Source organism: Nothobranchius furzeri, chromosome 16 (genome assembly GCF_043380555.1).
Source record: "Nothobranchius furzeri strain GRZ-AD chromosome 16, NfurGRZ-RIMD1, whole genome shotgun sequence".
NCBI classification, from domain to species: Eukaryota; Metazoa; Chordata; class Actinopteri; order Cyprinodontiformes; family Nothobranchiidae; genus Nothobranchius; species Nothobranchius furzeri.
The window spans coordinates 33906271-34045283 of record NC_091756.1 but is presented as its reverse complement, the minus strand read 5'-3'; the positions used below and the strand labels follow the sequence as shown (position 1 = coordinate 34045283).

At 42.3% G+C, this 139013-nt stretch overlaps 11 protein-coding genes and 1 long non-coding RNA gene across 25 annotated transcripts in view; 6 read left to right on the top strand and 6 right to left on the bottom strand.

Moving 5' to 3' along the window:
- The window catches only part of prr12a (proline rich 12a), a 26302-nt gene extending 3738 nt beyond the window's left edge, over positions 1-22564 (bottom strand). The window contains exons 1-13 of the mRNA XM_015963299.3: positions 22312-22564; positions 20412-20569; positions 19890-20051; positions 15051-19684; positions 14594-14818; positions 13732-14452; positions 2518-3017; positions 2278-2394; positions 1983-2116; positions 1292-1872; positions 1069-1188; positions 583-680; positions 302-433 (exon numbers count right to left, since the gene is read on the bottom strand). Coding sequence (XP_015818785.3) covers positions 302-433; positions 583-680; positions 1069-1188; positions 1292-1872; positions 1983-2116; positions 2278-2394; positions 2518-3017; positions 13732-14452; positions 14594-14818; positions 15051-19684; positions 19890-20051; positions 20412-20569; positions 22312-22394 — 7665 coding nt within the window. The 5' untranslated portion in view covers positions 22395-22564. The remainder of the gene's footprint in view (positions 1-301; positions 434-582; positions 681-1068; positions 1189-1291; positions 1873-1982; positions 2117-2277; positions 2395-2517; positions 3018-13731; positions 14453-14593; positions 14819-15050; positions 19685-19889; positions 20052-20411; positions 20570-22311) is intronic.
- A 2937-nt stretch (positions 22565-25501) lies between these two features.
- On the top strand, positions 25502-26612 carry LOC107387599 (uncharacterized). Its single transcript, XR_001573222.3, has 3 exons — positions 25502-25616; positions 26056-26166; positions 26462-26612. It is a non-coding gene; the product is annotated as an uncharacterized lncRNA (long non-coding RNA).
- A 5695-nt stretch (positions 26613-32307) lies between these two features.
- brsk1a (BR serine/threonine kinase 1a) lies at positions 32308-44318 on the top strand. Of its 5 annotated transcripts, none has more exons than XM_015963302.3 (19): positions 32308-32531; positions 32643-32737; positions 32963-33048; positions 34245-34385; positions 34548-34664; positions 34906-34939; positions 35362-35430; positions 35511-35657; positions 36577-36608; positions 36751-36915; positions 37828-37925; positions 38174-38327; positions 38446-38506; positions 39518-39794; positions 39882-39930; positions 40019-40142; positions 40474-40684; positions 42743-42832; positions 43961-44318. In XM_015963302.3, the coding sequence occupies exons 1-19, from the start codon at positions 32447-32449 to the stop codon at positions 44170-44172; spliced, it is 2247 nt and encodes a 748-aa protein (XP_015818788.1). In that variant the 5' UTR covers positions 32308-32446; the 3' UTR covers positions 44173-44318. The 5 variants fall into 5 exon arrangements, with proteins under 5 accessions (XP_015818788.1, XP_054605144.2, XP_015818786.3 ...); XM_054749169.2 differs by having other exon boundaries at positions 39173-39794; positions 43973-44318; XM_015963300.3 differs by having other exon boundaries at positions 39173-39794.
- Positions 44319-47237: 2919 nt separating this feature from the next.
- LOC107387996 (carnitine O-palmitoyltransferase 1, liver isoform) lies at positions 47238-70731 on the top strand. 2 transcript variants are annotated; one of them, XM_015963307.3, is made up of 19 exons: positions 47238-47397; positions 51587-51751; positions 55639-55778; positions 57444-57612; positions 57755-57856; positions 60584-60721; positions 60896-60973; positions 61276-61383; positions 62206-62290; positions 66702-66897; positions 66969-67157; positions 67257-67362; positions 67443-67559; positions 68867-69031; positions 69116-69244; positions 69337-69492; positions 69601-69714; positions 69797-69889; positions 69982-70731. In XM_015963307.3, the coding sequence occupies exons 2-19, from the start codon at positions 51611-51613 to the stop codon at positions 70105-70107; spliced, it is 2352 nt and encodes a 783-aa protein (XP_015818793.1). In that variant the 5' UTR covers positions 47238-47397; positions 51587-51610; the 3' UTR covers positions 70108-70731. The 2 variants fall into 2 exon arrangements, with proteins under 2 accessions (XP_015818793.1, XP_015818792.1); XM_015963306.3 differs by lacking the exon at positions 62206-62290 and adding an exon at positions 61689-61776.
- A 4021-nt stretch (positions 70732-74752) lies between these two features.
- Positions 74753-79035, top strand: LOC107388002 (troponin T, slow skeletal muscle). 4 transcript variants are annotated; one of them, XM_054749172.2, is made up of 10 exons: positions 74753-74797; positions 75431-75446; positions 77454-77514; positions 77591-77707; positions 77811-77888; positions 77969-78086; positions 78168-78273; positions 78340-78430; positions 78508-78548; positions 78835-79035. In XM_054749172.2, exons 3-10 carry the CDS (start codon positions 77458-77460, stop codon positions 78878-78880), a joined length of 654 nt encoding a protein of 217 aa, XP_054605147.2. In that variant the 5' UTR covers positions 74753-74797; positions 75431-75446; positions 77454-77457; the 3' UTR covers positions 78881-79035. The 4 variants fall into 4 exon arrangements, with proteins under 4 accessions (XP_054605147.2, XP_054605146.2, XP_070401684.1 ...); XM_070545583.1 differs by lacking the exons at positions 74753-74797; positions 75431-75446 and having other exon boundaries at positions 77256-77514; positions 77969-78082; positions 78164-78273; XM_070545582.1 differs by lacking the exons at positions 74753-74797; positions 75431-75446 and having other exon boundaries at positions 77262-77514.
- LOC107387997 (dynein axonemal assembly factor 3) lies at positions 79011-87608 on the bottom strand. 2 transcript variants are annotated; one of them, XM_015963308.3, is made up of 11 exons: positions 87520-87608; positions 81755-81861; positions 81578-81671; positions 81349-81503; positions 81080-81265; positions 80865-80987; positions 80670-80792; positions 80439-80577; positions 79903-80017; positions 79718-79792; positions 79011-79369 (listed from the first exon to the last, which is right to left on the bottom strand). In XM_015963308.3, the coding sequence occupies exons 1-11, from the start codon at positions 87599-87601 to the stop codon at positions 79231-79233; spliced, it is 1338 nt and encodes a 445-aa protein (XP_015818794.3). In that variant the 5' UTR covers positions 87602-87608; the 3' UTR covers positions 79011-79230. The 2 variants fall into 2 exon arrangements, with proteins under 2 accessions (XP_015818794.3, XP_015818795.3); XM_015963309.3 differs by having other exon boundaries at positions 81755-81886; positions 87520-87587.
- Positions 87609-88365: 757 nt separating this feature from the next.
- On the bottom strand, positions 88366-93536 carry syt5b (synaptotagmin Vb). The gene is made up of 9 exons (XM_015963310.3): positions 93400-93536; positions 91953-92180; positions 90051-90226; positions 89887-89985; positions 89605-89772; positions 89330-89497; positions 89064-89178; positions 88816-88949; positions 88366-88731 (listed from the first exon to the last, which is right to left on the bottom strand). The coding sequence occupies exons 2-9, from the start codon at positions 92173-92175 to the stop codon at positions 88522-88524; spliced, it is 1293 nt and encodes a 430-aa protein (XP_015818796.1). The 5' UTR covers positions 92176-92180; positions 93400-93536; the 3' UTR covers positions 88366-88521.
- A 2948-nt stretch (positions 93537-96484) lies between these two features.
- Positions 96485-98223, bottom strand: zgc:56095 (Ferritin, lower subunit-like). Of its 3 annotated transcripts, none has more exons than XM_070545585.1 (5): positions 98138-98223; positions 97490-97591; positions 97265-97411; positions 97068-97193; positions 96485-96980 (listed from the first exon to the last, which is right to left on the bottom strand). In XM_070545585.1, exons 2-5 carry the CDS (start codon positions 97589-97591, stop codon positions 96831-96833), a joined length of 525 nt encoding a protein of 174 aa, XP_070401686.1. In that variant the 5' UTR covers positions 98138-98223; the 3' UTR covers positions 96485-96830. The 3 variants fall into 3 exon arrangements, with proteins under 3 accessions (XP_070401686.1, XP_070401685.1, XP_015818800.3); XM_070545584.1 differs by having other exon boundaries at positions 97490-97594; positions 98138-98157; XM_015963314.3 differs by lacking the exon at positions 98138-98223 and adding an exon at positions 97689-97918.
- On the top strand, positions 96867-120045 carry LOC107387995 (protein tyrosine phosphatase receptor type H). Of its 3 annotated transcripts, none has more exons than XM_054749168.2 (19): positions 96867-96999; positions 104251-104509; positions 106129-106386; positions 106762-106998; positions 108797-109048; positions 109146-109397; positions 110559-110813; positions 111009-111254; positions 111752-112009; positions 112119-112212; positions 112302-112352; positions 112821-112902; positions 112996-113086; positions 113178-113254; positions 114408-114542; positions 114695-114817; positions 115080-115240; positions 119061-119196; positions 119631-120045. In XM_054749168.2, exons 1-19 carry the CDS (start codon positions 96931-96933, stop codon positions 119775-119777), a joined length of 3183 nt encoding a protein of 1060 aa, XP_054605143.2. In that variant the 5' UTR covers positions 96867-96930; the 3' UTR covers positions 119778-120045. The 3 variants fall into 3 exon arrangements, with proteins under 3 accessions (XP_054605143.2, XP_015818791.3, XP_015818790.3); XM_015963305.3 differs by lacking the exon at positions 96867-96999 and adding an exon at positions 101904-102113 and having other exon boundaries at positions 112119-112197; XM_015963304.3 differs by lacking the exon at positions 96867-96999 and adding an exon at positions 101904-102113.
- si:dkey-197c15.6 (putative nuclease HARBI1) lies at positions 119533-124267 on the bottom strand. Its single transcript, XM_015963311.3, has 3 exons — positions 123440-124267; positions 120080-120500; positions 119533-119669 (listed from the first exon to the last, which is right to left on the bottom strand). Exons 1-3 carry the CDS (start codon positions 124134-124136, stop codon positions 119627-119629), a joined length of 1161 nt encoding a protein of 386 aa, XP_015818797.2. The 5' UTR covers positions 124137-124267; the 3' UTR covers positions 119533-119626.
- A 901-nt stretch (positions 124268-125168) lies between these two features.
- pigp (phosphatidylinositol glycan anchor biosynthesis, class P) lies at positions 125169-127193 on the bottom strand. Its single transcript, XM_015963317.3, has 5 exons — positions 127025-127193; positions 126856-126940; positions 126027-126099; positions 125821-125939; positions 125169-125712 (listed from the first exon to the last, which is right to left on the bottom strand). Exons 2-5 carry the CDS (start codon positions 126935-126937, stop codon positions 125597-125599), a joined length of 390 nt encoding a protein of 129 aa, XP_015818803.1. The 5' UTR covers positions 126938-126940; positions 127025-127193; the 3' UTR covers positions 125169-125596.
- Positions 127194-127392: 199 nt separating this feature from the next.
- On the top strand, positions 127393-138609 carry rexo4 (REX4 homolog, 3'-5' exonuclease). The gene is made up of 8 exons (XM_015963318.3): positions 127393-127831; positions 127905-128209; positions 128293-128439; positions 131307-131500; positions 133601-133689; positions 137556-137630; positions 137775-137849; positions 137946-138609. The coding sequence occupies exons 1-8, from the start codon at positions 127634-127636 to the stop codon at positions 138066-138068; spliced, it is 1206 nt and encodes a 401-aa protein (XP_015818804.3). The 5' UTR covers positions 127393-127633; the 3' UTR covers positions 138069-138609.
- Positions 138610-139013: the final 404 nt, after the last annotated feature.

Here is a 139013-nt window from a genome sequence, read left to right as displayed (position 1 = left end):
GGGACTAAACGTGATTTTCTTCTTTTAAATTACCTTTGTAGTGAACTTTCCATTAAATCTGTTCATTTATTTTATTTTATACCTGTTATGGAAAAACTTGTGTTTATTAATTCTTGATCATGGACTCAGTCAACTGAATGTTAATGTATTGCTCTGTGCCTCTCTGCATGCTCACACACACACACACACACACACACACACACACACACACACACACACACACACACACATACACATACACACACACACACACACACACACACACACACACACACACACACACACACACACACACACCTACCTGTGGTTTAGGCAGGGTCTTCTTGACTCTGTTGAGAGTCTTTCGGTTGTAAGCGTCACCGGTTAGTCGCACCCTCACCACTCCTGTGTCCAGTGGGTCTGCAATTATTTGGGGGTAAGCGTGCAGAACATCCTGTGAAGGAAAAAAGCAAAACACACACTTATTTTTAACAAAACGCTAATATGAAATAAGAAAAAAGACTCTAAATGCTGAACAACAAAAGCCATTAAACACGTGATGGTTGCAACGACATCCTGAGAAGCACATTCGCGGCTGATTACCTGATGTTGAGAACTCATGCTGACTTTCCGCAACAACCTCCTCTTCTGTTCGCTCAGGATGCTGTCAATCTTCCTCATTGGGGGGAGGTAGAGCTCATCTGAGGGCCAATCAAAACAGAGGTTTTCATTAGTCATCATTCTTGCAGCTGCCAATCATTTTAATATCAAGGGCAAAAGCCAAAGCAGCTTTTCTTGGCTGCAGGTGCATCTGCATTCCCAGAGCTTCTCACCCAGCCATCACACCTCCTTCATGTGGTTTCTGAAACACTCATCAAGAGATTGATGCTGAATATGCATGTCAGTAAATCCTCTCCTGCTCTGAAGGAAGTTCGTCCAGCTGGTCTAGAGTCCAGCAGCCGACTAGTGTGTGTTACTTCAGAGCTTAAGCTGCAGGAAGCATGCCAACAGACGGGCATGTCTGGTTAAGTTGAAGAGATGTTCTCATACGTGTAATAGCTAAGAAGGGAGTGTGTGTGCTGTTCTCACCGTCGGTGTCTTCCAGGGCTTGGATCATGTCTGGGTCCAGGGCCGTGCTCACCAGCATCTCCACGTAGCTCCTGAACATCTCCCTCATTGCACGGTTGTTCACCCCACCCTTCACTGGCACTGGGAGGGACCAAAGACCATTCAAACATTGCAGAAGACCTTCTGTCACTGTGTCTCATCACTGAAATGTGGGGTGGGTGGTGGAGAATAAGCAGAACCTTACTTTCATTCTCACTGGCCACCTCTTCAGACGAGTCAGAGTCAGACGAAGAAGGCACTGATGAAGGTACGTTCAGCCACTTCTTCCTCTTCTTGGGCGGGGGCTCGGCTTTCACCTTTGCTGGCTTGGACTTGGGGGGCCGATTGGCCTTCTCCCTCTCCTTCCTCTCTGAGGCTTTCTTGTCTTCCTTTGCTCTACCGCGTTCTGCAGCGCCCACACGTTTCTCCACCTTCTCCTGCTGCTGCTGAAGTCTCTTCTCTGCTTTCTCCTGTTGCAGCTGAACTCGCCGCTCCGCTTTCTCCTGCTGCAGCTGCACTCGCTTCTCTGCCTTCTCCTGATTGGACTGCGCACGCTTCACCTTCTCCTTTTCCTTGTCCTGGTCCGTATCCTTCTGCTTGGCTTTTGGCACAGCTGCTGCTGCCTCTTTCTTCTCATCGTGCTCCTTCGGTGTCAAGGCTGCAGCTTTTGGTTTCTCCCTCTGTTCACGCTGGACTGGTGGAGGAGCCACACGCTCCTCTTTTTCCACGGCTTTCTGAGGTAGCTGGGAAGCAGGAGGGGATGCCATTCTGGAGAGGGACTGTCGCCTGTTGGACAAACGGAGCCTTCACTTAGAGAGATTCACAGTCAGTAGCAGTTCAACCATCAATTTTCAGATCTACATCCCAGGCCTTGTTCTGATAAGGAGTTTCTGTACCTGAGACCAGGTGCAGCTCTGCGCCACGGTCTTCTAGAGCAAACTCTGACATAGTCCTTCTTGTTGACATTCTCCAGAAACTTCACATATATCCGCTGGTACCGCCGCTTAGCATCTCCAAAGTAGCCAAGGTACTAATAAAAGAGTTAATAAAAAAAGTTTAGCAGGATGATAAAGCTTTGTGATGAACACAAACCAGTAGACGATAGTTTTCGTTTGTAGCATTAGAGGCAAAACTTTAACCAGGATTGTTTGCAGGTGTGGTTAACCGCTGACGGCTTGAGCAGAAACTCACGTTGCTTGTGGCACAGAACTGTCGCTGCCCATCTTTGATCTCTGGGCTGAACTTCTGCAGCAGGGCTTTCTGCACCCTCCATATGGGCGGAGGCTCACGGCCTGTCTGCAGGGCAAGCTGTGCACAAGCACCCCGGATTAAGATTTTTTTTTAAATGATGCACATTTATTCATTCAAAGACATGTGCATCTAAACTTTATGTTATTCTCTGTGCACGTCTGTGTATAAAACTCAAAATACCTTTAGAGTCCGGATATCTTCCACCCGCACAACAAATTCGTCCCTCTCTCTGAAGATGCCCTCTCCTCCGCTCTCGCTCTCATCTTCCTCACTTTCTCCAACAATAGCTGCGTCTTCTTGCTTCTGGGCGAGGTGCAGCGAGGTGATCTTAGGAGCTGGAGGCTCCTCGGGAGAGGTGGGAGACTCCGGGGTTGGCACAGGAGACTCCTTTTGAGTGGAGGGTGGGGGAGGGGAGGAAGCAGGGGGAGGAGTGGCAGGCTGAGGGATGGCAGTGGGTTGAAGAGGAGGAGGAGGGGATGGTGGAGATGGAGATGTGGCAGCAACGGGACTCAGAGGCTGAGAATTCTCCTGATGCTCCTCTTGTGTTGGTAAAGGTGAGGGGAGAGAGAGAGAAAGGGGAGGGAGGGGGGAGTGGGAGGGAGAGGAAGATGAGGAAGGAGATGGAGGAACAGAGGGGGGCTCGGGAGTCGATGGTTCTGGTGGAATCTCAGGAAGAGCAGCTGGAAAGAAGAGGAGCAGGTTTAGATTTAGCTCCGGGTCACTTTTCACTGTGGCGCGTCCTGGATGAGACACCACCCGAAACACCAGCCTGATGCTCACCAGACTTTCATTTTGCATCAGTGCATTAATGCTGACACGTTCCAACAGTTTGGGCAAATCCGAGGCCGCTCACACACCGACAAGTTTATTCACGGGAAGGTTTCAGACATAAGAGGCAACATGGAGGAGATTGTTAGACAATTAGGTCCACCATAGATCAGTAACCTGTTTACCAGAGGCAGGAGCCTTTAATAATAATAATAATAATAATAACAATAATAACAATAACTAGAACTGCAAGCAGTTATCAACGGGTTCCAAGCCACCAGCGCCAGTCGCCCACCCGCCCCGCCCTCAACTTCGCCAGTCCTCACGCGGTCCCGCCCCAAAAACACGTTCTCCCGCGCGGCGTCCCGTCAGCTCACTTCAACCGGCGCAATGAAAGTAACACTCAGGATACGTCATTAAACCCGCAAAGCCTATACACATATCTTTCAGAGGCATGGCTGACTTCTCAATCGTGATTACAATGGAATTCCACTGTTTCCTTATTAAAGAAAGTGAAGATTTAATGAGTGAGATTATCAAACAATAATCTATACATGAACAGAATATTACAAATAACATAAATACTTGATAATGTCTTTAGATTTAAAAGATTTTCAACAAAAACTATGAGTTTCATTTTGTGACTTACTGACCAAATGTTTTAAAAAATCATGAAAAATACATAAATCATCCTAAAATTACCAAAATATTCTCACATGGCAGTGTTAACATGCGGAATAATATGATGTTGTTTTTAAATCAGTAGACTCAAAGCTTTTTTGAAGAAAAATTGGGAAATATAACTATAAAGGTCACAACAAAAATTAAAATATTCATAAAAAAATAGTGCTACTTTCTAAAATTAGGAGAAAAATCTCAGATCACCATAGGTACATGTGGAATGTTGTAAATGGCTTATATTTACTGTATACCTAAAAAGCTTTCTAACAAAAATTAATTACGTTGTTGTCCAACTATACAGAAAAACTGGTAAAAAGTTAAAAATTCATTAAAAATCTATGCTTTTGTACAGAAATCTCAAAATATTCCCAGGTTGCCTCTGTGATGTGGGAATTCTTCTTATATTTTTGTTGGGGTCATAAATGTAAAACTGTACTTACAATAAAATAATATTTGCATTAGTGGCTGTAGACAAAAATATGTCCTATAATTAAACACTAGGGGGAGCTCAAATCAAGACGACATTTTTTTTTGTTTCATAAACCACCTAAGAGTGAACTTTGTGGCAAATTACAAGAAGATTGTGAGAACAGAATTTGCGCTACAATTGCTAGCCTAAAAATGTATTTTCGTAAATATAAAGCGCAAACCTCTTCGTGGAGCTGCGGCTTTCATGACATAAGCTCTAGCCTATCCAGTTAACACAATCTGGAAATCTTAGCCTCCTACATGCAAAAAGTGATTTTTAGGAAATTTTTCAAATTTGAAATTTTAAATGATCATAAACCACGCCCACTTTGATCAATCATTACCATATTGATAATGTAGTCTTAAGACTCTATACTGATGACAACCACTAAGTTTCGTGCAGATCCATTTAGCCAGTTCAGCAGTATGATTTCGTCCTAGTTATAGCGCCCCCTAATGCTGAATCAAGCTGAAAATCAAGATATACACTTGAATTGACCTTAGGTATAGTGGTTATGAACAGCTTTGAAAAATGTCCAAATATTTTGAAGTTATGCTAAAAAAACTTTTTCATTCCCAAGAAATTATTTTAAAAAATCATATTTAAAAAAGTAAGCAAATTATCCAAAATCTCTTCAGACTGTTTGGTCAGCCGCTCCTCCTCTCTTGTCAGGCAAAGTTGTGATGTGATTGAGTTTGACGGCCGGGAGAAGTTAACAAAAGTACGTTTGACTTACTATGCAAATTTCTACTAATTAGCATAAGTTTAAAATATTTTTTTAAATACTCATCTTAATTTGACTGACTCAATGAACATACTGGATGAGACCATTTGTTTTTTAATGAAAGAAATGGGGAGAAACACGCCATAAACATTTTTGGGGTACAACAGCGCCACCTATTGGGAAAAATTCAATTTTTTTTCTGTGATTGTAGATGTCACTATGACTGATATGAATTCTAACTTTCTGTATAGAATATGTATTTTTCATGAGGAAAAGGGCGAAAATGTTTAAAGCCTATAAGCCACGCCCACTTTTTAATTATTTTCAAAATATAGCTTAAGGGTCCGATGATTAACATATGTGCCAAGCTCTGTGGAAATCCATCAAGCCGTTTTGCTCAAACAAACTTTTTGACTCTTTAGCGCCCCCTCTAGGTGAATCCAAACCAAATTGGGTCGATGGGGCTCTCCGCTCATACTTTATAAGGGTCTAGAGGCTCATCACTTTATCTTGAAAAATGGTGAAGATATCATCAATTATCACATGTGCTAGCTAGCGCATTGAATTTGACATGGCGCCATTAGCCCAATTTTCAATATTTCTGCATTTTTCTTCATCACAAGATCTTACCTTAGTCCACAGATCATATGTACGAAGGTTGAAGTTGATTCGACGAAAAATGACGAACAGGTGATTAAAATTAAGTTTTGCGTATTTTGCAATCTAGCAAAAAATCTAGTTAGGCGGAAATGGGCATGGCCAATACAAAAAAGATGCAGAATCATCCAAGGATTAAGTACATATAAAGTTTTTGACTGTGAGACCTACGGTTTGGGAGCTAGTAGCTGAAACGTGTTTACCTCCGCAATAGCGCACCTAGGTAACGCGGGGTCCAAATTTTCGAATCTGAGTAGCGGTCAGGATTTTCTATCAGACTGCCATGTCAGATTTTCCCTGGCAATTTCAGGCTCTTGCGCCCATACATTTCAAGCGGAGAAGAATAATAATAAATAATAATAAATAATAATGAAAAATCCGTAGAAAAACAATAGGGTTCCCTGCCCTTTGGGCTTGGAACCCTAATAATAGCACATCAAAGTTATATAGCGCTGTTAAAGACACTCAAAGACGCTCATCAGTGGAACCGGAGGTCAACCAGAGTGGCTGCAAAGTCAGCCACCGATGAACAGAGATCCTCATTGTGGCTAAAATATTAAACATGGATGCATTAGATGAACCAAAGAGGATGATGTCCATCTCCATTAATATCCAGCTGCAAAAACAACTCAGTAGGGTTGGGTGATTTGTATCATTTCTCCCACCGCCAATCGTCAGACCAAAAAAGTCGATGGACGATTTATTCGTACATGTGACGTCACGACGCACGGACTGATTTGCGAACACAGAAGAAGCCCAAAACAGTGATTTTTTTTAGACAAGCGCAGCACATAAGTTTGCTGGAAGAGAAATTTATATTTTTCTTTTGTTGAATTTTGTATTTGTAGTTTGGTAGAGTGACGTATAAACGCCCGTATTAAACACGGTTAAAATGTTAAACAGAAGCCTCGTCTTTGCTTCCCCGCGGTGCCCACTGGTGTGGTTTATATTTAAGCAAAACGTTTCTTTCTGAACAAAAACTTCTGGGTTCTTTCTTTTATAAGTGGGGGATGGAAGGCTGCTGCGTTTGGACGCACTCTGAGGAGGCAGCTCGCTGTCAGAGGTCACATGATCCATTTATCCCGTCACTTTCATTTTTTAAATAATGAATACTCATTCGTTAAATTTCCATTCATTTTAATTAATATTTAGTCCAACCAGGCTGATCAGAATGCCCCAGTAACACGAACAATGCAATTAAACCATTTCACTGAAATTAGGAACATTTCACCCGCTGCGGCTCGAACGCACGTTCCTCCGGCGCCGCGTGAACCTGAACTGGTCACCTGCAGCTTGTGTGTGATCAGATGTCTCTAGGGAGCTTGCTGAGGAGGTTATGAGCTTACAGACTTTTGCCTCAGACAGACCCACGGCTGTTTAAATAATGTTCTGGATGGATCCGTGCTCAGATGACACACTCGAAGCAGGTGCTGAATAACGACGAGCGCCACTTCAGCCAAAGTTTTAAATCAGGAAACGTTTCTCCAAATGAAATAACCAGAAGTCTTCCAGACTCTGAAAGATAGAAGGGTTTCCACTCAACGCCGCGCTGCAGTGCACGATGTCGAGTGCGTCACAGACGCTCTCCACACCACTCCTCAGCGCGTCGCCTGCGCGTGCACTGTCGGCAGCGAGAGCAGGAGGAGGTGAGAAAAGGCTCAGATGTGCTGATGGAGATCTTTTCTTAACTGTTACCTCCGCGATGTTCTCTGTGCGTAACGTATAAAATATTCATCAATAACAAACAAATAAATAAATAAACACATGGCCTCCTGTAAAAAAACAACCGTAACGGCTCAGCCCATCGCCGATGGTCGATTCATTCGTCCCATCGCCCAGCCTTACAACTAAACAGCAAATTTCACATTTTTTAAAAATGCGTTTGATTCCAGCGAAGACTAAGCATCTGAGTCACTGGCTAGGAAACATTTAAAATACTCTACAGCTGTTTGATGTGTAGCAGGAATAACAGAGGAGCTTTGCCTCTAACCGATGGTGCACTCACATCTGGCTCAGCCCCGGTAGGTATATATTGTGTTCACATCTGGATAATCTGTGCTTTTTTCGTGTTCAGCCGACAGTTTATCTTGGACATCTCTCCAGCAGTCAGCTTGGTGCTGAGCTGACCCAACACACCCACTACTGGCTGATTGGCCGGCTGAAATTAAGGCCTAGTAGAGAGAACCCCTGATTGGCTGGTAGAATCAGCCAGCGGCAGCTTCCCACATGCACGATTTATTATCAGTCTGGATGCAGTGGAGTAAACATCTTCCCTGACTGCTTCAGCCGAGGGAGCACGAGAACAGACTGATGTGGAAGGAGCCCACGACAGCACCGCTGCTCAGTGAAACTGTAGGAAGCTCTGTGCTTCATGTCAGTCTCCAAAAGCCACATAGCTCATGGCCGCCTTTGTTTACTAAATTAAGGAGGACACCACTTCTTCATGTGCCTTTTACCCCACCCACGTGCTCTGAGAAATCAGCGTTCATGAGATGGCTATGCAGACAAAACCTGGCCACGGGAGAGCGGGCCGGCCTAACTAAGATCAGACTGGGCCAACCCAGATGTGAATATGCCATTACCCACCACACAGAACTGGTTCCCCCAATGATAAAACACCATAGGGAGCCCAATGCTGTGGGACGGTTACATGAGTGAAGCTAAACAACTTCACAATCACAGAGCTAGCTCCTTAAATATACATTTGCAGTGGTCTCTAGTATAAATGAATGCCTTGTGAGTCGTTCTTTGTGGAGAAAAGCTCTAGCACTCCTGTTTCAGGAACTTAACAGTTTTGTGGAGTGGGTTGGTGTCCTTCCAACTGCACATCTCCTTTAAGCCCCATGAGATGTCTAAGCTGCAGCTGTTACACACCTGCTTAGACTCTATCAAAGCCTGGATGGCTGGGAGCTTTCTTCAGCTGAATGAAGATAAGACTGAGATCCTCATCTGTGCCCCAGACAAGCTGGTTCCCAAAGTCAGAGACTTTCTTGGTCAGCTTGCTTCTCACACCAAACCTTCAGTCAGGAATCTTGATGTGACCTTTGACCCAGTTCTCACCCTGGATCAGGGGTGGGCAACTCCAGTCCTCGAGGGTCGATATCCTCCATCTTTTTGTTATTTCCCAGTTCCAACACAGTTGATTCAGCAGCTCATCAAGCTGCAGAAGCCAGCTAATCTCCTGCTGATTGAAATCAGGTGTGTTGAAACAGGGAAAACAGTAAAGCATGTGGGATAGTGACCCTAGAGGACCAGGATTGCCCGCCCCTGCGGGCCTGGATTCTCATGTCAGTTCTCTTGTTCGCTCTTCCTTCTTCCATCTCAGGAACATTGCTAAGTTGAGTCTAGAGCTGAAACGATTCCTCGAGTACCTCGAATAATTCGAGTACAAAAAATCCTCGAGTCAAATTCTCTGCCTCGAGGATTCGTTTAATTCATATTTAATTAATTCGTGGCTTTGCAATCGCCCGGGGTCATGTTTCACCCGGACCGAAATAAGTGACGCACATGCCCACTGGACTGAATGCACACGCGAGTAGCGAATATAACTTAACTTTCTCTTAACAACGTGGACCCCGGTGGAGTGCGAAAAAGACAGAAAAAGTCAAAGTTGTGGGACCATCTTTCACGTCGTAAGACGGAAAACGTAGTCCAGTATACAGGTGCTGGCCAGTAAATTAGAATATCATCAAAAGGTTGAAAATATTTCAGTAATTCCATTCAAAACGTGAAACTTGTACATTATATTCATGCAATGCACACAGACCAATGTATTTCCAAATTTCATTACATTTAAATTTGATATTCATAAGTGACAACTAATGAAAACTCCAAATTTGGTATCTCAAAAAATTAGAATATTCTGAAAAGGCTGAATATAGAAGACACCTGCTGCCACTCTAATCAGCTGATTTACTCAAAACACCTGCAAAGGCCTTTAAAAGGTCCCTCAGTCTTGTTTTGAAGGCACCACAATCATGGGGAAGACTTCTGACTTAACAGCTGTCCAAAAGACAATCATTGACACCTTGCACAAGGAGGGCAAGACACAAAAGGTGATTGCTAAAGAAGCTGGCTGTTCGCAGAGCTCTGTGTCCAAGCACATTAACAGACAGGCGAAGGGACGGAAAAAATGTGGTAGAAAAAAGTGTACAAGCTCTAGGGATAACCGCACCCTGCAGAGAATTGTGACGACAAACCCATTCAAAAATGTGGGGGAGATCCACAAAGAGTGGACTGCAGCTGGAGTCAGCGCTTCAAGAACCACCACGAGGAGACTCATGAAAGACATGGGATTCAGGTGTCGCATTCCGTGTGTCAAGCCACTCTTGAACATGAAACAGCGCAAGAAGCGTCTCGCCTGGGCCAAGGACAAAAAGGACTGGACTGATGCTGAGTGGTCCAAAGTTATGTTTTCTGATGAAAGCAAGTTCTGCATTTCCTTTGGAAATCAAGGACCCAGAGTCTGGAGGAAGAGCGGAGAAGCACAGAATCCACGTTGCATGAGGTCCAGTGTAAAGTTTCCACCGTCAGTGATGGTGTGGGGTGCCATGTCATCTGCCGGTGTTGGCCCACTCTGTTTCCTGAGGTCCAGGGTCAATGCAGCCGTCTACCAGGAAGTTTTAGAGCACTTCATGCTTCCTGCTGCTGACCAACTTTATGGGGATGCAGACTTCACCTTTCAACAGGACTTGGCACCTGCACACAGTGCCAAAACCACCAGCACCTGGTTCAAGGACCATGGTATCCCTGTCCTTGATTGGCCAGCAAACTCGCCTGACCTTAACCCCATAGAAAATCTATGGGGTATTGTGAAGCGGAGGATGCAATACGCTAGACCCAACAATGCAGAGGAGCTGAAGACGACTATCAGAGCAACCTGGGCTCTCATAACACCTGAGCAGTGCCACAGACTGATCGAGTCCATGCCACGCCGCATTACTGCAGTTATTGAGGCAAAAGGAGCCCCGACTAAGTATTGAGTGCTATACATGCACATTCTTTTCATGTTCATTCTTTTCAGTTGGCCAACATTAGAGAAACAAACATTTTTTCATTGGCCTTTAGAATATTCTAATTTTCTGAGATACCAGATTTGATGTTTTCATTGGTTGTCACCTATAAATATCAAAATTAAACGTAATAAACATCGGAAATACATTGGTCTGTGTGCATTGCATGAATATAATGTACAAGTTTCACGTTTTGAATGGAATTACTGAAATATTTTCAACCTTTTGATGATATTCTAATTTACTGGCCAGCACCTGTAAATACTGTAAAATGGATTTAGCACACCACACCACTACATCCTCCATGCTGCAGCACCTGTAAATGTCACTTCTGCAAGCGGACTCAGAGCCTCTACAAGATAATGCATTTTAGCCTGTTTTTCTATATATTCTGCGGACACTGCAACTTTTTCATTTGTAGCACTCAGTTTCAGCTCACACCATACATCTGGTAGCAACACGTCGGACTTAAAATGTGCTAAAAAAATAGCAGTTTTTACACAATATGTCGGACTTTCTATTGTGTTATTGATGTCTGTTGTCCCTCGGGGTTTCTGCAGGAGGACACAGGTATTTATGAGTGGCGGAGGAAAACGAAAGAAAGTAAATAAATGTTTTGTGATCAGTATAATTTGACAAAACCACAGCAAACATGCTTTTGGCAATCCTTGTTAGTGTGAGAAAAAAAAGTGTAGAAATTAAAACGGACGTGTGTTAATAGGGAAACAGCCGGCGAGCTGTTTGCGCCGTGAGCGGTTCTGGTTCTGTTTGGGCCGCAGCCGCTCGCAGCGTTATCCTCCTAGTTTTTGTCTGGCTTGCAGGCTAGCAGATTCTCACACGAGGGGAAAATCGGCTCAGGTTGTTTACTTATTTTTTGCACAGGCATTTGTTTACTGTGAAGTAAAGTTGAAGTGCTGAAGTTATGCAAACTAATTTTGAATAAAACTTGAAGAACAACTGGCAATTGCTTGCTCATTTTAAGAGTTCTTTCATAATTATAACATGCTATTTGATATCAAATCACTTTTATTGTCACGTCACATGTGCAGGTACACTGGTACAGTACATGCGAGTGAAATTCTTGTGTGCGAGCTTCACAGCAACAGAGTTGTGCAAAAATACAGTAATGTAAAAACAAGTAAAATATAAAAATGGCTAATCTAAGTATACAAATGAATAAAGTAAACAATAAGATAAGAGATATAAAATGTACAGAGGTTGGTATGTGCAAAACAGTGGCATTAATGTACAGTATGGAGCGTGTAATGTTGGAACTTGGTGGAGCTCGCGACGAGGCAGCCATACTCGGCGCCATCTTGGCTCATCAATATATGATATAATGGTTTACAAACACAAAAGGGTAATTTATTAGAGTACTCGATTAATCGAAAAAATATTCGATAGAGTACTCGATTACAAAAATATTCGATAGCTGCAGCCCTAGTTGAGTCCCATTCTGTCTCGCTCTGAACTTGAGACAGTTCTCCACACCTTCATCTCCTCACGCTTAGACTACTGTAACTCTTTTCACGTGTCTGAGCAGAACCTCCCTGAACCGTCTACAGGTGGTTCAGAATGCCTGTGCTCGGCTTCTGACCAAGTCCTCCAAACACACCCACATCACCCCGCTTCTCCTCCAGCTTCACTGGCTGCCAGTCAACTTCAGGGTTCATTTCAAGATCCTGGTTCTGGTCTATAGGGCCTTACATGGACAAGCACCATCTTACATTGGTGATCTTCTTAGTCCCCACACCCCCAGCAGGTCCCTGAGGTCCAGCGATCAAAGCCTACTGGTTGTGCAGCACCAGGCTAAAGACCAAAGGTGACAGATCATTTGCTGCTGTGGCCCCCAGACTCTGGACCTCTCTCCCCCTGAGCCTGAGATCAGTGGACTCAGTGGTCTCCTTCAAAAAGCAGCTGAAGACTCACTTGTTCAAGCTGGCTTTTGTATGACCTTCTTCACCACTCTCTCTTTATTCTGCTCTCCCCACCTATTCAACCTTCCTCATGATCCACTGATTTCCCTCTTTCCTATTCACTCTCTCTCTTTCTTAACATTTTTTAATCACAATTGTTTATTTTTGCTCATTTTAAATATATTTTTAAACATTTTCTAAATGCTTTTTTATATTTTTACATTTTTTGCTTTTGTGAAGCGCCTCATGATTTTTATCGTGAGAGGCGCTGTAGAAATGATATTTTCTTCTTCTTCTTCTTCTATACGTGGAGCTCATTATCTGCTTTATAGCTGTTATGCTAGCAGTTAGCTTTTGCAGTTCAATCGTCAATAAAAAGCACAAGAAGAAGAACAAGAAGTTTGCTTTATTTGTTGACATCATAGAGTCTGAAAAAAGTAAGAGTAATGTCTTTGAAGACAAAGCCAATCTACAATCTGAGCGAAATTGGGCACGGCCTACACTAGTTTGAGGAATCTAAAGGAGGCTACAAAATCACAGACTCAGGGTTTCCCCCAGTGCTTGCCCACCCGCCAGGCTAAGCGTCATGCCCCGCCCCCCTCACCGACTCTACCATGTCCGCTGACTCGAACGGCGCACCGGAACTAGAGCCCTCCATCAGCTGATACTGGCGAGAAACAGCAGCAGAAGGTGTGCAACCACCACACCCCCACCCCCGCTCTCACGGAGGAGCGCTGTGGGACGGGTTTTTATTTAATGATCATGTTTTTCTTTTTAAAACACAGATTTCAAACACGATTTTTATGGAAAATTTTTTATAAAGCCTGGCTCTTCCTTAAACTCTCAGCTGCTTGTCTTCTGAACATTTAAACACTCAGATGTTGAGTATAAAGAGGCAAATATAGAAAAGCTGCAAAATAATTATCGCTTAAACTCAAACAACAAACAGCTGAACATCTCCCAGATGGTCCTCGACCGTCTCAAGCAGCATTCCTACCGCTGAAACTACTCACGCATTATTGGAACAGGAAAGGCTAAAACACGATATGCTAACTGCTACTCAAACACCCGGTACGGTCTTCTAACTGAAACTTAAAAACATTTCTCAGACATTAAAATCTTAACAGGAGTTGAAGAATAAAATGACAGAGGACATTTCAAACTCACCGTCAAGCTTCGGAGCACAGAGGGTTTCCAGCTGCGGTTCCCTCTCCTCTGTTATATCCCGCTCTTCTTCCTCCTCCTCCTCCTCAGTGCTCCTTTCCTCCTCATTCTCCTCTTCATTCTCCTCTTCCTTGTTCTCCTCCATGTCTCCATCCTCTGGAGGAAGGATGTCTGGTTCATTAGACTCGGGCTGGGAGTGGGGCGTTTGCACCATTGGCTGCGGACTGAGTGTGGGAGGCTGCAGCGTGGGGGTAAGAGGAGCGTGAATAGGCTGAGTTTGAGTGGGGGGAGGAGGAGGTGGAGGAGGCAGGGGGGGCTGGATGTTGGATGTTAGCTGGGGAGTGTCATACAGAGCCGAAATGGCAGAGGAGATGCTCTTCTGAAGGTCCTGGTTCTTCCCAACCGAATCCTCTTCATCGGAGGAGAACGACGGCAAAGTCTCCAGGTTCCTCTTCAGCTCATCTTCTAAGCGCTTGGGGCTGGGGCAGTTTCCCAGAGCCAGACCGCCATTCCCCTCACTGTCCCCAAATGGAGGCGGCGGAGGTGGAGGAGGTGGTGCAGGAGACAGTGGCCGCAGCCCTCCTGACTTACAAGGAGAAGTCTCACCGTTGTCAGCTTCCATCCCTGGTGAGATGTCCAACCCCGGAGGTCTCTTCCCCGACTTCAGGAAGTCCAAGAATGAAGCAACAAATCCAGCTTTGGACTCTGAATCCTTCTCATCCCCCTGGAAAAAAAAACACACACACACACACAACAACTATGAGTAAGCTACAGAAGTGGTGACACTATGGCGTTATGAACCATATCAGCTGAATTCCAGCTTTGTGAAAGTTTAAGCAAAGACGTTTTATCCTCCAGCTCTCACCCTTTCCTCTAATCCCTCCTCATCCACTCCTTCACTCATCAGCTGGCTTTTCTGTTTGTTCTTCTCCTGGCTTCTACTCTCAGCGCTGCAGGGGGGTCCGGGACTTAAACCAAGCGAGGGAGCTGAGCCAACCGAGCCGTCTGACAAAGCAGGGTCGGTGCCAGACAAAGAGTCTGTCCTCAGCAAGGCGTCAGAGGAGGACAGGGTACCAACTGGCAACTTGATCTGAGAGGAAACAAAGTGATGCATCACATTAGAAGCTAACAAGTTACCGACTTCAAGATGATAGAATAATATGACTGAATCTAACGTTAACTCAGATTAATGTCTAACCAAAATGAGAGAGAGGAAGAGCAACAAAAAGGCTAGACTGGCTCACAGCTGACAGCTACTCTCCATCATTCTGTGTTCCTGTAACTCTGCTTTGATCTCATCCACAAACAGACTCATGCCTGACCTTGAGAGGAGGGATGGGCTCGTGCTGCTGCTGCTGTTGGGACTGATGGAGCTGCTGCGCCTGCTGCTGATGGAGGTGATGAGAGTGCATCTGGTCCTGCTCCTTCCCACTCATCTCCATGTACATATCCTCCCTCCGACCTCCTCTTCCTCGGCTTCCGCGACCCCTGCCCCTGCCTCGCCCTTCCACGCTGAATCCCGCTCCGACTGCTGACCCACCCATATCCCCCATCATGCCTCGCGGGGTGTAGGGCTCAGGCATAGGGCGGATACGAGGTCTGCCTCTTGGCCTGGGGGGACCCTCTCTTTTTGGCCTAGTGGGCTTCCGACCCCTCTTCTTGGGTCCATCTGGGGGCAGGATCGTGTGAGAGCCCATTGAGGAGTAGCCCGAGGTATGGTAAAAATCAATGTCGCCCATTAAAGGGCTGAGAGACCCTCCTCCTCCCTTTCTGCAGCTGGACACCAGATCTGGTAAAAGGTCAGGCAGCCTGCGGCTGTTCAACCGGATGTCAGCGGGCTGGTCCGCTTTGTCCTCGTCATCTTCAAACTCGTATTCTTGAGCATAACTTTTCTTCGGCAGTGTGTTGGGATCCCTTCGCTCTTTCAGCAGATGGAAAGAGCTGGATTTGAGCAGCTTCTTGGGACGAGATGAGCAGAAAATTGGAGACTGGAGGCCTCCAGAACCTGTTCCCGAGCCAGTTCCCCCTGGATCTGAGGAGAGTTTAGCTCCGGAGTTGTTAGGACCGGCGGTGTTGGAGCCCATTCCCATGGCCGGAGCCTGGGACTGTATCAATCCCAACTGTTCGGTGTTGACAGTGGAAGGAAGCTCGTGTGTTTTTAGAGAGTCCAGATCCAGGGTCATGGTGTTGTTGTTAGGTTCCTCCAGGCCGTGACAGTATGGTTCATAAGCCTGATCTCCACCGTGGTGACCCATGAGGTCATAGCCAGCTCCACCGCTCCCCCCGGCGCCTCCTGCACTCTGCCCAGCTTTCATCGAATTCATTCCTTCTTGGCCTTCATTCATCTCCTCCTGCCCGGGCCCGGCACCACCAGCACAGCTCGATTTGTAGTCTTCAGCACAAAACATGTCCTCCATTCCTGGGAAGAAGGAGCGGTCCTCGTCCTGAAGGAGGGAGTCTGGGAAGCAGATGGAGGTTAAGGGGACAAAGCGGTTACTTTGTTGGTTCTGGTCGGCTTTCTCGACCGGGCTGACCGTGTCAAACTGGTGCTGTTCTGAGCGCTGCTGGTCCAGCTGGCTCTGCTGATTTGGGAGCTGACTGGAGAGTGGCTGCTGTGGGTCGGGCTGTGCCTGGGAGTGGACAGAAGCAGGAGGGGGTGGTATGTGATGAGGGTGAGGAGGCTGCTGTTGAGGGTGAGACTGGGCATGAGGGTGATGGGGGTGAGAGGCTGGGTGCTGCTGTTGCTGCTGCGCGTGATGCTGCGACAGGTGGTGCATGTGGGACTGGGTGGACAGACCGATGTCGGGCTCGGAGAGGAAGGAGTGGAGCTCGGAAGCCGGGTGTTGCTGCGAGTGGTGGGGTTGTGGCGGCTGATGGTGAGGTTGGTGCTGCCTCTGGGGCTCCTGCTGTGACTGCCTGTGGCGCTCGCTGCTGCCGCTGCTTCTCCCCGCGCTGCCGGGGCCACCACGTCGGTCTTCTGCGACACCAACGTCTGAGGAGGAGGTCTGAGAGAGGGAGCGCTCCAGCATGTCCAGCTCGGACACCACGGAGCTTTGTTTGACCTGGCTCTGGTCGTGTGGATGTGGACCGTGGTTGTAATGAGCTGCTGCCACCTCCAGAGCCTGGGACTGCAGCTGCAGCTGCAACTGGGTGGTTTGGGACTGGGACTGAGCCTGATGCTTGGACGAGCCGAGTCTCCCCGCAGCACCCTCCATCACAGCTTGCTGCTGGCTGATGGAGTGCTGCTGCTGTTGGGGCAGAGAGTCCATTTTATGGTGCTGTTGGTGCTGAGAGAGAGAGTCCATCTTTGAATGTTGCTGATGAGGCGGGAGGGAGTCCATTTTGTGGTGCTGTTGGTGTTGGCGGTGGGAGTCCATCTTATGGTGAGGCTGATGGGGCTCCAGCTTGTTACGGGTGGTGTGGGAGAGCACCGACTGGAGCAGGTGTGGCGGCTGGCGGGACTGATCCGTGGGAGAGTCCATGAGGGACACGGCAGCTTGAGATTGGGAATGCTGCTGCTGCTGCTGGAGTTCTGGCGTTTTCCGAGGATACGGGATGTCCGCCCGCTCCTGGGGCTTCTTCTGGAGCTCCATCTGGGAGAGAGGTGGCATCTGCGAGTGCGAGGACACGTGCTGACTATGCGAGGAGTGCTGGCGCGTGAGGGAGTGCTGGGAGTACGGGTCGCCCCGGCCGTAGTGGACAACCGATCCGAGGTTGTCGTGGTGATGGAGGTGGGAGTGCACCTGTTCAGTGCTGCTTCTCCCACCGCTGTTTCTGCTGCTCACAGCTCTGTCGTTCCTCTGGGGCTGCTGTGGTTGGTGGTGGTGCTGCTGATGCTGCGGCTTCTTTAGAGACATCTCCAGCTGGCTGTCCAGCCCTGAGATGGACCCTCCAGAGCCTGCACCTCCTACCCCAGCAGCAGAAGTGGCGCTGTGAGTACGAATGACACTTTGCGGGTGGTACCTCTCCTCGGAGCTCTTGCCCATGTCGTAACTCATCCCTTTGCCTGAATCGCTGGTTGGGGGGACTGACTGGGATTGGGGCTGCGTTTGCTGGGATGTCGGCTGGGGGTGGTGGGCGCTCTGAGGAGCAGGACTTGCCTGAGCTTGGAGCAGGTGCTGAATTAGGAACTCATCATCATCATCCACTTCATCCTGGGACCTTTGAGAGCCCACTCCTAGCATGGAGGTGTCTGCCTTCGTTTTGGAGGAATTGGAGTGATATGACTGAGGCTGGGAGGGGGGGCCTCGGGTGTCAGGGAAGCCCTGTGGGGAGGCCAGAAAGGTGGGCGAGAGGACGGAAGAAATGTACTTGTTAGAGCCTGCGCCTCCTGGAGACTGAGTGGGACAGGTGGGGACTGGCGAGTGCAACCCTGGACGGATGATGCCCGAGTTGCCTGAGGGAGAGGGGCTGGAATCTGGAATATGATAAGAGCCTCCACCACTGCCTCCTCCAGCTCTTTCATTGGTCATGCTGTTTCCAGCTCCGCCTCCTGAGCCTGAGTTCCCACTCCCAGCACCGCTGCTGCTTCCTCCTCCTGATGCTCCATTACCTGATGAACCGCTGGACCTCAAAAGGGCAGGTGAGTGGCCTGGAGCTCCATAACCCAACGATGGACTGCCAGCTCCACCCAGGGAGGATGAAAGTGATCCATAAGCAGAATCAGCACCGTATAAATCAGTGGAGTACGAATGGCTCCGTCCTCCTAAACTCCCGTAGCCTTTCCCACCCGTACCAGAGCTCAGGTCTTGGGCCTGTGGGGAGCTGAAGCCTCCATAAGACTGAGCCAGGTGGGCTGGTGGTGGCTGATTGGGGGAATATGACTGCGTCTGCTGCTGGGGTGGAGTCTGACCAGTCAGAGCAGAGTTAGGGGTCTTCACTGGGGGCACAGGAGAGCCGTAGCCAGACAGGCAGGACTTGGGGAGTGACTGTGGAGCTGAAGTGGAAGTGGGAGGGGGCTGTTGTTGCTGAGATGTAGGGGGAGGTGGAGCTGTCTGGGGGGGTGGCTGCTGCCTAGACGGAGCTGCACTTGAGCTAGAGGTGGGAATGGAATTGGAAGGGTGGGCCCCTGAAGTGGCTGAAGAAGACGAGGAGGAAGAGGAGGTAGAGGAAGCAGAGGGAGGTGTATGAGGAGTTCTTGAGGATGACGCAGAGCTGCCAGAAGAATAGCCACTACTGGAACTGCTTTTGGTACCTTTCCCAGCCGAGGAAGAGGAGGATGAAGAGGAGGAATAGGGAGGCTGGATGATTGGCCGATACTGCTCAGTGCGAGAGGTGGGCTTGTGGTCCGACGAGGGGCTCTGGTCGCCGAGTGGGCTGCAAGACAGGCCGGCGTGTCTGTGGTGGGCAGCAATGGGCTGGTACCCCGCTCCTCCACAGCTGAGATAGTGCTGAAGAGAGTGAGCCGCCGAGGATGAGAGCTGGGACTGGGCCGGCGATGGCCGCTGATAGTGCTTGATTACGCTGTCCTGCCTCGGCACGGCCCGCTCTTGGGCCGAGTTCGACTGGGATTGGGACTGGGACTGGGGCTGGGCTGAGGAAAAGACTGAGGGATTATACAGCTGGGACGACTGGTCCTGCAGCTGTGATGAGAGCAGATTGAACTGATGCGACTGCAGATGCCTGGCGGAGGACGCCTGGGCCGATGTGGCGCCCGTGGGATCCTGGCTGCCCCTGTATGCAGCGGCGCCCTGCGAGGACAGGAGTCGATCGAAACCCAGGCTTGATTGTGACGGGGCTTTGATGTGTATTAGGGGATCATGTGGGGACAGAAGACCGTTGGATGTGGGGCTGAATGTTGGTGTGTCCTGGAGGGAAAGGGAGGCAGCGGGGAAAGAGCGGCTTGAGAAGGACGCTGGATGTTGATACGCTGACAGAGCCGAAGAGGAGGGGAAGGATCCAGAGCCAGGAAGGGCTCCAGGGATGAATAGTTCAGGCGGACCAGGCGTGTGCATCGCTGTTAGGAAGAAGAAAACATCACAGAATCACTCAGTGACCATCACAAGATTCCAAAAGTAGAAATATCAAAATGCTAACGCTCACAAGTGAACACTGTCAGACTAATAATGTAAACAAACATTAGGGCAGTATTTTTTAAATGTCATATTGACTTGGGTTTGTTTGAATGTCAGCACATCAGGGAGGACTTAACGGAGCCCCACCTGTCTGCCAGGACGGCGTGCGGAACTGAGAGAGAAGGGAGGAGGCAGAGGGTGGAGGCTGGGGGCCTCTGGACTCCAGGGCTGAGATCAGATTCATGACTGAGGCATCAGGAGCCGAGGGGCTAGCGTGGTGCAGGCCAGTGTCAAAAAGCCCAGAAAGACCTTTAAGAGACCATCACGGAAGAGGGAATCATTTAATTGAAACCACAAAAACAAAAATTTTCCAATGCAAATGTAGATCAAATAAAAGGACAGTAGACTCAAGTGTGCTTCCCTGACACACCTGAAACACTATTTGTAAGAAAACCAATCATTACAAGTACTGAAAACATCAGACAAGATGCAGCAAAAACTATTTAAGAATAAATGCAGGTTTTAACATCCACAGCGTAGACTCGCTGGAGCTATAATGTGCACATTTTTCAGTGACAATCATCTTGCTGGGCCTCCAAGCACAGACACCATAATTCATTGCCAGGGCCCCTTATGGTGGTGACATGGAAGGTATGACATTTATCTTACCCAAACTCCGTCCAGCTGCTCCCCAAGCCCCGCCTTGGCCAGAGCTCCCTGGGTGGTGATTGGTGGCATAGCCCTGCAGAGGGTGTGGGGTGGCGTAGGCTTGTCGGTGAAGGAGCTCAGACTCGGGGTGGGATGATCTGGAACTCCCATATACAAGACTGGGAGGAGGGGAGGGAAGTGTGATTAATCTTAGAGTATATTACCATAATTTTAATCTGTTCCCAAAATGTGACTCTTGAAAAAATAAAAGATGACGTGCTGGTCAACTGTACACCACACACAGCATTTAATGTGCAGGTAAATTGCACTTTAATTAAAAGAATTCAAGCATCAGATTTCAAATCTGGGTTAATTTGAACCTTAATGTCTCCAGGAAGAAATATCAAATAATACATATTTATAGAAAATTATTAAAACGATGTAATATTAATTATTCCATAATTACAGCATTGGTGTTTGTCAAATACTATAGTTATTATAAATATGTGGAAGCAGTTTTTAATCATTCTTTTAAATTAACAAGAATGACTCGTTTGCAATTATGAAAACGGAAATTAAAGGTCCGTCCTTTGCACGTTTTACAAATTAGCATCATTTAAAAGCGGTTCCTTATTTAGACATCCTGATTTTTTTTAGTTTCGAGCTTTACTGATGAGATGCGTGGTTCAGATTCCTGTTAGCATTCATGCTGCTGCTAGCATCGCTCACAAGCACAAATGTATAGACAAGGCCCAAACTGCGAGGCCAGACCTGCGTTTAAATAAAAAACAAAGGGCAAAATAGCTTCATTTTACAAAATAAAAAATAAATACATCCCGAATTTTAAACCAAAGAGAAAAAATTTGCATATGTGTGCCCACTAATTATGGTGATGTAGCTAACAACTGAATGGTGCACGTCGACGCAAATACACGCCAGGATGATACAAGCTAACACAAGCAATTGGCCACGATTGCTTATCTAAATGAGAATTCTTCAAAGTGTAATGCTGGATTCTGATTTTGACCAGGAAAGTAATGAAAAAATAGACTGGAGCGTCACATGTGTAGGAACAGAGGAAGTAATGATGCTAACAGGCTTCATCTAATTTTCCTGCAAACTAACGCTAGCTTCGCAGGCTAACTAAAGCTAAATTACAGCGTTGCCTCGCAGTTTTGTCAAATTTCACCCTCAAATCTTTCACGCTTGGATTTTTTATTTGCATTTATTTTACCTATACAGTAAATTGCAACTTTGACGCACGAGGAATCTGACATATCTGTTTTATGCAAATGAGCAAGCAAAACCATCCACCACAAATGATATTGAATCACTCTGTGGAGCATAAAAATGTATTCAACAATTCAGTGGGAACAGTGCAGCATCGGCCTCTGGAACAGTTTGCTACAGTGAGAGGGGGTAATTAAACGCACCCCCTTGGTTAATTTGCATCAGTTTATCTTGTTGATGTCTGACGGGGGCGCTGGGTGAGGAGGGGGGCTGCTGCGTCTGCAATCCTCGCCCGTTTCTATCATGAATCCTATGAATTTATCTATCAGGAGTCTGAATCCAGGCCTGCACGCTTGGAACAATAATTCCAATGGACACCCAGACATCCCCCACCTCCATCCTTCCATCCATCCCGCCAGGTCCAGCCTAAAAAAAACCCATATCTGTCAATCACATTCAATTCATTCCCCAACCTTTCCTTTCTCCACCCCGCCCACCCCCACGACACACACTTAGCAATTCCTGTTTATAATTTTATCACTATGCAACTGTTAGGATGACAATGCGCTACCCATAATGGCATGGCACGGCGCTGTATATCAAGCTAATAGCTCCAATTTGTTTACGTGGGTCACACCGTGCCCTGCAAACTACCACTGATGCGTGCACATTGTCTGAATCCGATGCATACCTTGCTTTTGCCGTTCTGTCGTAACTCCATCCTGCTCCTGCGCCCAAATCGCCGAATCCTGTTCCCGGGTAATTTCTATCCATTTATGTCTTGTTCTTGTTCAGTGCGTGCAATGAGGATGAAAGCAACGAGAACGTAGCAGGACGCGATATGGGGGAGAAAAAAATCCAGTCTCTCCCGTTCTCGTTTTCAAGCGATTTTCCCCGGTTTCATAAGCAAGTCCTCAGGAGTGGAAAACAGCATATTGAAAGAGAAATGGTGGGGAGGAGGAGAAAACTGGATGAAAAAAGAGGGGGGTCTACGGGGTTATAATCCAACCACCTCCAAAAAAGCCAGTCTTTCTCCTTTTCCTGCGTCTTTCACGTTTATCATTTCCTTTAATGCAGATTTGGTCTAAAATCAGTCCCGGTCATGATGAAGATGATTTGGTCGGTGATGGGCGAATTGCTTTCAAACATTTGACTTGAATGCGTCCCTTTTCACCGTTTCTCCTCCCCTTTCTTCGGGCTAGTTTTGGCTATGCCTGCTAGCTTTAGAAAAGATCGACAAGCCACGTTGGTTGCAATCATTCCCCATGGGCGAGCAAAGAAATCCCCAATTTAAAAAATCTCTTTTTTTCTTTGCATGCAAATCGTTCCCACCCCCTCTAGAAAGCGGAGCTACCAGGTTAGCAGGATGCTAGCTGTCAGCAACGACGCATCGAAATAAAACTGGGCAGCTTTTATTTCCCCGAATACGCGCTCCTCGTCTTTCCTCTCGCAGCCATTCGAGTCAAAGCGACGACGAGGTCGCAAGCGTTGAAGAAATCCACGGCATGCAGCGAAAATATCTCAAAAGCCGAACGAGGAAGTGTAAAAAGAAACAGGCCGCGTTTTAATATTTTTTACTCATTTTCCTCCGGAGACGCCATTTTTGAAGGCGGATAGCCGCTGTCCGTCCTCCCTCTCCCCCTCCGCGTCTCACCGTGTGTCTGCTCTGACCTCCATTCACCGGCTATCAGTCTGCCAACATTCCCCACTCCGCTCCGCTCTTCCAGATTCGCTATTTTATTTGGGAAAACTATAAATAAACACAAAATAGCCACCAATTCGCCCCGTGCGCAGCGATTTGCTGAGACGCGTTCAAGTGCACACAGGAAAAATCCTGTAATAACCAGATTTATTCGCCTGCAGCGTGTGTTGCAAATTCTTATTCAGATCGGTATGTGAACTTTTAAGTTACATGCGCCTGTATGCTTGAAAGAAACTGTTTCCGTTTGTGAGATAGCCCAGAGCAATGATTATTGCATTAATTAGGATCGCCTCCACCTGTAACTACTTCTCCGGTGAAGGCATCATGGGTAATAACAGGTGGAGTTACAGGGTAATGACCCGGTGAGCGATGGAGCATCTGGTCTTTTTTCTCATCGTAAAATCATGATAGAATTAGCAAATATGAAAACAGTAAAATAAAATCTTACATCAACAGAATGGCAGCAAACATATACAATGGCCTAAAATGAAGGCCATAATCTAGATATGATGCAACAATGACGAGGTCAATAAAGATGTAAAATTATAGAAACGAATGTGATATAAAATAAACTCAAAAATACAAAAAAGGGCAAATATTCGTTTACAGAAAAGATAATATTCACAATGATTTACTTACTGAAAAAAATAAAAGTTTTCAGAGACAGATGGGGTGATGAATTAAGAGGGGATCTGTTTTAAAAATGGTTTATCAGGACAAATTTTAAACGTAAGTGTGTTTCAGTAGTAGAGGTCAAATTATGTCAAACTGATAAACTTAAGCAAAATAAAAATAAAATGGCCAGTTTCAGAGAATACACACAAGGATAGCTACAATCACTACATATACATGTCAAATAACGAAACAAAACTTAAATTTGGACAAAAATAACAGTGATAAAAGGTCTGTCCAGTGTAGAAACATAGTTACAAAGCCCCATAATGTTTTCTGCATATTTGTTTGAATCTGAATATTTTATATTTGTTAGAATGCAAGCAGAAGTCTTCAGAAACTAACTGCAATGGTTTAATTTCCGTTTCTGCATTCCTTCAGCATATTCATGTTCTCCTGTTAACATAGCAACAGCTGTTTACATCCCCTTTTTAACGAATTTTCCTGTCAGAGACAAATGCACATAATTGTTTACACCAGCAGATGGAGCACTGGCTCTTATAATATTTATCATTTAAGAGCGATCACTCAGTTCTGGCACAGAGATATGCTCCTTTTTTGATTGGGGTTTCTCTTAATCCGCGTCATGGCCTAGATTACTAAACAACATTGTAAGTATTTCCAAATGTGCTTATAGAACTACCAAGAAAAGAAAAGATAGCAAAAAGTGTGTGAAAATGTGGATGAGCTCCGAATGACTCAGGATTACAGAAATCACATCCTAGAGGCCTTTTTGCCTTGGAACATTGTGTCAGCGATTGTCGCCCCCTAGTGGACAAGTGAATAAACTAGATGTGTTAAAGTTTTTAGTAACAACAATCCTTTGGCCTAACATTTATTACCTGCAAATGATTCATATTTTTCCCATCTCTTACATATTATTATTATTATTATTATTATTATTATTATAGAGGGGTACGAAGGTTGGTATATGCTTTTAACACTAACTACATTTTTAGATCAAATTCAGAGGCTTAGCAGTCAGTTTTGCCATTTTAACTTTTTTTAAAATTAAATACATAGAAATTAACTTGTGTGTGCTCTTTGCATACATTTGTATCCAAAAAGTAAAACAAAAAGTTTCCATAAAATGTTATCATTTTTAGAAATTATTTCATAGTCATTTCAATCCTTCCACACAATTTTCCAGCAATTTTTAAGTTGTTTAATCAAACATCTCTCAAGTCTCAGTTCCAAATCCACATTCAGTAAACTATTCATAAAAAAAGTCAAACAACATTAAAACTGAAATAAATAATCTGTGTGTTTGTTCCTGTGGGGGTGTTTGGGATACTGTAATGTTGTCAGCTCTGGTTGTCAGTACCAGCACAGTAACCCAAACATATTACTAAATGAATGTGTAATGAGTTAATGAAAACGGCATGAATTCAAACAGAAAGAATGGTGCATAAACTGAAGTTCTTTTGAAATTAAACTCATCTTTTGCAGCCTGACCCCCCCCCCCCCCCCCCCAACTAAATTTCCCTCCACCTCTATCTGCGGTCTCACTTGACTGCAGCATTTGCAGCGGCACGCCTCCGGCTCACTTCTGTCAAGATGCCACACGTTGATGACGCCGTGCCAGCATCATGCCAGATTATTAAGGGCCACACAGACAAGTGGTGAGTCTCGGCAGGAACGACACGTAGCCATAGGTGATAAAACTTTTCAGAACAAATTCACCTGCAAGATCTTATGGCCATTAAACCAGAGTCCTACAATGTACCATTTACTCCTATGAGCATGTCTGTTCACTTAGTAAATGACTTTGAGAGAAGATTGTTAACTCTAACTACACAAAGATGCAATGACATTTAGAACAGACACCAGGCTTCATGGATGTTAAGTCTAAAATAGGTTATGAGGATCAAGTTGCATGTCCCTGTGCAGCAGTGATTAATGTCAGCAGGCTGCTACAGATGCCGCAACAGTGAACGTCATACGTCCTCAAAATGATTTGTTCCCATGTTTCATGGCTTCAAATGAAAGCAGTTTGTTTTTGTCATTAATTAAATGCTTAAATAATGAAATTATAAAAACGTGTGCTTGGGTCTGTTACAGTGTCAGAGATAAGATGGTGGAGAGCTGCAGAGACCTGATGGATGCCTTCCAGGCCTGCATAAAAACGCTCTCTGATGGCGTTTAATACATTCTGCAACACACATTTGAAGTGTGAGTTTGCCTTTGTCACAACACACCATTAAAATGATTGTTTTTCATGTCTTTTTCAGAGATTTTAGCTTTTTCCCCATTGCTGAATGTTTTCTGCAAATTATAAATGCACAGCATCAAATTCAAAAGACTGCAAGTTTATGAAAGTTAAGCAGTTTATTTTCTTTTTTGATCATTTGCAGATCCCAATAATCCCTGGATTTTTTAACCTAATAAGAAAAATCTGTTGTTTTGGTTTCTTTTAAATAAACAAACAAACAAACAAACATGTTGTTTCACTTCTTTTCTCTTCTAGTTCTCATTCCTGATGCTTTACTCGTCACACATGACTGAAATCTGAAAACGGGCCTTCTGATCTTTTAGAAGATTGGTTTTATTTTTCAGTTTTGTGCAACAGTTGTAACAATTGTTTACACTGAATAAAACAATAAAACATACTCAACAAACTTCAGTGGTTTTCTCTGAGTGAAACAAAACAAAAGCTAAAGTTGCTGCAGGGCCAGAGCTGGAGCCTCTGCTCTGGCTGGGAGCCGTCACACTTAATGGAGTTAATCTCCTCTTAATCTTTGCTTTAGAACCTGAGTCGGGCAACTTTTCTTTTTCAGCCTAAGCTGCATCACTGATGTAGAGATTATGAGGAAGTTGGATCACAGAGAGATGACATGAAAAATCAGGGTTTCATTTGGAGAGTTGCATTTAAAGCAGTTTTTATTTTCTGTTTTAGGTGTTTTTTTTAACCCGGATAAATGTTATTTTACTTTTTGTCTCCATCTTTAGTCTGACTTATTTTTTATTTTTTCTGTCACCATTATGGGGCGACAGTGACACAGGTGTTAAGTGCTCGCCCCGTAATCAGAAGGTTGCAGGTTAGAGCTCCGCTCAGTTTGTCGCAATTGTGTCCTTGGGCAACACACTTAACCCCCCTCGCCTGCTGGTGGTGGTCAGAGGGACCAGTGGCACCAGGGCTTGGCAGCCTCGCCTCCATCAGTGTGCCCCAGAGCAGCTGCAATACATCGTAGCTCATCTCTACCAGGGTGTGAACGTGTGTGTGAATAGGTGGTCGTGTTGTAAAGCACCTTAGGGGATTCCAGGACTCTAGAAGGTGCTATGTCAAATACAGGCCATTTACCGTTTACTCAGCAGGACATCTCTCGCAGTGTTTGTGAAGAAGGCAGGTTATTTTCATGTCAGAAACAGATTAAAAAGTAGTTAAATAGGTGTTTCCTCCCTCCTTCTATTTCTGTTTTGTGATTTAGCACAAATCCCTTTTGGCTGTGTGAAAATCGACCAGCCAAGCGCAGATGAAGATGAGCTTTTGGGGAATTATCCACCCACATGCAACATTTCAATTTGAGATTTTTCAAAGCACTTCAGAGATGATACATTCAAATGTCCCACTTTGATTAAAACCAATACCTTTGTGTTACTTTTGTGGCTCATCAGCATTTTCTTTGCTCACAGTCAAGCAGGTTTGTGCAGACACACTCCTATAATGCCAGAAGTATGAAACAATATATTTTAACTGATCTATTTATTGTCCAATATTACTAAAACACCTAAATAATAATCATCATCATCATCATCATCATCAAGTTTATTGTCCAATATTTCTAAAACACCCACATAATAATAATAGTAATAATAATAATAATAATAGTAATCAAGTTTATTGTCATTTATAACAGTAAAAGACAAAGGGAATTGGACCTTTTCACCTGCAGATCTTCCACTAGAGGGCAGTAGACTCGTGAAGTGCTGGGTGTGTTAGCTTTGTGATGAAAGTACTTATCCTGATACTCCATAAATGTTTTAAGGCCAGACGTGCTTTGATGAAAATTTTTGACAATAATTCACAATTTGAATTAATTAGTGCCTCGGTGCAATTGCCACATGTAAGCTGGAACACAGGCTCTATTGGTCAGTACTCTTCTTCCGGCTCTTGAAGAGTACAGATGCTTTTTTTTATCCTCTCCCTCCCTCCTCATCCCAAGGCTCTTTGTCCTGTCTTGTGTGCACGGCGCTTTCTGCATTTTTTCTGGAAACTGGAAATGATTAAAAATGGATCTGGTCAGTTGGTCTCTCCACGCGATTGACAAAATGTTTTCAACGATGACAACGGGAGAAGGGGCTCCCGGATGCCCCTCTGGGACAGAGCCAGCTGGGTACATCATGGACTCCTGGAAACAGTGGAACCTGATATGCCTCTCTCAACTGTCTGTAGAGGATTCTGAAGATGTCTGGATATTCGTGATTTTGGTGTCAGGATTCCTGCTGTTTGGCCTGAGCGGTTACCTGACTTACCGGAAAATTAACGAGCTTTCGAGGAATATTGGCTCCATCCCGGAGCTCAGGGATGGAATGCATCACGCTGTGAATGCACAAACTCATATAATTGTCGAGATGAGTCGTAAGCTTGGAAATTTGGCTGAGATTCAGGCTCTGGCACAGAAGGTGGATTTGATCAAGGAGCGAGTGGACAGATCAGCACGGACTGGGATTGATTAATTACGCCATTATTGGATTTAAAGGGGTTGACCAACAGAACACTAAGGCAGAGAGGAAATTATCTCTGTCTGTCCCCAAAACAATTCTTAACTGAATCTGGTGCCCTTGAGCCTGTGAGGCTGAAGTGATAACTCCCCCCTCAGAAGAAATGTGGAATGCTGCAGTCGCTATGGAAACCCTTTCTCCCTATCCCAGTCTGGGCGGGGCTGTGACCGGTGAAGGCCATGGAACCGTATCTAGGAGTCAATGTGCTCTCTAACCCATTATCTCCCTCCCCTGTCCAAACAGAGGTGATGAGTGCTGCCCCACGTGGCTGCACGCACTGAAGTGAGGAGAGTCCCAACCCTACTTCCCCACCTAGTGGACACTTATGTTGTGTAATGTCTGAAGTCTGTGTGCATATCTGTTTGAGGTGTTTTTTGCATAGCAAAGCTGCCCTCTCTGTAGAGGGTAACTCTGAAGTGCTCCCCCCCCCCCCCCCCCCCGACTCTATCCTCATATAAACCCCCTTGATCTATTACCGTAGCGCAACTCGGGTTGCAAATGACCACAGTCACCAATTCTTGTCATGTGTTATATGAATGTATGTCTGATCTCAGAATTGTGTGTACTGAAACTCTAATTTCCCTCTGGAATTAATAAAGAATCTTTGATTTGAAGTGAATTGAATTGAATTTACCAAAGGCAATAAAACATATAGTCTACCTTTTTTTTGCATTTTTGTTACAGTTTTTATCCATTTTGAATCTCTGCAACTATGAAAAATGAAAAACCTTAAAATGTAAATTGTGAATTAAACTTTGCAGTTTTGCAGGAATAATGTCTGGTGGAGGTAGCATATGTTGCACAAAGTACTCAGGATGTACAAGAAACTGCTTCCTAGATGCTAGAAATTTGGCAAAATAAGGGAAAAAAATCCCTTTAGGAGGTTTGCAGCTCAAACAGACTGAAAAGAAAAAAATCTGCTTTAATTGAAACTAAATAAACCTTATAAAAATTAAAAAGGCACTCATTTTACATTTAGAGCCCCCTTTTGCTTATACGTCATAACTTTTTAGTCTGCACTCCTCCTATCTGCCTTTTATTATATTTGCTGTGGTTACCATCAGGGGCCGATATTTGTGTGGCCCTAAGCAGGATTCCTTTGTGAACCTCCCATACCAACCAGTCAACACCATATAATTCATATTTCCTAGGCTTTACTGTCATTAGCTTGAATCACACTGTTCTGAATGTTCATTCTGTGTATTGATTCATAATTATCTTCTTTTTTCTTATTTAACACAGTGCATTAATTAGATGTTTTTTTAATCGTTGGCTGACATGTTTTGGCCAGAACTTCCACCTTCGTCAGAGCCGCCAGCTGTTCATAGCGTCACTTCCGTTTATGTGCGAGCAGCAGAGGACGATGTCGCCATCTGCTGCCTGCATCCTTCATGCTGATAACGCAGCCCCATCTGTGATCCGACGTGTAAACACCGTCGTCCCTGTTCAATGAAAAAAATCAGCGGTAACAGACCATTGCACAATCACAAAATGGATTAGGACAGCACACGTATCATGAATACAGAACAACAAAAATACAGAAGATGGATTGAGGAAGCGATCGAGATAAGGAGACGCAGACACAAGAACAGAGACGACAGTGTTTACACGTCGATGACACATGGGACTGTGTTATCAGCATGAAGAATGCCAGCAGCAGAGGGCGACATCGTCCTCTGCTGCTCACACATAAACGGAATTGATGTAATGTACAGCTGGCGGGTCTGACGAAGGCAGAAGTTCCGGCGAAACATGTCAGCCAAAGGTAAAAAACCCATCAAATTACTGCACTGTGTTAAATAAATAAAAAGATGATGGTAATTGAATCACACTGGTTTTATAATGTTTACCTTACATTAGTATCAAACAACAAAATTACCTAACCAATTTGCATTTTAAAACACAGAGTGTAATTTAAGGGTGGTATATTAATTCAACTATTTGAAAGTTATTTCCAAAGAAAGAAAAACACTGAACTTTCTGTAAACAATTTAAGTCTTTTGTTCTTAAAATTTGGAACAGATAAATGAAATGCAAAATCACAAAAAACGTCAAATCAAATAACACTATAGAAAATATTGCATTGTAAATGTTCCACCTGATATAATTGTGTTTGTATAATTGAAAGTTATTTCAAAAAATTCACATTATCTTGGTGCTCTTCGGGGCCCCCTGGTGGTGTGGGGCCCCAAGAAGCCTTGGACCGTTCTGGTTACCATGGTGATCACAGTGAGTCACCATTAATAGCTTCAACATTTCTTTTCATCTTTGCCTACACAGATTCATCTTATTACAGGAGGATGAAGCTGTCGCTGCATCTGCTGCATCTTTCGAGATTCCTTAGGATTTTTTTAAAGTAGGAAAATTAGCCATCCTGAAAAATAGACCAACATTTCTACGACATTATTACATTGATTGGGCTTTTCGCAGTAAATACCGTATTTTGACTTGAAGCGTTTGTTGAGTCTAAGCTGTGAAATTCATCTTTATTTGTGTTAAGTCCCCGCAGACCCACCCGGTTATTCTGAAAGCACAGCTTCCACCAGCACCGTCCCATCTGCAGCTTATTCTTTCTTTCTTTCTTTTTTTAAACAAACGTGTTTCATCAAATCAGAGAGGGAGGTGTACGCTGCGGCCCACACGCGTGTTTAGAGAGAAGAGGAGGAGGCAGGAGCAGGGAGGATGGAGAGGGGAGTGAGACCCGGATGCTGATGCGAGTGGGGCGAAGGAAGGAAGAGGAGAGAGATAAAATATCGATTTACGGCAAGAAAACGGAGTATCATCCAAGCGGGCCCTCTTTTTTCTGCCCTGCCTGAACTGTAATCAGAAGTGAGGAGGAGGAGGACGGGGCGGCTGGTTTGTGCTGTTTCACCTGTGCGTCCGCCGATGACAGAGCAGGGACACGCGAAGGGAGAGAGGAAGAAGATGCTGTGATCCGCTACTTGCAGTGATGTAGCGAGGCAGAGACTGGCAGAGGCAGGGAGGGGGTGGACTAGACGCTAAAGGATGCTTGTTTGGCGAGGAATACGCGTTGCAGCTCGTGATAGCGTGAGAATGTGGCGGCCGTTTGATAAAAGTGACCATTTAACGACGCCCGCAAACTTGAAGCAATTCTTTTGACAGGCGCGAGACCACGGCCGTTGGTCGAAGCTTTGAAGCTAAAGGCTAGCCTCGCTGCTGTGGGGGAGAGCGGCGGCGAGGCTAAAATAACATGTTCCACCTATAAAATAGGCCCGACGCAGAAAACAACCTCCATTTATTCTCCAGGGCAAACGCATTGTGGGACCTTTAGTTAGTGAACGCTAACAGCAGCTAGCATCGCAGCCGGACTCAGAAGCTGCCTTTTTAATAGCTGTGTGTTTTTACAGTTATCGTCACAATTAGCTCGTGTATATAAGAGAAACTTGGTAGTTTTGCCTTCAGAACATTGTCAGCGTTTAAACGTAACGCAGGGGCAGGTAATTACTTCAGAACACAGCTGGAGGACATCCTGTCATCAGCATTAGCTGTTTAGTTAAGTATTAATGCCATGTTAGCTCAGAAATTTAGCTCAGATTAGATAAACAACCCTAACTCCACCATTTTGTCATGTTACATGTTAGCAGCCTTACATTAGCAGCGTTTTACCTGAAATAAAAGAAGTCCCCTTAAAGTTTAGCATCCTTTATCACAGTGATCACAATAATCTCAGTGCAGTATTAGTTACTATAGTGTATTCAGTAGGAGCAGTATGAGTAAGGAACTGTCTCTGAGTCAGTCTGCTCAATATGTTGGGCCCTATCGACTGGAAAAGACTCTGGGGAAGGGACAAACAGGTGAGGTTTTAATCAACAAATACAGAAAGTTGCTGTCCTTCCTTTAAATAGATACAAATCTAATCACACATGCTTGATTTTTGGTTATTTTCTTCTGTCTTTGTCTTTCAGGACTGGTCAAACTCGGGGTCCATTGCATTACGGGTCAGAAGGTAGCGATCAAAATAGTCAACAGAGAGAAGCTGTCTGAGTCAGTCCTGATGAAGGTACAGTGTGACGTCTGTGAGGTGTTTGTTCACCGTGATGACTCCAGAGCTAATTTTACACGCAGCCGGCCGGCTGCGTTCTTCTGTAAACAAACTGTTGCCTCTTTTCCAGATCTGTCAGCTCTTAACATCAGTTCTGATGCTTCGCAAATGTCACTGACTGGCTTGTGTGTGCTGCTGCTTTAACACCTTTGTTACTATTGTCTTTCTACTCTTCTTTACTAGGTTGAGAGGGAGATTGCCATTCTGAAACTCATTGAGCATCCGCATGTGCTGAAGCTGCATGATGTTTATGAGAATAACAAATATCTGTGAGTTCCTTCAGCCTTCAGAGGAGCCTTTTGCTCCTGCATGCTTTTAGCAGAATCTGTGGACCTTGATGGATAAAAATACCGTTTTGAGAGCACACTTCCTGTCTTTACTATAATCCTTATTTTAATGTTGATGCTGTCAAAACTAATTGGCCTGAAAGAGAGGATAGTCCATGTTGGGGTTCAGAAATGACACATAAAACATGTTTAGAGGTGTCTAATAAATCCTTTAAATCAAGACTTAAGTCAAGATTTATCTACTAAAATGATTCAGATAATGTAGAAAATGGAAAACTGGGAAGTAAAGATCTAGAGAAACTATTTAGAAGAGTCCGAAAAGGACATAAAAATGTTTGGATTGTTTTTATTCATTTTATTTTATTTATTTATTGACATATGAGGATAAATCCACTTGAGATGAGTCATCTCGTTTTTGAGCGGGTCCCACATTACCACAAGTAAACAGCAAGCTGGCAGAGTCAGTAAGCAAAAGGGACAAATCTAAATCATTGATAGAAACTCAGGAGTAACAAACAACCTAAAAAAAAGTGTTGAAAGTATTGCTGAAATTTAAACCAACGTGCGTTTAATTGCAGTAGTTGCTACTGAGGTCAGCAACAATTATTGAGGTCATTTTATTCAACCAGAAAACAAAAATATCTATTATGATGTTATGAGTGTGCGAGGCTAGGTTTTATTTTTGTGGTCTGATCATCCAAAACTTGTGTCAGTGCCCCACTGTGGGTTGGGAAAGCCTGAGTTAGATTTTTACCAGATAAGATATTTTTATATTGTCACTGAGATTGATGAAAAATGTAATCATAAGCCAAGCCCACTTTTTTTATATAGCACCTTACAACAGTATAGAACCGACCAAAGTGCTTCACAGAATTAAAATACATCAAAACAATACGCAATGTAAAAGTACATGAAAACTAAAACTTAGAAACTGGAACTAAAAGACTCATGCTGAGTCAAAAGCCAAAGTGTAATAACTCGGTTATTATGCATAAGCATAATAATCACCATAAATGGATATAAGTAGTAAAATATGTTTGTGATTTAATATGATTATTATTTAGCCTACCTGCAACATTTGTGTAGCTCAGCCAGCGAGTGGTGTAGGGGTTGGTTTATTTTGTGGGTCAGGAGGTGAAAAGTAGGTTTTAGAGTTGGTTGTGCTCGCTTGCCCACAGGTACCTGGTGTTGGAGCATGTGTCAGGGGGCGAGCTCTTTGACTATCTGGTGAAGAAGGGCCGGTTAACTCCCAAAGAGGCCAGGAAGTTCTTCCGGCAGATCATCTCTGCTCTGGATTTCTGCCACAGTCATTCCATCTGGTTGGTTCTCTTGGGGGGGGGGCTTGGCCATATGTAGTCAGATGAATTGGTCTCCTCTCGTAAAATGTTAATCTAACAATCCGTGGTTAAAATGGATGTGATTTTGTTGCTTTTAGACTTGGTTTTATTGAAATAAAAGTGCATGAATGTGTTTGTGTTCAGTCACAGAGACCTGAAGCCGGAGAACTTGCTGCTGGATGAGAAGAACAACATTCGTATTGCCGACTTTGGTATGGCCTCCCTACAGGTGGGGGACAGTCTGTTAGAGACCAGCTGTGGGTAAGATCAAGCACGCAATCACATATAGTGTGTTCCTGTTTAAAAATAGGATTTTTCATTACATGTTTAGTAACTTTCAGTGGAAATCGGTTCTTTTTATGTCACACTTCCTGCAGAAGTGGATCTTCCTGTTTGTCACGGAGACTAAAAACACTTTTATTTTAGTTTTAAACTTAACGCTGCCTCTGCCTCAACCTTCATAGTCATAGGCTTATTATTGTTGCGTTGCCTTTGATTTCAGATCACCACACTATGCCTGTCCTGAAGTTATACGGGTGAGTCAAACGGATCTTACCTCTAATAAAAATGAGTGAATGATTTGCATTAATTATTAATTCAGAAGCAAATACGTAGCTGCTGGAGCTGAGCACCGATCGACGACAGCAATGATGTTAAAATCAATAAAGACGAATGTAAAAACGCTCAAACGGGTATTAAGTCTGTAACTTGTGTTGTTTTTATGATCTCCAGTCACAGTGAACCTTAATCGCACCCAGCACTCAGAAGATTATCCAGTCCTATTAATGAAATATTGACTGAGAAAGACTAAGTGCAGGGATTAGAATGGATTACATCATTTCTTTTGACGGAAATATAGTCGGGTTTAATCTTGTGTAACCCCTTAAATCTGTGTAAAGGAGCTCTGTGAGTGTCAGCCATTATTTAGAGACTCTTTTGTTTTTTTCTCCGTTGTCAGGGGGAGAAGTACGACGGGCGGAGAGCGGATGTGTGGAGCTGTGGGGTCATCCTTTTTGCTCTGCTGGTGGTCAGTTTTTTTACTTGTGCTTTTCATTTGAGCTCTTTAGCCCACTTATGTTTATATGTCCTTCCCCTTTCCCCCCACAGGGTGCCCTGCCTTTTGACCATGACAACTTACGCCAGCTCCTGGAAAAGGTGAAGAGCGGGGTGTTCCACATGCCCCACTTCATCCCCCCAGACTGCCAATCACTGCTCAAAGGCATGATTGAGGTCAACCCTGAGAAGAGGCTGACGGTACGTGACTAATCAGATTATTGTTATTATTAAAGACCAAGTTCACAGAGAAGTTGCTTTTTACGTTTTGATTTTGCTATACGATCGCTCACACTGAGATTCACATGCAGGCTGAACATGAAAATAGTCTTCTACCCAATTTCCTGCATTAGCCACCAATGGTAGATAGATGGGGAAAGCCACTCAGATCTATGTCACACTCAAACACTCAGCCATCTTGGCTCATGGTGTGGAATGATGTTGTTGGTTTAGCATCCAGGAGAGCTAGTAGAAGCTTACTGTTAGCATTAGCAACTCAACATGGCAGAACTTCTTCAGGCAGTGGAAGAGTCTAGTTGCTGTTAGCCAATCTGAGACGGGATATCTGAAAATCAGGAAATAATAAGACTAAACCCTGCAGTTTTCTGCTCCCGTCTCCTCTGATTTGAGTCTTGTGCCTGAAACAAGAGCGCCACAGTTCTTTTTTCTTCAGAGATCGACTCACAAGTCATTCATTTATCCTAGAGAACACTGCTTCATTTCACCTGGATGCTGTTTAGTCTTTTTATCTCCCACTGCTGAAGTATCCTGTCTTTATCTGTGTCTCTGTGTTTGCTCACCCTGAATTCTAAATAAAGGCAGAGTTGCATTTTCACAACTGTATTTTAGACACTTACAGGACTCGGGTTTCACATTTAAATCTAGATCGATAATCTTTAAAAAGCTTTTTTTCTTTTACATTCTAACGAGTAATAAAATACTTAAATAATTTGTCATCCTGGCACTTAATATGTAGTGTTGATGAAATGTGCAGAAGTAAAAAAAAAGAAAGAAAATAAAAAGAGTGAGTATGAAGTGTTTGCACATCACAGCTCTGTGGCCATCTGGCTGTGAACAGACTAGAAACTAATGGCCCCATCTGCCCTGTCACCTCTTACAGCTAGAGGCCATCCAGAAACACTCCTGGTATCAGTGAGTATACATTCTTGTTTTTTGTACATTTCTTCACTGCTGTGAAGTGATGCTGCACCATATTTATCTCCACACATGACTCTCTCTCTCTGTGTGTGTGTGTGTGTGTGTGTGTGTGTGTGTGTGTGTGTGTGGCTTAAAGGGGGGGTCGTAACGAGCCGTGTCCCGAGCAGCCTCCTCCCAGGCGAGTGTGTGTGAGACGAATCTCGTCCCTGACAGAGCTGGACCCAGATGTGTTGGACAGCATGCACTCGCTGGGGTGTTTCCGAGACCGAGTCAAGCTCACGCGGGATTTACAGTGTGAAGAGTAAGATATCCGAACGTGGCGATTAAGTTTAATTATGTACTCTAGAGTCAAGACACACCTGGAGCACAGCACTTCATTAATAAAAGGAAACTCTGTGGACATGTTTTTTTTTTTTTCAAACATTTGGAGGACCCAGCTGCCAAATAAAAACTAGAATAATTATAACAAAATGTGGTAATTACCATGGACTTTACTGCTCTTCCACCTGTTCTCTCTTTGTAGTGGATTTAAAGGGATACTTTCCAACTTTTTCATTTATTTAGATAATTTTCTTGAGCCAGTGTGTGCTAAAACAATCCTTTACAGGGTTCATGAAATGCCACCCAGCCCCTATCTCCCCCGTGGCCAGATTATTCCACTTGCAACTTCAGACTGGCAGGCCACTCTGTTGGGACTTAGGAAAAAAAATTGAGCTCACATACGTGGCGCTGCAATCTGCTTCCAGCATATTTCCTGCATGTTTTAGATCATGAACACAGCTGATTTGTGTCATTTAACGATGAATCACTCCTGTAGACACTAATGAAGGCTGGGAGACATTTAAGCTTTTTGATTAAGGTGTTAAGAAGATGAACGCACAGTGAGGAGATAGGTATTTATTTTGGTTCTACAGACGGCCACTAGGGGGTGCTAAAAGCAAGCCAAAACTTCCTGGTTCCCATCGAACTGGCCCTGATCATCGTGGTTCTTCCTCTGTACATCAACTTGATTCTTTTTTTAATGAAAGCATCTAAATATCTGCCAAATCTTAAATGTTATTATGCAGCTGCATGTTTAGCAAAACAGAAGAAGTTTAGTCACTTTTATTTTAAATAGAAACTGCGCTGAGAATGACTTCCTTTTCCATTTGATTTGTACTAAAAATGTTTATTTCTGTAAAACAGGCTTTTATTAGCTTTTTTTATTTTTCAGAGAAAACCAGGAGAAGATGATCTATTACCTACTGCTGGACAGGAAGGAGCGCTACCCCAGTTATGAAGATGAGGATTTGCCTCAACGCAATGATGTGGGTGAGTCATAAGGAGGCAGGAGGGATCCATTCATGGAAAAGAAACTTTTTCCAGCTTTTGCCTGTAGGAAGTAATTAAAGCACTTCTTTGAGTCTGGAAAGTGAGATAAAAGTTGTTTTCTTAGACGACAGAAGAGGGAGAGGGCAGCCATGTTTGTCACGGTCACAGGTGGTAGTGAGTGAAAGGCCTGAGGGAAACTACCATCTAAGGAGCAATGGGGTTCAAATCTTTCTGGTGCTCCTCTGTAGCGGACCCTCCTAGAAAGCGTGTTGACTCTCCGATGCTGACGCGTCATGGCCGCTGTCGCCCTGAGAGGAAAAGTCTGGAGGTACTGAGCGTCACCGAGCAGGGATCTCCCACGCCGCCTCGCAGGGCCCTGGACACAGCTGCACACAGCCAGAGGTACCGTGTTGCATTCCTCTTCCTATACAGGACGAACTCTGTGATCTCTGCCAGGAGGTCAAGAATTCTGTTGGTAACGGTTTCCATGGTAATGATTAATGCTTGTATCTTTGATCAGGTCTCGCTCAGTCAGCGGAGCGTCCAGCGGCCTCTCCTCCAGTCCTCTCAGCAGCCCCAGGGTGAGCACACACCTTTAATCATAAAACACACTAAAGTAGTTTCCAGCTGCTGGACTTGGATCTTGAAATGTTGACGTTAACCAGGTTTTATTTTCTGTCCACACGTTCTATATCATTTTCCTGTGTTTATATTTTGTAGCAGAAAACTTCTACATCAGATCCTTTTATGTGAACATATTTTTATATTTATCAAATCTCTGCCTGTGGACCTCTGCTGTGAAAATGTTTTAAATGATCTGTAAATTGTCCATGCATGAGCGTCTCAAGCCATCATGACCCTAGCTCTAAATTCTCACCCACTGTTTTTCTGTTTTTAACCACTTCTGTCCTCCTTGTGCATCATGTACTAGTCCCACAGAGAAAACAACAGAACTATTCAGTTTGAGTCAGTCGTCGTCACTGCCACTGTTGCTGTCTTTGCATCCTTTAACCCCGTCACCACCGCTGCTAGGAGCACGTCTAAAAGACTCCAACAGCCAAAACGAAGCTTTCATAAACAATACATGTACAACTGCATCTTCACTGTTCAAAAAATGCACTCTTCTGTCATTAAGCATGGTATTCATTTCCATCCTTTCTTCATTTCCATCCCTTCTCTTTCTTGTTTTCCATGTCTCTCACCCCCCACTCCTCCAAAACCCACTCCTCCAAACCCCACTCCCCCAGTCCTATCAGAGCCCCGTCTTCACGTTCAGCCAATCAGACGTCACCTGTGCCACCGCCTCCCCCCTCACAAAGGAGACCAAAGTGGGGAGCACCACCACTCCTCGCACAGCGCGGTCTCAAGACAAGCCCAAAGCGCCGGCCAACCCAAAGACCCAGACCCTGCCCACCAAAGGACCCACCGAGCGACCCCACCTGCAGCCCATCAAATCCCTGCCTCTGCACAACCCTTCCTCCCACTCCCCCTCTCCCTCCCCTCTCCTGTCACCCATCCCTCGCTTCTTCTTCCCTTCGTCGTCTGTCCTGAAGTCTGTGACTAAGAGCTTCTACCCAAACTCTGTGCCACAGGTCACCCCTCAGGGCTCTCCGTTGCCCACACCCTTGGGCACCCCTGTCCACCACCCTCACCACCCCTCCTCTACCCCGCCTTCCTCTTCCTCATCCTCGTCCTCTTCGCGGGCGGAGGGAGGGGGAGGGGTGGGCTCGCTGTCGCTGACCCCGCCCTCCAGCCCCGGAGGGGGCAGTGGCATGGGGGCCAGCAGCCCCGCCCACTGGAGAACTCGGCTCAATTCTTTCAAGAACAACCTGCTGGGCTCGCCCCGGTTCCATCGGCGTAAGCTACAAGGTGGGTGTAGGTGTGTGTGTGTGTGTGTGTGTGTGTCTTCCAGCAATACAGAGCCAGACAAACTTAATCATGGTTTTCCTCTCCCAGTTCCAACATCAGAGGACATGTCCAGTCTAACACCAGAGTCCAGCCCTGAGTAAGTCACAGTCCTGGAGGTTTACTGTGGCTGAGGTGTCCTCCCCAAATGTCCCCTAACCTCTTTGTTTCTTTGATCTGCCTTCAAGGCTGGCTAAGAAGTCCTGGTTTGGGAATTTCATCGGTTTGGAGAAAGAGGAGCAGATCTTCGTGGTGATCAGAGACAAACCTCTGAGTTCAGTCAAAGCTGACATCGTCCACGCTTTCTTGTCAGTGAGTATCCCATGTGGCCTGTCTCACACGCTGCTCCCTGTCCAGTTTCTGTTTGCATAAGGCCCGTGGGGAAAGATTTCACGTGCACTCTCATGCTGAGCACCTCATAACTTTCATTATTTCAGTTCTTTCTGTATGTATTCCTTTTTTTTAATCTTACTCACTTGTGGCACCTGGATGGGTCACTTTGCTTTCACCAACAGCTCACTCTTTCTCTCTCCTGTCCTCACCCTCACCCTTTGTCTCCCTATGCTCACGTTGGCCCCCGTACCTCTCCCGCCTCGTAAGTCTGTCGGTCTCTCTGCTTCTTCTCTGTCTCCCCACCACGCAGATCCCATCTCTCAGCCACAGCGTCCTCTCTCAGACAAGCTTCCGGGCCGAGTACAAGTCCTCCGGCGGTCCCTCTGTCTTCCAGAAGCCCGTCAAGTTCCAGGTGGACATCGCCTTCTCGGAGGGCGAGAGGGAACGGGACAGGGAGAGGACAGAGAGGGAGGGCAGGAGGGAGACGGGAATCTACAGCGTGACGTTCACGCTCATTTCAGGCAAGTGTGGCAGGCTTTGGAATGAAAATGAAAGAGTTTATTTAAGATTGTTGTGGGTGTCTTATGACAGCTGGGTTGGGTTGTTTTGGTCATGGATGCTGGAGACTAGATAGACCAATATGCCTTTTTCTATTACTGATACCGATGCCTGATGGCAAATATGTGCTTCTGGGTTTTTGGGATGATTATCATGGCTGATATCTTTCCGCCTTAGCTGCAGGTTAAAATGTCACTAGGATCTAGGGCTGGATCATACTGTCATACATACAATAATAATACTACCGGTAATTCTTCTCTGGTTCAAAAAACATATCATGACGTGTGCTAATTAGCTTTAACACATCATTACGCTCACATGGGTAGCACAGAAGGCACACAGGACTGGAATCTCAGAGTGCCCCTCAAATGAGAAGAAAAAGAAGAGGAAATGATGTTTTATAAGGTAGTACAGGATCCCAGGAAAGGCAGAATTGGTAGAAACAGCAGCATGAAAAGAAGGTAGTCGGGAAGACTCAACCAAAGGTCACACCAAAGCCTGAACAGGTGAGTTCTCAGCTGCTTCTTAAAGGAGTCCACTGAGTCCACTGATCTCAGGCTCAGGAGGAGAGAGTTCCAGAGTCTGGGGGCCACAGAAGCAAATGATCTGTCACCTTTGGTCTTTAGCCTGGTGTGCTGCACAACCAGTAGGCTTTGGTCTCTGGACCTCAAGGACCTGCTGGGGTGTAGGGACTAAGAAGATCACCAATGTAAGATGGTGCTTGTCCATGTAAGGCCCTAAAGACCAGGGGTCTCATTTATCAAACATTGCGTAGAATCCTTACTAAAACCGTACTTAAGCTCAGCAAAAAATGTACTTACGCCAAGTAGGTTTGTGATCTATCAAACATGGAGTACGCACAGCTGCACGCAATCTCCGCTTCATAAATCAGAAACTATCTAGAATGTTTCTCAGCTGCATTTTAGTCACATCCCGCCCTCACCACGCCCACTTTCTGCCATAAATTGTCAATGCAAAGTGCCTTGTGGATCTCATGCATATACATAAGCTGGCTGTTGCCATGACATGGCGACCGTAGATTATGGCAGATCAAGAAAGCCCAATTTCACAGAAGCAGAAGTTGAGGTACCTGTGGGTGAGGTGGAGAAATGAAAGGAAGTACTTTTGCAAAACAAATACAGTAAGAGAAAATCCACAGAGTAGCACAGCGTTGCTGAAGCTGTCAATAATGTGAATTCTTCAGAGAGATCTGTGGCGGATATTAAAAAATGATCCATTCGGGATTTGATCCCCAGACTCCCGGGTGAAAGTCACACACGCTAACCAGTCACCCAAACGGAGATTTCCCCTGTACAAGTAGTCAGGGCACATGATCAATCGGGTCACAGTGACAGGACACACACACACTGTCACGGACGCATGACATTCTGTCTCAACCTGTCCCCCTGCTGATTTTCTGCATTCCGTATTCTGTGCTTCAGGCTGTGTATGTGCATGTGTGTGTGTGTGCGCACACGTGTGTGCGTGAATGTGTGAGTGTGTGGGGGGTCTTGTTCTGTGTGAAAACGAAGCAGTACAAGTGATAATGCTGCAGGATTTCATAGTTTTATCCTTCTCAGCAGCAGCACTGCAGGTGCTCTCCATGTCCAACATGTGCGTAAGCCAGGTCCTTAGTCTACTGCGCACATTTATCCGTTAAGTTTTCTTTCATAAACCCCAAAGTTTGCGTGGAAAGTTGCTTATGCAGTTTTCTGACCCCGTTTTGTGTGTAAGCAAGCTTGATAAATGAGGCCTCTGGTGTTGAGTGACCTCAGAGGAGTTGGATAAACCCTTCCATTGTTTCAGCGTTCTTGTTGGGATCGTGCTTCATAAACCTGAGCCTGATGCGACATCTAAAGAGAAAACCCCCATGGTTACACCAGTTTTATTAGATTTTTGTCCAAGCCAGAAAATAAAGTATCTCAGATTTTTTCTTTCAGGATTTGTGATTCTGAAAGGTTTGAAAAGGAGTTTAAACTCCAGATGCCTTACCTGCACTTGTGTACGATGTGCGCCCGCAGGCCCGAGTCGCAGGTTCAGACGAGTGGTGGAAACAATTCAAGCTCAGCTTCTCAGCTCCCATGATCAGCCGCTGGTGCAAGCCCTATGTGGTGAGACTGCTTACACACACCTATCTGCTTATTGATGGAGTAAAAATAAACACTATTCAATCGTGGGCGATTGATTTATTATTTTTGTTTTATTTTATTTTTTTACTTATTGATTTCTATCAAAGTTTATTCATTTATAATATTTGCTTTATAAGGTAAAGAAACTAAACCATTTGTGTTGGATTGGGACAGTTTCTGATGATTTGATTTCCTGTCCCCCCGCTGATATTCTGCATTCCGTATTCTGCGCTTCAGGCCGATGATTTGATTGCATTTTTAGATGTGTCTTTCAACAGATGACTCTAGAAAGACACAAACTTCATTACATGAATTGAGGAAGAAAATATTTGCAACAGTATATTAATTTCTGTCTTCACTCGTAGCTTTTAGAAAGTTAGACGTGTGTCGTGGCTGAAGTCACCAGGGATCTGTCTCATTGTCATGAGTTGTGTTTGAACGTTGGCAGCAACAAAGCCGAGGACATCAGACACGGCTTTTGGCAGCAGCTTTAGCTGACTCGTACATTGTCCAGCTACAAAAATAAAACTTGTTAAAGCTTTTGGTAACCTGACAGCTAACTGTTTAATTCCTGCTGTTCAGCAATGCTCCTTCACCGTAAGATTTATTGAGATGCAGGGTCCTCTCCTTCGTTACCAAGCCCACACCTTACTGTTCTGCTGGAGCATGATCTGGCTCGCAGTGATGGATGGGAGGAAGTTCACTTTCAAATGAACAACATGCATGTTTCCTAGAAGCAGGAGGTGTAAACTTAGAATAGGAGGACCCAAATCATTAGCAGTTATTGAAATAATAGTGTTAGATGGACATTAGAAGTAGCAGAAAGTGCCTGCTGATGGACGACCTGCCTTCCCTTTATTAAGCATGTAATAATTTGGCTGTTTGTATTTTTACCTAACAGATGCTTAAAAGTGGCAGGAGCCCTAGTAGAGATCAGTCAAACAGAAAAATGATCAGGATTTCATTTAGAAATGTAAGTTTTGTAAAATAATTCCAGCATACCAAGATAAACATGGCAGCTTTGCAGCCACTAGTGCAGCTTCTTCATGGCCCCGACCCAAGAGTGTAACACGCATACACATGAAGTGACTTTCCTGTTCTCGTCTTTTGATCCCTTTCCAGATGAGAAGAACGGCCGGCCCCACGGGACCCCCACCCGCCAAAACTCGAGGCGCTCTGAGGGTGGGGGCGACAGGTGCGAGTGGGGCGACCGAGCAGATGGTGGAGGCATAGGAGGCAGCGGAGGAGTCCTGCAACGCAGAGGCTCGGCGAAAGAGAGAACCCGCCTGCTCTCTTCTAACGGAACCCAATCCCAACCATAGGATAGCAGACGAGAACACGCTGCAGGATGCTTGGGTGACACCCTGAACAGAGACAGAACAACTCCATCTACAAGTATCCCTGGAAGGCATGAGACACTCCCACTCTTCCTTGACTTTGTTATTAAAAGTGATTGACCCCAACAAGGATTTTTTTCCCCGGTCTTGCTTTTTTTTGCCAACTTTACATCATCTGGACCTTTCCGATCACCAGGATTCCTACTCTCACACGAGTAAGAAATGCTGAGGAACCACCCTTTAATTTGAGGAAATACTATATGAACGAGCAGTTCAGTATCCATCCATCCGTTGACATAGCGTCACAGGTCCAGCTAGGAATTTTAAAGTACTGACGTGCATGCCAGTTAGCAAACCAGCCTGCTAAAAGATGCTGACAAGACCAGCTAGGCTCTTTCATCTCCTCGTATTCCAGTTCCGGACACCAAAAAACAAGCAGCCGTCTTGTGATGGTTTTCAAAGTTACGTTTTAGTCATTGCGCTCGTATCTCTATAAAGCAATGTGAAAGAAGTGTAAATGCATCTCAGCAGAAGAACTCTCAAATAAATTGGACTTCTAAAGAATTAGCAAGTGAGTAGCGGTGAGTTGAACAAAAAGGACCATTTTTTTTCCCACGCTGGAATTCCAGCAGTGGTTTCTCTACTGAAGGAAACCAATAAGTAAGCTAGGTAAATGAATGTGAAAATAATTTTTTATTTAGCTTTTGTTTTTGTTCTGTTTACATGTTTCTTTTACAGAATGTTAGTAGCACAGTGGTATCGGTAAAGACAGCGACTGAAACAGTGCGTGTTGTTTGAACGCTGCTCACTGGCAGACATTTGGGTTCTTTTCTATTTCCGTTTTAATCAGAGACAATTCAAAACGATGCAGTGGGGACTTTGCGTCGGATCCTCATTGCTCTGAAGACGTGTTTTGGTTTGAATAGAAACATGAACATTACTCTATGGCAGAAAAAAAACCCACTGCGTGAATATTCCCATGAGCCTCATCTGAGCTGTTTGTGTCCAGACTGATTGAGACGGGCATTTCTGACCTGTGGGTCAAACAGAATCCATCTCTCTTTGTCAAGCTCGTCTCCTGTTGTCATAGTATTCACGTGCTGACTTGAAAGAAAACACACACACACACACACAAAGGGGAAAGTCATCAGTGGACATTTTTACAATGCTGGACTTGTTGAACAAGTTTTCAAAAAAGAAGAAAAATTGGGGAATCAAGTGTGTCCAAATCCTGTATGGTCCTCATTTCAGAGTTCCCCGATGAGCCAAGTAGTCCCATCACTTCACCCTCTCTGCGCTCATTGCTGAGTGTCACACCATTGTGGAAGCTGACGTAGCAGCTCGGACATCTGCGGACATTACTCCACCTCTCCATCAGACCAGTCAGTGTTCTTCACCAGTCTTCCATACAGCACAATATGCAACTAACGTGCAGGATGTTCTCAGAGACGCACAGTGCTACCGGTCTGCTTATGTTGTTTGTGTTTCTGCCATATATGACATCGTTTTATTTATGTAATTATTTATTTATTTATGTATTTATTTATTTAAAAGCACTTTTTATGATATGATATTGGTTTACAAAATAGACATTAAGCTAACAAAAACTTACCATTTACAGATCCGGAAATTGTTTTGGAGTTACTTTACTGATTGTTTCCCTCTGATGTCATAACCAGATGGTCTCATCTTCTGTCTGTAGGGACTATTGTGTGTATCTGGTTATTACAGCCTGAGCGTTAACGTATCAGAGCTGGTACATTGTGAGACGACTCTTTGTGAATTAGCCCGAACCTAACTATCAAAGCCAAATCCTAACAGGCACTTCTTTTCTCCCACAACGCGCTGAGTGCTTGCTAACTCGCTTTGTCTTTTGCTTTTATGCATTGTCACTTTAAACTGTTTGTCTGCCTCTTCACCTCCGTTGTGTAGCCATCATCACAGGAAAATATGTACAAAGTTGTTAGCCTCACTGTCTGCACACACACACACACACACACACACACACACACACACACACACACACACACACACACACACACACACACACACACACACAGCATCTGTCTCATCTTTCACGTCACCTTCACATTCATGGATCCAACTCTGGCTAAGATTGTAAACTATTCTCCATTCTTAAGGGTCAGTAGAATAAGATGTTTTAAAAAAATGAAATGTCTGTATCATAATTTAAATATAAAAAGTGCACTATTATAACTATTGCCTGTGATAAAAGAACAATTATGATTGAATTGATGGTCAAAATAAAGAGAGATTCACATTATTGTTATGGTGACAATAATAAACCCTAAATTCATATGTGTGTCTGTTTAACTTCTGAGAAAGACATGCACAGTTCTGCCCTGATTGCTTGTTTTAAAATCAATATTGTACTATCAAACAAGATGAGAGGCTATGTGGCACAAAAAATTACATAAAAAGTAACTTTTAAAAGTTTTTTTTTTTAACTTTTCAATCCACACAAATCTTCTAATTCGACCCGGATCTCTGTGCCGACAGAAACGATCAAAACCAAATCCAACACAATCCTATCAAATCTAGTTTAAACACACTTTAATTTATACGATTTTATTTCTTTATCTTGTGGCTTTCTATGCTTTTTAATGTTTTTAGGCACGCAAATACATCACTTTATTACAAGAATAAAAACAGTAAAAAGATGTACTGTTGGGTAGGGATGTAAATGTGTGTGTTTGGTGTGCGTGTGTGAAAGTGCAAATGAAAGTAAAATTAGTCAAATAGGACTGACATCAGCAACAAACAGTAATAATAACAATACAGAAAAATAATAATAGCTTTTCAAATTTTGTAATAAAGCAGCTAAAAAAGGCTATTTCACTGAAAAAAGTCATTTCTGTCGCACAGTTTGACAATAAAAATATAATAACCCACATAAAAAAGTCAGTTTAAACTGAACTGATATCAATATTAATAACCCATAACAGCTGTGCAATAACCAGTCGCTTCATGAACAGGAAGTGCTGCCTTTACGTAGTTGAGAATTTTCCGACGGTCAGTGAAAGCAGCACCAACTCGTCCGCGCGAGCATCTGTTGTAGAAGAATCGCGAGGAGGAGGAAGATATCGACAGCAATAGTTAACCGGTGGGCGCTCGAGCGACGTCAGAAGTTATTAGTCCATTTCTGCTCCTGAGAGACCTGGATGTTTTTAATATTTTAAACAATAACAGGTGAGCGTAAAATGGTTGCAACAAAAAGAGAGTCGCATCCTCGCCAGAGCGATAGCATGCTTTTTCCAGCTACCGTTTACATAATGGGTTGGGCGCTCGGCTAGTCAGCACTAGCATCAGCTAACCTTTTTCTAGCCCGCTTATAACATCAGCTAGTGTTAAGCTCCGCCAGTTTGTGATTTTATAAAGTTAGCGGACGTTTTAAACGCATGCATGGCGTTTAGATGGTTGCTTTGTCAATGTAAACGAAAACAATGACGAACAATAGCGATTTTACTGCTTTTTCATTTACTGTCGATCCTCAACTTTGGATTGACTTGTCTTAAAAATGTGGGGCCATCATCCTAAAGCGCACTTCTTTTCCCCGAGCCTTTCAACTAAAGTAGTATAGATAACTAAACAGTAAATGCCTTGGCCTTCCAGTTTTTCCATTAGCTAGTTCCTAATATAAGTAAACTGATGGTGAAAATTGGGATCCCGTTACTGACCCGCCTTTTACACATAAAACACAACCCTGCAGTAGTATTAATCAAATGTTTGCTGACTTTTACCTCAGTCTGTAAGTCGTGTTCAGCAGAAGATCACCTGGAGTTTTTATTTGCATTTAACCATTAATACGTACGTGCCCCCATCAGTATTCCATAGATAGAGCCCCAGGAGGGTTGAGCAGAGTTATGTGGGATAAGATAAGACCATTTCATAACTGCCAGGAACCTATTAGTATTGTTAGGAAACGTTTTGTAACTGAGCCTTCGTGAAAAAGTTTTGGAGTAATTCAATTTATTTGACGTCTGTCTGGAAACCAGAAGTAATTTGGTTAATTCGTGCTTTCCTGGAGGCCAGATGGTCAACTAAACTCCAGTGGGATTTTTATATCTTAATACTTTTTAACATAAATGTCGTGTTTTATAAATGGCAGGCTACTGTTTTTTTAAGTTTAAAGAAAGTTAGAATTTGTGTTTTCTAGTTTTAGTCTTTTATATTCCTAAAAAGACATTTATTTCATTCTTGTTTTAGTAAACGTTGTATTTTTAAAGTTTGCTGCCAGAATGTAGTAAACTAAAATGATCCTGCAGTGTGGGTGTTGGGGTCAGGGGTGTTAAAAACAGTGTTTTTACAGTTGTCTGACCTGAAATGCTAGTCTCAGTTTAGACACAAATTCTTGGTCATTTATTTTGCCTGCATGCTGTGATGATCTGAACGCCCATTGTCCCTGTTTACACCAGACCTGCCCTTATTAATTTCTGCTACTAATCAAATGTCTGAGTGGTTGCGACTGCTGCCATTTGTTATAGCCTACAGAACAAGCTAGTGGTTGAACGTAAATGCAATCACGGGACACTCACCCCTCTTCTTGGGTATCTTCCCTACCAAAACCAGAAACCCACATTGCCATATGAAACAAGATAGCACTAAACACCAGTTGCTGTTTTCTAGCTCCAAATATCTTTTGGTGTCTATGACTTCATGCTGTGTTTTTCCTTTTGGGACTCTGTCCTAAACTTTAAGTGGTAGCAGCTGTTTGTCCTTTGCAGATATTACTGAGCGGCGAACCTCTCACACCAGTGGTGTTGTTTCGCTAAATATCCTGGTGCTTAATGCACGGAGGACCCAGGGAAGTGCAGCAGTTTGGCGAGACAACAACCACATGGTCCAATAGTTGCTTTCAGTCCGACTGCGAAACATGTTAGTGCCAGAGGTTTTTAGACAAATTTGAGAGAACAACTTTATTAATTTTTTAAAATCTTCACAGTAAATTTATTGCTATATCATATTAGAAAGTTTTTAAAAGGCATGAAAAAAATGTTTTAAGCTGATTTGTTTTCCAAATGTGCTATTGCAGCTTTAAAGGTTTGGTTCACTGAAAAACATTATTTAATAATTATTTCTAATTATAATCGTCACTCTGAGTTTTTCATGCAGGCTGAACATGAAAATAGTCTCCTACACCTATTTCCTGCATTAGCTTCAGATAGAAAATAGATGGTGAAACTCTAGGATTTGAAAATCCTGACAGCGTGACATCACACTCACTTAACATTCATGGACTCACCCATCTTGACTCATGACGGCAAAGGCTGTTGTTGGTTTAGTGTACAGGAAACAGCAGAGAACATCTTGACGAGTAGAAGTTAACTCTTAGCATTAGCAACTCCACCACATGGCTAAACTCCTCCAGGCTTGTGTTATTTGTGGAGATAAAACATCAACGTTGCAAAGCAAACAGAGTCAGTAGTAGAGTTGTGTTGCTGTTGGCCAATCAAAATTGAGATGTTCAAACATCAGGAAATAAGACACCAAATCCTGCCATCTGAAGCTCATTTCTGATCTGGCAATCTTCTAGATCCTGAAACAGGACCTCCAGGGCCTTTTCCACCCAGAGCACAACTCACAAGACATGTATTCCTACTAGAAACCACTGCAAATGTATTGATTAAAAAAGTGAACGACTCCTTTAAATACATAAAAATCTGCAGCATGTCCAGTGTTGCAATAATGTTTCACCAAGATCTTGCATTGATGATGGTAGAGTCTGACTGCTGCACAAAGTCTTCTCCAGCACATCCTAAAGATTCTCAGTGGGGTTAAGGTCTGGACTCTGTGGTGGCCAATCCATGGGTGAAAATGATGTCTCATGCTCCCTGAACCACACTTTCACTGTTTAAGCCCGATGAATCCTGGTATTGTTTCCTTGGAATATGCCCATGCCATCAGGGAAGATGGAATAACCCGGTCATTCAGTATATTCAGGTAGCCAGCTGACCTCATTCTTGGAGCACATCCTGTTGCTGAACCTAGACCTGACCAACTGCAGCAATCCCAGATCATAGCACTGCCCCCACAGGCTTATGCAGTAGGCACTAGGCCCGATGGGTGCATCACTTCATCTGCCTCTCTACCCTGATGCACCATCACTCTGGAACAGGGTCCATCTGGACTCATCAGACCCGTTTTTAATAATGCGTTGGACAGTTCTTAACCCAGTTTTAGTCGTTTCTGCATCTCCTTAGATGTTTTCTCTGCTTGATGCCAATGATCTGACCCTTCTCATACAGACTAACATCTTTCCCATGACCACTAGATGTGTTTTTCCACGTGGTTGTTGAAGAAATGAGAAGCAACTCATTGCACCAGTTGGGGTTAAATAACTTGTTGCAGCTGAAAGAGAATCACCCATGCAGTAATTATCCAATAGGAGTCTCCTACCTATTTGCTTAGTTTAATCCAGGTGGAGACTTTTATTTATTTGGTTGGGTAGTGTAATTGAGAGAAAGAATAAAGCCATTCCAATCTTTTTTTCTGTTATTGATAAGCAAAGAGACTAAACAACCAAGGTTGAAATGAGTTTTTGTTTTCTGTTTTTTTTTTTTTTTTTTTTAAGCAGCTGTTCGAATATAACTGGATTTACCAGATTTGACAAAACCAATCACAATGAGACCTCGGGCAATGGGGGAGTCTCATGTTTGTGTTTGTTGACAGAATAAGAGCAGACACAGCCTCCACACGGTTGTGGTCCAGTGTCAGTGTGACTAAACCTCAGGCCATTATCCATAACCTATTTGTGGAATAAAGAAATCAATCAGCTCTAGTGAGGAGAAGCAGGGATGGCCTTACACAAAACCCCACATTACACCAGCAGATTATTTCATTTTCTACTATTAAATGTATTCTTGTTTGAGTTTTGCTGTATTAGATGTCCCTGGAAAATCCCGAGTTTGTTGTATCATGTGTTTGTAGTTGCCCAAGGTTTACAGTAACCATATCAGGGTTATGTTTACCTCCAGTCACTACAATGAAGTTGTAGTGAAGCCTAAATCTGTCCTTGTCTGTAATTGGCACCAAAATGTTACATCCAAGGCTTTGTCAGAAGTAATGTCTTCTTTCAAATCATTCAGCAAGGATTATCTCATCAGCTACAGATACTGATACAGTGCTGTCAGGGTTAAACTGAAGTTATTAGCATTCCTGCTTGAAATCAATTAGGTTGTTATAGTTAAAAGTAAGGGAATAAAAGATTGTATATAAGTATGAGCCATTGGGAGTGGTTAGTAAATGTTTTGTGAGAATGTAAAATGGTTGGGTCTGAGGTCAGTACTTGTTGTGTGTGAGGTGTGGCTTTGAGGCAGGACATCTGAAATGGCAATAACAAGAAACATTTGTGCCGTGTCCTCCTCCATGTCCACATCAGGTCCCGTCTCAGAGCACAGTCAACATGGCTGAAGCCCACCAGGCTGTGGCCTTTCAGTTCACCGTCACTCCAGAGGGCATCGATCTGCAGTTGTCACACCAGGCTCTCTCTGAGATCTACCTCTCCGGTGTGCGCTCCTGGAAGAAACGCATCATCAGAATCAAAGTGGGTGCTTTGTTTTTATCTGTTGCTGCTTAAAGGGATGTTGCAACCAAAATTGACATTTTGTCTGTTGACATATTGACTTTCATAAGTGGGGAAAAACTATTTTTAATCAGCCCAGTCATTCTCTTGACCCGGCTGTATTCCTTTTGCATTAGCTTAGCATAAAATACAGTCAGTAAATGGATTAAGTATGCTCTGATCCGATCACGTGATCTAAAATCAGGCCCGATCATGTGATTTTAAAGGGATTGGGAGAAATAAATCAAATTTAACCTTTTAAAACCACAAACGTGACTTTTTAAATTCATCCTGAGATAGAGATTTTCAAATGGAATAAGAATGGCTTAAGCCTGATTCACGCTTCTCCATCAGCTCCGCAAGGGACAGACACACACGGATTGACAGAAGTGTTTTGCTCTCATACTTCTCCGTTTCCTGGAGTGTTGCAAAGCAATTCCCCGCCAGGACAACAGAGGGCGTAGTGCTGTTCTGTGGTATCCTGTCATGTATCCGGTCCAAAATAGTGTGTTTATATTGTGTTTTTTGTGTATAAGACTTTTTAACACAGACAAATTTGTCTCTCATTCTCCTCCACCTCTTCATGGTCTCGCTACCTCTCAACCCACGTTTCCTGTCATTTCCGTCCACAAATAAAATGCTTGCTGTGTATCTTTTCACTCATCCAGTCACGGGGGAATTAAACGTTCATGTTTTTAGAGTTTATTTGCAAGATATTCTTCAAGCTTCTCCGTGTCTGCTGCTGGTTATTCTCGGTTCTCTTTATGTTTTTGAGGGCACAATGGCAGCGGTGTAGACTACAGCGGTGCCCTGACCAATCACAAGCTTGCGTTCTCCGTCTCGTTCGATGGATGTTTAAAAAAGTGGGCTCGACTCCGTACGTGCGTGCCTGCCAGGGCCCTACGCAAGGACGGATAATGGCGTTGCGTGTCTCCGCACTGAAGCAGACGGAGAAGCATGAATCAGCCTTTAGTTTTAATTTCAATAAGTTCCTGTACTATTATATATATATTATATATTATTGTTTCTTACTAAAAAAGAGAAATTACCAACAGACTGCAAAACGTTAGGGTAGGGCTGGGCGATGTGGCCTAAAATCAATATCACGATATATTGAGAATTTCACCTCGATAACGATAAATGGACGATAACTACAGGTATGCACAGAGACAAAAGTTGTCCACTAGGTGGGACTGTAACGAGTATTACGTTGAGTCACATTTTTACGTGACTCAAGGTGGTACAGCTTCTTTGATGGACATGAACGTTTCCATTGGAAAAAAATGAAAAGGAAAATGAGTGTGTTGGAAACTTTCCAACCTACACACACCTTTTCATTTTTTATTATCAAATTTATCGGCATGGGGAAAATTATTTCGATAAGAGTCAGAAATTTCGATAACAATATATTTTCGATTTACTGCCCAGCCCTACGTTAGGGTTTATAGTTCTCCTATAGATGTTATGCAGGGAGAAGTTAGCCTGTCGGCCGAGTCTCCGCCTGCCTGATCCATCACAGGAACATGCATCACTCGCAGCTACATATTGGGGGGGGGGGGGGGGGGTAAACAACTTGAAATAAGAACAATGCTGCTACTATTAAATATATTCATGATATAAACACGTTTTTTAATCAGTGTACTTCCTAACAAGTGAAAGTTAAAGAACAACTTGGATGTGTTTTCCTATATTAATGAATCGCTGAAAATGATTTCCTTTTTTCTTATTTAAATGCTTTCCTGAAAAGTATTGGATCGGGACTCGGTGTCTGCAGATACTCTAAATCAAATGACTCCGAATTAAATGAGATCGGAAGCAAAAAAAAACCCTGATCATCACTAGAATGGATCCAACTAGCATTGTGAGTAAAAAGTTCTTAAAGTCACTCAGTAGTGATCCCAATTCTGCTTGGTGACCTAAATAATCAGACTGACTGCTAGTGAAAATAATTGGTAACAAAGGAATCAAAGGCCCTATTTTAGACTTGGAACTACTTTTGGATGAAGCACAGCTGTAAGCCTCCCATGGCAGCCCCAAAAGCACCTGTTTCTGTAAACACAGATGCACACGCTGTTAGCGAACCGGCATAAAACGTGTGCCCCCACGCGTAATCCAGCTTTTTTTCTTTTGAAGATTTCTGATAAATGTGTTAAACAGCAACACCTCCATTTCATTTTCTAAATATTATTAGTTCAACTTCTGCATGTGTGGGAGGAGTCAGTGCTCCGTTTTGTGCACACAAACACAAACACTTACAGAGCTGCTCTGTGGATCTGCTTTTCTTGTTTCCTAATAATGCAGGAGTAACACATGGGACCTCTACAGAGCTGTTTGAGGAGTGTCCCAACTTTTTTACGGTGTAAAGGCATTTATTTAGCCTAATTACTACTGTCCGTGCGCTGCAGATGGAATGATTTCCATGTTTCACAGCTGCAGGGGGAACGTGGGTCATTTAAAGTGATTTATTTTGGATTACCAGACAAAAGGTCCAGGTATTTGGTAAAGCTTTGTTTTTTATTGACCAATCAGTTAGGTCTCCATTCCTGCAGGAGGCTGCAAGTTGAACTTGGCGCAGCAATTCTGTGCATAAATAAAATAAATATTGCATCTGTCAGCTTAAAAACCTTTCATGCAACACACACATACACACACAATGGTAACAAGAGAAAAAAAAGACACATTGCATTTTGCGCAGAAGAGATTTGAGCTTGTGTGTGTGTGTGTTTTATGCTCGTTCGCTAACAACATGTGTCAGGTGTCTTTGGGGCTACCTTGCACCTTGCAGCTGTGCTTTCTCATAAAGTAGTCCCAAATCTAAAATGGCACCTGTGACTCCTTTATGTTACTAATTATTTTCACTTGCAGTCAGTCTGATTATTTAGCAGAAATGGGATCACTACTGGGTGATTTTAAGGACATTTTAACTCACAATGCTAGTTGGAGCCATTCAATTATTGTGTTCTATGATAAGCTAAAGCGAACGGAATACAGCCGGCTCAGGAATATCATCGGGCTGGTTAAAAATATATTTTCTACTTATCTAACGCTGGGAAATATGTCAACAGACACATTTTTAATTTTGGATGGAATATCCCTTTAAAGCTGTTATAGCAAACTCACAGAACAAGCTAGGTTTTGAACGCAAACGCGGTCACAGAACACTTATTGTAAACAAACATATTTGGCCCTTTGAAATTTGGAATTTAACTTTGATGTATCTGTGTAGCTCTTATTTGTTAAATCATGTGAGCTGAACTGTGTGGTAGGGCTGGGCGATATGGCCTCAAATCTATATTGCAATATAATCTGAAGCATGTGCGGTAACGATATATATTGCAATATATTTTTTCCTCTGTTTATACATGTCAAAATTACATGCTTTTAAATATTCTCATGTGGCAAATATATGCCACTTGAGGCATATAGGCCTCCTCCTCTGCCCACTCCATGCTTGCAGTCACTGCCATTCTGTTGCCCCAATGTCAGCAGGGGGCACATCTTAGTGACGTCATGTGTTATCGCGGTATTGCGATATAGTCAAAAACTCTTATCATTACCCAATTTTATATCATTTCTACCTTATATCGTTTATATTGCCCACCCCTACTGTGTGGCCAAAAAGTGAAGTAACTTGATTTGAATGGGTCCACGCTTAATAATTCAATCTAGAGAATTGTAACATAAAATTATTATTAATGCATATTTACCCCCTCACTTCCTCATCTCGGGACACTTTAAAAGCATACGTTTATTAATCCAAAGTAAATTCATTTCTAGTAATTATTATGAATAAAAAACAGCTGAAAACTGTTGGAATTCTTTAAGACTGAATAACATTGAAATATGCCATTTTTCTGTCCTGTTAACAGAACAATGTGATCTCAGGTGTATATCCTGCAAGTCCTTCCTCCTGGCTGTTTGTGGTCATAGCGATCCTGGCCACTATGTACACCCGCTCTGATCCCTCCATGGGACTCATAGCTAAGATCCAGGAGCATCTTCCTGTAAGGTAAAGACTGCTACAGATGACACCATTGATGTTCTAGAAAACTGTGTGGACCATTCTGCTGATTAGACAACATTATAAAATTAGTGTTTGTGAAGACATGTTTTAATTTTCTCCAACAAAAAAAAAAACAGCATTGACAGGCTTACCGACATGCTTCTCCTCTAAATTTGCACAAAAAAATAAAATAAAAGAAACTTCTGGAAAACCACAAACTGTGGATTTTTTGTCGACAGTTAAGACATCATCAGTGATGTCAGCAGCAAATACATTTGTAAGTTTTACTGTCTGTTCCTGGAATTTACCAGTTTTTGCTAACTAATAGATTTAAACTTGTAAACATTACCATTTTGTTTACGTAAGGATCAACCCTAACTACATTTGAAGGTTTTGCAGAAATAAATCCAGTGTGATTTCATCTCTAAGAGAGTTTAATTTAACTCTGTTTCAGATAACATTTGGTCTCATTTGAAAATAGAGTAAATTTTAACGAATATAAATTCTGACAAATTTAATAGCAGTGTTATTTCCTATTTGTCCAGTGTTAAAGCTTGCTTCTCCACAGTGTTAATTTAAAGATGTAGTTCATCTAGATATATCAATCAAAAAGAAACTGTGCCAGCATTTATTGTCAATGATAAGATAACTACCAATCCCAAATGCAAAAACAATTGCGACATTGAAATCCACTGTCCATATTCACAGTACTGTGGTAATGAAATGCCTTGCATCAGCATTGACAGCAGTACTGAGCAGCAGAACACCTACTGGTTCAAAAAGATCACACCTAAAACGCCGCTCAGCAAACTGGGAAATTAAATTAACTCTCTGTAGGGTAGACATTAACATTGCATGTCTGCAGAATTTAACTCTGCTGTTTGAACTGGTTTACTCTTCAAATAGTTGTAAAAACTATATTAACACTCAATTTTTTACTGAGTGGTTCAAACCAAACTCGCATCAAATATTTTCTGGCCTCAAATCAGCCAAATAGAGTATCAGGATTAGAGGCCGACCAATATGTTTTTTTTAAGATCGATACCGATTTTTAACTAATGTTGTTGATGGCCCATACATGATGGCCATGATGCTGATTATTTTTTGTAATTAAATACATTTGAAAGCTATGTTTACCTTCAGTTTTTCTCCTTGCATTAATAAAGTAGAACAAGAACACCTCTCGAGATAAAAACCACAAGTCGCTTCACAGCCACATAAAAAATAAAAATAGTCTAAAAAAGATATTAATGGGAGAAAGAATAGTTTGAAATGCTTTATGATATGATTATATATTTTAATATATTGTTTATGATATGATTATATATTATACTATATTGTTTATGATATAATTGTATATTATAATATATTGTTTATGATATGATTATATATTATAATATATTGTTTATGATATGATTATATATTATAATATATTGTGATTATTATGTTGAACCTTGATTTAAAGAAAATTGTGAACCTAACTGAAATAACAATTTCTCCTAGAAAAATCTCTAGTCCATCTTTACCAAAAATCATTCAGGTCTAGTGGGCGGTAAAAACTGCTGCCACCTAGCAGTCGGAGTTTTTATTGCACCACACAAAAAGAAGTACAGTGAGCTGCATTTATCTTTTTGTTTTTGTCCCTTTAATAACTTCCTGCTTCGTCTCCAGCCAGATGAGCACACAGTGCCAGGCGGTGGTGTCGGCGGTGCTCTTCAGCACCATGCTGTGGCTGATGCTCATCTTCACCATGCGTCTGTGCCTCAAGCAGCTCCTCTCCTACCATCGTTGGATGTTTGAGCAGCACGGGAAGATGTCCACCACCACCAAGATCTGGGTGGTCAGTGCTTTTTCTCATTGTCTAATACACTTTAATAAACCAGTATATTTTTTATTTTTTACTTTCCTTAAACGTGTGATGTTTTTAAGCACCAACCACAACTCCCATGGCTGTTTCTGCTGTGCTTGTGTGTCTCTGCCAGGCGCTGGTGCGGATCTTTTCTGGCAGAAAGCCTCTGCTCTACAGCTACCAGGGTTCTCTGCCAAACCTTCCTGTTCCTGCCATAAAGGACACAGTCAAGAGGGTGAGATGAGCCCAACACCATGAGTACAATAAACAAATACCAGTAAATTAATCTGTGGGTACCGGTGACGCGCGACCCGCACAAACACATTTCGTCTAGCGGTCTCCTGTGTAGACCTCCGGACCGCTCTATATCCGCTCGTACGATCTGAACCGAGTGAGCCCGATGGGTCAGGTCAGATTTGGGTTGGACACCAGAGACAAATAGAGAGACTGGCCGTACAATATGCGGAGATGAGGACGCACCTCAAACCAGACTCATTGGAAGCATTGTCATTCATCCTTGGTGATAAACGCTAAAATGTAGGCTGTGTTGTGTCTGACGAGCTGGTTTTGGGTAGAAAGCTGTCGGGTCTAGTGGTGCACAATATATCAGCATCAATATCGGTATCAGCCGATGTTAGTCAGTTTTTAACATATCAGTATCGGGCCGATAAATAAAACTCTGAGGAGATGAGAGCTGAGCCGTCAAAAATAAATAGTAATATTGTTTTACTGTGTCAGCCTGTAGAAGATGTTGCTAAACTTTATTCTGTTTCATGGATCAGGGTGACTTGAATTTATGTTAAATCCAACTTTAAGAAAATTGGGAGGAAACTTTAGTCGTCTTTTGAGTTAGATGTTCTCTTCTTGTTTGCTTGTTTCTTCTCCTCAGAGACGCATCGGACTTAAGAAGATAATAAAAGTCAAAATATCCCCAAAGGAAGGGCTAGTTAGCTGGTTAGTGAAGGGGAGGTAGCTATCATTAAATCCTAATTCAGCCCGCAGCATCCTGCTGCTGTTATAGCAAATATAAAATGAACATCCAACAAGTTTAAGATTCTCCATGGTTTTAGTGTTTTCAGCAGCAGAGCCGGGTTCGTGCTTCATCACATTTCAGATGAGACCATTGGGTTCAAACAAAATAACAAACCAGGCCCAACATGTCATGTCATTTATTGATATTGATCTTAATTCATTGATTTAGTTTAAAAAATTCAATTTTTAAGTTGTTAATTTAAAAACAATCATTTAAATATAATTAAATAACCTGATAAAAATCACTAGAATGCAGGAAATGACATCTACTAATTATAACATGTTTCAGTGGGAGACCCCCAGACCAACACCCCATCACCTGATATCCTCTCCGTCTGTCTCCGTCCTCAGAGCTGAGGACAAGACTGGGACATGTGGTTAAACGTGTCTCAGTCTTTGTCTCTTCTCAGAGGAGCTGAGGGTAAACAAAGGCTTTGCTGCTCTGAGTTAAAACAAGAATCCCAACTTGATCTAGAATCAGGTGTGTCTGAGCAGGGACACGTAGAAAACATGCAGCCACTGTGGCCTTCAAGGACCAGGTCTGCTCCCTCTGTTATACTATATACATATATATATATATATATATATATATATATATATATATATATGTATGTATATATATATATATATATATATATATATATATATATATATATATATATATATATATATATATATATATATATATGTATATATATATATATATATATATATATGTATATATATATATATATATATATATATATATATATGTATATATATATATATATATATGTATATATATATATTATATATACTGTATATATATCCATGTATATATACTGTATATATATATATATATATATATACAGTATATATATATATATACATATATATATATATATATATATATATATATAGTAATCCCTCGCTACTTCGCGGTTCGTTCATCGCAGATTCGCTGCTTCGCGGATTTTTTTGTTTGGAGCATTTTTCAGGGGGAATTCGCAGATTCGCGGTATTTTTCACTGATTCGCGGTATTTTTCTATGCGAAATATCAATAAATTCTTGTTTTTTCATCAATTTCATCATAAAATGCACTTTTTGTAATAAAACTAAAAAAACCAAGTAAAAAAAATTTTTTTCTTGAGTTTTACCCACAAAAAGAGAATGTGATCATACGATAATTCAATATAGTACTGTATGTCAGACAGGGCGGCTGGATTCGGGAGTTGAGCTTGTAGGGAGCGTGGTTTCACAGAAGCGGAAGTGAGAGCGTCGGTGAAACGCCGGCTGATCTAGGAAACCCCCGAGCGTTCGAGTGTCAACGAAGTGACACGGAAATGCCGGGCTTTCCAGAAGTAAGTAAGATAACTTGCTATGAGCTGATAGTTCGTTGGATTGATCGGTAGGTTGGAAACTCTGATCATGAATCTGAAGAAACGATGACTGAGAGGTGAGTTGGAAAGGCGACTTCCGTTTATAGCCGCGGTTTGTGACGTAGGTGCGATGTGGAGGGAATCCCCGCGAGGGGCATGCTGGGAGTCCCTACTTCGCGGATTTTCACCTATCGCGGCCAGGTCTGGAACGCATCTACCGCGATAAACGAGGGATTACTGTATACATATTTCATCTAATGCTTAATTAGAAAATGCTTAAATACTTTATTATACATGCTAATTTATTAAATAACTCTGGTTGATTTATTTCCTTCCACGAAGTCCACCAGGTTGTCCAAAATTACTGGCACTTTCATTTGCTGCAGGTTTACTTGTAGGGGAGGGTGTGTGTGTGTGTGTGTGTTTGCAGCTACTTTCCCCAATGCAGAGTCGCCGAGATTGTGTGTGTGCACGCGGGGGTGGGCGGGTCTTCACCTTTTTCACCCTTGACCCATTTTCATGTCTGTAAATCATCTCTTGCTTTGTTGCTTTGCCCTTTTTGTGTCTGCAGTATTTAGAGTCCGTGCGTCCACTGATGAATGATGCAGAGTACAAGCGGATGACCAATCTGGCCACAGAGTTTGAGAGCAGCCTCGGTAATCGCCTGCAGTGGTACCTCAAACTCAAATCTCTCTGGGCCTCAAACTACGTAAGTGACTGTCCACAGAGCTCTGGTTAGTAGAGGACTCCCAAATTCAAAAGTAAATAAGAAATCCCATTAACAATGTATAGAGTTTCAAGGTTTTGTAACTTTAATTATTCATCCTGTCTGAATATTAAATTCCCAGCTGGCTGAATTCTCACAACAGCGTTTGTGTTTCAGGTTAGCGACTGGTGGGAGGAGTATGTCTACTTACGTGGACGAGGCCCCATCATGGTCAACAGTAACTATTATGGAATGGTACGGGGCTTTAGTCATCAGTGAGAAGTCAAGATACACTGCCGAATGTTAATTTAAGAAATCTTGACATCAGGTTGTTGTTGGGCAAATTCTGTGTGCTCTAGATTAACAGATTGTTTAATATAATGTATTTTAATTTGTATTATATATATGTTTATTTATATTGTTATGTAGCTTTTAAACCTTAGCTTTCCTGCTCTGGTGTAGTATCAGGGTTTCAGCAGCTCCCAGGCCTCTCAGATATTCCTGTGGACTGTTTTGATTGGTTGATGACTCAGGCACACCTCCTGGTCTTTTTCCAGGACTTCCTGTATGTGACTCCAACTCCGATCCAAGCGGCCAGAGCCGGAAACTGCATTCATGCGTTCTTCCTCTACCGCCGCAAACTCAACAAGGAGGAGCTCAAGCCTGTAAGTTTATCCTAGCGTGTGTGTGTGTGTGTGTGTGTGTGTGTGTGTGTGTGTGTGTGTGTGTGTGTGTTTACAGCAGATCACATGTGGGTTTATGTGAAGTCATCTCCCTTGGATTCCCGTTCCATGCTCATCTCTCATTTTTCTTTTGTACTCTACTTTTGCTTGCTTAATTATTTCCCTCCTTTTTCCACCTGACCCCTTAAAATCTTTCTTTATTTTGCTCAAATCTCCATTTCCTCCACTCACTCCTCTTTTTTCCCCGCCTGCACCATCGCCTTGGCCTTTTCCTCTCCATTTCCCAGAGTCGCATCCCAGGCACTGTCATTCCTCTGTGTGCTGCTCAGTGTGAGAGGATTTTCAACACGGCACGCATTCCTGGAGAGGAGACGGGTAAAGAGACTTGATTTGTGCACACATGTAGAAACACTGAGTGCTGATGTATGATTCATGATCCCCCCCCCCCCCCCCCCCCCCCAAAAAAAAGAAAAAACGCTCTAGTTTGCGCTTCTTTGGTGACCACTGAAGGTGTCCTGACCCTCCTGAGTTAGTGTGTAACAGAACAGGGTGTGTGTGGTTCCATCCAGACGTGTGATTCACTGAGTCACAATGTGTCCTCTCTCATCTGTCTCCTCTTCCTCACTGGTCTTGTTTCGGGTCTACCCAGGGTTCTGACAAAGTTCTGTCTGTAACTAATGCCAGTTCTCTTCTTCTCTTCATTTCATCTCATCTTCCCCTTTTAATTCATCCCTACCCGTTTGTTTTTAACACCCCTCTTCGTTCCCATCCTTTGCATCGGCCCGTCTTTTCCCGTCTGCTCAGTGGTTGCTGAGATCCGCAGTCCCTTGCTGTTCCTATCAGTTTGAACGGACGTTTGATTCTTGTCGAATCCCAGGAACACTAACAGGTAGTTTTTATCTTCTTACATAAGTGTCGCACTTCTAAATGCCAAAGCAATCTGATAGAAAATGTTCTAACGTCAGTCCGTCCCTGTCCATCATGTTGAGAAACTTAACCCTGTGAGTCATTCAAATCAGTGCAAAACCACTTCATTGCTTCAGGGGATTGTAGCTCTAAAATCTGTGTTTAATTCTCAAAGTAATAGTTTATTTTTGTTTTTCTTATTTGAATTTATTGAATTCAGTTGTAGCAAGTATTGCCACACTGATGTGATCGGAAGCCTTTAGCTTTGTAGTTATTTTTGGGTTGATTTACCAAATGGTCCACATAGCATGCGTTCTTTTGAGTTGTGACAGAATCCCAGGATTTTCACTCATTTAAATGGGTTTCTTTTTCCTGGTGGTTGGTGATAAAATCAGGTCCCGTTTAAGGAGTCTGAATTGTTAAAAACTACCACTTTTCTCCACTTTTAATGTAAAAAAAAATAATAGTCAAATAACCCTTTTAAATTTGTTATTTGTATGTTTAAAGGGTCTTTAGGGAGTTTTGAATTTTTATGCTCGCCATTGCCCCCTCTGGCCAAAAGCGTAACGGCAGCTTCAATAAGAGGCTCGTGCACGAGGCGCGCATGCTGTACGTGCACACTCCTTTACAAAAATAACAGCTGAGACGAAGCTCTGAGAGCTGATAGTCCCTTGTGTGTGTATGTGTGTGTGTGTGTGTGTGTGTGTGTGTGTGTGGCCCGGAGGACAGGAGAACACGCAGCTAATTGGTTCTGTACTTTTCTCTTCAGCAAAGGTTTAAGATGGGTCAGTTCACCTGCGTGCTCAGATCATTCCATTCCCTTGCTTGAAAAATCGTTCCAAAATGAAAGTTGAACCCACGTCTTTTTTATCTGTGAATTTAATGCCGTTCAGCGAGTCTCAAATAAAAATTTGGGCATCTTACTGTAAAAAAATATATCATTATTGTCTCGTCTCGTCTCGTCTTCCTCCGCTTATCCGGGTCCGGGTCGCGGGGGCAGCATCCCAACTAGGGAGCTCCAGGCCGTCCTCTCCCCGGCCTTGTCCACCAGCTCCTCCGGCAGGACCCCAAGGCGTTCCCGGACCAGATTGGAGATGTAACTTCTCCAACGTGTCCTGGGTCGACCCGGGGGCCTTCTGCCGGCAGGACATGCCCGAAACACCTCCCCGGGGAGGCGTCCAGGAGGCATCCTGACCAGATGCCCAAACCACCTCAACTGGCTCCTTTCGATCCGGAGGAGCAGCGGTTCTACTCCGAGTCCCTCCCGAATGTCCGAGCTCCTCACCCTATCTCTAAGGCTGAGCCCGGCCACCCTACGGAGGAAACTCATTTCGGCCGCTTGTATCCGCGATCTCGTTCTTTCGGTCATTACCCAAAGCTCATGACCATAGGTGAGGATTGGGACGTAGATCGACCGGTAAATCGAGAGCCTGGCTTTCTGGCTCAGCTCCCTCTTCCCCACGACAGATCGGCTCAGCGTCCGCATCACTGCAGACGCCGAACCAATCCGCCTGTCGATCTCCCGATCCCTCCTACCCTCACTCTTGAACAAGACCCCGAGATACTTAAACTCCTCCACTTGAGGTAGGACCTCTCCCCCGACCCGGAGTTGGCAAGACACCCTTTTCCGGTCGAGAACCATGGTCTCAGATTTGGAGGTGCTGATCCTCATCCCAGCCGCTTCACATTCGGCCGCGAACCTACCCAGCAAGAGCTGAAGGTCAGAGCTGGATGAAGCTAGGAGGACCACATCATCCGCAAAAAGCAGAGACGAGATTCTCCTGCCACCAAACTCGACACACTCCACACCACGGCTGCGTCTAGAAATTCTGTCCATAAAAGTGATGAACAGAACCGGTGACAAAGGGCAGCCCTGGCGGAGTCCAACCCTCACTGGGAACAGGTCCGACTTACTACCGGCTATGCGGACCAAACTCACGCTCCTCTGGTAAAGGGACTGAATGGCCCTTAACAGAAAGCCGCCCACGCCATACTCCTGGAGCGTCCCCCACAGGGTGCCCCTGGGGACACGGTCATAAGCCTTCTCCAAATCCACAAAGCACATGTGGATTGGTTGGGCAAACTCCCATGCCCCCATTATTGTAAAAATGAAATTCTGAAATAACCATGTTCATGTTGAGAATCAAACCCAGGTCTTCTGCAGGAAAGCCCTAAACTTTACTAGGCGAGCTAAATCGCCAGTGGCGTCTCCTGCATCTGTAACATTTATATGCTTGATCACAGCTGAAACAACGTTCAAAGAACGGTTCGGAGGGCGATGCCTGAGCGTGAACGCGCATGAAGCAGCCTGCTCGACCCGAGCAGCTCTCTTTTTCTGCGATTTTACAGAAAAACAGGCAATCACAGTAAAAATGCCAGGGCTCATTCTGCAGGACCAGGGCATTGCAGGAGAATGTATGAAGAAGAAATTTATTATTTCTATACGTTTTGGCTGTCAAACTTCCATAATGCCCCTTTAAGTCTTTAAAAGCTTTTTTCAGTGACAACTTCTAGCCAACATCAGTTCCATCCTATCAAGGAACTGTTACAAAGGCATCATGGTGTCCACATTGGACCATTCTAACACGCTTTATGCAGGTCCTCACTCTCAAGGCTGCAGCTTGTACAAACTCCGCCTCTACTTTCTTCTTGCGGAGCTAAAAAATGGGAGCATGGGACTCCGCTCCTTAAAGTGGCTTCCAGGAAAATACAGCATTTTCTTTTAAGATTCTGTTTTTTGTTTCTCAGTCTGTCTGAATCATCGTCACCCTGATTAGCCTCACTTTTGTCACAGTAATAACCCGTAAAACTGCTTTGCTCCAAAACACCTATTAGTGAGACAAACCGCAGCTGTAGCGAAAGATTTAGCTCTGCAGGCCGGACTAGCCATGCTCCACTGTAGCCTCAGCGGATCCACTGCTGGCAAGGCAGCTTTATTTGTATAGCACATTTCACACACAGAGGCAGTTCAAGACGTAGAATTGTTGATCACGATTTGATTCGATCTGATATATCGGGTCAGCGAACTCTTCTTTTTTTGCTGTTCCCTTAATTACATGACTATGTTGTTGTGTAGTTTACACTATTAACGTTCAACAACAAATTACTGAAATATTGGCAACTTAAAACGACTTTATGGCTCAATCCTTCTCTCAGAATTATGCTTTTCACAAACATGCTATCAGGCAGAATCAGCAAACAGATCCAGGACAGCCAACAGGACAAGTAACAAGTGTTAATAACTGCATCAGTGGACTGCTACTGGAACACGAACCTAGAGTATTATTAAAAATAGCACATTAAGAATTCACCCAAAAGCTGTAGCTGCACACACACACACATTTATTTTTTTAATATTTATATTGGCCTCACTCAAGACTCAATCAACAATTTTTTAATGTTCAGTAATGTTCAGAAATATTCAAGCAGATTGTTTAAGCTTGAACATCTTCAGGGTTGACCTTTCATTGAATGTAATGATCATTTGCTCCAAGAAAAGGTCCCTGTCTGGACTACGGATGGCTGCATATGTGGAATATTTATTTGATTATGTGGCACTCTTTGACTTCCATACTTACCACATTTGCCGTTTTTTATGGCTTTTTCTTTTATGTTCGCGCTACGTCTGTCATCATTAGCGGCGTTTTTACCATCCTTTCTACATCCACCATGTTCTGAACGCGGTGAGAAAGCTTCAGAATTGGTGTGTGGAACGTTTTAGCTCCATTAGCTTTACTTTCTTCACGTGAAGCACAGACTCTGATGCTCCGTGCAGCAGCATCGCTCTTTCTGACTGTATGAGTGAATATCTTCATCAGACAGACTTGTATTCTTCTTCTGAATCAGAGTCAGACATTACCAGACAAAGAGAGTCAACAATGACCAGACCTGTCAGCAATTGTAAGTTTTCCCCTATAATATTTGCCCTACGTGTGCTGCGTTTGTTCCCCAATTCAATTCAATTTTATTTATATAGCGCCAAATCACAAGAGTCGTCTCAAGGCACTTCACATAATAAACATTCCAATTCCTCTCGTCCTCTCCTGTAACCGGGATTCCAGCTCATCACCTTGGGCCTTCTTGGCAGGTGGCGAGATGGCACGTTATAAATAGACACTTGCTGGATTAATTGATTTATTGATCTAATTGAAATGTATTCTAAATATTAAAACTCCCATTGAACTATTAATTGTGTTTAAATGATTTCCGTGGCTGTGTGTTATGTTTTTGTTGGTTTGTTTGTTTTTTAACATCCTGTCATTAGATTCATCCATGCATCAACAAACACTATTTTTACTAAGTTACACACTAAGTTGATTCAAATCACAGGTCCTTTAGAGTTAATAACTCTAACTAACCTTGCCACCTTTCCTGTCTTGCTTTTGTGTTCCAAGACACTGTCCAACACTGGCAGGACAGTGACTACATAGTGGTTTACCACAGAGGTCGCTACTTCCGTCTCAGGGTGTACCAGGCGGGCAGACTTCTGTCTCCAAGAGAGATTGAGTTCCAAATTCAAAGGATCCTTGATGATACCACGCCTCCATCCCAAGGAGAGGCCAAACTTGGAGCCCTGACTGCTGGAGACAGGTGAGTTCATGAACCATTAACCTTTACATTTGGATTTGCAAATTGCAAACTGCTGTTTTGTTCTCAAAAAGGATTTCATGGGCGAAAGCCAGGGCCAAGTTCTTCAGCAGTGGAGTCAACAAGCGCTCTCTGGACTGCATTGAGAGGGCGGCTTTCTTTGTGACTCTAGATGACGAAGAGCACAGCATGATGGGAGAAGATTCAGCGGAGTGTTTGGATCGATATGCCAAGTCCTTGCTGCACGGAAAATGTTACGACAGGTACAGCCACAGCAGCCTGATGTGTTTGTGAACATGTTACCATGGCAACTAGGCAAACTGTTTTGTAGCTTTAAGGTATTTATCCTGGTTCCCACTCAGGTGGTTCGATAAGTCCTTCTCCGTAGTTTACTACAAGAATGGAAAGAGTGGTATAAACGCAGAGCACTCGTGGGCCGACGCTCCAGTAGTGGCTCATGTGTGGGAGGTAAGGAACACGTGTGAGAGATTTCAAAGGTCACACAGTGGCTCCAAGGTGATTCCATTGCTGTTGCTGTGTTTTTCCAGTACACACTTGCTGTTGACAGTTTCCAGCTCGGTTACAATGAGGAGGGTCACTGCAAAGGAGAAGTGGACTCATCACTTCCTCGACCACAGAAACTCAGCTGGGAGATTACCCCAGAAGTTAGTGATACGTCCACTCATATTCGTTTCCTTTTTCCTCTAAGAACAACTTTGGCTGTCCAGGAAGTCACTTTTATTTTTGTAATTTCCTAGTTGGGGTCAGATGTGAAACAGCTGATGCAGTGAAGGGTTTTCTCTCTACAAACAGGGTATCAGCAGATCTTTGAAAAGCCCTAAAGCACATTTTCCACAATTAAGGCCATAAAAATCCTTAAAAATTACAAGTCATTCTTGAATCCGTTCCAAAGGTTATACAAACACCACAGACCCAATAACCAAGACTGCTGAACTTATTTTGGAATTAACAGTAAAGAATTTCATAAATTTGTAATTGTTTTGCATTTGTGCGTGTGAGACGGGCATGAGAGGAACCAACATTGGTGTGTGAGGAGAGCATTTTCAGGTACGCTCGTTAGCCACCTTAGGTATTGGGAGCGTTAGCCTTGGGTAAAGCCTATGTGTGCAACACTTCTCTGAGTTCATGGAATGCCAAAAAAAAAGTCCAATATTTGGCTGCATTTTATGACAGTAAACAGCCGCAGGGCTGAACATCTGCTAGCATATTGTTAGATTTGTGACGCTAAATATGGAAATACCAGAATTTAAATAAGCCCTCATGGCTTCAATATATGAGCTGAAGCACGCACAACTGCAACCAAAAAGCAGATCCGAGTCACTTTTGGCAACCCATTTTAACATTTAATCAACAACTGCAACTCTTTCTAATTTCTATTTTACATAGCAACTATATAATTATCCTAGTCCAATTGATCCTAGTCATGACCTTACTAGTCAGTAATGAAATAAATCTCAAGGTAACTAGGCCTAGCTATGGGGAGGTGCAAGTTTAGTGGTACTGCATTGTTTTTGGAAAATACACACACTTTCATTCTCTGCAGAGCAATTATCTATTGAAGGTTGGGACAGAACTTTTTGTCAGGTGGTCACGTCCCTTTTTCGTTCTGAGGACGTTAGGTTTTACGCTTGGACAAAGTGACCTTAAGTCTTAAATTTGGCCTCCGTTAACCTGCAGATACCCTCTTCAAAGAAATGTAGGTATGTGCTTCAGAAGGCGTGTTTGTGAGGATACGAGTGAATAAGAATGTATGAATAACACGTTAAAGGGTAAATTAGATGGTTAGTCTGATGAATCTCACCTGTGCCTGCTTCTGGACAACCTACAGCAACACCTCTGTTGTTATTTACAGACAGACAAATGTGACAGGTCAGTGAGTTTGTGTGGTTCCATTTTTAAAAGTAACGGTTGTGTTTCACTCCCGTTAACCGTCTGGATGCCCTTTTCTCAGTGTGAGGAGCAGATCTCCCAGTCTTTGGCAGTGGCCCAGGCTCTGGCTGATGACGTGGACTTCCATGTTTTCTCCTTCCGGGACTTCGGCAAAGGAAAGATCAAGAAGTGTCGAGTCAGTCCTGATGGTTTTATTCAGATGGCTCTTCAGCTGGCATACTACAGGGTGAGCCTCTGGCTGAGGAACAACAACCTCTTAATTTACTGTTGTAATTATCTGTGATCTGTAGTTATGCGTGCTTCACTCCAGAACCGAGGGACGTTCTGTCTGACATATGAGGCGTCCATGACCCGTTTATTCAGGGAGGGCAGGACTGAGACTGTCCGGTCCTGTACCAACGAGAGCAGTGCCTTTGTCCAAGCACTAGAGGGTGGGGAGGTCAGTATGATAGTATTTACAGTAATACGATTCTCTGATTTTGTCTATCTTTGAATTTATCTCAGGTTTGTCCTTGACTCGTGTCATTCCAGCCGGCTGACGTGTGTCGGCGTTTGTTCCGTGCGGCGTCAGAAAAGCACCAGCATCTTTACCGGATGGCCATGACCGGAGGTGGGATTGACAGACACCTGTTTTGCCTCTATGTGGTTTCCAAATACCTCGGAGTGGACTCGCCCTTCCTGAATGAGGTTTTAGTTTTTTAATTACCTTTTAGTCGCGTTACGTTTTCTATCTAATTCTGTGAATCTGAAGCATGACTAAAGGGTCAGACTGATGTGGTGATGCGCGTGTTTCAGGTGCTGTCTGAGCCGTGGAGGCTGTCCACGAGTCAGACTCCTGTCCAGCAGGTGGAGCTGTTTGACATGGTTAACCACTCAGAGTACATCTCCTGTGGAGGTGGCTTTGGACCAGTCAGTACCTCCCTCACGCTTCCAAACCCAAATGCATTTGAAACGTAGCAACAACTGAGCAGAACGTTCCGTGTCTCTTCAGGTGGCTGACGATGGTTATGGGGTGTCCTACATGTTTCTGGGAGAGAACATCATAAACCTGCACATCTCCTGTAAACACTCGTGTCCTGAAACTGTGAGTTTAATCATGGTTTTTGTTCTTTACTGCAGATTTATTTAGAGTTTCATCCTGATTTATCAGCAACGATCGGTGCGTCTCCTTTTCAGGATGCTCACAAGTTTGGTGGCCAGATCAGAAAGGCTCTGCATGATCTGCTAAAGCTCCTGAGCCCCAACCTGAAGGAGTCCAACAAAACGGACGAGGGTCGGCCCGAGGTCAAGAAAGACAAGTAGAAACGTCGTCAGAGGGAAGGATACTAGAGAGAAAGTGAGACAGTTTTACCACGAAGAGAGAAAAGGTGGATATAGAAGTCACTTACAGTTAGATTCTGTTTAGGAGACGGACCCTTGGATGACACAAACAAGGTTGTGATTTGTAATGATGAGTCTTTTTGTGTCTATTAGATATACAGGGAGAGAACTGGTCAACAGAAGAACTAAAATAGTTTAGTTTTAAAGTCAAACAGTCTAAAAACGTATAACTTTATCAGCTACCTATATGATTGTTTTGTTGTCATGAAGAAAAGGCCAGTATATTTTGCACCACTCAGCATTAGAAAACCACTCCACAGCAGGGACTGGACTAAAGCAGATGCCTCAGCTTGTGCCACTAAGTTTCTGTCGTTAGATTTTTCCGTCGTGAGGTTCTAGAATGAAGTGGAAAGCAGCAGGACTGTGGAGGTAATTTACCTTTCTACCATCCGAGTGAAACATTAATGTAAACGACGGGGCAGGTGTTTAAACGTCTGGAAGTCTGGGACTTCTGTTTGGTAAATCACATTTTTACATACATGATTGTAATGCCGGTTTCCAGATGTGCTGAGATTATTTTCAATTCCATCCTTTTAACAAATTATATTCTCTGTCAGCTAATCTAAGAAAGAACTTTTGGTTTTGGTTTTAATAAGCTGATCAAAGCAAACTGCCATCCTTTGTTTTTAAATGTTTTTGTGTTGAACTTGTGCCCAACAATGCAAGCCTTATTAGTGAAACCACTGTGCAGCTCTTCAGTCAGCAGGGCTGCCGGGTAGAAGCCGTTACATTTGTTGCCAGTGACACCGAGTCCTGTTTCTGCCACTGATTATTACCTTTGGTTTGTTTTCACTACAGAACAAATCACATTCTTTTATTTTACAACTGCCATTGTAATGTTTTTGATGAAATATGAAAAGGGAACATAAAGATATTCTTAAGAAAAAGAAATGCTTGTGTGGTTTTTATGATTTACGTTTAAAGGCAGCGTGTGTGGTGCATTACCACACACGCTGAGATAAACAAACCTAACTCAAGGGATGGACCAGTATGGAGAATCTACACCAAACCAACCCAGATATGTTCTCGTCTCCACCTGGAGCTTAATGCTGATGCAGGTGAGATCAGGATTCGGGGTCTGAGGACGTCCTTTATTCAAGCAGCAAAACCAGAAATGTAACATGTCTGAACTCACTAAACACTAGCTACAACACATCTTTTATGTGGGCGTTTTTACTTCCTGATTCATAATTATCAAGGTAATCACAAATTATATTTGTGTTTAAATGTTATGTGAACAACTGAAACCAGAATCATTCATTTGTAAAGTAAACCTCAAACTGAAACGGTTTAAATCACGACACCCAGAGGTTCTGATGATTGTTCTATTGTCTCTCTTTTAAGGGATTTCAAATGAAAATGACATTTTAAAACATCCCGAAGGACTTTCTAAGCATGACCCGGTGGTCAACTATGAGAAGAAAGTTCTAAAACTTAATGTGACTCGTTACCTCCACCATCACCTCGGTCCCCTGGGTATAAAGCATCCCTCGTGAGCATCCTGGTACCAGACACCCATAGGACGCCCTCGTGTTATAGCACCAGCTGTCGTGTCTTAATTCAGCAGTGAGGTCAGTTCCAAAGCCTCCCCTCATTATCTGTCCTCCCCGAGTTCAGCTCATGACTCCCAAAGCCACTGATCCACATCCAATCCCTGTCCATCTTCTCTAAACCACGGCCTGCACACACACACACACACACACTATTGATCTAACTTTGGGAGGACAAACATTAGTCAGACTAACTTTACGTCTTAATTAACTCTAGCTCTGCTAAAAGCCTCAACATCACAGATGATTTGACCAGATCTGTGTGCAGCAAAACAGCTAACAGCCTAGTTAAAGCGTCTTCGCTCTCTGGCCGCTGCTCTTCCTCATTGTCGGTGAACATCATCAGCAGTCCAGGTACGCTCCTTCATTTCTTCCACCTAAGCTAAAGGTAGCTCCTCTTCTAGTGTGGAAATATTTGAAATAAGCACAACGTAATTGGTAATTATATGTTGGAGCCACTAATGCATACAAAGTAAAAGGCACTTACATGCATGTTACTATTACTAAGAAAAAAACTACAAAGAACTTTGAAATTCGCTTACTGAACTTGTATTTCTGAGTTGTATATACTTACGCTGTAGTAAACAGCAAATTTCTAAGTACTTTGTACTTTTTTGTCCTTTTCAGTTTGCATGTTTTTCAAGTAAGGTTAACCAATCAGATTTTACAGTGTAGTTATTTTTTTATCATGCTGTACAGTCAGTAAGCTAAGAAACACTTCATGGTTATGCATGGAGGAACAAGAACACAACATTCCAAGAAAAACACCTGCTACACAGTAAAACATGGTGGTGGTTTCATCATGCTGTGGGGCTGTGGTCAGTGCGGGGACTGGGAATCTTGTTAAAGCTGAGGGACGCATGGATTCCTCTCAATATCAGCGTGTTCTGGAGACCAGTGTCCAGGAATCAGTGACAAAGCTGAAGCTGTACCAGGATGGATCTGTCACCAAGACAACGACCCTAAACACTACTCAACATCTAAGACCTTCATGCAGAGGAAGTAGAACATTCTGGAATGGCCATCTCAGTCCCCAGACCTGAATATTGTTGAGAGAGCTGTCCATGCTCAGAAGTCATCAAACCTGAATGAACTAGAGATGTTTAGTAAAGAAGAATGGTCCAAAATACCTTCAACCAGAATCCAGACTCTCATTGGAAACTATAGGAAACATTTAGAGGCTGTTATTTATGCAAAAGGAGGATCTACTAAATTTTGAGTTATTTCTCTTTTATGGTGCCCAAATTTGTGCACCTGCTTAATTTTGTTGAAACAATTAATGCACATTTTCTGTAAATCCTATAAACTTTGTTTCACTTCTCAAACATCACTGTGTGTGTCTCCTATGATATGTTTAACTGAATTTTTTAAGATCTCAACAACCAGTGATTTACACAGGAAAATTATGAAGATTAACATGACGAACAAACTTTCACATCCCACTGTAGGATGGTTTGCCAGGTCAAATAAAATTCTGTTCTGACTGAAATACAAACAGCTTGTGACCTAATAGCTTTTATCTCATATAATTGTTGAGATTTCCCCTAAACAATCCTGCACATTGAAGCCATACTAAACATCAAACCAAGCAATAATTGAATCAATGTTGATAACATTTTGAAAACAGTTTAAAAATGCCACCCTGCTGGTTTAGCCATTGGTGAAGCAATATGATAAATTCCTCCTGGGATCCTTCGTCCACCTGTTTATTCAGATCCACACACTCTGAGATCTGGGCTGAAGGGGTCTACAGACTCAGGCAGCCTAAGTGTCTGATTTTTAGGGTAAATACACCCATAAATCAGCAGTCTTATCTGAATAATTCTCTCCAAAATCATTTCCCTCCCCATCAGAAAGTTAAATCACACATTTATTGTCTTTTCAGTAAAGTGAGACAGAAAATAGACGAGGTTCTAAAAGAGCGTTTGGCTGATGTCAATAGCAGCAGCCTGCTTAACGTCTTCGTCCTCAGTTCTCCTCTGGAAATCAGATTAAACATGAAGGATGGGACAGCTGCTCCCTGGCGTGCTTGTATGGTAACAGGAGGATGTGTTTGGCCTCAGCTATTCAAAGCTCTTTAACAACAAAAGGCATTTCTATTGTTTTCTTCTGTCATCAGACTATCGTTAGTCAGCTGTGTTATTGGGGTTTAATGAAAGCACCATCAGGCTACAGTGAATAATGTGTCTTTTCCTCCCACGAAACGTGCAGCTCTGTAACCAATACAGCGTCTGAGCCAATATTTGTCCAAATTTCTACAAAATTACTTATGTATAAAATACACTGCCTGGCCCAAATTAAAGATCACACACTAATAATTCATTGGACCACCTTTAACTATGATTACGGCACATATTCGCTGTGGCGTTGTTTCTATAAGTTTCTGCAATGTCACGAGATTTATTTTCTTACAGTGTTGCATTAATGTTTCACCAAGATCTTGCACTGATGATGGTAGAGTCGGACCGCTGCACAGAGCCAGTGTATTTCTCCATCACTTGTTCTTGCTTGAGTGTTCAAAGATGTAAAAATAATTGTGTTTAAAATACCAAAATCAGACCAAATTAGACATTTTTTTAGCACGAGATCCCGTAAAAGCATTTCTTGTATTTTGTATCAAGATCTTTATATATTTTTTGTACCTCTTAGAACAAAAAAGAGATTTTAAGCTCATAATTGTCTGCAAATGAAAGAAAATAAACTCCTGTTTGCCTTTATTCTGTCCTGTTTGATTCTATTTTGCTTTATCTAACCAATCAAACTACAAATACAAGAAAAATCCTGCATTTCTTGTATTATTAGTGTCATAAATGTGTTTTTTTTCTGTTTAGTGTCACCATGTCTTTTACAGATCAACATGGGTGAGTAACTATAATCTAAATTTAAACAATTTACATGCAAAAAATCTATCTTATTGGATTAATCATTGCTGTTTTTTGTTGTTTAGAGAGCATCGTGAAGGTAAGAGTATTTAAGAATTAAGAATTGAAGCTTATGTTTCAGCTCCATCTCTTTGCCCTTGTGTTTTTCAGCAGATGACGATGAGGAGCAGAGTGAAGGAGGTGAGTCTGCTGCTGTGTGAGGATTATATCAAACAGGGCTGCACAATATATCGCAAATATATCGTTATCACGATATCAGCATACGCAATATGCATATCGCAAAGAACCGTTAAATATCGCAATGAATGGTCAGCTCAAATGTTTGCTACACATAATGCATTCTGTCTATCAAACGGAAGCATGAGGTTTTTTAACAAATCACATGGAGCTCTTCACCCATTTGGCCAATTGGGTGGGTTCTCATTGGTTAGATGGCCGCCCCCGAGGCGGACGGCATTTCATTTAGATGGTTAGCAAACACCTGAGTTAGCTTTGTTCTGCTCTTTCTGTTGATTCTGCTTTTCCCAGTATCCACTAATTGCCTTTTCTTGTTCATTTTCTCTTTCCCTTTTCTCACATCTTTTGCTTTTCTCATTTTTCTGATTTTTTAGTCATTTTTTTACTTCTTTGTTTTTGATAATTTTTTTCTGAGTTAAGTTTTTATTTATCGCAAGTAATATCATCATGGCAATATTAATCACCGTTATCGACTATTTCAGGTTTGCCTAATATCGTGCGGCCCTAATATCAAAGCTGTTCTGCCGCTTTTGTCTCAACTTCTGACATTTTTCTTTGTTTTTCTCTATGTCCAAGAACGCCCCAAATACAGGTGAGAATTTTGGGAATGGAGGAAATAAGTCAAATTTACAAGTTGGCTACCGAAGTGCAGAGGTGAGACCAACCAAGTCACTGCTTTTCAAGTCACAAGTAAGTCACAAATCTTTCCAGTCATGTCCAAGTCAAAGAAAATCAAGTCCAAGTCGAGTCCAAAGTAAGTGATGTGGAAGTCCAAGTCCTTAACTTTGATTTTTCTAGTCATAATCAAGTCATCTGTCCAACTTCAGTTTAATGACAATGATAATAAATAAATTCCAGAAATAAAGCTTCTTAAAGCTTTCTTTATTTGCTGAAACAAGCAGGAAGTGCAGCTGAAACTGGTCGTAAACAAAGTGCTGCTGCATTTAGCAGAACAAGATCTAACCCACAACGAAGAATGGTTCATGATTTCTGTCCATGTCGTGTCACTTTTGAGCTAAAATATCAAATATGCTGAAGTCATCATCAAGTCAACAGATCCAAGTCGATTCAAGTCGCAAGTCATTGGCGTTCAAGTCCGAGTCAAGTCGTAAGTCTTTATAGATTTCAAGTCAGAAGTCATTAAAATAATGACTCGAATCTAAGTCGTGTGACTTGAGTCCAAGTTATGTGACTCGAGTCCACACCTCTGCCTAAGAGTCATCTCTTGGGGGTAATGATGATGGAACTCACGTAAAGCCTTTACAAACCAAAGTGTCCAGAAATGTGGCTGTTTCATACTGCAGCATGTCGCTTCAGACACTTTACTGTTGAATAACATTTCCATGTGTGAGCTACTGTCCGGATATTTGGGGAAACAAAAGTATAATTTATCCTCTTCATTCTGCAAAAAAGAAGAAGAAAAAAAGCAGTGAGGGTCAGTAAGGTCATTCACCAAGCTGTGGAATAAATTAAAAATGGAGCTGAAGGAATGTTCATCAATGTGCTCTAAAAGAAATGTAAAAGAACATATTCAGAACAGTTTTGTGAAGTTTACTGAGCATGAGTGTGTTTGTGTGTGTGAACATTTTGGTGTATTTATGATATAATTAAATCATTGACTCGAGTACAAATATGAGTATAAAATTAAAGTAATGAGAGTGGACAAAAGTTTGGGAGAAGGGATATAATTAGTTACATTTGTACTTCTTCCCATCTCTGTTTGGATATGATTGAATTCATGTAATTATTTGCTGCTTATATAATTGTTTTTCATTGCTTTTCTGTTATTTCTGTGTTATTGTTATTGATTCATTTGCCAGACAGATGGAGCTTGAGATCGATAGGTGGGTCGGTGCTGCGTCTGCAGTGATGCAAGAGCTGAGCCGGACGGCGAAGCTCTCGATTTCCATTTTTGGTTCTTTTTAAAACACGGGAAAGGTTTTTCTTTACCTTGCTGACGTACGTTTCGTTTGCTGACTGCAAAACATCCTCAGAGCTGACGCTGATTGTGGCGTCACTTCCTACTCCGTTTATCCGCTCTGGACTTACCGGTCGATCTACGTTCCTACCCTCACCGATGGTCACGAGCGTTGGGTCGAAATGAGTTTTCTCTGCAGGGTGGCTGGGCTCTCCCTTAGAGATAGAGTGAGAAACTCGGCCATCTGGGAGGGGCTCGGTGTAGACCCGCTGCTCCTCCACATGGAGCCAGAGGAGCCAGTTGAGGTGGCTTGGGCATCTAGTTGATGCCTCCTGATCGTTTACCTGGTGAGGTTTTTGAGGCACGTCCAACCAGGAGGAGACCTGAAGGAAGACCCAGGACACGCTGGAGGGACTATGTCTCACGGCTGGCCAGGGAACGCCTTAGGGTTCCCCCGGAGGAGCTGGCCCAAGTGGATGGGGTGAGGGAAGTCTGGGCCTCTCTGCTTAGGCTGCTGCCCCCATGACCCAACCCCGGATAAGCGGATGAAATTGGATGGATGTGTATATTTAAAATAAATGTACTAATAATACTAGGATTTCAGTAAAATATGTGGTCAAACGAGATAAAAAATAAAACCTGTGATTTTAATTCTGTTAGGTTTTTGTTTTTGTCCTTTAGGCCGATGGTCACTCAGCTCGCTCCACCAAAAATCCCAGAGGGGGAGAGGGTGGATTTTGATGTGAGTTCCTTCAACAGTAAAACCAAAACTATTAATAAGTTGTTCTAGATCAGTAAATCTCCCTGTGTGCTGCCAGGACATCCACAGGAAAAGAATGGAGAAGGATCTCCTGGAGCTTCAGACGCTGATCGATGTCCACTTTGAGCAGAGGAAGAAAGAGGAAGAGGAGCTGATCGGACTCAAAGAGAGAATTGTGATCAATTTTTCAAGCATTTGCCTTCATTTTCTCCTCTGAAAACCTACAGCAACCCTTCTGATCAACAACATAAAGGTTCTGCTCTTTTGTAATCATTTAGGAGAGAAGGCGAGCAGAGAGAGCTGAGCAGCAGCGTGTGAGGGCTGAGAAAGAGCGGGACAGACAGACACGCATTGCAGTAACTGATTATTTGATTACATGCATTATTTGATATTAAACTTTTGTTTGTTTTTCAATGTGTAGTCGTGCTTTTTTCAGGAGGAGAGACAGAGAAAAGAGGAAGAAGAAGCCAAGAAGAGGGCAGAAGATGAGGCCAAGAAGAAGAAGGTTCTCTCCAACATGGGGGCTCATTTTGGAGGATTTCTAGCAAAGGCAGGTGTAGTTTATCAGCAGGTGGATTTAAAATGATAGACATAGCTTGATCTGATGGTGGAAGTACTTTGTTTTCTGCAGGAAGAACAAAGACGAGGCAAAAGGCAAACGGCGAGGGAGATCAAGAAGAAAACTCTGGGAGAACGAAGAAAACCCCTGGGGATTGAGAACCTGAGGGAGGACAGCCTGAGGTCAGTGAAGGTCTCACAAAAGGTTGATGTGTTCAGGGAGTGTCATTTAAACGTGATGTTTTCCAGAGAGAAAGCCAAAGAAATGTGGGAGTGGATCTACCAACTAGAGTCTGAGAAGTTTGACCTGACCGAGAAGATGAAGAAGCAGAAATATGAGGTAGCTGAGAATGCGCAAAGTTCAGGTCCTAAAAACTGCAACAACTCTGACACAAATTTCATGAACTATTTTTACAGATTAACGTTCTTCTCAACAGAATCCAACATGCGCAAAAATTGTGAGTCAATCCGCTTGTTAATGCTAATCCACAGCACAAATCCTAAAGCCCAGCTTGCAAAGCAGAGCCTGGTAAACCTTTGACTATGCAAACATAGCACAGATTAATGGCTGCAGCTTATAACGAGCTCGAGAAACCGTGCTTCATAGCAGACAGGATGAGATATTTACACAGCTATATGAAGCAGAAAGCAACAGTAGAATATCTCACTTTGAAATCCTGCTGAGAAATAATGATCAGTGCTCTGAAACGCTGCTAGTAACCTGGTCCGAATCTTCTCTTGCAGCAAAAAGGTCCACGGCAAAGGGAAGGTGGGAGGACGCTGGAAGTGACGATGTTTCTCAAGCTGCAGCAGTTTTGTGACATTCAGCTGTTTTATTTTGTTGTTTGCTTGATTTCTGAGTTACATTTGGATCTGAAGCTTTTAAAGTGCATGCAAAAATAAAAGAACATTTACACTGGTGTTATTAAAATGCAATCAGATTTATTGCTGTTTCATTAGATGTTTTTTTCTACTGAAAAAAGAAACAGAACATATGCAGGATCCAGATTTATTATCCTATCACTGTCTGTCCTCCTGCTAGTGCAAATCTTCCAGAAATGGGTCATGTGATGCAAAATCACTAAATCTGACATTTACTTGCATCAGGATCAGAATAAACACTTGTAGTGGAAAACATTTTTACATCTTCAGTTTGAAAACCGCATGGACGTCATCACTGCGTCCCTGGTTCCACGGTTCAAATCCCGCCTCCAGAGCCATGGCTGCCACCTTCTCTGCAAAACCCACCTCTTGCTCTTTGCTTAGATCCAAAATGTACCTAACACACACACGCACACACACACACACACACACGTGCGCGCACACACACACACACACACACACACACACACACACGCACACACACACACACGTGCGCGCACACACACACACACACACACACACACACACACACACACACACAAACACACACACACACACACACACACACACACACACACACACACACACACACACACACACACACACACACACACACACACATGTGCAGGTAAATCTGGGAAGCTATGTAAACATTAAATGCACAAATACACAGAATCCAACTGTATCGCTGGTGACCATACAGTCGCCATGGTAACAAGCTACATTACTACAAACCCCCCCTTACTTGGCCAACTCGATGACGAGAACAGTGTCTGGTGCTGCAATCTGCCTGATCACAGGATCCAGCTGGTGCACACAGCTCCACGGAAGACAGGGAAACAGAAATGAAACACACTCAGCTTCTCTAGAGGGAAAAATCCATTTCATGTGTGGATTTTTTAAATTTAGGCAAGTGCTAGTGGATCATACCTGGCAGAAAAATAAATGCTGTTGAAGTAACGGGAGTATTTCTGTTTCTCTGGTAGTTTATGAAGGGAATCCAAAGGAAGGAACGTTACAGAGACTCCATTCAGCCGCATCAAGTCTGGAAGAGACAGTTCAGTTAAAAATTAGGAAAGGATGGCGTCATTAATAAATAATAACATTATGAGTGATCTCACTTTATCAAAAGATCTTGTGTGATGTTAGCCATCAAAGTCTGTGACTCTTAGCTATTAACACCATTTCTGTGTTGATGTTGCTTAGCTGAAAGGGGTTGACTCCAATCTTTTACATTTGCACAGATTATAGATGTTTTCTGGCTTCATGCGGATGAGGATGTCTCATAGTCTGACTGTTTTCTTACTATTGAGTTTCCTCTTAAATCAGTATTTTATCACACAAAACCTGATTCAGCAAGTCCCTTTTAGACCACATCAGCCTTTGCAGATGCACTCAGTGCAGTTTGATCCGTATTTTCCCGTGTGTTGTTTTCTTTTATACGACTATCTTTGAAGGCCTTTTACCATGAACACTGACAGGTTTCTGCTCAGTCCGTGCTGTTTCTGCCTCTGAGTCTGACTGAGGAGTAGTCAGGCAGCCCCGTCTGCTGGACAGGGACTGGAACAATCTCTGGGTGTTTGCAAAGGAGATGTCCTGGGCTGTCTGGGGATGAGGAGAAGAATAACTTCAGCTGCATGTTTATACAAAACATCAACATGAATCGTAGTCTCTCATTTCATTCATTCTTATTTTACCTTGATGTATTGCCCGTTACATGTCTTCAGCAGACTCTCGTCATCGCTTTCGATGCCAAAAGAGAGATAAGGACTGGAAACGATGTCTCCCCAGTAGCCTCTAATGGACACTTTGTCTCCCCTCTGTGGAGGAACAGGAAGTTCCCTTGCATCATTTCATTTCTTTACAGTGCAGCAAAACAGATAATCCTGTACCTGATTAAATGCTCTTGACGAGAGCAAAGTTGGATTGGTTATCTGGTAGGCACCTTCCCTCATTTCAAACGCCAGTCCCTGCTCTCTCCATCTCATATATTGCTGTTTGTTGATGACGCCACACTGTATGCATGTAATAACTTTTAATCTGTCTGTTATCTGTAACTGTCAACAAATTAGCAAAGGAAGTGTTTTGACCAAAAAACAACAGATACCCCCTTGGTATGCAGCTTCATTGCGAGGTCCCAGTCATAACAACCCTTCCTGGAGTCGTAACGAGTACCGAGATGCTGCCTGACTCGATAATCCCAGGCTGCAGACATCCTGATAGGAGCAGGATGCTCAGATGAAGTCTGGGCCCACAGCTTAAATATTCGACATAATTCATCTCGATCCTTAAACTGCACAAATGAAGGAAAACCAGGAATGAGAGAATTTGAACATTAACTTTGGTGGAGCTAAAGTTTAAAACCGATTGTTTCACCTTAAGAAGGGTCGTATCCAGACAGGGGTTTGCTGCCTCCTCCAGTGTTTCAGTAACAGACACGGAGAGCTGTGATGCAGCTCGCTGCAAGTTCTCAAATGTCTGACTGCGGATTTCACCGTTTCCAAAAAGCTCCAGGAAAACCTCGGTCTTCTCTAAAACACAAACACAGACAAATAAAAAAAAAACCTTTTCAAAAATGTACTAATTATCAAACTCATATACGTACCATTCATTCCCATGACCTCCTGGGGTATAAGTGCTACATAGAGGAGCAGCAGTTGCCTGGCCACCACCTCCATGCTGTTCTCTATCACATACACCTGCAGAGCAGCAGGACAGAGACGATTAAGGTTCTGTGTCTAATTCTTAGTTAGACAGATTTGTTTATGAGCGTCAGCCTCACATGAAGACCTTGCTCATCTTGTAAACCAGCAATGGTCTTTAACATATGCCTTGGATCTGCACTGCCGACCAGTAAAACGTTGGCTTCCTCTTCAGACTGGTCAGGACCTTACAGGCAGAGAAGAAGTGGTTCCTACACATGACAGTTTACTTCATCCAATTCAGTTTATTTATATAAATCACAATAAGAGATGTCTCAAGGCACAACACAAAGTAAACATTCCAGTATAGTTTACTTTATGCTAATTAGTAAAAAGTTTCCTATATAATATTGAATAAATATTTGAGTCTTAAAAGCTGGTTTTAGGTCCAGGGGACATTTCAGGCCTTTACTTGTGTCTTTAAAGTGACAATGTGTCGTTTTTAATGTTAATCTCTGGAAATATCCATTAAAATATTGTTGAAAATGAATAAAATGATCACCAGTTGTTGAAAAATATTGGCGACTTCTTAACATATAATCATAAAATCGGGTCTAAAATACATGAACGGGTCTAAGGCCCAATCCCAATGCTCGCACTGCGCCCTACGGTCTTCTGCAAAGTGCACTTGGAGGAAGTGCACAGTTAGTCTACATGTGCGTGGTACTCAAGTGTGCAAATAACTACCAAAATGAGATGGGAAGTATTGCGTCATCGACCGCAACGCATGCCAGGATGCTGGTCACTGTGCTCTCTCTCTCTCTCTCTCTCTCTCTCTCTCTCTCTCTCTCTCTATATATATATATATATATATATATATATATATGTATTTTTTTAAAACCTTTATCAATAACTTTCAAACAAACAACCAATTACTTGAAATACATTTAAATTCATTGCTTCTTTGTCTAAAACATTCAGAACATCAATTTACCATCCTAAAATAGACTATATTCAATTGAAAATGCGTATTAGAAAAGGCATCGATAGCCTAAGTCGAGAGGCCCAGACTTCACTCTCCCCAGCCAAGTGGGCCAGCTCCTCCGGGGAAATCCCAAGGCGTTCCCTGGCCAGGTGAGAGACATAGTCTCTCCGCCGTGTCCTGGGTCTGCCTTTAGGTCTCCTCCCGGTTGGACATGCCCGGAAAACCTCATCAGGGAGGCATCCAGGAGGCATCCTGACCAGATGTTCCTGCCACCTTAACTGGCTCCTCTCGATGTGGAGGAGCAGTGGGTCTACTCCGAGCCCCTAGCAAATGACCGAGCTTCTCACCCTATCTCTAAGGGAGAGCCCAGCCACTCTTCGGAGAAAACTCATTTCGGCCGCTTGTATCCGCAATCTCGTTTTTTCAGTTACTACCCAAAGCTCATGACCATAGGTGAGGGTAGGAACGTAGATCGACTGGTAAATCGAGAGCTTCGCCTTCTGACTCAGCTCTCTCTTCACCACAACAGACCGGTACAATGCCTGCATCACTGCAGACACAGCACCAATCCGCCTATCGATCTCACGCTCCAGTTTTCCCTCACTCGTGAACAAGACTCCGAGATACTTAAACTCCTCCACTTGGGGCAGGACCTCATCTCTGACCCGGAGAAGGCATTCTACCCTTTTCTGAATCAAGACCATGGTCTCAGATTTAGAGGAGCTGATTCTCATCCCAGCTGCTTCACACTCGGCTGCAAACCGCTCCAGCGAAAGTTGAAGATCATGTTCTGATGAAGCCAACAGGACCACATCATCTGCAAAAAGCAGAGACCTGATCCTCAGGCCACCAAAACGGATGCCCTCCACACCTTCGTTGCACCTAGAAATCCTGTCCATAAAGGTAATGAACAGTATCGGTGACAAAGGGCAGCCTTGGCGGAGTCCAACTCTCACTGGGAACGAGCCCGACTTACTGCTGGCAATGCGGACCAAGCTCTGACACCGGTCATACAGGGACCTAACAGCTCGTATCAGAAGGCCTGGTACCCCATACTCCCGGAGTAACCCCCACAGGGCCCCCAGAGGGACGTGGTCAAACGCCTTCTCCAAATCCACAAAACACATGTAGACTGGTTGGGCAAATTCCCACGCACCCTCCAGAGCTGGTCCAGTGTTTCACGGCCAGGACGAAAACCACACTGCTCCTCCTGAATCCGAGGTTCAACAATCCGATGGACCCTCCTCTCCAGAACCCCTGAATAGACCTTACTAGGAAGGCTCAGGAGTGTGATCCACCTGTAGTTGGAACACACCCTGCGGTCCCCCATTTTAAATAAGGGGACCACCACCCCGGTCTGCCAGTCCAGTGGGGCTGCCCCCGATGTCCACGCGATGTTGCAGAGCCGCGTCAGCCAGCGCAGCCCCACAACATCCAGAGCCTTAAGGAACTCCGGGCGGATCTATCCACCCCTGGAGCATTGCCACAGAGGAGCTTTTTAACCACCTCAGTGACCTCAGCACCAGAGATTTGAGAGGCCAACCCAAAGTCCCCAGACTCTGCTTCCTCACTGGAAGACATGTCAGTGGGATTGAGGAGGTCTTCGAAGTATTCTGCCCACTGATCCACAACGTCCTGAGTAGAGGTCAGCAGCACACCGTCCCCACTATAGATAGTGTTGGTAGTGCACTGCCCCCCCCCCCCCCCCCCCCCCAGAGGCGCCGGATGGTGAACCAGAATCTCCTCAAAGCCATACGGAAGTCTTGCTCCATGGTCTCACCGAACTCCTCCCATGCCCGGGTTTTTGCCTCGGCGACCACTCGAGCCGCGTTCCGCTTGGACTGCCGGTACCCGTCAGCTGCCTCTGGAGTCCCACAGGCCAAAAAGACCTGATAGGACTCTTTAGGGCCATTCCCATCTGTACCGGGTCGGTCTGGGCCGGGTAGCGTAGGTTGTTTACATATTTGGGTGGCCTGGTATTTTTCCGGGCCAACCAAGGCTCATTCTCAGCCCTCTTCTCGAGGAGGTCTGCTTCAGGCCGACCAGGGCCAACACACCCACTGCTGACAGCAAATTCACACCTTCCATTAGAGCAAGCCTCTGATTGGTGGGTAGAATCAGCCCACATGGGCTTAAGACAAGGATGTGTGGAATCAACCGGGCCAGGCTGGGGCCGACTGGGGCTACCCGGCCCGGGCCGACCCGGTACAGATGGGAATGGCCCATTTCTTCAGCTTGACAGCATCCCTAACCGCCGGTATCCACTAGCGGGTTCGGAGGTTGCCACCACGACAGGCACTAACGATCCTGCGACCACAGCTCCGGTCGGCCGCTTTAACAATGGAGGCACGGAACGGGTCCATTCAGACTCAATGTCCCCTGCCTCCCCTGGCACATTTTGGAACTTCTGTCGGAGGTGGGAATTGAAGCTCCTTCTGACAGGAGACTCTGCCAGATGTTCCCAGCAGACCCTCGCGATACATTTGGGCCTGCCTGGTCTGACGGGCATCCTCCCCCAACGTCTGAACCAACTCACCACCAGTGGTCAGTTGACAGCTCTGCCCCCTCTTCACCCGAGTGTCCAAGACATGCGGCCACAGGTTAGATGAAACAACAAAGTCGATCATCGAGCTGTGGCCTAAGGTATCCTGGTGCCAAGAGCACATATGGACACCTTTATGTCTGAACATGGTGTTCGTTGTGGACAATCCATGACTGGCACTGAAGTCCAATAACAAAACACCACTCGAATTCAGATCGGCGGGCCGTTCCTCCCAAACACACCTCTCCAGGTCTCACTGTCATTGCCCACGTGAGCGTTAAATTCCCCCAGCAGAACGAGGGAGTCACCGGAAGGAGTGCTTTCCAGCATCCCCTCCAAGGCCTCTCCCTGGGCTAAGAAAGAAAACTATCTTTTATATAGCACCTCTCAAGATAAAATCACGAGGCACTTCACAAAAACAAAAAAATTAATTCAAGTATGAAAAATGTTTCAAAAAATTATTGAAAATATGTTTTAAATGAGAAAAAAAATTGTGATTAAAAAAATTTAATGAAATGGAGAGAGAAAATTAATAGGAGAGAGGGTGATGAAGGTCACACCAAAACCAGCTTGAACAGGTGAGTTTTCAACTGCCTTTTAAAGGAGACCACTGAGTCCACTGATCTCAGGCTCAGGGGGAGAGAGTTCCAGAGTCTGGGGGCCACAGCAGCAAATGATCTGTCACCTTTGGTCTTTAGCCTGGTGCGCTGCACAACCAGTAGGCTATGATCACTGGACCTCGGGGACCTGCTGGGGGTGTAGGGACTAAGAAGATCACCAATGTAAGATGGTGCTTGTCCATGTAAGGCCCCATGGACCAGAACCAGGATCTTGAAATGAACCCTGAAGTTGACTGGCAGCCAATGAAGCTGGAGGAGAAGCAGGGTGATGTGGGTGTGTTTGGAGGACTTGGTCAGAAGCCGAGCACAGGCATTCTGTCCCCCTGTGTACGGTTCAGGGAGGTTTAGCTCAGACACGTGAAAAGAGAGTTGCAGTAGTTTAAGCGTGAGGAGATGAAGGTGTGGACAACACTCTCAAGTTCAGAGCGGGACAGAATGGAACTCAGGTTTGCGATGTTCCTGAGATGGAAGAAGGAAGAGCGAACAAGAAAAGTGACATGTGTCATGGTCTGCGTTCTGCGTCTCCCTCGTGTGTCTCCTTGTGTTCTCCATCCCTCTCTAGGTTCCCCTTATGTGTCTCTGTGTGTTCCTCATGTGTCTCCTTGTGCCCACTCCAGGTTTTCCCCTTCTTTGGTTTCTGTGCCCCTTTAGGTCTCCAGCCCACTCCAGGTTTCCCTCAGGTTTCCCCCGTAGTGTTTTCTGATGCAGTAATCCCATCCCTGTATTTCTTCTGGTGTCTTGTTTTCAGGTTTTAAGAGTTCACTCATCTTTAGTTCTCTGTAGATTTATTTTACCTAGTCTGTTTTCCCCACTCAGTTAATTGGTCTCACCTGATCCCTTCTGATTACTCCCCAAACACCTGTCACCCGTCTCCCTGATTGTTTCCCTTTGTGTATAAAACCCTGTCTGCGTCTCAATATATTGTCGGTACATTGTTTGTGTCAGCGTTGTTGAATTTTGGGTTTTCATGAGCTGTATGCCAAAATCATCAATATTAGAAACAATAAGAGGCTTGAACTTCTTCAGTTGTGTGTAATGAATCTAATATAAATGAAAGTCTAATGTTTATCAGTACATTACAGACAATAATGACCTTCATCACTTATAATTATTTTTTAAGGAGTAAAATTAAACATAATAAGCAACAAACACGACTGATGTGTTTAATGTCAAATTTGCTTGCTGGCATGTTATTTGGTTATTCTAGTTTCAGTAGTACTACAGAAACATTGTTTCCAAGTGATGAGCTTCAACAATACATATCTCTAGATGTGCACATTTGCCATCTATTTTTCAATAAATATTAAGTTTGGCCCGGGACTTAATCCCGGTTTTTCATTTCGGCCCAGCTTGAATTTGACACCTCTGCTCTTCGAGTTCAGCTTTTGAATTTGAACAGTAATTCATGCATCATGAGTAATGGCAGATGGCTGTGTATACTGAGCCAGGATCCTCTGGAGGTTTCTTCCTGTTAAAAGAGTTCTGTTCCCCACTGTCACTACATGCTTGCTTAATATGAGAATTGCTGTAGAGACTCTGACACAAGTCAGTGACTTGATGCAATCAGCAAGGTTTCTTTTATAGGGAACTTTTTACTGATTGGCAATGATTAACTGAACGCCACTGGAATGTTTACTTCGTGAAGTGACTTGAGACGCCTTTCGTCGTGATTTGGCGCAATAACTGAATTGAATTGAATCCATCATCGTGTAATCTCGTTAACTCTCGAACAATCTCGTTCCAGCGAGCAGCTCTCACCCATGCTGAGCAGATTTCGGGCAGGACTGAAGCCCCACCAAGGGACGCAACCTGCCCCCTCAGACGCTCGTCCTGCGCTCATCCTGTCATGTGTCACCTGTAAGGAATAGAATTAAGACATTGCTGTGCTGCTGTGTCGTTTACGCTAAAACGAACAAGGAGTCTGTACCTTCCGGAGATGCAATCGAACAAGTTAGCTTAATGTTGTTTAGAAAACCAAAGACGATAAAGCTGATAAAATATGTCAGACTAAAGCGAGATATTACCCTTATGCCACTATCGTCATTAAAACATCATAGATAAAAGCTTACCTCGTTCGCAGCACAAAAAAAGTTGACGGAAAATTTCTGAGCCGAAAGTTTGAGTGAAGTTGCTTGGCAACGCTTTCAGTGCACCTTCGCCACCTATCGGTGATGTCGGGATTTACTCAGGGTCAACATGGACCAAAACAATAATTGTGGTACATTTAATAGTGAAAGAAATCAGGATGAGAATCCGTCCTTTTTATGTTTATTTGCATTTTTGAGACTTTCACAAAAGCACAACAAAATAAACAAAAAGCTCAGTGTACTTCACATCAAATTGGAGCCAACAGACAAATTACAGCAGATGAATGCTTTAAATTATTACTTTATACATAGGAGTCTATACCCAGATGATACACATGTACAAATGATTGTTATCATAGTGTAAAAATCCAGAGTAATACTAGTTTATAATGTGAGGTAAACAGGGGAAGCCAACACTATTAAAATTGAATGTAACAGGCACATAAACACAAATGTGAACTAGCGATGAAAAAACAAAACAAATGACTAAACTTCTTATGCCTGTACCAATGCTGAAATGACTTGGACTCACTATTAGTACAAAGATGCCTCTATTCATTGGGCATCACATACAACACCCAAAATGAGAAACTTACTCTGTCTTTAATTATATATTAGAACATCACAAAAACACCTTCACAGCAGCATATTGTTTCCCTCTGAGATCACGCTCTTAACGGGGTTTTGCTTTCAGAGCTGCGTCGACCTCTTCCTCTGGCATGAGCGTGTGCCACTGAGCGACTGGACGTCTAGGATTGGCCAGCATGTCAGACCAGTGACGCAGACCCACTCCTGTTGCTCCGTACCCCATAAATGTTTTCCCGATGGGATCGTTGCTCCCAAGTTTGTCATAGTCATACACCGTGATGACGACTTGTACTTTCTGGGGCACCAAAAACAAAAAAAGCTTCATGAAATGAGCCTTCTTCGTTTGAACGTGTCGAACATTCGACGAGGTCAAACCTACCTGTATTTGTTCAAAAGGGACTTCAAAGCTGAAGCTCTCATTAAAGTAAGGATTGAGCGTATTTTTCTTTACTGTTGTCTTCTTCTTCTTTATCCTCTTCCCGTTTTGTTGCAGAACAATTTTCACATATGGGTCTTGTAAAAGACAACAAGCATGGAAAAAATAGTTTTTCTTTGTTCCTCTTGTTTCTTTTGAATTAAGCAAACATGAGACAGGATAATATTAATATTCGGCAGGTGTTTGAATACCTGATAAGCCGCCAACGTCCATTTTCTTAAGATTTTTTGCTTCCATGATGTTAACTGTTAGTTTACCAGCTGTGGGTACATAGCGTAAGGAAATGCATACGTCCCCCAGTTTTTCCTGCAAGAAAAAAAAAGTTTGTGAAAATGTGTTTTTTACTTTAATATTCACGTACCATTCAGCTGTTTGGTAAGACAAAGCATTTTATATGGTAAATAGGATTTTTAAGTGCAAATACAATAATGTGGAAAATAAAGAGACTAAATGTGACCTCCTCCTTCTCGCTGCTCTCTAAGTCCCTCCACTGATGGATTGGCTGGCCCAAATCAACACTGTTCATGGGGATTTTTATGTCACCGATCATATCGTGCTTGGAGAAACGATCAAAGTCGAAAACCTGCAGCACCAACGTCTTCCCGCCCAACTCTGCATACGGAATCTAAAAACAAAGGTTATTGTGTCATTTGAATGGAAAATAGGACAAAAGTAGATGTTTTCGTTTAAGACCAGCAATACACGTTAAAGGTAGTGGGCCGAACAGCGTACCTTAAAAAAGAAGGTCTCGTTGAAAACAGGGCACAGGTTTTTGCGTTGAACCTTGGTCTCATACTTCTTCTTTTTGTCTGGTAACAGGAAAACTTTAACGTAGGGGTCCGAGGTTCCACCCATGTCCATAGCAGCGAGGTCCTGGGCCTGGAGGATGCCCACTATGAGCTTCAGGAGAAACAGAGAGAGCGTCGGATCATGGAGGTGGCAGGTGGGAGTTGTTTTCCTGCGTGTCTGTGGTTAAAGTCGTTGATGGAATTGATGTTTTCGTGCAGGTCTTACTTGTGAATCTGTGAAATTGTAGTCCAAGGAGAACTCCAGCCTACCCAGCTTCTCCTGTTCTTTCTCCTCCTGCTGCCCCTCCTTTTTCACCTCGCCCTCCTACAACATGGACCATCCTGTTTTAGAAGCTCACCATCAGGTAGAACTCTGAGGTACTAGCTCACCTTCTCTCCTGGCTCCCCTTCACCCTCTTTTTCTTTCCTGCGACGGCCTGCTTTTCTTTCTCTCACTTTTTTAGGCTTTTTCTGTTTCCCAAAACACTTCTTTAAAACACAGAAGATGAAGCACCCCACTAAAACCAGCACTACGACAACGATGGCTGCCACTGCCCACGTGGGAACTGCAAAAGAGAAATGACTCAATATATCTCACAAATACCTAGGAGTCAATTCAGAGAGGAATGGACTCAATATTTTTAAATTCACTTTAAAGTCTTACAATGTTTTATTTAGTGGCATATTTTATCATTACAGTCATTACTGTATTACTTTCAACTTTAAACCTTTAAGGCAGTCTCTTATCTCAGGACAGTTTGCTGAGCATGTCTGGTTTGTTGCCACCCATCTCCACAATCCGATAATAACAGTCTGACAGCTGGGAGTGGCCCAGCATGACCACAGCAGTAGAGGGCCATCATTAAGTGCTTCACCTCCGTTATTAGTGTGTTTCTGCAGACCTGATGGTTTTGTGTTGAGGTTGTTCTTACAAAGGTTGAGCTGTGAGTTTAAATCGTTAAAGGGATATTCCACCCCAAAGCAATTTAATTACTTGCCATATTCCCCAGAGTTCGATAAGTGGGGAAAAGCATTTTGTAACCAGCCCAGTCATTCTCCTAATCTGGTAGTATTCTGTTGGCTTTAGCTTAGCATAAACAATGTAAGTGAATGGTAATAACTAGCATTTCATACGAAAGTCAAGAAAATAATTCAACAATGATCCTAATTTTTCTTATATCAACTGCAAATTTAAAAAATAACAAAAACGTAGGGGCTGATTTTGACTTGGACCACATTATGACAAAACACCACTGTAATGGGCTCGACACACGGGAGGCGACATCGCCTCTCCTCCATTCATATTCAATGAGACGTGCGCAACAAAGAGATAATCGCAGGTCTCCTCCTACTAAGCGAAACGCGAAAAACATGCGTGTGAAATTTTGCGCTCGTGCGCGTGTCGTGCACAGGCGAACCAGCGACGCAATCGCAGAAAGTTGAAATATTTTCAACTTTTCATCGCTGTCGCTCGGACGAGGACCAATCAACGGAGGTTTCATTCACTGACCAATGAGCGGGCAGGATGCTCCGTACATCTCCGAGCAAACATGGAGGAGAAGTTGATTATTATTATGTTTTATATAGTAAAATCAGAAGTATTTAGAATAAGATTTCACATAACTCTAGCAGCACCTTGTTAAACATCATATCTACCACTTTTTAAACTCTGAACCACTTAAATAACCTAAATTCCCTCCAACCTGACGCAGCCAAACAAAACAACGGAAGTTTCGATTTCTCCATGGAACAGAACGCGTAGACGGCTTTGCCGCTGCCGTGGGTCGCTTCCCGTGTGTCAGGTAATAAAAGCGACAGCAACGAATTTCGCTGATCGCGGTCGTTTGTCGCCTCCCGTGTGTCGAGCCCCTAAACCGTTTCTGCAAGGCCCAAGGATGAAACAGCGGCGGTAAAACTCACAGTTTACTGTCATTAGGGTGAAATGTTGCAAATGTTGTACAGTAAACTTGGAAGTGACAATGTCTGCCAGACGTCACGCCGCTGTGTCTTGTCCTTGTGCCTTGCAGCAGCGGCTTACAGCGGTGCTAGTTGTTACCATTCACTTACATTGTTTATGCTAAGCTAAAGCTAATACTGCAAGATTAGGAGAAAGACTGGGCTGGTTACAAAATGCTTTTCCCCACTTATCTAACTCTCGGGAATATGGCCACAGACTCATTATGGGATGGAATATCCCTTTAATGAATTTCACCAAAAACAAATGTACCTTTTGTTGATGAATATGTCATTTATTTCTAAAGGGTTCGCTCGGTCATATTCTGCAAGTCTTACTTGGTAGGTGAGTCAGTTCATTCATGAACTTCTCCTTCATGTGGTCGTAGTCGTGGCCTGGGTGATGTTCTGTGTGTGTGTGCTCATGCTCATGAGGATGTTCTGGATGGTTGTGCTCCTGGTGGGTGTGCTCGTGATGAGGTGACTCCGTGGTTTCTTCGGATTCTGGTTCGGACGGCTCGGCGGCCCTTCGAACCCGAACCCCGCCGCTGACGAGCCTCATGTCAGCTGTGAAAGCATTAGAACGAGTGTGTTAATGTCTAGTTGGCTCGTTCAGCTGGTGACAACACGTTTTTACATGCATGCTGTGTAATCCCTCTGATCATGTGTTGCTGTACAGTCCAGGAGCATGGGACATCTCTAAGCCAGATGCTCAACATGGCTGACCTTAATCCCTTTGTTACACTCATACTCAGTCATCTCCTCCATCACATAACCCACGCTTTCACTCCCACGTTCATCTCAACGCCATTTTTCTCTCATCATGGTTTCTGCTAGAGGCTGGATTAAAGCTAGCTTTGCAGTGCTAATCCAAACCCGCAGATTTAATAAATAGAGTTTTCACCCAGAGACCTCATCTCAGAGGGGGTTCTTTAATGAAGCATGTTTGTTAACCCTTTAAATGGCAGGTGAACCACATGGCAGATCATATTTTACTTCCTTTATCCTTTTGAAATTCTGCTAATCTGAATTAAAAAACTACTAAACTAAAATAATGTGAACAAATATGCAGATATTATATTAACCCGTAAGAGCCCAATTCATTTTAAAACTGAAGAAGGAATAAATAATTTTAAATGTAAGAAAAATTTAAAAAGTAAAATAATTTTGATATATGGATGAATAGGATGTCACCTGGGGTTGTCAAACTTGAATATATACTATTTCCGCTTCAAATTCGTATAGTTACTTTTATAATAACATTAATTCAGATTATTTTATAACCGTTGTTGCATCAAATTAATAAATGATCTAAAAAAGACACTTTCTGTTGATGTTTTTATTGCTATGGAAGTTAAAGGGTTAAAGATCTGGAAATAAATCCCATCAGACCAGAGCTAGAGTTCAAACTGATAGCATTCATATTATGTGGTGTTTTAAATATTTTATGTAACAATATATAAATAAAGGTGCGTTTTTACTACTATAAGTTTTATTTTCTCATTCCTGAAATAAACTGCAGCAAATTAATAAGATGTAGTTTACTTTTAAATAAAATAAGCAGCAAAATGTGATCAGTACCCTAAATAATGCATTCCTCATGAACGCCCAGTTTCCCCCTCTCCTCTGGTAAATCATCAATAATGTAAGACGCTGGCAGAAGTAAGAAAATCGGTTACAGTTATTAATAGTTACAAAGTGATAAGTTCAAATTTCTAGAAAACAACTACAGTAAATCATTTTTCCGTTACTAAATGAGGTTTTGATTGTAAATGAGACGGCCTACCTGTAGACGGGTAGCTCCCTCTACAAAGCAGCCTTTAGCAATACCTTGGCTTTGAGCCGCCCCCACACACACAACTATCACCCCTTTGGTACGCTGCTGCCTCTGACTGACAGGCTTCCTGAAACCCTCTCCATCAAAGCTCTGGCAAATCACTAGAGCAATGTTGTGGTTTAATCCCTCCACCCCTCCTCCCGATATTAGAATGCTGAAAACACATCTGTTGCTTCATCGCCCGCTGAGGAACAAACTAAACTGGCAGCAAACCCGTCCACCCCTGCTCGCTTGTACATTATACCAGAGGGAGAAAGTTCAGGTGTTTTCTTGTTGAAAGAGCAGAGACTCATCTTTGTGGTCGATGCAATTTCACATCAGAATGAAGAGATTGTGCATCCAGCCCATCACTAATCCCCCCCATAGCTGTTGGAGCTGCTAATCTAGCAACAACTTTGTCAGTCCATCGTCCACATCTTATCATACAGTGCTGCACACACACACACACTAAGAGCATTAAACTATAATCCTCATCATGTTATGTTTACACATCATTTAGAGTTCCCAAGGGCCAATTCAACATAGATCAGTCTTACAGAAGAAGAAGAAGAAGAAGAAGAAGAAGAAGAAGAAGAAAATATCATTTCTATAGCGCCTCTCAAGATAAAAATCACGAGGCGCTTCACAAAAACAAAAAATGTAAAAGTGTAAAAAAGAATTCAGAAAATACTTAAAAATATATTTAAAATGAGCAAAAAATAGACAACTGTGATTAAAAAACAAAATGTTAAGAAAGAGAGAGTGAGTAGGAAAGAGGGAACTCAGTGGATCCTGAGGAAGGTGGAATAGGTGGGGAGAGCAGAATAAAGAGAGAGTGGTGAAGAAGGTCATACAAAAGCCAGCTTGAACAAGTGAGTCTTCAGCTGCTTTTTAAAGGAGACCAGTGAGTCCACTGATCTCAGGCTCAGGGGGTGTTCCAGAGTCTGGGGGCCACAGCAGCAAATGATCTGTCACCTTTGGTCTTTAGCCTGATGCTGCACAACCAGTAGGCTTTGATCACTGGACCTCAGGGACCTGCTGGGGGTTTAGGGGCTGAGAAGATCACCAATGTAAGATGGTGCTTGTCCATGTAAGGCCCTATAGACCAGAACCAGGATTATGAAATGAACCCTGAAGTTGACTGGCAGCCAATGAAGCTGGAGGAGAAGCGGGGTGATGTGGGTGTGTTTGGAGGACTTGGTCAGAAGCCGAGCACAGGCATTCTGAACCCTCTACAGAGGGTTCAGGGAGGTTTAGCTCAGACACGTGAAAAGAGAGTTACAGTAGTCTAAGCGTGAGGAGATGAAGGTGTGGAGAACTGTCTCAAGTTCAGAGCGAGACAGAATGGGACTCAGCTTAGCAGTGTTCCTGAGATGGAAGAAGGAAGAGCGAACAAGACAACTGTCATGAGAATCCAGAGTGAGAGCTGGGTCAAAGGTCATGCCAAGATTCCTGACAGAAGGTTTGGTGTGAGAAGCAAGCTGACCAAGAGAGTCTCTGACTTTGGGAACCAGCTTGTTTGGGGCACAGATGAGGATCTCAGTCTTATCTTCATTCAGATGTAAGCTCCCAGCCATCCAGGTTTTGATAGAGTCTAAGCAGGTGTGTAACAGCTGCAGCTTAGACATCTCATGGGGCTTAAAGGAGATGTACAGTTGGATGTCATCTGCATAAAGATGGTAGGAGATGCCTTTGAAGGAGCTCAGGATGTGCTGAAGAGGAAGCAGATAGAGGAGCAAGAGCAGGGGCCCCAGCACAGAACCTTGTGGGACACCATGGGTAAGGGAGGTGGTGGATGACCACCAGCAGGACCAGAACAGAACAGTCCCCTGCATCACTGTGAGTCAGAAGGTCATTAGAGACCCTAAGAAGAGCTGTTTCAGTAGAATGAGCTCTACGAAAACCTGACTGGAAGCAATCATAGATGTTATGTTCATCAAGAGCAGCTGTGAGTTGTTTAGCCACAACCTTTTCCAAGATCTTGGAGATGAACGGAAGTTTAGAGATGGTCTGAAGCTGCTATGGAGAGAGGCGTCAAGACTCATTTTTTTAAAGAAGCGGGTGGATTACAGAGTTCTTAAAGTGAGCAGGGACCTGACCAGAAACCAGAGAAGCATTAATTGGTAAATGGTAAATGGCCTGTATTTGATATAGTGCCTTCTAGAGTCCTGGAACCCCTCAAGGCGCTTTACAACACAATCAGTCATTCACCCATTCACACACACATTCACACTCTGGTGGGGATGAGCTACAATGTAGCCACAGCTGCCCTGGGGCGCACTGACAGAGGCGAGGCTGCCGAGCACTGGCGCCACCAGTCCCTCCGACCACCACCAGCAGGCAAGCTGGGTTAAGTGTCTTGCCCAAGGACACAACGACAGTGACAGACTGAGCGGGACTCGAACCTGCAACCTTCCGATTACGGGGCGAGCACTTAACTCCTGTGCCACTGTCGTAGAGAGCACGCTGGGACCGATGGACTGAAAAGCACTTTTAAACAAAGATGAGGGTAAGATGTCGAGGGGGCTTGCAGAGGTCTTCATAGTGTTAACTGGTTTGGTTAACTCAGGCAAAGAAACGGGAGCAAAGCTATCTAGGATGATGGGCCTGGTTGGAGTCGGGAGAGGCAGTGATAAGGCTGAAGGGGAGATGCTACATATAACCTTATTGACTTTGTCCACAAAGAAAGACAGAAAGCCTTACATAAGAGTTGATGTTTTAATACAGGAATAAATAAAGGTCACAACTTTGGCTGCAAAGGGCCTTAAAGCGTGTTTTCTACATGAACCGTTCACCGACTAGAAACAAGTCTTAATGTTTTATACTTTACTTTTAAATTTAACAGTTCTGTTGACTAAAAGGCAGATTAACAAGGGCCATGACGTCATACATCTGTGACCTTATCTTCGCACTTTAAATCATCCATTGTCCTGTAGTCATGTTTAACTCAGACCTCACACAGTGGGTAATCAAAGACATCCTATAATGCCCTCTAAGTGTAGACATGACAGCCTGTGGTTAAACATGAGTGAAAAAAATAGTTTAGACAAAAAAATTTGTTGGCAATTGCAAATTTTATTTTTCAAAATTCCAAATCCATTCAATAACTTTAAAATGTGAATGCTAGCAGGATAATGGGGATGCTGGAATATATGACACATCAGGTGATTCACGCCACAAGTAAGAAAATCTGCAGTTTTGTAACATTTTCATGAGAACATTCCTCCAGTTTACAAAATGAGGTATTTCAATTCAGCTTGTTCTGACATTTTCTTGCATACTACTGGTATTACAAAAATATCAAATTGTGGGTAAACAGTGCAACTACTCTCATCAGGTTTAATAGAAAATGATGCAATGCATTATGGACTTTTAATCTCTTTGCATTTGTGGAACAAAGTTTACAGTGTGTGTCTGTCAAACAGGTATTCGCCCATGGATCCTTCTGCCGCAGAGCCAGTGAGACGGCTCAGACTGCCGACATGATCGCCAAGTTTCTTGATGGTGTCGTGGCTGTCAACCAGAAAGTTCTTCTCGAGGAAGTCACACAGCTGGAAAAAGGAGGCAGGAGTAAGTAGACCTAAAAACATTAAGCCAAGTTTTTACAGTCACAATGTTACAAAAAATAATTTTTTTACATGTGGGTCTTTATGGCCGTCAGCTCTGCGGTGCACATCAAGGATTAAAGTGTTAAGGGTCTTCTGACATTCCAGGGAAAAGGTCAGAGCATCCAAACCCCCTCTCCAGTCCTCTCTGCTCGGTTTCTACAACACAGTTCGTAGGTCAATCATGACCTGAAACAAACATAACTGTGATTACAGCATCGGTGACTTACAGCGATAGTCTGGAGCAAAATTCGGCCTCCTCTCATGTTCTGATATTCCAGCAGCTTCGCTGCCTGTTCCCTTTCCTTCTCTGAGAGCTCCAGGAAAAAACTGGAAAAGTGCGGCAAGGCAACGTCATCCCTGTCAAAGTACATGCCCTGAAAATACATGAAGAAGTGGAATTCAGCAACTAGTTTGCAGACTTTAAACAACAGGACAGGTTTAAACAATCTCACCAGGGCAAGGTAGGTGTAAGAAGCACTGAGCTTCAGGTTGATGAGTCTGTTGACATCTCCTTCAGTCTCCTGATGAAAGTTTTGTTTTACCACAGACTGCATCTCCAAAAATACAAAACAGAAAAACAAACATTTCACCCACACAAGAGATCAACACACAAGCAAGCCCCCCGTTTGGTAACAAACGTACTGAACTTACTCTGGAATTGTATCGTTTAGCTAATTTGTTTTAGTCCAACTCGGACAGAAGCCTGCAGCTTTAGTCAGTCAGCGTCCACAGACAGCCCCAGTATTTAAGGCCTCATTGAAGCCCAGCCCCAAAGCCATGTGTTACGAGTTGATAACAAGTTGAGGGTTAATTAGCGGTACTGACGTCATCTCCTGAAAACTTTACACAACATGCTGACGGGCAACGCCACCAGATCAATGTAGAGCTTGCGGAGCACAGATGTGAAATAAAAATGTGTAAAGTGTAGTTTTTGCTACGCTAACAGACTAAACTGGTAAGCTAAAACGATTAGCTAAAAACAATACACCCTACCCTTTAGTTTCGCCTTATTCAGAAATGCTTTCATTAATCTATCCATTAAATTAACTCTGACCAATTCCCATCCGTTCAGTATACATGTCGATGGTTCAGATACTTACTTGCACTCTTGCTGTTAACACCAAAACAAACAAAAACGGCCCTTTTAAGGCTAACCTGCTTCTTCTCTTTTTAAATGTGACAGTAGGCAAGACACTAGCGCCCCCTAGCATTCATCATCGTTTTTACACGGATTCGCCCCTTCCTGAACCACGAAACTACTGATTCAACAGCAGATGTGTGTTAACGGGGCTGCGTTCCACTTTTCATCTTTCTGTTGCACATGTGCAGAAGCACTCAACGACCATCACACCTGTATAAGATAGGTTGTTTTCCACTTCTTTTATTCTACATTTAGTTTCTTCTCTTTAATCATGTTTTTCAGGTTGAATAAGCCATTAAGACTGAAATAGTTCCTCCTCTTATCTGCCCACAAAGTGATCCCTTTGTCCATTTCTCCTCTTTCACCTTTTCCACTGAAGTTGTTTTTCATAGAGCCAGCATTAACCCCCACATTCTCCGAGCAGAACGTTTTTATTCTTTACTCTTGCAAAAAACAATCACTCAATTTAAAATCATGAGTTCTGCTTTATGGATATTCCTTCATCCACTCACTTATGCCAGTTCCAGGGAATCAGCTAGACATTTGTTTTCTAAGGGTGACAGGATCTCCAAAATATGAAACGCTTCTGACTTCTTTTGAAAATCTACACAAACATTTGTAGCTCAAAACCTCAGAACCATGATGAACATTAATACAATTAGAAGATTAGTTTAAGAGTTTTTTTTCTTTCAGATGGAACAAAATTAAGTTCAATGTTCAGTTCATTTGTTATGTTTTCAAATGCTTAATTCAAACTGGATATGGTAACAAACATGGAGGTTTGATTCATATCAAGATTCTTTTGCGCGCACACGCACACACACACACACACACACACACACACACACACACACACACACACACACACACACACACACACACACACACACACTGGTATAAAAGGTTGTTCTGGCCCAGTTAAATGAGGTCATAGAATTAAAATAGATCAGGATAATACTTAACATTATTGAATGTGACTTCCTCTCAGGGATGGACTGGGACTAAAAAACAGCCCAGGACTTTGACTAGGCCAAAGTAATAGGCGCATGGAAATTTGGCAGCAAAAATATGTGGTGAAACCATCAAAATTATAGCAACAGCGCTAATGTTGACTATATGTTGTATTAAAAGCTGTATTACTGATAAGCTTAATAATTTAGGCAGTAATTAATCTTCTTACTGCACAAATAATACCTCATCTAAATGAAAATGCAACGTTACAAATGTAACTTCTGTATTTAAGAATTTCAAAGTTTGTGAGCATTAACTGTAACACTACTACCAACCTTTTTACGTAACACCACAACATATTTCTTATTACCCACTGCATGTGGCCTTTTACAGCTAAAAAGTTGAAATTTAGCTGTTATCATAAAATAAAATTGCAACCTAAACATGAATTCCTAACATCAATCCTTGCAAATGTTTCTCCTCTTACATTCCTTACTTACTTCCCCTGGATCTGCCTGTGGAACCAGCACATCTTTCTGTCCCTCCTTACTGCTGCCATGTTGCTGTGTAGCTATCTGCCTGACTTCTTCACTGCTGTGAACCTGCTGCGTGGTGCTGCTGCTGGCTGTACTTCTAAATATGTCGGTTAATTTGTGACATTTAGAGCATCTAATATCCGTGTTACACCAAAATCAGTGACCCATCAGAATCTGTGACTCCAAGGGGCGACAGCGTGCCATCCTTTCCAGGAAAGTCTTGAGGACAAGCAAGAGGAAGAGCGTTTACGTAAGCTGCGTAAACTATGTAAACAATGAAACACGGGAGGTTGTTCGGCTTCTCTAAACAGTTGTTCAACATCGCAGTGACCGACAATCATGGATGTAATTTGGGGGGGGGACAGGGGGGACATGTCCCCCCCACTTTTTACAAAGACAAGTTTTGACCCCTGCACTTTTTACCATCCAAAAACAATATTACTTTATATTAAATTGACACTGGTTGAGCTTTAGGACCAAGCAGAAAACAACCGTTTGTGTTGAAGCCTGTTTCCCATTAGAACATACCGTAAAGATACCCCACCCCCACCCCCCCGTGTCCCCCCCACTTCTAAAGTGAAAATTACGTCCATGCCGACAATGTAATGTTTCTGTTTTGTTTAAACCTGAGCGGTGTTTTTACGAACCATCAGTGAATGTCTGAGTGCTGGCTGTAGCTTGAATTTGTAAACCATGCAGACGTTCATTAAATGGGTCATCAATAATCGATCTCATGTGCTTTAATTGAAGCGGAGCGGGTTCAATACTGTTCTACCATGATTTAAAACAACATGATAATTCACTGCAACTGTCTTAATTAATTTTGTCACCTCCCTACTGCAGTCTGAGTACAGTTAGAAAAATATGTGACCATCAAATGACATGAATCTCACTGGTCACACTTTTTTTCTGGCCAGAAAAAATATGTGACCTCTGTAAAAACACCTGTAAATAGCATTCTTCTTCACTACAACGGTCTTAATCAATTTCACCACCTCCCTACTGCAGTCTTAGTACAGTTAGAAAAATATGTGACCATCAAATTGCATGAATCTCACTGGTCACACTTTTGTGATCTAATCTGCGCAGAACTGGCTCATCTCGAACACGGCCATTGTTTACATAGTTTACGCAGTTTACGTAAACGCTCTTCCTCTTGCTTGTCCTCAAGACTTTCCTGGAAAGGATGGCACGCTGTCGCCCCCTGGAGTCACAGATTCTGATGGGTCACAGATTTTGGTGTAACACCTGCATTTTCCCCCCTTGCCTTCTCAGCCCCACCCTTTTCTTTTCTTTCCTCTTTTTTTTTTTAACTAGCGGCCGGGTTTTGCATAGTTTTTTTTCTACTGCCTTTGCCTCCTCTGGCTTCAGCTTCTTCTTCTCCTTGCCTAGCGGCCACAGCCAATGTAGCTGGCATCCAACTTAGAGATGCAGTGCTGCCACCTAGAGTGCTGGAGCGTGAAAGAGCTTTGAGGAGGGATAAAACAGGTGTTGAAAGCGTGCGTGGAGAGTGGTGGGCTGGCGCACCGGCCGACTTGGAGTACCGGCCGTTCTGTGATTCTCCAGAATCCACAGATGGCCAGTCCGCCCCTGCTTCCTCTCGAATTTCCTCTCAGTGAGCAGTAAACAATCGTTGTTAAATCTTTGTTTTATGGAGTGGAAATCATATTATCACCCAATAAACAATGTTGCGCCTTTTGCTCTATCAGTTAGTTCTTTCTTTTTGCAGTTCCTTATGGGTCCCAACAAGGAAGCCATAAATATAATACAAGTCAGAAGCTGTAAAAGAGAAAAAGGGGATATGTAGTCTTCTGTTAAATCAGCCCAGACAATGATAACTAAACACCATTACTATATTATTTTTAAGAAACCTTTTCATCACAAAATAAATTATTAATTTTGTCTGTGGATTGAAAGAACCCTGTGTTATTATATACTCATGATTAAAGTGCACAGCCCGTCTAAAGAATAAAACAGATATTTACAACCAAAACAAAGCAATCACAACTAATACATATTTTAAAAAGGCAAATCCCCTTGATTGTTGCACATTTGACAAGTGGCACATTATGACCGTTAATAAGGAAGTAACAGGCGGGGCAAAGGTCTCTCTGTATGTAAGTCCAAAAAGGAGAAGCAGTTATTTACTTTTTCACTTGGGAATTCAAGAACAGAGCAGAGGTTATGGAAGGAGGACCTGGTTAAGAATTAAAAGTCAACATCAGAGGATTACTTTGCCAGCCCTAACTCGAGAAATTAGTTGTTTTTGTCAACACACCGGTGGCAGAACTGAAGACGGGGACCTGTGGTTCATCTTCAGACAGCCAGAGATCTCTACGTGTTCTTAGTATGTGTGTGAGTTAACAATCGACAGCAACGATGAGGTTTCTAATCTTCAAACCCACCTCACACCCCCTGCTACTGTGTGTCATCTTCAGTCTACTTTGGGTAAGTCTTTACTTTTATTTACCTGCTTTTGATCAGATAGAGGAGCTGTCTTACAAAGATTAGACCTCAGCAACAGGAAACTTGCTTTTTTAAACAGTTGAATCATTTCAGAGATTGTGTTCGTCAACGGTCATGTTGATGGTTAAATAGCTTTGAGATGATTGATGAAATGTCAGAAAGAACTAAAAGCAACACTGTTGTACAACAAGAACACTGTGGAGGTTCTCAGATGATGAAATAGCATTTCTGTCTTCCAGCTGCGATTATCTATTTTTACTTGCTTCCTAAATGAAACAAAATAATGAACACAGACAGAAAAAACAAACAAGTCAGCGATTTTTGAAGTTCTTATTCCATATGTTTATTGCATTGTGTGTGTGTGGCTTCTGTTCAGTTAAGGCTATTTACTTCTGTTCAAACAAGCACTGGTTACATTTCTGTCTATATGTTCATGTTTAAGCTGTTTATTAAGATTCTATCAAATGTACAGATTCTAATTTGCATTTGACACTTTCTGATTCGTTCTCTGGTTTTCTGCACATCCGTGTCAAATCACTCCCCTGATCAAAAGCCATTTAGGCTGACTGAAGTTTGCACACTCTTGATGCAAAATAGAGCTATTGTACCCTTAAATGGTACAATACTGTTACAACATACTTGCTTCCTCACATATTTCTTCTGATTTTGTTTTTTTGGTGAAGAAACACTTCAATGTTTCAAATCAGCAAACAAATTTCAATATCAAACAGAAAACCTGCGTAAAAAGTAATTGTGACTGAATCAGAAATTAGCTGCGATTAACCACATGTTTGTAAAGCTGAGTTCAGTTCCATTAGCCACACCCAGACCTGACTACTGCCAGGAATGTAAGAATCATCTCATTAAACATGCCTGACAACCCGAAGGCTAAAAGTCCTTAAAAAACAGAACCCAGAACAGCATCAAAAACCCTGCAGGTGGTCAAGGTAATGGTTGCAGGTGATTTAACAATAACAAAAGATGGAGGGCAAAAATGGTGTCATGAGAGAGATCCGAGGCCAAAACCTCTGCTGACCAAAAAGAACACAAAGACACACCTCACATTTACAAATAACCATTTTCATGATCCTTGAGATACTTTAGGAAATATTCTGGAGACTTTCTGGGAGGTGTGAGTCCCAACCCATCTGGGGTCAGAATAATAAAAAAACAACATCATACCAACACTAAAGCATGGTGGTGGTAGAGTGATGGTCTGTTTGCGATACAGTTACTCTTTCACACAAGGCCAGATTGGGTTGGATAGGACTTTTTCTTGAGAAATAAACTTATCATTTGAAAGCATTTTGTTTTACTCAGGTTAACTTGGTTTGATACTGGCATCTGTTTATCGACGTAAAACATTTAAGCGTGATGAAAAGCAAAAACCTACAAAGGGAGCAATTGCGTTTACTATTCAGAAGAAAGTTTTTATGCTGTCTCTAAATTCTTCATAACTACTCTTTCAATTCCACCTTTCCCGGGATCCACTGATTACCTCTTTCTTATTCATTTTCTCTGTCCCTTTCCTCACATTTTTAGACCATTTTTTTTTACTTTTCCCAATTTTATGATATTTTTAAAATAATTTTTTGTGTTTTCTTTTGTTCTTGCGAAGTGCCTTGTGATTTTTATCTTGAGAGGCGATAAATAAAAAAAAGTTTCTTTTTCATCCATAATTTTCAATCAGTAAACAACAGTGAGTAACTATGCTGTGTGACATCTACGGTGCACTGAGCCTAATTCCTAACACACACACACACACACACACACACACACACACACACACACACACACACACACACACACACACACACACACACACACACACACACACACACACACACACACACACACACACACACACACACACACACACACACACACATTACTTCCTGTTTACTAGAATAATTTGCTGATTTTAATTAGTCTACATACTTTGATTATTTCTGAAGTTTCCTGCACATCTGTGTCAAAATGCCCCACTTATCTGTTACCATTATAAAGGTTCATACCCACAAAGCTCAGTTAATCCCCCCCTTTCTTTTCATTTATTGCAAGTAATATAAACGAAAGACATTTTTCTGGGACACTGAGAGACTCTTTTATCTCTTTTAAGGTTGTAACAGATGGCAACATATCATCGGTATCAAACGTAAGTAGAGTACGAATAAAACGAGCGGATAGTTCTTCTAAGACAGCAGCAACAACTACAACAACAGCAGCAACAACAACTACAACAGCAGCAGCAACAACAACTACAACAGCAGCAACAACAACTACAACAGCAGCAACAACAACTACAACAACAGCAGCAACAACAACAACAACAACAGCAGCAACAACAACAACAACAGCAGCAACAACAACAAAAGCTCGTAAGTCTGAACTGTCATTCACACTGATGTGACTGTTAATGATGAATTACTCTTGTGTTTGTCTCACATCTCTGTGTCTACTTTTTCGTCCTCAGCTCCTCCAAATTATTTATTGTTAAAAATGAAACCAGTGTAACTCCCCAGTAGTCATAAGTCAGCTTGTCACTAGCCTTCATTCACCGGGGAGTTACTCAGGTTTCATCACATTTTCATTGGTGTTAACAAGCAGTCTTTCACACTGCTGTTGGACGGCCAAAAGCTCAAGCAGCTCATCTTTGTTTAACAGCCTATAACCATTGATCTTCTAATCCTCTTTTCCCAGAGCTGTAGATGGAGAGTAAAGACACTTTCTGAAAACTCTTATTTAGATTGTTTGAGTTGTAGGTTACAGACCCCTTCACTATAAATCTCCACAAAACCATTTGTTGAAATGTTAAATAGTTTTATTTTTGTTTTCGTAAATGGATTTTGTCTAAACCAGCTCAGAAGGCCTTCAGGCCAAACCTCTGGGGCATATTTGTCCTAATATTTACATGCCGTCCTAGTGAATGAGATTTATACAAAGATCGCTGCAGATTATCAGGTTCACATTCTGTAAAATAGACCAAGATTTTGGAACTGTGTCATGCTATTTTAAACCTTCCAGAGCAACAATGGGCCCTTATTAAAATATTACCATTAGCATGATGCCACTACATTGAAATATGTTATTTTCTTGTGGCATTTTATCAACCCGGAAATCACCAAACTTTATACCCATTCAGCTTGCGGCTAGCAGTTAACATTTTGGTTGTACTTACCTCTCTGGCCTCTCCTTTGGGTGGTTTTAATGTTGGAATGGCACCAGTCTGAAGAAGTAACCTATCTGAAAACACACTCTGGTACTGGCGAAGGTTTAGCAAGCAGTCTGTGAAATCACTGTCACATTCTGGCTTGGTTTCTGAGAGCTGTTTTAGAAAAAAAAATCCAAATTTATGCTTATTAAACACTTTCAGGAAGACTAGATAAGGAAAGAAATCACTTCTTCACAACTGTAGAAGCTGCACTAACTACACAGAGAGACTGGGTGTTAGTGTTTACAGTCCAGGGGAGGAGGGATCTGTTTTCGACAGGGATGGGGAGGGGCGGGGCATGATGAAGCAAACCGACCCATCCATCTGTTTGGAATAGCTTAGCAGACCTGAAGGGAAGCTACAGCTGAGACAAGAAAATACATGCATGAAGCCAAAAACTGCTTTGGGGAGTTTTTCATGATGAAAAAAAAAACCCATATAGCAATGTCTAAAGCTCAAAAAAGTGGATTGTTCTTGATATAGTCCCTTTAAAGACATTTCCTTATAAAGCTAAATACCAAATTAGTAAATTAATTTCCACATTATAAAAGCTTCTTGTTGTCTCTCAGAGACTTATCAATTTCCAATTTACCTTAAATCTTCATGGAAACACCTTTTAATATAATCAACAAAAAAATTACATTAATAAACTTAAACATAATGTTTTTCCACATATAAGAAAGTAACTAAATCTACTTGTTCTTGCTTTTATGTTTTGGAAACTTTATTTCATGAAATGAAAATGTGTACATGAATTTGTGTTTCTTTTTTGTTTTCATGTTCCAGCTCCCACTAACCCTGAGGATTTCAGAGTTGATACACAAACTGAGAACAGCATAAATCTGAAATGGCAAAATGTTGATGACATTGACAATTATATTCTGAACGTCAGTGGAAGCAACATCAATAACTCAACAACTTTACTAAAGAATACTACAACACACATGGTCTCAAATCTAATTTGTACTTCCGAGTACATTTTCTTTCTCTTCACTGAGCGTGACAATGTCAGAAGCAGTGGGGTAAACCAAACAGCAGTGACAGGTAAGATGGATTTCATTCACTTCATCACTTAATGAGCTAAAGTGACACTTTAATAGTTTTGGGTTTCAATTAAAACCAAAACAAATGGCACAAAGACATTTTGCCATGAAAAAATATATAATAAAATGCCCCCCCCCCCCCCCCCACTCCCCCAACCCCATTCCCACCCAAGTTTTCTTTAGTCATAAAGCAGAAAAAGAAATCATTTCGGCTTATTATGCTTTTTTTAACCATTTGACATTCCTTTTAGTAACTTATTTGAACATAAACATTAAATTAGAAAAAAATGAAATAAGCTTAGCTTGAGCCCTTCTGTCATGTATGGAAACTGATGTCCAATAATCTAAGTGTCGTCTGTCTGCTTTTATATTCCAGCTCCTTGCAACCCTAAAAAGTTCAAACCAACTGGACAAAACGAGTCCAGTATAACTCTGAAGTGGGAACAGATAGATGGAATTGATTATTACCTTCTTGAAAAAACCACTAATTTGACCAAGGACTATCTACAGTACACAGTTTCAGATCTTACTAGTGCCACTAGTTACAATTTCAGTCTCGTTGCTGTGTTTAGAAATGTCAGCAGCAGTGGAGCATTTACACCCGCAGTCACAGGTAAAGTGTTTTTATTCTAAAGTATGTGGGCTTTGTTAACACTAAGTCGTTTCAAACTGGTTAATATGTATTCCAATTTTAATCAACTTTACCGTGTTAAATCCAAAAGAAGTGCAGTAAAAACTATAACAAGAACCAAGTGTTTTAAACCCTAACGTAGTTTTACTTCCTGGGTTGTCACAAATGAGAACATTTTGAAATCGTTTGACAAAAAGAGAGCAGCGCTTTTATGCAGAAAAAAAAAGACACCAGAACTGCCTGATACTTAACTCTAAATAATTTGGAGCTCTAAGTGAACTATTCTGAAGAATACATTTGTGGATTCAATTTATTGAAAACTTTGAAAAGCAGACATTTCATTTGAAATGTAGTTTAACCCTCCCCTGTCTTTATGGGTGACCCCACGAGGAAAGTTGACCATTGAGCAGGATTGATGGTTTATCCCTTGAGATCCACGTGGCAGGGGTGATGTGATGCTCACTCCTCACCCCTGCCACATGGACCCAAGGGATAAACCATCAATCCTGGTCAAAGGTCAACTTTCCTCGCGGGGTCTCACCTATTAGGACAGTGGGAGGGTTATGAGAAAAACAACAATGAAACTGTAATGGAATCTCCTTAAAAGATTGAAAATAATGTGAATGTCCTATAATCAGCTTCACAGGTGTCTTTTATTTCCATCAGTTTGCCTGTTTAAAGGTGTACAGTAGTCACAATGCTATATCAGGGTGTGTACCACACTGAACATGGACCACAGACAGCTAAGGACAGTATTTTATCTGGAGATTAGAACAAATATCATGAACTAGCATGTTAAAGGTAATGGCTAGAAGACCATCTCCAAGCAGGTTGGTTTTCCTGTGACTTCTAGGTTCATGGGACCCCCATCCTCTGTAGAGAAGTACTCGAGGAAGAACACTGTGAAAAACTTAAGAAACAGTTGACATGAATGAATGGTAACCAAAGAGCACAGAACTACATTTAACAAGACTAGAGGCAGAGGTGGTCTGGCCATCTGAATTCTGGAATGTCCCAGAACAGCCGGTGTGCTGAAAATAACAAGAAAACATGGGGGAAGCTAAATTCTGTTCTGGGACTGCTCCACTGCATCAGGTTTGATGTCTTAAATCTGTTCAGATCAACTGGAATCTTCGGACAATCAAGAAATTCCTGAACGAAATGTGCTTCCCAGTGTCAGACATCCTGGTCTCAGTCACATATTGTTAGTTCTCTGTTATGTTTTTTTATTTCTTATGTAGTTTCAGCTCATTGAGCAACAACACACAGCTACAGTTTCTAAGCTTGATGCTCCCATATTCCAGTCAGAATTGACAAAGCTTCTCAGATGAGAAGCGAAACATCTTCAAGAAACCAAAGAAGTCCAGGTGCCTTCATTGGAATCCTTTGAAATCCTCTAATAGGATAAAAATGTATAGTGACCAAAAACACAGAAAGAGCAAAACAAGGGAGAAGAAATTTTAAACTAATGTCAACATTTACTTTGTTTCCCCTTTTAAAGGATTGAATCCACATCTGTAAATCAAAATATTTTGAATTAATACGACAAAGTTCATAGCAACATTTGTTGCTTTTATTGATAGATGTGTCTGTATAAGTGTTAATATTAAAATCTTAAATGAACTTAAACTTAATTTTAAGTAGTTTAAAAGTGTATATTTGTCTTCAGCCATTAAAATGTAATAATTTGTGTGTGACCTTCTGTCATATTTGTAAATTAAAAGTGTCACTTTTGAAATTTGTTTTTGGTCTGAATATCTTGTGTTTATTCATACTGCAGCTCCTCGTAACCCTGCAAACTTCAGCCTAACAGGACAAACTGAGTCCAGCATAACTCTGGTGTGGGACAAAGTGGATGAAGTTAACAACTACACTCTTGTCTACAAAGAAAATGAAACCAGCATAAGTCTAACCACAGAACTTGAAACATACACAGTCTCAGATTTGCAAAGTGCCTCAAAATACAGTTTCTCTCTCTTTGCTGTGTTCGATTATGCTAAAAGCAGCGGGACAACCATCACTGCAGTCACTGGTAGGATTTACATTTTCTTTGCAAACATGAACTTTTACCCACCTGGAAAACTGAAACTTTATTTAAACATGTTTTTTATTTGTTTATTTTTCTCTAGCTCCAGAGAACCCAGCAGATTTCAGTTCAGTTGAACAAAATGAGACCAGCATAACTCTGCAGTGGACACAAGTGAAGGACATCCAGGACTATAAAATTGTCTTTGGCCAAAATACAACAAACATTACTTTAACAACAAGCAAAATGCAGCACACCATCACAAATCTAGAAAAAGGAACTACATATAATTTCAGTATCTTTGCTCTGTTTGAAAGCATCAACAGCAGTGGAGCTGACACCACTGCATCTACTGGTGAGAAAGCATTCTTCTGATATGGTTCACCACATAACCAGATGATAAACTCAGATATCCTTTGAGCATGTTCCTATCAATCAGATTCAGGGTCTCCTTTATATAATTTTTGGTTCAAGCTCATAGTGAAGTAGTTTTTATTTCTTGAACATCAAATTAATTTTAACATCAGAAAAATTGCAGTTTTTGTCAGAGCCATGCAAACCAGCCTGGCTCTTTGTGAATAAGGTCATTGACCCCAAAACGTAATAAATGGTTGCAACACCCCTAAGGTTCTACATCTGCTGGGGTTGGTCCGTCACCATTTGTCGCCCTTTGAACCCAGTATCCCCGTCCAGTACACACTTTAACCTTATCACAGTAACTTTAATTTCTCAGTTGTACTCCAATAACAACTATGAGTCAGTAGTTCCAATTAATTTGACTTCTGAAAACGAAGAAGTGGCAAAGAGGAAAAGCAAGTCCAGACTCTGAAATATCACAAGTGTGGATGTTTAAAAAGTAATTTGAGTTTCCTCTTAAATCATTTATATATCAAACGCTAGGCCCCACTCATTTAATGAGCTGACCTTCATCTATTGGGTCTGCATTCCCTCTACAGTCAGGTCCATAAATATTGGGACATCGACACAATGCTAACATTTTTGGCTCTATACACCACCACAATGGATATCAAATGAAACCAACTAGATGTGCCTTAACTGCAGACTGGCAGCTTTTATTTGAGGGCATTTACATCCAAATCAGTTGAACGGTGTAGGAATTACAACAGTTTGCATATGTGCCTCCCACTTGTTAAGGGACCAATTCATATTCAATTCAATTAAATTCAAAAATACTTTATTAATCCCAGAGGGGAAATTGATTGAGTAGTATAAGTAATGGGACAGAATAAGAACCATAAATCAAACTTATACATTTCAATACTTGGTTGCAAATCCTTTGCAGTTAATTACAACCTGAAGTCTGGAACACATAGACATCACCAGATGTTGGGTTTCATCCCTGGTGATGCTCTGCCAGGCCTCTACTGCAACAGTCTTCAGTTCCTGCTTGTTCCTGGGGCATTTCCCTTCAGTTTTGTCTTCAGCAAGTGAAATGCATGCTCAATCGGGACAAAAGACCTTTGTTTTATCAGCTCTTCTCTTTTTTCGTTCGTAGTTCCTCCTCAGGTCTCTTCAGTCAGTGTCACAGAGCGCTCTTTGACCACCGCCACTCTTAAGTGGGAGAATCCCAATAAATCCTGGGAATACAAGGTTGAAACCAATGGCACCGGTGTGACAATCGAACCAGATATATCAGCTACTGGATTTTTCACCATCTCAAATCTCAAGCCTGGAACTCTGTATTCATATCATGTGACCACGGTGTTCTCTGGACTCAACAGCAAGGCTTATAATGATTTTCTAGTAACACGTAGGTATAGAGATTTTCATTTTCATAAACTTTTCTAAACTGTTTAATGGTGAAAACACTTTTCTTTTTACCACTTGCAAAGCCACGAGAGCCAGAATATCTAATTCAGCAATTTTCAAGTTGAAAATCTATGCAAGAAAAAAAGAAAAGAAAAATAAAAGATTTGAACTGAAATTATTTACTAATCTATTTCAGAGATCGAATGTGACAAAATAATCTGGGTTGTGACTAGCTCTTCAATCCAAGGAACAGTTGAAGGTGTGTTCACCTATGCAACTGTCTCTAATTCATCTAACACATCTCAGCACCATTCCACTCCAGGAAGCAGAAATGTGTCGTTTACTGACCTTTATCCTGGGGCAACCTATGAGATATCTCTTGTGTACGAAACTTCTTCCACAAATTTCACTCAATGTGAAAGTCATCCCAACGTGACCACTTGTAAGTGTTTATTTGTTTATATTCCTACTTTTAAAAGTAAGATGTTTAGTTATTGTTACAGTTTTATGTCTTATACTTAGGTTTTGCTATCAAAGTGCAGTTTTTTCATCAAACAAAATGCTGAAAATATTTTTCTTCCTGAGCTAAAACAATTTTATTAATCCTCATTAATTGATTTAACAAATTAATCACCAGACCAATATTCCAAATTTAATTATTTAAAGCAAAAACTCATACTTTGTAAGTATTTTGAAGAAATTTATTTTTGTTATATTTTTAAGATTTTAAACCATTTGTTTGTATATCCCTCTTACACACACACACACACACACACACACACACACACACACACACACACACACACACACACACACACACACACACACACACACACACACACACACACACACAAACACACACACACGCGCATGCGATCGATTACATTTGTTATTCTGTTAATTCTTGTTTTTTATTGGGTCTGTTTTTTAACCACACAGCTCCTCCTTCGCTGCGGGGTCGCTGTGAAAATGTGGCTTCTGGTTATTCTGCTCTGATTGTCTGGGATAAAGCAGAAGGTGTGTTGACAAAGATCTTGGTTCATATGAACGGCAAAAACCACACAGTAGATGGGAAGGAGGACCGGTTTACCATCCCTGGACTTCAACCAGCTAAAACATATCCAGTGGCATTAATTTCCATGTCTGGAAACAGGATTTCTGGGCCATTTGATTTTATCTGTGCTACTGATAACAGGGGTGAGTAAACATGATGTTCTGCATAACCTGAGTGGTTTATGCACCTCGTGATTTTTATTTTGAGAGGGGCTATATAAAAGATAGTTCCTTAATTACCATTCTCCCTCAGGAGTCATTGCTGGGTCAGTGGTTGGTGTCTTGCTGTTTGCTGTTCTAGTCTGTGTGGCTGCATTCATTTTACTCAAAAGGTCTGATGTTTTCCGGTTGGTGCTGAATTATTATTTATTCAAATCTGAAAAATTAAATTAGTTAATTATTCAAATGTATGACTTTGTGTGATTTCTTCCCACAGTGGAAAAAAGTCACTTATTGCTGGATCCAAAAAAACTGGTCCAAAAAAAACGTGAGTGTGAGCTCCAACCTGTTTCTAATCGTGTAAATCACTCACTATATCATACATGAAATGTATTTGTATTTTACAGATGTGTTTTTTGTGGCTCCTTTTTGTTTTAATCAGACTCAAATGTTTCAAATCAGCGAATAAACTTTAGTATCAGACAAATACAACCTGGGTAAATACAGTTTTCATTTACTGCTAACCGAGCCCAGATCATCACACTACCACCACCATGTTTGACTGCAGTTAATTTTACGCACGCACGCATGCACGCACTCACACACACACACACACACACACACACACACACACACACACACACACACACACACACACACACACACACACACACACACACACACACACACACACACACAAATAACTCTGGTCAAATTGATTTGCAAATTAAATGAATTGCTTCTTTATTTCAACATACTTTGCATAGTAATATCCCTTCCTGCTGTTTTCTTTCAGAACTATATCAGTAGCTACATTTCCAGAGCACTTCATGCTTTTGAGTGCAGATGAAAACAGAGGCTTCAGTGAAGAATATGAGGTGCTCTAAAATTACCCAAATGTCTTAGGTTTTCTTTCTCTTTTAGTTTCTAAATCATATTTTCTCATACTTCCATTTTCTAATCCTGCTCAGAACCTCGAGCCTGTAGGGAAAGACCAGACACATAAAGCAGCTTCGCTACCAGAAAACAAGAGCAAGAATCGCTTCACCAACATTCTGCCTTGTAAGGACATCCTATTTCTGTGTCTGTGTTCCAGTTGGGGTTGCAATTTTAACTTCTTACAAAGTAAGCTGATTCTATTCTCTAACTCTAGATGACTGGAGTCGGGTGAAACTGATCACACCAAGCCCCAGCGATACCTTAGACTACATAAATGCTAATTACATGCCGGTGAGTATCACTTTGTAACTGGAGAGTTTAATAATCAATTGGAGGGACATTTGCTATTATATTAAAATTAAGTAAAAATTATGTCATAATATTGGAAAAATAATAGAATGAATAAGGAGAGAATAATGTATAGCAAAAATGGGTTAAGTTTAGTGCTTGCTTCTATAAGATAGGCGGAAAAGTTCCCTTAATGGTTGACCTTCCACTTCAGTGTTCACTATGTTTGATGCATGTTGTGGTAGTCATCATTTGCAGCCTAAAAGTTTAAAAATATTGTTAAAAGTAAAAAGAAAGATTTAAAAATAATTAAACTCAAGTTAATAAAAGGCAATAAATTCAAAATCAGCTAAAAGCCCCTGAAATACCCAGGGGTCCAAACGTCAAATATCCAGTTATTTCAGTGAGTCCTTTCTTGTATAAAACACACTGTATGATCAGAACTGTGACGAGCTGCTTTTTTCTGAGTCAAACTTCCTCTTATTATTATTATTTTTTTTGCCTAATCTGTTCCTCTTCTTCTTGCTTTATCATCATGAGTCCCACAACTTTACTCTTCTCTTACATTCATTAAGTTTTTCCACACCTAGCCATACTCATCAGAAACACATTCAAACGAATAAAGGTTGCCATGGGTTTGTCAAAGCTGATCTCTCCTTCCCGAAGCCCTGCCTTGCACTTTACTTTCATTATGATCACATTGGTTTTGTTTACACACTTTTATCCAACGCTGCCTCTTTAAAACTGACAGCTACTCAGTTAAACGATTTAACCACTTTAACCCTCCCACTGTCCTACTGGGTGTGACCCCGCGAGGAAAGTTGACCTGCTCAATAGCAGGGTTGATGGTTTATCCCTTGGGTCCATGTGGCAGGGGTGACGAGTGAGCACCACCTCACCCCGCCACATGGACCTCAAGGGATAAACCATCAATCCTGCTCAATGGTCAATTTTCCTCGCGGGGTCACCCATAAAGACAATGGGAGGGTTAAATATTTGCTAAGACTGTTTGTTCATGACTCGTGGTTAATTAAAATCCTCAATGTTTCATGTAGAGGTTAAAGTGGAGATCCAGCAGAGTCAGCGTATCTGCAGCTTTTTATTTCACTACTAATATGTGTGGTTATTTATAAATCGTGTACCAACTTCCTCTTAGGGCTACAACAGGAACAGAGAATATATTGCCAGTCAAGGTCCTCTGACGGCCACAGTCCCGGATTTCTGGAGGATGGTTTGGGAACAAAGAGTTAAAGGTATCGTCATGGTAACCAACTGTGTGGAATCAGGACGGGTACGTATAGTCAGAAAAATGTAGACTGTTCTCACATTTAGAAGAAAGTTCTGAAATGAACCATGAATAATAGATTTTTCGGACAATATTTTGTCAAGATAAAACATGATCCTTTCTTTAGTTTAATTTTCTTATCTATGCTTTTTTCTTAGACCAAGTGTGACTGTTACTGGCCTGAAGACCAGAAGCCATGCCTTTATGGAGATTTGTTGGTCACAATGTCATCTGAGCAAAAGGAGCCCAATTGGACATTGAGGAATTTTAGAGTAAAAAATGTAAATAGCAACTCCTAAATTTAAAGTATACCTGGTTTTTATAAAGTCTGAATTGGCAAGTGGGAAAAAAATGTGAAACGGTGAAAATGAATAAAAATGATTGTGCAGGAAGGTATTAAATGTTTAGCTCCAAATGTTACACATTTACTCTTATAAAAAAGTATACTTCATGTAGTTTAAATACCAAAGCAGAATTTGAACCTTTGGTTGCTGATTTATTTATTTATTTATTTATTTGTTGCACGTTAAACTTTCTTCACAGAGAAACAACTCGGAGGAACGCACAGTGAAACACTTCCACTTCACTGCCTGGCCTGACCACGGAGTTCCTCAGGGCACCCAAGTCCTGATCCAGTTCAGAGGACTTATCAGACAGTACATTGAGAGTGAAGGGATTACTTCTCCTACTGTGGTTCACTGCAGGTACACAAAAAAGCTACAGCAAACCACTTGTTTTAGAAAAGCGAACTAGAAGATGAACAAACCACAGACAACAAAGATGAGTCATACACTCAACAAAACTTTAAATTAGAGGACTTTTGTTTTTGCCCCCATTGGTCATGAGCTGAACTCAAAGATCTGAGATGTCTTCTACATACCCAAAAGGCCTCTTTCTCTCTAATGTTCAGATAAGCCTGGCTCACACAGCAGAATTTTAACAGACATGTGGTGATAAAAAGTCATGGATATACACCGTTTTGGTATAGAAACTCTGCAGAGACTACACACTACACACAAATCTCTTTCACTCACAGATGTTTCCTGCTCAGATGGGAAATCTTGCAAGATAAAACGTGACTTTGAAGTAAACAAGTATGGCAGAAGAGCATGGTGTTTCTGTCACCTTGCTTTCTGATTTGGTAAACATCACTTTCTTCAGGCAGCACACTCGTTTGTTCCCCAAACTCAGACCAAGACAATGCAACATGTTTGAAAGCCCAGATTTATAATCGGAGCGGTCCTGATGTCCTTCCAAGTGTAGTAAGCGCTCATGACGCACCACACAAGTTAGGATAATATATGATAAAATTATCTTTAGAGAGCCATTATGGTAATCATACCAAACATTAACTCATTAGCTTCCTGCTGTTATCTGAATATAGAGCCTTTTAACTGCCAGCATTTTTGAGCATTTTTACTGTTTTTTCAAGAGTCACAGAATATTGTGCTCTATGCTCGCGTAAACACCAACACTACCAAAAGAAAAGCTCACTTCTTACATCAGGAAGAATATGCGCGTTTCGCAATTTTTCCAAGTGTGAGCTGCAGAAGCTTTTCCAGTATGTGTCTCGATTTAGGCATAGCAGCTTCCCAAACCGATCTCCTAATTCATGGTTTGTCTGCTTCATGATCATGTGACATGTGACACACAAGGATGTATATCAACTTTAGAGCTGTGATGTTTACTTTCAAGGTGCAAAAGCTCGTTCCCAGGCCCGCCTCGCTAAAAAACCCAGTTGACGACTTTAGGCATGATTATCCTGCCATGTGAACCAGGCTTTGTCTGTCTAAACCCAGGTTAGTGAGCACTTCTCTCTTGCAAGTTTACTGTATTGAGGAACTGAAAACAAGTCAGTATCTGGTGAGACCGTCATTTGCCTCACACAGTGCAACACCTGTCTTTCACATAGAGTTAATTGCCTTGTTAATTGTGGCCTGTTGAATGTTGGACCAGCCTTGTTCAGTGGCTGGACATTAGCAGGACCTGGGATACGTTGTTGTATACACCCATCCAGAGAATCCCAGAGAGGGTCAATGGGTGACATGTCAGGTGATTATATTACCATCCATGCAAAAACTGGGATGTTCTCTGCTTCCAGGATTTATGTACAGATGCATGCAATATGGGACTGTGCATCGTCATACTACTTACAGCATGAGGTGATGGTGGCAGGTGGCACAATAGGCCTCGGGATATCATCATGGCATGTCTGTGCCTGCCCATACCGTAACCCCGTCACTGCCTCCGTGGGCCTCCTGAACCACAATGCGGACATCAGAAAAGTGCTCACCCACATGACCTCATACACGAGTGATCCCCAACTCCCTTCGCCGAGGGCCGAGATCCAGCAAGTTTTAGTAGTTTCCCTAATCCGACACATTTGATTCACCTGCTGAAGTCTGTTAAACAGCTGCTGATTAAAATCAGGTGTGTTGAAGCAGGAAAAACTAAAACTTGCTGGAAACCAGCCCACGGGAAGGGAGTCAGTTTGGTATCACTGCCACACATGATGTCTGCCATTTACTCTGGACAATGAAAATCAGGGTTTATTTAAGAAGGGAACCCCCCTCTGAAGTGTCAGACGCCATTGAATGTGAGTGTATGCCCACTCGGGTTGGTTATGACGATGAGCTGCAGTCAGGTTCAGACCCTGATGCAGACGACAAGGATGCAAATGAGCTTCCCTGGAGCAATTTGTGTTAGTTGCAGAAATGTTTTGGTTAAGCAAAATGATTTTTGCGGCAGCTCTCAGGTTATCTTGAAGGTGAAGATGCTACATGTTGAGGTTCTACACTGGTGTGATCTGTGGTTGTAAGGCCAATTACTCGACTCTCAACTTGGACTTTATTTATATAGCACCTTACAGACACTTACATGCCACCAAAGTGCTTCACAGACAGATAAAAACATAACACATAAAATCCACTAAAAATGAATAAAACACAACCAAATAAATACATTAAAAATGAGACTAAAAAAGCAACACAGTCAATCACTCACAGATTTAAAAGCCTGTTAAAAAATTGGGTCTTCAGCTTTGAAAACTGGCACAGAAGAGAACTGCCGAACGTGTAATGGAAGCTCATTCCATAGTTTTGGAGCTGCAACTGAAAAGGCTCTGTCACCCCGCATCTTCAGCCGTAACCAGGGGACCATGAGCAAGCACAAGTCCTCTGAACAAAGTGGCCGAGAGGGAACAGTGCTGTGTGTCTGCCAGATATGCTGGAGCCAGACCATTTAAGCTTTAAAAACCAGTAAAAGAACTTTAAACCGAATCCTAAAAGAAACAAGTAGCCAATGTAGAGCTGCCAATATGGGGATAGCATGGTCAGACTTTGGTTTGCTCTCCAAAAATCTCCCAGCAGCATTTTGGACAAGTTGCAACGGGCTAAGGCACCATGGCTCACTCAGGTGGATAAGCAGGATGGAGTTACAATAGTACAGGCGTGAAGTTTTGAATGCGTGCACAACAGTTTCAAGATCACATCTGGACAAAAAAGGTTTAACCTTGGCCAAGCGTCTTAAACTGTAAAAGGAGGAAGCTACCACCCCATTTATGTGGCCCCTAAAACAGAAGTCTTTGTCTATCTCCACTCCCAAATCAACAACACAGTCCTTCAAGTGGGGGGTTAATTCACCACAGTCCACCACGGAGGTATAAGTGTGGTGGCTGAGATCGAAGAGCACTGCTTCTTTCTTTCCCTTATTGAGGCACAGGAAATTTTCTGCCATCCACGCGTTGACCTCACACAATCTAAAACCTTCGAGATTGGTCGACTGTCAGCCTCATCCAAAGGCAAGTACAGATGGCAGTCATCAGTATACAGGTGAAAATCAATACCATGTTTTCTTAGGGTATCACCTAAAGGCAGATTATAAACACAAAACAGCAGGGGATGCAGTATTGTGACATCTGTGGCCTGGTGTTGTGATCAAGCTTCCTGTTTTAGTTTGGGTTTTTGTTGAGGCCAGCCTAAAGCCCACCTGTGCAATAATCATCAATCTTGGCAAGGGAGAAGTGTTCACTAACCCAGACATAAACAGATTTGTGAACAATATTTGAAAGATAGAGGACTTTGTCACAAGCGCGGGTGAGTTGACTGGAGGTGAGGATCCAGGTGCAGGGGAAAACAAGGCAGGCAGGCAAGAATGGTCTCTAAAAAGGGGTTTTAATGACGAGCACACGAGACAATGGAACAATGATCCGACAAGACAAAAAGGACTGACAGGGTTTAAATACAGAGACCTGGGACCTTGGGTGACGAGAGTTAGGTGGGAGCAATTAACATGGACACAGGACTGAACAGAACGGGGAGACGGGACAGAGTGTGACCGACTTGTGTGTACTTTGAAGAAGTCTCGCCTCTTAAGGGTTCAGCTCATGAATAATGAGAGCAAAAACAGAAGTGTTTTGTTCATAACGTTGACACTATACCACAGGACCCAAATACGAACATTACTCATGTGTTGGAAGAGATGAACAGAAATAAGTAGAAAGGGTGCCTTTTCTCCTTCTGTCAGTGCTGGAGTTGGGAGGACGGGGACTCTCATCGCGCTGGATGTCCTGCTTCAGCAGCTGGAGAAAGAACGAGCGGTGGGCATCAATGACTTTGTCCACAGGATGAGACAGCACCGGTCCCACATGGTGCAGACTGAGGTAAAGCTACATCCTGCTTATTGTCTTAATTATCAGGTCTGTCTCCCACTTCATCTAAATTACCAAACTTTATCACGACTTATTACACGTGAAGTAAATAAGATGCATTTTTTGGAAAATGTATAAAAAACAGAGATGTTTTTTCAAACAAACTCTTCATCATTCAACAGCATATCAGTTGTTTTAATCTGAAACCACTTTTTAAACATAAACCACAAAGTTTTGCAGGAATAGGGTTATGTTCCTGAGTAAACACAAAGTTTGGGCCACAGCATCTTTCTGAAGCCCATTCTGAGTCATTTCTCTAGTGGCTCTGCCAACAAGTGCCAGTCACCGTCTCCATCCTACCCTGCTATATTAAAATAGAACTGTATCTTTTAAAAAACTCCACACTTCAAATATTGGCTTTTGTTTTTATCTCATTTTCACTTCAGTCCCAGTACATTTTCCTGCACCAGTGCATCATGGACTGCCTGAAACAAAAGGAGAAGAAAGAAGAAAGCGATTATGAGAACTCAGACCTGATTTATGCCAACGCCACCGCCCTCCGAGAGTTTCACAACCACAACACCGGCGCCTGAATGAGCCTCGCTCTGCACTCTTTTTGCACTTAAAAACTAATTATGTTATAGATTATATTTACATGGTTTCCACATATGTGAATAATCTTGACAATGTTGTGCTTCTCTGATAAATTTCTGATATAAATATAAGGAAATACACCCCAGATAACCAGAGAATGTTTTAAATTTTATTAGCAACATGGAAGTGTAGAAATAAACTAATTTGTACAGGAATATTTTATATTTAAAACTTGTTTTTGTAAATAAAATTCTAAAATGCAGTAAATGTATCAGATCACCAGGCTCCTCATACGTCCTACTTTGAAACACTCGTCTCCACTGGATCCGGATGCTTGGCAACAGAAAAGTTCTTCTCGATAAGCTGCCGTCGGACTTCGAGGGCCTCCGTGCTGACCTCTACTGGACTCAAGTGCTGCTTCCCTGGATATGGAGTCTCATGGACAGCAGCTGTGTTGTTGCCAGGAAGAGGAACAGAGAACTTTTTGGCAATGTTGTGCAGCATGCAGCACGCCTTGATGATGTTCGCCTTTGTGTTTAAGGAGGTTTCATCAGCAAACCCGAGCTGCATCAGACACTTGAAACGCCTCTTCATGGAGCCAATCGTCACCTCCATGACATTGTGGATCTTTGCGTGGGCCTTGTTGAAGCGGATGTCACCGTCAGTTGAAGGTTCCAACACCGGGGTCAAGACGTGTTTGCTTAAATGGTACCCTTTTCCACCTTGAAGGAAGCGGAGATTATTAAGTCAGCACCTGTGGAATCATTTAAATGCTCATTCTGATATGATTTTATTGATCATCAACCTAAAGCTTAATGGTTCACAGCATGTTGTAGGAAGCTCCTTTATCCTGGTGATTCAGCCAGTGAATCAGGTGTTGGAGCAACGAAACAAGTAAAGCATGGATATGGACGCTCCTGGACCAGGAGTGGGCATCGCGGATTTATTAGAATAATGTAATAGTTTATAACTTGCACCATACGTGTAAGTATCAATCATTTACTACAATTATTTATGTGCAATTTCTCAAATAAGTCAACTTATGAAGTATAAAGCTTCACCAGGGAGGAAACAACCACAAAGAACTCTTCTTTGAAACTGGGCTGTGAAAATGTAGCAGGGTAGAAGTCTGAGGTCTACTAGAAGCTCACATCAGCCACAGCACAAACTGTGGGTTGTCAGAACTTCACACCATCAGGCTGAGAATGAAACCACAAAAGGCAAAGAAAAAGAACAAAAACACGTCACAAAATCTCCAAACCGGACCGCTGTCAAAAATGTCTGGAATAGACGCCACAGCAGCAAAGACTGCAGATGCAACAGTGTTGTCCTCCCATGCGTGTCAAGAGTCCAAACACATGTTGGAGAGCTTTAAACCAAACGGTCTCTACAGGCAGCCAATCAGGAGCATAGTGGCATATTTGCAGTCCAGTGCAGTGAGGTTCATCCAGACCTTCATAAAGGAGAAACAAAACGTTTACACAGGAGCCACCTCTTCAGGTCGAGACTCAGTTGTCTACCTACACCTCAAGGACAAGGGAAACGTTTGTGATGATGTAAGAGAAGATAGATGGTTTGAGAGGAGGAAATGAATTAATCCGACAAAAACAAAAGAGAAATTTTAAATAGGGTGTCTCAGGTTTCACCCCTCCTATAAAGCAGCTCAGATCCTCACACCGGTCTGCATCAGACCAAAACATCTCACAGGTGGATCAGCCCAGCAGAATAGGACCTAACAACATGTCAGGGGATGAAAGGGAGGCCAATTCACATCAAATATCAACTCATCACGCAGCAACAGCACACTACAGTTTATACATCTGACCAAGCTCCAAGGACGAGAAGCCAAATGTCTTCAAGAAACCAAATAAATCCAACATTTGTTCCCACCATCCAAGCTTGCTAGAAGAATGATCTGCTGATTTTAAACTGTTTTCTTAGGAAAATGCGACTTGGTTCTGGCCCACTAGCCTTTAGCTCAGGAGTCTCAAACTCCGGTCCACGTGGGATGCAATCCATAATGTTTTAGATGTTTCCCTGCTCCAACACACTCAATTTAATAGTTGAATCACCTGTTCAGATGGTTAATCAAGTGCTGATTAAAATCTGGTGTGTTTAAGCAGGGAAAGAATACATGCTGGACTGCGGCCCTCTAAACCGAGGTCGCTCAAAGAGACGAGCTTTGTACCGATTGCCGGGTTTAAGGGCCGATACCAGTTTCATCTCTAACTCACTGATGCTGACTTTGGTTGTCTGATTTAAAAGAACGATAAACAGAAAACACTCAAGGAGGCTAGTGCCAACATGAACTGGTGCTTAGTGGTGCTTTCCATGACTGGGGGAATATTACAATTTTGGAATTTTAAATGGTCTAAATCAGATCTCCAGCTGATTTTTGTGCATCTACTTAACTCATTCAGTGCCATTGATGACTAAAGTCGTCATTTGCATTTTTTTTACTGTTTGGGCATCGGAACAAGCCCCCGCGCTGAGAGAACAATCATCTCAGCTTTGAAGCCGATCTTCATCCGCATACGTCACATGATCAGGAAGCAGAACATCCATGTGTTAGGAGATTGTTTTGGGCCGTTCCTGTAAAAAAAAAAGTGAGGTGCTTACTGGAAAAGTGTCTGCCAATCACAATTTGACAACGGATTATGAAAGAATGGACAACGCTTGATACACGCGGATTCTTCCTGATGTAAGAGGTGAGTCTCCGCTTTGTTTTGGCGTCATCATCCTAGCGCGCAACGTTCTGCGACTCTTAAAAAAACAGTAAAAACGGTGAGAAACGCTGGCAGCAAAGGGCTTCAGCGATCAGGAAACGGCTGGTAGCGAATTAGTTAAAGAGCAAGTCACCCCCGACCAGTCTTACCCCACTCCCACTTCCTGTTTGAAAATTGCAACAAATACTGTTGCCTGGCAGACTGAGAGGGCAGAGCCGCTTACAAACACACACAGGCACACAACGGCATTGTGACATATGGTACCAGATGACGTCATAGGGTACCTCTAAAGCATGGAGCACACCAAAGGTGCAGGGTCACGCCCTCATTTTATATAGAAGCCATTATTTCTAATGAGTGGGGGCACACGGGGAGTGCCGCACCGCTGCAGATAGGTGCCAGTTCTATCTCAAGCGCCGCAGCGCGGTGTGACCACTTGACTTCTCAAAATCTCAGGCGTGCCTCCGGTGTGCACCAGGCTTTAGCCAATAGCGATGGCAGATTTAAGTTCAAATACAGTGCAGAATTTTGAAGAGGGCGCAACACTGACAGTTTTAGGGAGAAAACTTTAACCAAGATATACTAGAGTGCCAAATTATTGAGTACACATGTCTGCAGCACAATTAGACTCATTTATAAAGTTTATCAGCCCAAAAAAATTAAACATTGATTTGGGGTGACTTGCTCTTTAATTACTCAACCCTCCAAAACCTTCTTTAGAAGCAATTGAAGCATCTTTTGAAGACTTGACCAGATGTTTGAACTTTTGTCCACTCGCTCCAACAAATACTCTTCATTGTCCTTTTTAGTAACACCAACTGTAGGGACTGGGTGGTTTTGTTGATCTAAATATTAAATGAACTGTGAGTTTAGGGAACATGGGACACGTTCCAGCTGTTGTTTTAACTACGGAGTGTATTTTTCCTGCATCTCACCAATAAACCAAAACGGTCCGTGCTGCTCGTTCTCCACCTCCTTCCCTTTGAAGGAGGTCTCCCACATCTCCTGCTCAAACGAGCTCCCCACGCAGCACTTCTCCACACTCAGGATGTTGCCCTCGGAGTCGCAGATAAACTGGCTCACGACGGAAGTGTAACCGAGTGCGTTTATGAAGGACTTGAAGGAGGTCTTGTCATAAGGAGAAGCTCTGATCTTGAAGTGTGCTGGAGCCAGGACGCCCAGCACGTTGGGGATCCCGCAGAATTCCTCGATCTGAGAGGCGGTTCTGCTTCTGGCCTCAGCTGTAAGCGGGAAGGAGATGAACGTTTTGCACATCGCCGCTAAGACTCCAGAGATAGTTTTAACAACAGAATTCAAGTTGCCCGTTTGGCTCATCCAAGTGTTCCCAGCGACGGACGAGCTGAAGGCTCCGTGAGCGTAGTAGTTCAGCGCGATCATGAGCATCACGTCCACGGACGTGTGGCGCTTCGTGGAGTCCACCGTTTTCATGTGTGTGCCCACGGAGTCTAAGATGAACGCGATGCAAGGTCTGGAGAGGTGAAACTTCTCGAACAAAGCCTCGTCGGAGAAATTGTCGAAACAAGGTGGAGCGCCATCTTGTTCCTCCTCGGGCTCAAAGCTGCCGAGCATCTCCTCCTGGACGGCGAGCCACACCGGTACCGCAAAGGCCATCTGTTCTACGTCTCGGTGTAAATGTCGGTACGGCTGACACACTTAAGGGAAAAATGTGGAACGGATGCGAAGCAACCGCTCAAAAAGCTAAACAGCTTTTCTTCTTCGTTCTGAGAGACGATCCAAACGTGGCGCGCTGACGCCCCCTGCTGGTCAGCCGCGTCACCAGTTGTTTTTGTGCAGAATCAGATGGAGTGTGTGCTGTAATAATCAATCTGGTCTTCATCAGTGACATTTATTTCCCATCCATACAAGTCCATTTATTACATACTCATGCAGCAGAAAAATGTACTAATTCCTTGATTTAACCATTTTTGCAAAAATGATTTTAATCATCATCTGTTTTTTACTGAGTTTAAGATGGTGTGAGAAAACTCCAATAGCTCTAAACCCCAAATTCAAGAATAAACAAATCTAAAATGCTATATTTAAATTTTATTTAACTAAAATAAGTACAAAATAACAATGTTCTTTCTTTTCACTGGCCAAATGAGTCATGCTTAGAAACACTGAACATATCATCACTACACAGTCATGCCCAATAGTTATTTTTAGCAGCTTTAAGAGCCTCTCAAGTCCCACACTCAGTAACCCATCTCTGCAGTTACTCACTAAAAAAAGTGGCTTAAACGCAAGAAAATTTCATTTACACATACAGGTGAAATTTGAAAAGTTTGAAAATCGTGCAAAAGTTCATTTAATTCAATAAACAATAAAGGGGCTCAAACCAAATACTGAGTACACAGGTATGATTATACTTTTTCAAAGGTCTGACATTTCTCTATTTAAAATCCTTGTTTTATTGATATGATGTAATATTCTAATTGTCTGAGATTTTTCATACGCTGCAAGCCATAACCATTACAATTATAACAGATAAAGGCTTAAAATATCTGGCTTTGCATGTAATGAGTGTCTCATATAGTAGTTTTATCTTTTAAGATGAATTATTGAAAACTTGCACCGTTTGTAATTTATCACGTTTCACCTGTCTAAATTACACCTTACAATAAAGCTCAGAAGAGATTTACATGCCTTGTTTCTCTGTCAGGAAACTTTACTTCATTTTTTACAATTTAAACTTCACCGTTTCTCACAAACGAAGATATTTTATACAGTTTCAGTTATGCTTTAGATCATCAGTGTAACAACCAGTCATAATAACACAAAGTTATTTACTGTTGCTCTTTTGACTCTTGTTTCCCCATCAAGTCATCCCAGCAGGTAAACTGAGCTTTAAAATGATCTTTTTTCTACATTTATATTTACTAAATGATAAATATAACATCTGTGATTGTTTCATGAAACTGAAAATAATCAAAAGGTTAGACGGGTATTGTAAAATAGTTGTGAGGCTATTTTTGAAGAACAAATCATATATTACACATTTAACAGTTTTTTAAAACACAAACCAGGTAAAACACAGATAGTTTTACTCTGCCAACAACTCAGTTTATCAATTATGTTTCAGGGGACAAATAAAACATTCTGTTGACCTCACTAACGGACACATCTTTAAGTCGAGGAACTCCGCCTTTGCAGTCGCTGTCGGCCCTCTGGCCTTGTGCGAATACATCTGTAACACAAAAACAAGACAAAATGTACACTAAATATTTAGTTTTTAAACTGCTATTTGACACTTATTCCTTTCATAGATAACAGCTGGGATGCTATCAGACCTCACCTGTGATGTTGTCCACAGAGTCCAGTGGAGCAGTGTTGGTCATGTTTATCCCAAACAACACCAAAAATGACACCGATATTGCAACCAGCAGGTAGATTGGCATTGCAAGAGCCCAGTATCTGTGCAGAACAGGGAGTTTTTGTTAGAAATCCCAAATGCCAAATGTCGGTGGGAAATCTGATCTGGATTTTAAAGGTGATGCAGACTTTTGAGGCCAGTATGTGAGTCCAATTGAATGCAGCCACTCCTCTGGTATAAATGCCCACAAGCAGTACAGAACTGTGGAGAGGGAGGAGAAATATAGTTATTATTTATCTTCAGTCCCTTAAATCACAATTACTCAGTGAGTTGGGAAACTATAGCTAGCATTTGACTTTAAAGAGACTGCAGGCACTGATTTATGTCAGCAGGTCATGATGTGCATTGAGGAATAAAACATACGAGAAGCTAAATTATCATAATAAATAGCCTTTCTTCTAATAGAAATAATCTAACCTCACATTCAAATGTGTGATTAGGAGTTTAATCAAATAACATTTCTTTAAACAGTCGAACATTTGTTTAAATTGAACACGGACACTAAATAATTAAACTTAAACATGGTCAATCAGTCATATGATGGCTGCCATAAAGGTAGAAAAGAGCTGCCACAAAAGCAGAGATGTCCAAACAAATAGAACTGTTTTTGTTTTAGGGGCATTGCTGCTTGGACGCTAACCCTGACACCACACATGGGAGTTGTGAAAAAAAATTAACAAAGGTGTATCCTTTAAAGTGTTGAGATCACCGCTGTGTTTTGTCTTCCATCTTTACTTGTGTCAGCTTTTAAAAACACAAGACAAACGTAAGATTGTGTATTAGCTAGGATGAATATAAAAAATAAAACAAAACACTACAGACACATTTACAGGTAAACATAAAGATCATTTACTTCTGATTTTATACAGGAAGAACAGTCTTGACCTGTCACCTAAAAGATGCGTTCTAGTGTGTGTGTGTGTGCAAAACAGAATAAAATAATTATTTTTGACTTACAGAAACCAAACTGTGAGCCAAGGAAGAGAACAAACCCATAAATAGCTCTCTCGGGGACAGGAGACGGAGAGTTTTCAACCATGATCTGAAACCAAACAGGAAGCAGAGGAAATAAGCAAGCAACACAAACCAGAGTCTAAAACATCCTTAAATACTTCTGTCATCTTACCTCAGTTCATAAAATTTCCGAATTTTCACAACATTTGTGCCCCTACGTTTCTAAATAACGAGTAAATAAAGCTGGATTTCTAAAATAATACTAACAGGAAACATTTCCAACAAAACCTAAGAACAGCTGCGAGTTTGCACCAGCGTTAGTTCGGTCGGAAAAATTTCCCGGGTAAGCAGTTCCGCTTTTGATACACTAGACAAAAATATGACATCAAATTAAATTGTTTGAAGATTTACTAATTTATATGATTTAGTACATATTTACAGAAAATAAACATTTGAATATTAGAGTGCTTTCAAACTATGTAGAACGTTTCATACTGGGATGTCTTGTTCATATCGGACCCATTTGGCTGTTGCTCAGCCGGGAAAACGAACGCAGCATGGCTTCGGAATTTGCGAACTGAACGCAGAACCACGTTTATCTGCTGTTCTGTAAAAAATGAGCTGCTTGTTTACGTTAGTGTTTTATTTTTGATGCAGATTTTTGGTAAGGAGACATTACTTTAAGTGACAGCGGTAACAGCCATTGTCTATTGTTTTTGAAATGTCAGCATGGCTGACAACGTTTAGTTTAACAACTTCTTGTTAAAAAACACTTTCCATAATGTCTAAGGCGAAGAAGAAGAAAGCACATTCTGACCCTAAATCCACAGCTAAAGTTAAGAGGAAGGAGTTTTGGATAAAACACAACTCGAAAAACAAATTTCAGAAGATTTCAGCTCCTCAGAAGCACCAACCTCACCTGCCTACACCTCCAGAGGAGGCTCAGCAGTTCTCCTCTAACTGGAAAGCTCTCCAAGAGGTTTGTCTGTGCATCAGTGTGATGCTGGTGTGTATTTACAAAGTTAATCTGATTTTTCTGAAACCTTCCACAGATGCTAAATGCCAGTAAGCCAGAGAAGAAGCTCCCTGTGTCACCCAAACAGAATGTCTTTCCAAAGAAAACTTTAAAAAATATTCCCAAGACTCCCAGTGAAAAAGACAATGAGACTAAAGTCAAGCACACAGTTGCTCCTAAATTTGCCATTCAAAAGGAATCAGAGGTGAACTCTGATGTTCCAGCTGCCTCCAACACTCCGCAGCCAGCTGCTCCTAAAAGGAAACGGGACAAAGGAAAGTCCAACAGCGAGCAGAAAGCCAAGAGGAATAAACCAGTGGTAGAGGAGAGGAAGCCTACAGAGTGTGTACACCGTACTGATTTTAGAAGACATTGTGGACCAGAGTAGTTTTGTATTCCTAACTCTTTATTGTGTTTTGTTGCAGGGACGATCTTTGGTTCGATGATGTAGATCCTGATGATGCTGAGGAGACGTTGGGAGCAGAAGCTGCAGAGATCCTGAGGAGGAAACAGGGCAAACACCAGAGCAAAGACACAGAGAGCATGCTGGTGAAGGAGAAGTGTTTTGAGGGGTGAGTAGCTGTAAAAACAAGCTTCCTCTAGTGTGAACGCTGGACAGGACTTTATTTCCAGGATATGACTGACCACACGTTGTGTGAAACATTTAAAGTTTAAAAGGAAATTTTTTCAAGTTTGGCGCTAAAAGCTAAAGTGTAGTCATTGGTGGACACCCATTCCAAATTCATTCCTTAAATTTTGGATTTATGACTAGAACCACAAGTACTAGAATAGACTGTGCTGAGTATCAAAATAAATACTAAACCCAGGACCTTCTTGCTGCAAGGCAACTGCTCTATGTATACACATTTTAAGAAATAAAAAAAGAAGTAAAATAAAAAAATCTAGTCGAGCAGTGATGGGAATAACAATGTTTAAAATAACGGCATTACTAAAAAAATAGTTTTTTTTAATAACGAGTAATCTAATTATCGTCTTCTTTTATCATAACGCCGTTTACGTTACTGATAAGAAAATGCGAGCGTTAGTAATTCAGCAGCGTGGTGTGTTGAAGCTGTCAGCTGCTCGGGAGCTGAAGAGGCGGATGTTTTAATCCAAGTGCATCACGACCCGTGAAGAACGAGGAAGACGTGATGAATAGTCTACGGCTGCAGATCCGCAGATTCGCTGCTGCAGGCGTGAATCTGCAGCCGTGCCCTTCTTGCCGTGACAGCGGGACGTCCCGAAGGTCCGCTCACCTGTTCACCGCTCGGACATCACGATCTTCTACCTTCCTAGATCACCCAACTGTAACTTGTTTCTGCTCATTTCTTTAGCCCTGCTGTAACACTGATGCATCAGTCTCAGACGTCATGGTGCTCAGGTGTTATTAGAACTACCTGTGTGTCTTTACCACCCAGCTTCTGTGTTTGGGTCTGATCCAAATTAGTAAATTTAAGTCCTCCATCAGATTTGTGCCACTTCTAGTGCCATTTTAAAGGATTTATTTATTTATTTAACCATTACTAGATTACCAGCAACAGAAATGCTGCTAAAAACACACAATCATGTCAAGCTGGAAAAATGAGAATATTTTGCAAAATTACATTTATTACAGTAATTTGACTAGACTGAGAGACCATTTAAAGGCTCAGTAACCTTTACAGGTGTTTCTGTTTGCAATTATAAACTTTAGCTGATTGGGGTCTGGTTAAATATCACACAGTGACATTTTAATATTCTAGATTGGTGTAATATTCCTGTTTGTAGTTCCTCCTGTTAAGAGCCCATTTATTTAAATGATCCAGTTTTATAACAAACATTTGGACATATAATTTATTATGTTCCAGTCATTAGTCAGTTATAGTTTAGTATTGTAGTAATTTATAGTAAACTAAGTAAGTTTAATTAAGAGGGGAACCCATTTATCTTGCATTCTTTAATGAAAAAATGCAACAAAAATTTTTTTTTTTGGTAATTAGTTACTTTTATAATCTTGTAATTCGGTAAGTAACTGAGTTATTTTTTTGACAAAGTAAACAGTAACTATAACTAATTACCTTTTTAAAGTAACGTTCCCAACACTGGACATAGGTACCTACTGATGCATTTTATTTAAAATTTACTTGCCCGTGTGTAATTTGGTCATACCAGATTCAGTATTTATGCAAAAATAAGGTTGTTTCCAAATGAAAAGGTTCAACAGCTAGATCTGAGACCATGGTCTTGAGTCAGAAAAGGGTAGAATCCCTTTTCCGGGTCAGGGATGAGGTCCTGCCCCAAGTGGAGGAGTTTAAGTATCTCAGGGTCTTGTTCACGAGTGAGGGAAAGATGGAGCATGAGATCGATAGGGGGATTGGTGCTGCGTCTGCCGTGATGCGGGCATTTTATCGATCTGTCGTGGTGAGAGAGCTGAGCCAGAAGGTGAAACTCGATTTATCAGTTGATCTATGTTCCTACCCTCAGCTGTGGTCATGAGCTTTGGGTAGTGACAGAAAGAACGAGATCACGAATTCAAGTGGCTGAAATGAGTTTTCTCCGCAGGGTGTCTGGGCTCTCCCTTAGAGATAGGGTGAGAAGCTCGGTCATCTGGGAGGGGCTCGGAGTAGATCCGCTGCTTCTCCACATCGAGTGGAGCCAGTTGAGGTGGCTCAAGCATCTGGTCAGGATGCCTTCTGAATGCCTCCCTGGTGAGGTTTTCCGGGCACGTCCCAACTGGGAGGTGATCTAGACTATGTCTCTTGGCTGGTCAGGGAACGCCTTGGGATTCCACCGGAAGAGCTGGCCCAAGTGGCTGGGGAGAGGGAAGTCTGAGCCTCTTGACTTGGGCTACTGCCCCTGTGACCTGAGTCCAGATAGGCAGAAGAAAATGGATGAATGGAAGGTTCAACAACACATAACTGCAGATAAGGGAAGATGTGCACATTTGCTGTCACTTTTCAATAACTGAGTTTGGCCCATGACTTCGTCCCAGTTTTTCATTTCGGTCTAGTGTGAATTTTAGTTTGACACCCTTGGTCTAGAAGGTGCTCATAGACCAGGACAGAGTCTGAACTGTTCCTCCAGCCTCCAGTGTTACCAGATACAACCTGATGCTACCTGAGCTCGTCTACTCCCCAGAGCCCCCACCTCATTTTCTACTGAGATAAGACAATGTGTTGCTTACATCCCGGTGACGGACAACCCAGGACACAAGACGTCTTAACAGATTAGGAGCTTTCTAAGCATAAAGCAAATAGTCATAATGTTGTGGCTGGTCTCATCTGGATGCCTCCTAATGTTTGTCAATTCATTTTTAGGTTAATGTTGGGGTAGAAGAATTTCTTGGTGTTAGGTGAAAAATGCAGAAGTCGTTATTAAAGATCAAAGAGACTCCTGCCCTCTTTTAGGATGTTGTTATTCAGCTTCTATTCTTTTTGCTTTGTTTGTCCTCTGCTGTTAGCCTCACCAAAATAGTGGCCATTGACTGTGAGATGGTGGGAGTCGGTCCTGATGGTGAGGACAGCATCCTGGCTCGAGTTTCCATCGTGAACAAGTTTGGGAAATGCATCTATGACAAATTTGTGAAACCAACAGAGAAAGTGACAGACTACAGAACTGCTGTGAGTGGTATCCGACCAGAGGACATCAAGGACGGTGAGTAGAAAAAACCTTTTTAAGTCCTCCTAGCAGGGGGGCTGCCAGAGATTTTGGGCCCCATGAAAAAATATCAAGTTGGGCCCCCTGGGGGCTCGTCCATAGCTGGAGCTGGGGTTCCACCCTCCCAGATTCGAAGGGAGAAAAAAATACAATATATATTCTTTATATTAGTGTTTCAGTTTTGCTTAATTATGTAGGTCTACATGCATTCTTACTTATTTACATATCATTTTCACCAGCTGTCTCTCATTAAACAGTGAATTTCCTTCAACAGAATCAGCAATATCACTGCTGGAAAAAGCAGGAAAAGCACATGCTGAAAGCTGTTAATCTCCTTTTCCCTATTACTCCCTTAAAATGTGTTTATTTATTCTAAAATTTTATTTGATGATAAAATTCAAATTTGGATATCTAATTAAATTTCCATGTTTTAAAGCTTTTCATAACTTCATTTTCAACTGTCTTTCCTCTTGAAATCAAGTATTTCTGTATGACTGACAAAAATTAAGGATTCACTGCTCACAAGGTGATTTCTTTGTTTTTGAACCCAGTCATTAAAATTAATGCACAACAGGGAAAATGCAGCACAGACTCCTGCAGGATATTAGCTGTAGTTCTCCATCATCAATACTAGATTTCATATTTTATTGTGTTCAATGTTATATTAAGTTTATTTCTTACAATTATTAATAGCTTTTGTTTCAGTTTTGCTCTCTGATGAATTATTTGGAAATTACTGATTTTTGGTTTGTGTTCTAAAAGCTACATAAACAAATTACATCTTGTAAAACCTCCCATAATTCAGTCAGATTCAAAACATTTCATTTCAAGGTATTTAGTAGAAGAGGTTTTTTTCTTGTATGGTGCCTTCAAAAAGGTGCTTCACAGTAATAATCTCACAGTAATTTATGTTACATTAACAGACTAAATAACAATGCTTCAACCTGCCCAGCATCCAAAACAATCTATATATTTTTACTGATTTATATTTATAATTATCATTATGTGGAAAAACAATGTGTTTATCTTCAAAAATAGACTTTTTCTATTCCTTTGTAATAGTACTGATAGAGAAGAGAGCTGTAAGTGATTCCCACAGACCCCCTTAAATGAGGCTGCTAGCTAGCATGCTACATTGCTCACCTTCTTGAGGTTCATTGGGTTGTGAGGGGACACCTGCTGACATATCATCAGCTGCTGATTCTGGTAGGGACAAGGACAACAACCCATTTACCATAATTAGATGAAACATAGTTCCTCTCACTGTGGATATCAGAGCTAGCAAACAGGTTGAATTTAACCACTCACTAACTAAACCCACCTTTCTTTGAGAAAAACTGTGTGACATACTGACGCCCTCTCCTTTCTGTCCTTTCTCCTTTTCTTTCCTTTTCTGTGACCCAGACTTTGTTTTTGCAGACATATTTTTACTGCAGCCTTGACGCACTCGGCTGTCTGACTGCTAGCCTCGCCTGCTACGCCGCGTGCCCCTCGGCCAGGTGGACTGTACCATTTAATGCCGTTGGGGGGGTGTTCAAATCAATTAGTCAAAATAAAGTAGGAACCTCTGAATAAATATAAATTTCATAAAGACTAAAAGATTGTTTAATGTCTTAAATGAGAAAAAATACTGCAAAGTAAAGTACTTGTGATTTTTAAACTTAATTTTATTTTTATTCGACTTTGAAACTTTTTTGGCCCCTGACAGCTGTGGGCCCTTAGAATCTTCCTAATCTTTCACCGCTTTACGGCGCCCCTGCCTCCTAGGATTAAGTAGGTTTTTTTATTTTGCTGCTGTTGCCTAAAATGTCAAAATTCTTTTGAGAGGTTTTTACATTATTATTAAAGTTCAAATGTTACGAATAAAAAGTTCAAGTAGTATTTCAAGAACAAAAGTTATTCAGAGTTTAAAAACTGAAAAAACAATGAAGCTGTAACTGACAGTCCTACAATGCCTTTGAAAGTGATGGGTCAACATTTGCAGGTGTGGCTTGACTTTGTGTTTCTAGTTGCATTATCATCATAGAGGGACTAACTATGTAAAAACGACTCATTTGTTGTTCATTATGAGTGTGTTTACTGTTCGCCTCACTGTAGGTGAGGATGTGCAGACTGTGCAGAAGGAAGTCGCAAACATCCTGCAGGGGAGGATAGTGGTGGGACATGCCATCCACAATGACCTCAAGGTGTGTGTTTGTGTGTGTGTGGTGTGCGTGCGTGTGTGTGTTGGGAGGCGGGCGTTATGGTGATTAAAAGTTATACTCGATGACAGTTATAAAGCAAAAGCGATTCTACTCCTGTGATTGGTTAATGAAAGCCAGCTGAAAAAAAAACTCACAAGCAAGTGATTCTATTGGCTTGGAGGTGTCATTTGGGAGTGGAACCACCAAAAGAGTCCAATGGGAACCTGAGAAAATCTCACATGTAACAGACCTTCAGCCGATGCCCACACACCACGATGCAGGAAATCAAAAACGTTCAAAAAGCTTTATTTGTCACTGAATGACTTTACAATGTTAACAAAGATGGCTAGAAGGTTAGATAACCGTAACAAGTCCGTGGAAGAAACGGTATTGCATTCCAAATACACTTGGTGCAGATGTTCCATTTGAGAATGTGCTGAAGTGTCTTTAAAACATCTGTTAAGTTGTTGTTCTTCAAACTCAAATGTTGTACAGCTACTGTCAATATGTAGGATTATGGATTTCTAGAAGTCTAAAGCTACTGCTGCATTTTTCCATAGAGTTATTCAGCCTGAAATCCATATTTTTAGGTGGCAAAGGAAAAAAAAGAAAATCTTCTTTCTTTTTTCCCCCCAATGTTCCATGTCCATTTACATTAATCACATATACTAATAATTACACATCTCAACAAATCCCACAAGATTTTACATTAAAATGAGACCAAAATCAATCAATCAGGCCTTGTGGTTACAGAAATACAGTGGGGCAAAAAAGTATTTAGTCAGCCACCGATTGTGCAACTTCTCCCACTTAAAATGATGACAGAGGTCAGTAATTTACATCATAGGTACACTTCAACTGTGAGAGACTGAATGTGAAAAAAAATCCATGAATTCACATGGCAGGATTTTTAAAGAATTTATTTGTAAATCAGGGTGGAAAATAAGTATTTGGTCACTTCAAACAAGGAAAATCTCTGGCTCTCACAGACCTGTAACGTCTTCTTTAAGAAGCTTTTCTGTCCTCCACTCGTTACCTGTATTAATGGCACCTGTTTGAACACATTATCTGTATAAAAGACACCTGTCCACAGCCTCAAACATTCAGACTCCAAACTCCACTATGGCCAAGACCAAAGAGTATGGCTGTAGCGAAGCCTCGACGAAGTCGACGGCTCGATTCTAAAAATTTGTCGACGTCAGATCCGGAAGTCGACGCACCGCGCCCACTTGTTGCATCCCCAGGAGTTTGTAAATAGAGGAGGAATCTGCCTGTTTTTCCTCTAGTTCGCCCTCTTCTCCGCCTTCACTAACATCTCCGCCAAATACCGAAGACCCGGAACAACGTCCGTCCACTGCTAGATTATTTTCCTGTTTTGCCCCTTCGTCTCCCGGCAACGGACAACAACTTCCGGGGTCAGATGCGCTGCTTCGTGTCTATCGCAGATGTAGAAAATCACCGGGAGCGCTTCTCCCTTCATTAAGGAGCTTCTTTCAGACATGAGGAGAGCTGTTTTGGTGGTAGCAGTCTCTCCTCCGTGCTGGTCTGTTTGCTGCTGGGTGTTTTTGGTTTATTTAAACTTGGTAACTTGAACTTAACGTTGGTAAAGCTACTGTTAGCATCTTCGCTAACAAATTCTTGCGTTGGGATAAGCTGTTACGTTTTGGTTTCAGAGTTCATCTTTTTTGTGGTGCAGATCTCCCTTTTATTACATTTAGAGTGTTATGGGTTTTCGGTTTAGTGTAAAATATCACCTGAGTTTGGTTTAACCCGTAAGACCACTCGCCTCACGCACATAAGTGACCAAAACAAAGCAGCATGGAGACACTCCATCTTCTACCACCTCTCAGGCAGCAGCCTGCACTCCCAAGTTCTACACGTCACCAGAACATAACCAACCGCAACACAATAAAAGCAGTGTTATGCAAAATGGAAGGCCTGTAGTGTTTATTCTCTTACAGTAAGAATTTATCAATTTTTTGAGGAATTTATTTGAGATTTTCTGGTTTTTGTTAATTGTGCAATAGAAAAATAATCATTAGATAAATTTTCTAAATAGTCATTAGAATAGTCGACTATTCGATAAAATAATCGTCAGAATAATCGTTTTAAAAATAATCGTTTACCCCCAGCCCTACCAAAGAGCTTTCGAAGGACACCAGGAAAAGAATTGTAGACCTGCACCAGACTGGGAAGAGTGAATCTACAATAGGCAAGCAGCTTGGTGTGAAAAAATCAACTGTGGGAGCAATTATCAGAAAATGGAAGACATACAAGACCACTGATAATCTTCCTCGATCTGGGGCTCCACGCAAGATCTCATCCCGTGGGGTCAAAATGATCATGAGAACGGTGAGCAAGAATCCCAGAACCACACGTGGGGACCTGGTGAATGACCTGCAGAGAGCTGGGACCACAGTGACAAAGGTCACCATCAGTAACACACTACAACGGCAGGGAATCAAATCCTGCAGTGCCAGACGTGTTCCGCTGCTGAAGCCAGTGCATGTCCAGGCCCGTCTGAAGTTTGCCAGAGAGCACATGGATGATACAGCAGAGGATTGGGAGAATGTCATGTGGTCAGATGAAACCAAAGTAGAACTTTTTGGTATAAACTCAACTCGTCGTGTTTGGAGGAAGAATAATACTGAGTTGCATCCCAAGAACACCATACCTACTGTGAAGCATGGGGGTGGGAACATCATGCTTTGGGGCTGTTTTTCTGCTAAGGGGACAGGACGACTGATCTGTGTTAAGGACAGAATGAATGGGGCCATGTATCGTGAGATTCTGAGCCAAATCCTCCTTCCATCAGTGAGAGCTTTGAAGATGAAACATGGCTGGGTCTTCCAACACGACAATGATCCCAAACACACCGCCCGGGCAACAAAGGAGTGGCTCCGTAAGAAGCATTTGAAAGTCCTGGAGTGGCCTAGCCAGTCTCCAGACCTCAACCCCATAGAACATCTGTGGAGGGATTTGAAAGTCCGTGTTGCTCGGCGACAGCCCCAAAACATCACTGCTCTCGAGAAGATCTGCATGGAGGAATGGGCCAAAATACCAGCTACTGTGTGTGCAAACCTGGTAAAGACCTATAGTAATCGTTTGACCTCTGTTATTGCCAACAAAGGTTATGTTACAAAGTACTGAGTTGAATTTTTGTTATTGACCAAATACTTATTTTCCACCCTGATTTACAAATAAATTCTTTAAAAATCCTGCCATGTGAATTCATGGATTTTTTTTCACATTCAGTCTCTCACAGTTGAAGTGTACCTATGATGAAAATTACTGACCTCTGTCATCATTTTAAGTGGGAGAACTTGCACAATCGGTGGCTGACTAAATACTTTTTTGCCCCACTGTATACTCATTAAAGTGTGGGCATGTCATTTTCAAAAGATTTTTTTTAAAAAGGCCTAGGGCTCAACATGTTAATTAGAATATCAGAATATTAGAATATATTTAAATTTTTTGCACACTTACGATAGCTTAATGAGGCGTTGAAGAGCGATAGCACATCTTGTCCAGACAGACTGAGAACAGAAAATTGGTTCTGCCCGTACCGTTTTAGTTGTGACACATTCAGAGCCCACTTTAGAGTGTATTCATAAAACAGGATGTGAGAAGATTTTGTTACAGACACAGTGAGTTTTTATGCAATATTATTTTAAAACAGACCACTGATTATTTTAAGCATAAAGCTTCACAGCGCCATCTGGTGGGGCCCAGTCAGCTGTGGGGCTACACTTAGCATATTTACACTGTGTGTGTGTGTGTGTGTGTGTGTGTGTGTGTGTGTGTGTCTTTTAACTGGTAGACTCTTAACAGGTTAAAATGAATTTGAAACACTTTTAAACCTTTTCCAGATTCTGTTCCTTGATCATCCAAAAAAGAACATCAGGGACACCCAGAAGTATAAACCCTTCAGGAAAATTGTTAAGGTAAAAGTATATTACAGTTAGTAAAAATTCAAAAGCTCTGACTTATTGAGGCTCCCAAATGCACATGGACCCCCAGAAGTGCACCAATGGTCCCCATTCAAATCAGGAGATTTAAATAATAATGACATGATTTTCTATCTTTAGAGTGGCCGACCAGCGCTGAGAGTCCTCTGCAAAGAAATCCTCAATGTCAAGGTCCAGCAGGGTGAACATTCCTCTGTAAGTCTTCACTCCATAGTTGCTATAAATGATTATTAGACACTGTTATATCTGAAGTGTAGCAACAGCTGAAGGAGTTCTTCCTGTGTTCTGCAGGTCCAAGATGCACAGGCCACCATGAGGCTGTACACTTTAGTCAGAAAACAGTGGGAGGCAGAAATTATAGCGAGGAAGAAAAACAAAGATCAAGACAAGAAACCCAAACGACAACCCAAGTAGGAGCGATGCCCGGCGTCTTCTGGGATTCACAGGAGGACAGAATGTCTCATGAATGGAAAGTCCTAGGATTTTGTTTTAGGAGAAGATGACACTTCAGGTGGCCCTTAGGATTAAAAATGTTTGGTGGTATAAAACGTCCCTTTCATGATCAAATGTACGACGTGTCACAGCAAAAATACAACTAAACATCCTGCAAAGACTAGTAAAAAAGATGTTTAAGTACAGCATTCCCACAAAGGAAAACACCTCCAGAGAGGGGTGTGTAACAAGGCTAGATTACTGCTAATGTATGTTAATCTTTAAGCCAGAGTTGTCGATGTCTTAAAGCTGGCTCTCTTTACGATGGTTGCATCACCATGGTAACCACCTGTTCTGTAGGTTCTGTTCACAGGTTTGCATTTTTCATGGGTTTTAAGTGTTGGCTGTTTATTTCCTTTAACCACTCTTCCGCTGGCTGATGGAGATAAGTGCAGCTTATTTAGTGATGATCACTTTTTGTAATATGTCACACAGAAAACCAAATAAAAGGACATAACTTCTAAATTCTGCTAAATATCCTAAGTTTTAGGATGTTTCAGTCAAATAATAAATCATGTAAATTATGGCTACACCTCTCAGACAGGAGAGTGTTGCTTTTGTTGATCATCAGAGTACTGAACTGATTTAATGACCAACCATTCACAAAAGTCACATGCTTTATTGACTTTGAACCTTTCAATCATATAAACCTTTTTCTCCCGTCTCAAAGTTTCCACAATAACAAATCTTTGTGATGTATATTTTTGTCACTATGGTCCAGTTTTATAAAAATAAACACAATGTAGAACTGTCACTTTTTTATCTATATTACGTGGATGAAGCTTATGGATAAAAACCCATAGATATGTGAGAATTTGCCTCCTTGCTGATTTCCCATCTTTTATTTTTTTATTGTCCAAAAGTAGT

Excerpts from the sequence above, each read along its gene's own strand:
- brsk1a (XM_015963300.3), top strand. The coding sequence starts at position 32,447 with ATGAGTAAGGAACTGTCTCTGAGTCAGTCTGCTCAATATGTTGGGCCC. Across the intron at positions 34,665-34,905 it reads CTGTTAGAGACCAGCTGTGG|ATCACCACACTATGCCTGTC; the intron begins GTAAGATCAAGC and ends CTTTGATTTCAG. Across the intron at positions 36,916-37,827 it reads CGGGATTTACAGTGTGAAGA|AGAAAACCAGGAGAAGATGA; the intron begins GTAAGATATCCG and ends TTTATTTTTCAG.
- LOC107387997 (XM_015963308.3), bottom strand. The coding sequence starts at position 87,601 with ATGAGCGCAGGACGAGCGTCTGAGGGGGCAGGTTGCGTCCCTTGGTGG. Across the intron at positions 81,266-81,348 it reads TGGATACGACCCTTCTTAAG|TTTAAGGATCGAGATGAATT; the intron begins GTGAAACAATCG and ends TCATTTGTGCAG. Across the intron at positions 79,370-79,717 it reads CTCGTCATCGAGTTGGCCAA|GTACATTTTGGATCTAAGCA; the intron begins GTAAGGGGGGGT and ends TGTGTGTGTTAG.
- LOC107388002 (XM_054749171.2), top strand. The coding sequence starts at position 77,383 with ATGTGGTCAAACGAGATAAAAAATAAAACCTGTGATTTTAATTCTGTT. Across the intron at positions 77,515-77,590 it reads GGGAGAGGGTGGATTTTGAT|GACATCCACAGGAAAAGAAT; the intron begins GTGAGTTCCTTC and ends GTGTGCTGCCAG. Across the intron at positions 78,087-78,167 it reads AGGATTTCTAGCAAAGGCAG|AACAAAGACGAGGCAAAAGG; the intron begins GTGTAGTTTATC and ends TTCTGCAGGAAG.
- syt5b (XM_015963310.3), bottom strand. The coding sequence starts at position 92,175 with ATGAGGCTCGTCAGCGGCGGGGTTCGGGTTCGAAGGGCCGCCGAGCCG. Across the intron at positions 89,773-89,886 it reads ACAATTTCACAGATTCACAA|CTCATAGTGGGCATCCTCCA; the intron begins GTAAGACCTGCA and ends TTTCTCCTGAAG. Across the intron at positions 89,179-89,329 it reads AGAGCAGCGAGAAGGAGGAG|GAAAAACTGGGGGACGTATG; the intron begins GTCACATTTAGT and ends TTTTTCTTGCAG.
- si:dkey-197c15.6 (XM_015963311.3), bottom strand. The coding sequence starts at position 124,136 with ATGGCCTTTGCGGTACCGGTGTGGCTCGCCGTCCAGGAGGAGATGCTC. Across the intron at positions 120,501-123,439 it reads CGGACCGTTTTGGTTTATTG|GTGGAAAAGGGTACCATTTA; the intron begins GTGAGATGCAGG and ends GCTTCCTTCAAG. Across the intron at positions 119,670-120,079 it reads GTGGAGACGAGTGTTTCAAA|GCAGTCCATGATGCACTGGT; the intron begins GTAGGACGTATG and ends CTTTTGTTTCAG.
- rexo4 (XM_015963318.3), top strand. The coding sequence starts at position 127,634 with ATGTCTAAGGCGAAGAAGAAGAAAGCACATTCTGACCCTAAATCCACA. Across the intron at positions 128,210-128,292 it reads GAGGAGAGGAAGCCTACAGA|GGACGATCTTTGGTTCGATG; the intron begins GTGTGTACACCG and ends GTTTTGTTGCAG. Across the intron at positions 128,440-131,306 it reads AAGGAGAAGTGTTTTGAGGG|CCTCACCAAAATAGTGGCCA; the intron begins GTGAGTAGCTGT and ends CTCTGCTGTTAG.
- pigp (XM_015963317.3), bottom strand. The coding sequence starts at position 126,937 with ATGGTTGAAAACTCTCCGTCTCCTGTCCCCGAGAGAGCTATTTATGGG. Across the intron at positions 126,100-126,855 it reads TGGCTCACAGTTTGGTTTCT|TTCTGTACTGCTTGTGGGCA; the intron begins GTAAGTCAAAAA and ends CCCTCTCCACAG. Across the intron at positions 125,713-125,820 it reads CTCTGTGGACAACATCACAG|ATGTATTCGCACAAGGCCAG; the intron begins GTGAGGTCTGAT and ends TTTGTGTTACAG.
- LOC107387995 (XM_054749168.2), top strand. The coding sequence starts at position 96,931 with ATGGTGTCGTGGCTGTCAACCAGAAAGTTCTTCTCGAGGAAGTCACAC. Across the intron at positions 106,999-108,796 it reads ATTTACACCCGCAGTCACAG|CTCCTCGTAACCCTGCAAAC; the intron begins GTAAAGTGTTTT and ends TTCATACTGCAG. Across the intron at positions 112,010-112,118 it reads CTGTGCTACTGATAACAGGG|GAGTCATTGCTGGGTCAGTG; the intron begins GTGAGTAAACAT and ends ATTCTCCCTCAG.
- LOC107387996 (XM_015963306.3), top strand. The coding sequence starts at position 51,611 with ATGGCTGAAGCCCACCAGGCTGTGGCCTTTCAGTTCACCGTCACTCCA. Across the intron at positions 67,158-67,256 it reads CACGGAAAATGTTACGACAG|GTGGTTCGATAAGTCCTTCT; the intron begins GTACAGCCACAG and ends GTTCCCACTCAG. Across the intron at positions 69,890-69,981 it reads AACACTCGTGTCCTGAAACT|GATGCTCACAAGTTTGGTGG; the intron begins GTGAGTTTAATC and ends TCTCCTTTTCAG.
- zgc:56095 (XM_070545585.1), bottom strand. The coding sequence starts at position 97,591 with ATGCAGTCTGTGGTAAAACAAAACTTTCATCAGGAGACTGAAGGAGAT. Across the intron at positions 97,412-97,489 it reads CTTACACCTACCTTGCCCTG|GGCATGTACTTTGACAGGGA; the intron begins GTGAGATTGTTT and ends ATGTATTTTCAG. Across the intron at positions 96,981-97,067 it reads ACGGCCATAAAGACCCACAT|CTGTGTGACTTCCTCGAGAA; the intron begins GTAAAAAAATTA and ends TCCTTTTTCCAG.